We start from the raw sequence: 121,896 nt of genomic DNA, 5'->3' as shown, positions 1-121,896 counted from the left end.
CATGAAAATGTTGGTCTCTTTGAAACTCGTTGGCAAATTGGGGTCTGCTGAAGAGGCCTGAGGCAGGAGGAACTCCGTGGTACAGCAGCAGCATGCTAGGGCACCCTGAAGTAGGGAAACAACCCTCCTGCCTTCTCCATTTTGTCTGATCATTCCCTTCTTTGTCCCCCATACAGCATGTCCCTCAATTCCCCTCAGGCAAGGAAATCCTTTCTATATCCACCAGCCTGCTTTCCCTCCCTACCCCTTCTAAGACACAAGGAAGTGGTTAGCACGCAGCCTGGGTCAAACGTGTTCCCACTGCAGGCCCTGGGGTGTCCTCGTCTTTTTGTGCTGCCCTCTTGCCCAGCAGGCTGCATTTTTGCCAGGGCTGCTGGACCTGCACCTGTGTAGCACGTTCTGCCTTGTGCCTTCAGCATTTTCAGGACTGTTCTGTGAATCCATTCTCTGTTGTTGAGATGATAGGTAAAGGTTAACAGGTATGTATGAGGTAAAGATTCTAATCTTTTGAGTAACAGCATCTGATTTTACAGCAGTTCAGACACTTCAGCCCTAACATCCTCTGATTTTGCAATCATTGCAATGACTACAAGAGCTCTGCATAAAATTTCTGACCTAGTATGATGCATTATATGCTCCTAGGTACCACAGAAGTAGCATGTCCACAGAAGAACATTCTTTCCAACTCTTTGAATCCCATGTTAATTCCCTTAAGAATACTTGTGAAATTTTGAACAGGTGAGCTGTGCATTTGCAGTTGCTTAAAACGCTCAAAAATTTTTTAGAAAATTGGAAGTGTCAGTTCAAAACTCCCCAAAGCTGCTTGGATTGAAGAGAGTGAGCAAAGAACATGCCGTGTCCTGAAAAATGATGAACTGACAGACTTTGTCATCAGTCTCGCTCCCCTCTCCCTAGATTGCAGGCTTGAGAGGTGGCTGACCTGAGAGACTAGACTGTTTATTGACTAATTAGCACACTACTAACTATCTAATAAATCAATGAGTAATTCACAAACTAATTAACTTCTGGTAATACAACACTGTTATTTACAATTCTGTGTTTCACACTCGGATTAGTTACACACAATGAGTTACAGTTCAGCTTTTGTGTTAGTGCCTACCCAAGCAGTATCATATAACACTTCCATTGCTCCTCACTCCACCCCTCGCACTACTAAATAACTATTATTTTTGTTTCTGGATCCTCCTTCCCACCACCACCATTTCATCCTTTCCCTGCCCTCTTTTTTTCCCAAATAAACAACTCCCCCATAAACACTTTCCTCATTGTTCCCAGTTTTGCTACATCTGTTGCCAAAATCTGTTGTTCTACTCCCCAAAAGATCCCCCAAACTCAATTATTTGGCTTATGTTGGGTGCATAGGGTTTTACACACTTTCTACTTCAGACCTGTTTCCCTCATGAAATTCAAGCACTTCTTTATCTTACATTCAAGAATCCACATACTGCAGCAAGGCTGCATACTTTTCCACACTCATTGTGCTCATCCTGCTCTCCGCTGTTTGATTAAAAGTCATTGGCTTTAATTTTGTGTGTGTGGTTTTGTTTTGTTTGTTTTGTCCTTTTTTTTGATAGTGTTATAGTTCCCTGGCTATGCCCTGTCTTATTATCAGGGATGGCACTGGAGTGGGACCTCTTACCTGCACATAAGTGCACACAAACGTGCTTTTACAGATGTTTGTCTGCTTGTTTTTGTGGTTCCACCCTGTGCAACAACCTGCAGTTCCAGAAGAGATTCACAAACACATTTTCAATTACTGAAATTAGAAAGGGGAGGAGTGTAACAAATCAGCCTTTCTTTTTTTTTTTCCTTTTTTTTTATTTTTTTTATTTTTTTTCTCTGCAAGGAAGAAATAATCCCCTACAAGTCTCCTGGCTTCAAAATCAATTTTGTTTTAAAGTGTCTTAAATCAGGCTCCTTCCTGTGTCCTAGAGAAGGACACAGTGTCCTGTGTCCATCACTGTCAAAGGATTCTCTCTGTTACACTAAAATTTCCCCTCCCATTTCTCAGATTCATATTCCTTGCAGCACAGGAACCCTGAAACTTCCACAGGAGCACAGGAGGTTGCTCCAAAACCAACCAGATGCCAGGTTGGCAACATATGTGATCTGTGTGGTGACAGATGTGGTGAGACTGTGTGGGAGTGACGAGGTGGGACATGGTAGCCCTAAGCCACAGCCTCCAAGAGGTTGTGGCTTAGGCCACATTAGAGTCCTGTTACCTGTCAGGAGAGGCCAACCCCCAGCTTCCCACACTTCCTTTTCAGGTAGTTGCAGAGAGCAATGAGGTCTCCCCTGAGCCTCCTCTTCTCCAGACTAAACAAACCCAATTCCCTCAGCCACTCCTCACAGGACTTGTGCTCCAGACCCTTCACCAGCTTTGTAGCATTTCTCTGGACATGTTCCAGGGCCTCAATGCCCTTGTACTGAGAGGACCAAAACTGAACACAATTCAGTTATATATATCTGGGGGGACTGGGGGGAGGTAGTGGTGGCTCCAGAATGAGACCTGGCTCAGTCACAGAATCCCAGAACAGCTGAGGTTGGAAGAAACCTCTGAAGCTCATCCAGTCCAACCCCTCTGCCAAGCAGGATCACCTAGAGCACATTGCACAGGATGACATCCAGACAGGTTTTGAATATCTCAAGGGATGGGGCATCCACAACCTCTCTGGGCAACCTGTTCCAATGCTTTGTCATCCTCACAGCAAAGAAATGCCCTCTCATATTCAGATTGAACCTCATAATCATATTCAGCTAGAACCTCATATTTAGCTTCTTGTATGTAGCTAGGACCTCATACTCAGCCTCTTATATTCAGCCTGGACCTCCTATTTAGCCTCCCATATTCTGCTTCCATCTCATGTTCAGCCAGGACCTCATATTCAGCCTCTCGTATTCAGCTCGGACCCTCATATTTAGCCTCTCGTATTCAGCTGGGACCCTTGTATTTAGGTTGTCGTATTCAGCCTCCACCTCATAGTCAGCCTCCACCTCATCTTCAGCCTCTCACATCCACCTGGGACCTCATATTCAGCCTCTTGTACCCAACACCTCCTCTCACATTCAGCCTCTCATATTCAGCCTCAACCTTGTGTTTAGTCTCTCACACTCATCCTCTTGTACCCAGCTGAGACCTCATATTCAGCCTCTCATCTTCAGCGTCCACCTCATCTTCAGCCACTCACATGCAGCCAGGACCTCATATTCAGTTGGGACCCTCACATTTAGCCTCCCACATTCAGCCTCCACCTCACCCTCAGCCTCTCACACCCACCTGGAACCTCACACTCACCTCTCCCACCCAACACCCCCTCTTACACTCAACCTCTTACACTCAATTCAACCTCTCCCACTCAGCTTAGACCTCACACCCCCTTTCCCCTCCTCAACACCCCCTCCCCACACACCTCCCTTCACCCCTTTCCCCCTTTTTTTCCCCAAAATTTGGAGGAAGTGTGTTCAGCTCTGGTGAGGCCGCACCTCGAGTACTGTGTTCAGTTTTGGGCCCCTTGCTACAAGAAGGACATGGAGGTGCTCGAGAGAGTCCAGAGAAGGGCGACGAAGCTGGTGAGGGGCCTGGAGAACAAGTCCTACGAGGAGCGGCTGAGGGAGCTGGGCTTGTTCAGCCTGTAGAAGAGGAGGCTCAGGGGTGACCTTATTGCTCTTTACAGATACCTTAAAGGAGGCTGTAGAGAGGTGGGGGTTGGCCTGTTCTCCCACGTGCCTGGTGACAGGACAAGGGGGAATGGGCTTAAGTTGAGCCAGGGGAGTTTTAGGTTGGATGTTAGGAAGAACTTCTTTACTGAAAGGGTTGTGAGGCATTGGAACAGGCTGCCCAGGGAAGTGGTGGAGTCACCATCCCTGGAAGTCTTCAAAAGACGTTTAGATGTAGAGCTTAGGGATATGGTTTAGTGGAGGGCTGTTAGCGTTAGGTCAGAGGTTGGACTCGATGATCTTGAGGTCTCTTCCAACCTAGAAATTCTGTGATTCTGTGAAAAATCCCCCCCCAGCCTAACTAATCGAGCCCCCCCCTCCACCCCTTCCCGCTCGATGCGCTCGGCGCTGGAGCGGCGGCGCCTGGCGCGGGGCGGGCGGCGGGGAGAGGCGGCAGCGCCAAGATGGCGGCGGCGGAGGCGGCGGCGGGCCCGGCGTGAGGCGGCCGCGGCCCTCCCGGCCCGGGGAGCCGGGGAGGCAGGCAGGGAGGGCGGCATGTGCGAGACCTACTCGCGGTGGCTGCTCCGGGTGTCGGTGGCGCAGATCTGCCAGGCCCTGGGCTGGGATTCGGTGCAGGTCTCGGCCTGCGACCTCCTCACCGACGTGCTGCAGCGGTACCTGCAGGGGCTGGGCCGGGGCTGCCACCGCTACTGCGAGCTGTGTGAGTGAGGGGACGGCTCGGGGAAAAAGGGGGGAGGGGATTAGGGGGGTGGCGGGGAGGTTTTGGGGGTGATGGGGGAGGTGGAGGTGGGTGTTGGGGCGCTTAGGGGTGGTGATGGGGGGGTTTTGGGGGAGGTGAGGGGGTTTTGGGGGAGATGAGGGGGGTTTTGGGGGAGATGAGAGGGTTTGGGGGGGGAGGTGAGGGGGTTTGGGGGTTGATGAGGGGGTTTGGGGGGTGATGAGGAGCTTTTGGGGGAGGTGAGGGGGTTTGTAGGGTGATGAGGGGTTTTTTGGGGGAGGTGAGGGGGTTTGGAGGGTGATGGGGGGGGTTTGGGGGGAGATGAGGGGGTTTTGGGGGAGGTGAGGGGGGTTTGTGGGGTGATGAGGGGGTTTTGGGGGAGGTGAGGGGGCTTGGGGGGTGGCGAGGGAACTTTCGCAGAGATGAGATGATTTGGGGGGCTAGGGGTGGTGATTGGAGGATCTGAGGGGGTGATGGGGAGGCTTTGGGTAGAGATGAGGGGCTTGGAGTGGTGATTGAGAGGTTTAGGGGGGTAATGAGGGGTTTGGGGGGTTTATGGGAGCAGTGAGAGACTTACATGCTTAATGTAAGGTCTTGGGGGTCTTGAGATAGCAATGGAGGCGTTTGGGGGGCTTGGCGGGGTGATGGGGGGCTTGAGGTAGAGATGGGTGTCTTGAAGTGGTTATGGGGAGATTTGTGAGGCTTGGGGCTGTGATGGGGTGGTGAGAGAGGGGCTCAGGGAGTGATGGAGGGGTGTGGGGGTGTTGGAGTGGTAATGGGGGGTTTGGGGGTGGTGCTGGAGGCAGGAGGCTGGGGAACACTGTGGGGAGAGGGGCTGTGGGAAGGGACAAGGTCAGTGCTGCTCGGATGTGGGCTGGGGGAGCAGGGTCAGGCAAGGTGAGCTCCAGAGGTCCCTGCCCACCTCAGCTGCTCTGTGGTTCCCTGCAGGGAGGTGTTGGGCTGGGACTGGGGGCTGTGTGGAGGAAGGCAGGAGAGTCATAGAGGCATTAGGGTTGGAAAAGACCTCCCAGATCATTTGGTCCAACCAACCCCTACCACCGATGCCACCACCAAACCATGTCCCCATGCACCACGTCCAACCTCTCCTTGAACACCCCCAGGGACGGTGACTCCACCACCTCCCTGGGCAACCCGTCCCAGTGCTTGACTGCTCTTTCTGAGCAGAAATGGCTCCTCATTGCCAACCTGAACCTCCCCTGGCACAACTTGAGGCCATTCCCTCTGATCCTATCACTGGTTACCTGTGAGAAGAGGCTGATCCCCAGCTCCCTAGCTCCCCACATCTTCCTTTCAGGTAGTTGCAGAGAGCAATGAGATCTCCCGAGCCTCCTCTTTTCCAGACTAAACACCCCCAGTGCCCTCAGTAGGGCAGCCCTGGGGACAGTGGAGGTAGGAGCAGTCTTTTGGGGTCACAGGAAAAGTGACTGTGCGTAGGAAGGCTGTGGGGAGTGTTGGTTATGGGGCTAAGAGCAATATGGGGAGCTGTGCTTGTGGGGCCGTGGACATACCTCTATAGAGTGTCATCGAGCTGTGGTGCCTGAGGTGAGGGGTTAATATGTATCAGGGTGGCATGGGGCTGGGGGTGTGTATGTATGGGGTAAGCAGTGGTGCTGAGGGGCCAGGAATGTGTCAGGGGCTATGGGGCCACTGTGTGTGAGCGCAGGGATGCGCCTGAGTGTTTTCTGGGGGGTTGATGGAGCTGTAGGAGAGATGTGGGATGTGCGTTCAGGGGAAGCAATAGGGCTGCACGTGTAAGGGATGGGGGTACGTGTATTGGGGGAGGGAGGGGTGTAATTTTGGTGCCCGTGGTATGGGGTGAGAGCCACCCCACGTGGATGCAGTGGAAGGGGTTTGGCTGCGGAGACTGGCACCAACACTGCTGCTGAGCTGCCATCAGCAGGAGCTGGAGTGAAGGAGTGGGACGGGGTGCCCAGGGCCTTGCTGGATTTGGGGTGAGGCTGTGCAGGGGGGGAATGGGGCCACCAGCCCCATTGCTGGGGCCTGGAAGGGGGAGTCTACGCCAAGAGGGACAAGAGAAAGAAGTGGGGTCTGTGTGAGCACATGGCAGCGGGGACGGATGGGGGATAGGGCAACAAACAGTGCTGCTGGGTCTGGCAGTGGGACAGGGGGTGACATTGTGAGGCCCTAAGGGTTATTTGGGATCCCACAGGGTAAGATTTGAGGGAGGCAGGTGGACCTACAGCATGTGGGGGTGCTGGCGGGTCTGTATCACATGTGGCAGGGGAGAGTGAGGAGATTCCTGGGGTACAGGAACGTGAGGAAGGGGGTGCCAGGATCCTGCTGGGTCTGGGAGAGCATGGGGAGGTGGCTGGGGGTGAGGATGAAACCTTGCTGCCCTATTTGTAGGGCGTAACGTGAGGGGCGGGGGGCTGCCAGTGCTGCTGTTGGGTCTGTGAGGGTTGGAGCGGGGATAAAGCTGGGGGTGCAGGGGCGTTGTTGGCTGCTTGTTCAGAGTGAATTCGGCGCAGAGACCCGCAGGAGAGGAGCAGCCTGGGTCTGGAGGTGCTGCTGCCTGTTCTGAAAAGTTGGATGCGAAGCTGTGTGCAGTGCCTGAGCCCAAACAGGAGCTGCCTGTGAGGACGTTACAGGAGACAGCGCACAGAGCTCAGAGCAGCGGGGCTACGGGGTAAAAAAGGAGCCAGCCTGGGCTCGGTCAGAGCTCCCCCTTGCCCTGGGGTCGGTGTAAATTCCAGGCTGATGCTCTGTTGGCGGATCGGTGCTGGTGGAAGAGGTGAGCTGGGGAGCAGCGTTGCCTCCCAGGCACGGCTGACTCTGCCGCAGGTACTGCAGCTCTTGTAAGCCCGGGAGGAAAGGGTGCAGAGGTGAGGAAAATCCAGCTTTGGCCTTTTGTTGCTTGAGGAATTGGAAATACTCAGTGGGAGACAGTGGAAATAAAACGTCCCCTCTAGCTCTGGGTACCCCCAAAAAGTGGGGAAGGAAAGCTTTTTCCCCCTTGGTGCGTGGAGAATGAAGATGTATCACGTGTATACATAATTTAGTGAGAATGGGAACGTGTTGTTTTCACACCAGTGATACAGTATTTCTTAAACTCTCTTAAAATAATTCCTGTATTTCTTTCTTTAAAAGCTTTGTGACAAGACTTCTTAACGCTCAGCTGATGTCTCACCGCTTCTTCAGCCTCGTTTCCTTTTGCTCCTAAAATAAGTCACCGTACAAACCCAGCTTGGGATGAATGAGCAGGATTTTGCCACGGTTTGGCAGAAGGGGAATTAATTAAATCCCAATTGTAGCATCTTCATTGTCATCGTGTTATCTCGGAGTCAGACTGGTTGGGCTCGAGTTAGCAGGGTTGTCAGCTGGGGGGACGTAATCTTTGTATTCAAACTGGGATGGATTTACCCCGACGTAGCTGCGACCGTGTGGCATTGCTCTGAGAAGCATGGCATCGCTGCTCACGCAGTTTCTCAGCTGCAGAAGAAAGTGATGGCTTTCCCAGCTGTGTTAGATCTTTGTTCCAGCTGTTACATCCCATTAGGAGAGCCGCGTCCAGGATTTTCAGTGCTTTTCTGCTGTTGTTTCTTTGCATTTGCAGTGGCTGCAGTTGACGGGAGCTTCTGGGGCTGTTAATAGAAGGGAAAAGGATTTGCAAAGTGGCCTCGAGGGGTTTGATGCTGCGAAATGCCTCGGAATATCTGTGCTGGGGGCGGAGAGGGTGAACTTACAGGGGAGATAGTAAGGGTTGCCTTTGCATGATGCTGTTTATTTTTGTTGAAAGCTTATAAGAGGAAATTATTCACTATGCTGTGTGCTTCCCATGTATGTCTATACACTAAAACATTTGGAACACGGTGCTGGAATGTGTAATTAAGGCATTGGGCTACCAAACAAGCTGGCATTGTGTGGTTTCTGAGAGCCAGGATGCCCATTTTTGCCCTCGTTTGTTTTAGGGAGAGGTTCCCTGCCGTGTGCTGCTGCTTTTTGCACTCATGGTCCACGGGGGCTTGCCAGAAGCGGCAGCACAGCTGGGGCTTTGACTTAACCCCTGTGATTTCCTTTCAAATGTTGTACTGGGGACACCATCCCATGAAGACAGCCTCGTTTGCTGTGGGTTTAGGAGTTTAGCTAACACAGCTTGGCAGCGGGGCAGTTGGTTGTGGATGTCCAGTCCAAGAGTCCACTTGCCACCGTGTTTGTGTGAGCGATGTTATTGATCGGAGGGATGGGGACAGGAGGCATGATCTCTGCCCCCAAAAGTCTGATTTTCTTCTCTTATGTTGCTTTAAAGAGCAACCAGATTGCTTAGCTTCAGTCACTGAGGACAATGGGGCATGTTGCAGCAGAGGTGTAAAGCTGTATGATATAACAGAACACATTTACCCCTGGTTTTATAAACAGGACAGATTTAGATGGCACTTCTAGTTTTAGGAGCAGATGATAAACTACCTTGGAGGTGTTCTGGATGGAGAAGTGAGTTTTTCACCAGTCTTTCCCTGGGTTTCCCATGCTGAACAAATCCTTGGATATCCTCTCACTTCTTTCTGCTGAAATTTGCAGGAAGCAAAGATTTTGGTTTCATATCACGTGAATATATTTTTTTAAAGACTATTTTTATATGAGCATGAAAGAATTTATAAATAAAATCCCCCTCTATTTTAATACATTAAAATTTTATATTAATAATACAAACGCGTTCATGAAGGCAGGGTGTGATCTGATGAGCACAACCTTGTCTTAGAAGGCAAAATGACAGATCTTGCAAAATGTTTTGCCAGCATAGAGCTGGCTCAAAAACTGCTCTAGTTTTCTGTGAGCTGTCTCCTGCAAAGGAAAACTGAACTTCATTATGGCAAATCTCTGCTTTGGAGAATGCCAAAAGCAGGCTCATATTTCCACTGGAATTAACACAGCGGAGAGGATTGACCTGGCATCAATCAAATTTACCTTGTAGATTTTTTCATTTTTAAAAAAATTATTTCAACCTTCTAAGTATGTAATAACCTAAATCAAATAATAGTAACCTCCACCAAAGCATTAGGTCTTGGTGCTCGATTTCAGTGAGCAGATTCCCTGCTCTGATGTTGAATGTTGTAACCAGTATCTGTCCAGGGCCAGTAACGCTTCTTATAAGTGTACCTCTTTATGTCCTGATAACCTTAAATTTTGATGTTCTCAAGCTAATTAACTTGCTGGCTACAAATGAAGGACAACTTCATTTTTTTTTTGCTTGACATTTATTACCAGGAAAAGGAGCAGACTCCAAGCAGCCATAACAAGAAGATTCTTTTGCCTGCTTGGTAAAATTACATAAATAAGGCTCTTTTTCTCCAGTTAAGTGCACTCAAACAAGGCATGTATACTTACTAAATAATCTGCTGTGTGCTTCTGGCTGTTCCTGTGGATGCAGGATCGAAGTGGTGAGTTGTCTGCCTGAGTTACCCAACCATCGGTGCAGGTACAGCAGGGTTTAATGCGTGGCAGGGCCGTGCGACTTGCTGCAGCACAAGGAGTCCGTGAGGGAGCTGAGGAGCTGTACCTAAATAATCCCCTGCTTAAAAATGAAATAATCTCTCTTTGATACCAGCCATGAGGGTGAACGCTGAGCTATTTATAAGAGGCTGCACGTGTTGCATGGGTAGTGACTCAGGAGTTCTTCTCAATGTATTTATTATAGAGCTGCAGTTTCTCCCTGCTTAAAAAGAAAAAAAAGGCACGAAACCAAAAGCTCTCTGTCCTGCCCTTACTCACTTGTTAATTTTTCACTGACTGGCGTGATCTTTGGGCCTCGAAGGGGGAGGTGATGGGGAGGTGGAGGCAGGACAGAAGTAATCCATCCATCAGCCCTTCCCGAGGCTGAACTGGAGGAAAGCACAGGAGTTTTTCCCCGTGCCAGCCTCAGCTCCAGCAGTTTCTTTGGACACCGTGGATATCTGTTGGCTGGTTTGCAGTGGAGCCGAATTAACTGCAGATTAATTGAATTAACTGCAGGTGACACAGAGCTGTAGGGCTGAGGACTGGAAAACTGCCCGCCTGCCTTGGTTCTGCTGCTTCCCCGCAGTTCCAGTGCTGGTTTGGGATCCACTTCTGCGTGCAGATCCCTCCTCACCTGTTGTTCACTTGTGCATAATTGAGGCTGAGGGTAAGGTGACTGCGTGGCCCTTCCTGCAGCTTCCTGATGTGCTGGTTTGGGGCTGGTTGTTGCAGCTGGATCAGTTTCAGTGTGCAGTTGCCACTTAGGAGGACTGTACAGCCTAAAAGCTTGTGAGAACAATGCTCTCCTAGTTCTCTGTCCTTTGGGTAAGGAGAAGAGTTGTGTCTTGCTGCCTGAAGTATTCCCACCTGCTTGCTTCTCTTTCCAGTCCTAGAGAATGGATATTATTCGAAGCATTGTGATATAGGGAGCAGCATGAGGCTGGCACTGGAAGGCTTCAGCATGTGAATTTTTAAACAAGTATCTGAAGAATATCAAGAGAAGTTCACTATGCTCAGAATTATTTTTTTTTTTGGCATCATTAGCTCACGAAAAAATCCCTAAGACTAAATAAAAGACCAGGAGAGTTACGTGTTTGTCAGCATTCTCTTTCATGTGTCTGGCTTCTGCTATTTCAGTCACTTTTTTTTTTATTGAACCAGACAGACAGTAAAGAGAAATGTTAGACCATTCATAAGTATAAAGGCACAAGTTTGGTTGTTTTTTTTTTTTTTCATGTTTGATGAATCACCTGAAGTTACATTTAATACATTTGTGTGCTGTGTGTATTTCCAGCTGATAAGTGTTTTGAAACCGAAACTTGTTTCTGTTCGCCTTTCTCACTCAGGGTAGTCTCTCTTGAAAAGAAGAGGTGAAATGATCAGCGCTTTCATTCCCGTGACAGTTTTCAGGAAGTTTTGAGCTTTTAATCAGTTTTACAACTTGTCATGACTTCTTTGGGTGGAGATACATAAAAATGAAACTTCTCTATTTGCTTTTTTTTCTTCATTTAAAAAAGAAGGCATTTTTAATCTGTTACCCTCATCTTTTGAGCCTGCTTTTTAATGATACAGTTGTTTAAATATTTTCATGCCTTAAACACTCGTGATAGTTGCTTCTCTGCCCCGTGTTCTTAATAACCACTTGTAGGAAGAAATCCTTTTTAGCATTTATCACTTGCTACTCATGTCAATTTGTTTTTGGAGGTTGAAAAGATCACAAGCAGAACTGGAAAAGGACCTTCTCGTATCACAGCCATAAACTGGACTAACCCTTCACCCTAAGCACGTGGCAGTGCTGGTGGCAAGAGGCCCTTGCTGAACAGAGCTCCCGAAATGCTGTCGTGGAGCCACTGCCATGGGGCAGGTGTTTTGCCTTGTAGTTCTTGCTGCATCCTGCCTTGAATGTGCCCCTAACATCTGGCTGGGGAGCTTATTTAGGAATTTTCCCTGCTTGTGGGCTTGATTTTTCTTCCAAGACAGGGCAGACACAAGCACAGGGTGCACCCATGTCTGTTGGTACACTCTCCAGGTCTAGGTGATACCCCATCTGGGTGTGAGTGCTGAGGCTCGCTGTGGACCATCCCTGTCCTCCTAATCACACAGCCAGGCACTTCAAGAGCATTCAGGGAATAAATGTGCTCTAATTCTGAGCTTGTTGAAAAGTTTCCCCGTGGATTTCATTTTAACTGGCTGTCCAACTTGTACCCGTTAGGTCTCGATGCTTTAGCAAGTGATTCAGGAAGTTTACAGGTATCTGCGTTGTCTGAAGATCACTAAAAGTGACAACACAAATTTTCTTATCCACGTCAACTGAGTTTATTTTTTTTAATAAATAAAAAACTCACCTGTCAAGTGCCCAGTGGCTACAGGGATCTCCAAACTGCCCTGAAGTGGCAATAGCCGTAATTACATTTGTGTGAGATTCCAGATTTCTGTCCCTGAAGTCTGCAGGGGAAATCACTTGTACTAGATATCATAAACACAAAATACGAGATGATTCTTGTTGTGCAGAGTTCACGTTCTGAATACAGACAAAAGAGGTGCTAACTTAACTCTGATCTCCATTTTAGCTGTGGAGAGAATTAAAACACCAGCGACTTGCCCAGAGTCACACAAGAGGCCTGTGTTGTAGAGCTGAGAATCAAAGCCATAATCTGAGTATTACCCTTATCTTCACTGCGAGACTAAGAAGAGAAATTCTAGAAGAAAATTCTTATTTTCTGAATGTATCTGCAGGCATAAGTTGGCTGGGAGCTTGAATTCATCCAGTGAAGTGAGAACCAGCCCTGCTTTGGCTTCCAGATAAATCAAGAGGAGATTAGGTTCAAGGAAGAACAAAAGAGCAGATCACAGATCCCCCCGACCCAGTTCTCCAAGGCTGGGGCTTCAGATCCTGCATTCACAACGGTCATTATGTTCCTGCAGTAAGCACGGGCTGCTTTTCTATAGTGACTCAGAAAACTAAATCCCAGCTTATTATCCTGTAGGAATACAATATCTTTGTAAACCAACTGTATATAACTTCAATAATTCAGAATAATTTTATAAATTTTTTTAAAAAATCATGTTTGAGATCCAAGGCATCTTTATTATTGTGATTACAAGAAGTTAGGATGAGGCTTAAAGTGGTGCCTTAGGTACTGAGGCCAGGTGCCCAGTTCTCCCTCTGGAGGCCTTTGGAGGAATTGCCCTCTGCTCAGAGAAACTGAGGCACTTGGAGGACTTCTGGGCTGTGTAATTTAAATCTTTGACCCTAATTACATGCGTGGAAAAAACTGCTTCCTCTATTGTACTGTTTTGGAGATTGTGTAAAAGAACAGTGTAAGAATTCATTGTGTTTTTCATAAGGAAAAGATTTTTGCTCTAGAGTCTAATTTAAAATGCACCACAGGAAATCAGTCCCTGAAAGTTAGAATAGGATGTTCTCTTCTCATCAGACCACTGCGTGGTATTGCTGTGTTTCATCTGGGAGGTATATCTAACTGGTAGGTAAAGTGACTCATAGTTTATGAAGCTGGTAGATTTCATCTGATGGAAAGATGCTATGCAAAGTATTTTTGTTATCGAGAGATAAATGAGATACCTTCTACTTTGCTACCTATGAACTACATTAGTGCAGCAAAATGGAATTGTTAATTTTCCAGATTGAAAAAAATAATCTTTGTTCTGTTACATGCTGGTAAAGGGGCACTTTTTGCATATTGAGGGTTTATTTTGTTCGTTTCAACGTACATTATGAAATAGAAAACTATTTTGAGTGGTGTTACATGGTGTTAATTGTCTGTTGCCAGGAAAATCTGCCTCTTGCTGCTTCTTCGGTTTACTTGCTGTGTTTGTTGGCGTACAGTTGTTTAAAATGGTAGGGGTTGAAATAAAACACTTTTAAATGGGAGTACAGTCTTAACCCAAAACTTTTTTATAGCCCAATAAACAGTAAACCTGGCAAAACTGAGGGTCGGTAACCTCTGTTACTGGTGGTGAGCAGTGGCAGGTTGTAATCTCTGAGCACAGATCTTCAGGTTAATATTTTTTAACTGGATTTTTGCAAAAACATTCTCTTTTTTTTTTTTTTTTTTTTTTTTGTTACAGATGGCCGCACAGATCCAATTTTGGATGATGTAGGGGATGCCTTCAAACTTATGGGGGTTAACCTGCATGAGCTAGAAGATTACATACACAATATTGAACCTGTGACTTTCGCACACCAAATCCCTTCGTTTCCCGTCAGCAAGAACAATGTCCTACAGTTTCCCCAGCCTGGGAGTAAAGATGCAGAAGAAAGAAAAGAATACATCCCTGACTATATGCCGCCTATTGTCTCCTCTCAAGAAGGTGCGGAATTAATCATTTGCTTTTTAAATTTTATTTCCTGCGTGTTTGCAGATTTGTTTGCATCGTTGAGCTGTTCAAGCTGTGCTGCTGGCTGTAGTCACTAGGAATTACATAGGCAGAGATGACGTTAAAACGTGGTTAAAAAGAGGAAATAGTGCTGTGGCAAAAGCTTGTTTTCCACTGTTAATTTACGTGCCACAGAGATTAACTGGTGTCAAAGTACGCCATGCTAATACACGTTCCTATAATGCATTTAAGTTCTCGGATGGCCATAGAAATTAATGCTTTATAGTAATTCAAATATGTCTCTTACACATACTGTGAGAACTTGCATAATTAGGTAAAGGCAGAAAAGGGAAGGTTGGCAAGACCTGCACAGGGTTCCCAGGTCCTGACAGCTGGTTTTGCTTCTGTTGAATAAATTCAGCAAAAGCCCAACCTTCCAGTTAAAATGAAGTCAGATTTAAAATAAGTAAGAGTTGTTTAGAGGCGCAGTGCTTGCTTTTAATTTTCTTTGCCGATGTTGACTGGTATTTTATCATCACTATTTCAAGTGTTCTCTTTTCCTTTCTTGTATTAAAAGTCCTGCACAGAGGCTAAGGATCACTGTAACAGTGAAACCAACTATAGAAATGTGACAAGCTGCAGTTAACCTAAGAATTTTATCAGCAGCAGTGGAAAAAGCGAAATCTTTTTTTTTTTCCTGTTTTTTTTTTTTTTTTTTTTTAACTACGTGAAACTTGATTGCTAACTATTAAGATAAATGTTTAAGAGCTTTGACCTAGTCCAACTTTCTCTTTGAATAGTGAACATCCTGCATGTGTGCTTTCTGAGGAAATGCATGTAAGTTTGTGGCTCGAGTACAAAAATGCCAGGCAGAAGAACATTCTTTCCTGAAAGAGTATGTAATAAACTGGCACAATTCTCAAAATGTTTGTTTCGTTTAAAGTTTACGTGGGGACAGAATGGATATCGTGCTCTGTTTTGCCTGTTGTTCTTTTTGAAGAGCTTAGGTCTCAAATTTTGAATGCTGAAATACGTGCAAATTTCTGCCCAGTGTAAAGATGAAAACAAATGACATCGCCTTGTTGGTAAGATGCAATGTGTGCCCTGCCACTACAAATGTTGCGTGGGGCAGTTTTTCCATGATTACTAAGCAGTATCTTCAATCTTGCATACGTCACGTTCAGATAGCATTACTAGGTGCTTCAGTTAGTCTAAATGAAATTATTGTTGGGAAACAGCTATCAAAAGTGTAAACGAATGTCAGATAGGGTGGTTTCAGTGTGTGCAGTTGTTCGGAAAAAATGCTCCATTTCCAGTAACAATCGGAGGACTTAATTATGCTGATGAGTGTTTCCGAAGCTCTATGCCTGACTTTCCTGTTTTCTCTCTGTATTCTATGCAATTATTTTATAGATCAATAGCATTTTAATGGCTCTTGCCTCCATACAATGCAGGAAGTAAAAATTCTGTTCAAAGCAGAACTATTTTCTTGAATTGATAAGAAGATACTAAAATCTCCCTGTTGTGGAGTTTGCTAAAAGGATTGTTTTTAAAACCTAACAAAATCTCTTAAACTAGGAAGAGACAGGCACAATGTAAATATATATGTAGAGAGCATTAGTAAGGGAAAAGTATAGAAGATGACTTTGAAAAGTGACTAAGGATTTTAGCTGTACCGTTCTAGCTACTTCTTGATACACGTTAGTCTGATTTTTCAGGAGGTAAACACACACCATTCTGTCACAGCAATCCAGCTTCTTTGAAGTGTAAGAAGTTACCCAGAAGTTCTGCATTTTTTTTTTTTTTATATTTTATTTTATTTGGAAAATTGTACTTCTAAAAGTATGCGAGAAAGATCAAATCCAAAAAAGCTCAAAGCAGTTGTAGACAAGTATCTGGACACAGGGAGAGAGAGATGAGAGGGAGCATTACAGATTCAGTCTGGCTATACATGACATAAAAAGCAAGAGTAAAAATTGAAATGGGGACAGTTGTGCTTTTTTTTTTGTATGTAACTTTTTATACTCTCTCTCTTGCAAGTTAGATCCAGGAGTTAGATTTTAGCACTCCTTATAAATAATGTATGAATCCTTTTAACACCCGAAGCAAGAAGATATCATTTCCAAAGTTGGATGAGAACCAGGAAAACTTCTAATGCCTAAGGCTAGTGTGTCAGAGGACCTATAGACACAACTTCAGGGAAAAGAATACAATTTTTTTTTTAATACAAATTTTAAGCAAGCTTTAAATATAATTGCTGAATGCAGGTTTGTTACTGTTGATGTAAAATACTTACAGTTGAGAACACTTTAATTCTGAATTAAGTGCTTTCTGAGGGTGCTATTTGTAATTTTGTGCCTCATATATTTCTTTTTGGAAGGGGTGAGGTGTATCAAGAATGTCTTATATGCTTTGTTGTATTTTACTCTGAGTAAAATCTGGAAGAAAAGCATACTTTTGCAGGTTAGAGGAATGCTTTGCTTGAACACTGAAGAACTGCAGTAACTGGCTGAATAGTTCACAGATCTTTACAGAAGTAACAAAACCCTATTATTACTAAGATTATGCAATACATAATATTTGTGTTGCTTTGAGTATGCAATAAAGATAATGAGCCCATAACGAGGGCTTCGATCACGTTATGATGTGTAACGTAAATCTTTCAGTCAGTTAAAGCATCTATCAGGAAAATGGCCCATTTGATATGGAAGCCTAGAGCTCAGCTCGTGTTATGAATATTTATTTACTGATATGATGCAGGTATCACTGGTGCTGATATATTTTAGTAATAATGTAGCCACGATGGCCTAAGGGTAGGACCAAAAAAAAAGGTTTATTTGAAGAGGTAATATCATTTAGTTTTATCAGTTGATCCAATTAAAAGTATTATCTCAGTGACAAAGTGACTTCATAGGTAATTCTAGCTAGGTGCTTTAGTAATATAAAGAGTTTTTTAATTGTTTGTTTAAATAAAACCCAGTGTTCAGTATGCACCATGACCAGTAGGTGCTGCTAATCCTCTTCTCAAAAGTCCTCCTGTTCTCTGTGTGTAACTAACTTCTTATTTCCACCTACTCTAGAACTGGCGGTTTTGTGTTCAGCGCATGCAGTCTACCCAGCAGTTTGTGTGATGTCTTAGTTATCATTGCCAAAGACTTGATAAGAGCAAAAAGCCCTGTCCAGCCTGAGCAAAGCCGTTTCCTTCGTGTCTGCTCAATAGTAAGAAATGCTGAAACAGCTCTCTGACTGATTTCTGAACTTGTGGGGGAAGGTGATGACGGCAAATAGGTTTTCGCCATCTCTAATTTGTATCTCTTGGAAGTTTAGTTGTGGCAGAAGTTTTGTTCCAAGAAAGCAGAAAACGTTTTCTTGCTTCAAACTACAAGTGCCTCATTTCAGTAACTTACACTAACTAGATGAACTGGTGCGTGATCCAAATGCTTGCACTGCAAGGATCTGCATATGAAATGACATATTTTAGAAAACAATCTGATCCAGTATTGCCATGGCAAATGTTGTTTTTTAGCAGTATTTCTTACAAAGGACACTGAAGGGATAATTTTATGCCAATGTATCATGATGTTCGCTGTCTGCCGATTTTTAATTAGTCTCCTTTTTGTTTTTTCAGAGTTATTTTAGCACTGTTGTCACTAAAATGTCATGGTAAACTTGTAAGACAGATTATAGAAGGAGAAAAAAATAAATTAGTTGCAAAACATGATGGTCATGCTTTATTTCTCGTGCTTTAATGTGAAGAACATAAGTTTTGCAATAATACATCAACTTCATAGAATTTGTTGATTCCATTTGAAGCAAAACAGTGCTGAGTTAAAACTAGGCCAGCTGAGAAAGCCCAGATACTTTACCACAGCTAATAATAATCAGTATTACATTTATTCTGTGATAGTGTTTAGAGCCCTGGATCCCCGTGCTTTAAGAACATGTATCGTTCTCCATAGCTGAAAAGGAAAGTGTGAATCCTACATGTGCTGTGATAACCTTGATTTTTAGCTTTGTAGGATCAATTTCTATTTGTGCTTGCTGCATTACCACATTTTTAATAATAATAAGATATTTATTTTTTTTTTTTAAATAACAATTTTGTCCTCTGCTTTCATTTTGGTTTTTTGGCTTTGTGAAGTGACTGGTAGTCTTTCCCCGTGTCTCTCGTTGGGAGACTGAAGAAAATGTTGTTTCTGTGCATGTAATATTAATCATAGTCTATCATATTTGCATTAGACCCTAATTCTTCTCTTGCACTAAATCATGTTGAGGTACATCAGAATGATATGAGGGAAAAGTTATGAGAGTCTCTTCTCATTATGAGAGTTTTTAGGGAGTCAGACAGTCACTCCCACCTTGTAGAAGTTCAGCTTCTTTCCCTTAGAGATCATCTGGAAACAAATGCAATTCGCACTGGGTATTAAGTTTTGTGGTCTTCCATTCTTGATAATGTGTGTTCAAGCACTTGGCGTTGTATTTCTGATCGTTGAGTCAGGACTGGTTCTTGGCATGCTGTACAAATTTTGGATTTATTTATAGCCTTTTCTGTCAGAGCATTTTATTTCCCTGGCAGATCAAAGCGTACAATTGTTGATCTCCTTACAGTCCTGCTTTACACCCCCTCCCCCTTTGCCTTCGATGCGATATTGGAACCCGTTACCTGCCAAAGCCTGATGCTTGCAGCCACCTGGAAGCCTGGAAACCCAGCTGTCAAATTGCAGATCTTCTTAGAACATCTCTAGCTTTTCATACGGTGTTGGCTGCTAAAAATCACACTTGAATTGATGACAATGAGTGGGATGAAGTGAGGTTGGTGATCAAAACAACATTTTAGCTTCTTATACCTAGGACCTAGCGGTGCTGGAACTGTAATTGTGTAAAGCATTAAGCATCAGACATAAAGCATTAGTGTCTAGCTCCAGTGGCTGGATATATCAGATTTTAAAACTATCACTGGCCCCTCAGTCTAGCAGTGCTTTTTTTGGCCGTGGTCCAGAACTGAATGTAGCAAGGAGCTCAGACCAGCCTAATTTCAATCTCTGGTTTCCTCAAGGGTTAAACAAAGCCAATGCCTCTCTAAATTATCATGCAGTGGGCTTAAAAAAGAATAGTGGGATATTGATTTTGCCGTTTTGATAACTCCGGTCTCGCCATCACTGTTTTTAAGCCTTTCTGCCTATCCCAAGATCGAGTTGAATCCCACGGACTAACTCTTCTCTATTTTAACAGCTGCACTGATGGTTTAAAAGCAGCAATGATCTTTTCAGCAGAGCTTTCCTAGCATACTTGGCTAAGGAAACCACCACCCATCAGCAAACAGGTATTGTGTAGTCAACTGGTTTGAAGAGTTAACCCCCCTGCTAGCTTGTGAATGCTTTGCTCCTGGCTGCTAACCATGCCCGGTTGCTGAGTGTTTGCAAGCTCCCTTTAGCTGTCTTTGCAGCGAGCGAAGTGTTAGGTGCTGATTGCTTTTGTGTGAGTGAGTCTTCCTCCGTGCATCAGCCTAGCAAGGAAGAAGCAACAGGAGAAACAGACAAAATGAGAAAGGCAGCCAAGCTTGAGATGCAGACAGAAGAAAAGCGTTGGGAAAGAGCCAATAGGAGAGGCAGGTTTCAAAGAAAAAGGAAAATATGAGACAGGAACAAAAAGTATACAGAAAATGTGCCCGGCTTAAATCTTGCCATTAGACAGAAAAATAACTCTTACAGAGAACGCGTGGTGATAAAGCTGTAATTGGGAAGACAGCTGTATCTTTACCTTTTCTTAAGCACTAGTATCATAATCTAAAGCATAATTTCCACTGAAATGCTGCAAGAAAGGATTTAACGAGGAAAATTTAAAGAAAAAAAAAGCTTACAGTGTCAAGCTAAATAGGCTTTCACTGAAGAGCTTCAGTTAATTTGCAGCATTTGGGAAAAAAAAAATCAATGTAATAAGCACCATAGTAAAACTTTAACCATGGCAGAAAACCAATCACATAGCTGGAATTTGTAGAATACATAGACAGAGGCAGACACTATTTTATATTCTGTGGGGGGTTAGTACCTAACTTTCCTTAATCATTCATGTCTTGGAAAAAAAAATCTCTTTTTTTGCAGGAAGGAAAATGGCTGCTGGAAGCGGGGAAGGGAGGAAATGAATTAAGTGTTTGCATTGTTTTTTAAAGAGGAGGGAAATCTTCATCTTAGCTTGTGATGATTTTTCATGGTTTTGCTTTTTTTTTTATACATACACGTTCTGTCCTTGAAAAAAAAATAAAATAAACCGGCCTGAAACCTGGCTATAGCTGTGTAGCAAAATCAGAAAAAATATTTTATTAAGACGCTGACTCCAATTTTTTTTAAAAGGAGTAGCAAGAAGTTAGTAATACTAGCAATAAAAATTCAGCATTGGGAAAATTCATTTTATTTAGTTTCTTCAGCTATCAGAGTTTTACTTGCTGCATATGGCAAATGAAAAGTCATGTTCACTGCTTTTCTTCAAGGGGATATCATCCCTTTAAGGCAGTCTCACAAAGATTGTTCTGTTTTGTGGTTTTTTTTTTGTTGTTGTTTTTTTTTTTTCCAGACCTGTTTAGATAACTTACAAGTTGTTAGTGATTCGTAGGGATTCAAAATAAAAACTGCACAATGCAGAAGTTGCTTCTTAAAAGCTAGCTTTTTGCAGTAAGTGATTTACATTGAATTGGAATAAAAGTCATGGGTTCTTTCAGTGCATTGTGATGTGCAAATTGCAGTTTGGGCTGTAAGAAAACTGAAGGAGAAAACAGAACTTTATGATAAAAGGATTCTGTTGTCTTATGTGTTTTGAACAGAATCACTGTCTTGATTTTCATTTCCCGGCGATCTTTTTGCAGCAAAACTTCTGTCACTTGCCTTGACTTGTCACGTCAGATCAGTTTTTTCCCTTTTCTGACAATGTGTGACTGTGTTTGGAGCCTGCATGGCTTCCTGCACTGTCTACTGCCACTATGCTTGAGGATTTTGTTTCATCTGGATCATCGGACACCTTTGTGCCTTTGAAAGCATGTTTCAAATTAGGTTATCGCCTGATAGCTGCGGTACTGTTCTCGAGCCTTTCAGGCTTTCCCTTACTGTACTGAGCGTTTTCGGTGGCTCTAGGGAAGGGGGTGGGAAATGGAAAGTCTAGCGGCTGCTTAGAGCAGGATAGAAGAGCAACAGGCCGGTTTGAAGGTCTGACCTTGTAACTTTAATATCTTTGGTGCTTTTTCTTCATACAGGAACATTTCCTACTTTTCCTCTCATCGGTGTTATTTCTCTTTCACTTTTGTCACTGAGCATGTGTTATCTTAATGAAAATGTTAGCCGGTAATTACCAACATGTGCCCTTTAAAAAAGCAAATAAAAATTATTTTAGCTACTGGGATCAAACCTTTAAATTTGATTGTTCCCCCTTGCCCAGGTGTTTGTGCCCAGCTTTCTGAGAGACTGCTCATAACCCAAGCAAGCCTTAATTTTGTACTGTATGAGAGAATCGTTTGGGAAGGACATAGAAAATGTTTTTATATGGTAAGATCTTGCACATCTCTCTGATTTTGAAAAATGTGACCTGAAGTTTTTCCAGCAATGCCAGTTTCCTCATGGTGCTGATTAACATTTGCGTGGACGTGGGGAAGGATCCATCCACACGTTGGGTTCAGAAGTCATCTTTCCCAGAGGTTGTTGGAATAACTCTACTCTCCAGACCACTTGCTCGCAGTGTTACTTGTTTCAGGTAGTTTAAAACACTTCTGAAGTGTCTGAAACATCTCTTGTGAAAATACCCATGCTTGGAGCTATTCAGGAATAGACAGCACACATTGTTTAGATGCACATTTTCAAGTCTAGCTGAGCCTAACCTTGATCTTAGCATCAGAACAAGCCGGTGTCTAGACAAAGATCACTCCTGGATTACGGGCCCCGTATCTCTCCCGCATTAATCAGGTGAATGACTCATTAGGAGCTTCTGCAGACAAGTATGTGGCAGAGTCCAGGGTAAGACCAAGGAACCCTGCCTTCTAATTTTTAAAATTGCGATTAAGAAAGCTCATTTGAATTATTTGTCCTTTGCCACACACAGATAAGCACTATAACTTTACCGTACAGCTCTTCAGTGCCTTCAAGTCTTCACCTTTGAGCGTGTGTTCCTGTTTGCTGCATCTCTCCGCTAAAGGGAATATTAGGGAGTGGGTAAGTCGTTAGGGAGGGATAACTAATTTTGGTGTGTAGGCAGCTCCACTTCATTCTGCAAGAGTTTGAAGTTGGATGGCTAACAGCGAGACTTCAAAATAGTTGGAGACGTGACCCTGGTTCATGTAGCGAGGCACTTGGATAATTAAAATTCATGTGTAGCGTGGTGGTTTTTTGGATTCTTTCATTTTGTAATTGCGCTTGTTAGATACTTTAATGACTTACTGATGACTTGACAAGTCAAAATAATTTTTTTTTAGTTTGGATTTTATTCCTTTGAACAGTTGTGTATTGTGTGACTAGGTAAAGTGTGATTCTGTTTGCATGTTGTGTATAAATATATATTGTTCGGACCAGCTAAGTAACAGCTACCATAGCATAGTTGTGTTTTTGAGAAACAATGTCAAACTTGAGCGGGGCTGGATCCAGCTTGCATTTAGCTCAAGGCTGGAAAACAAAGGGTCTTCAGGTGGTAACACAGTAAGTCACAAACTTCTCAGCCTTGGTTGGAGATGAACATTTCAATCATGTTTATAAGTGATGACACCACGCTGCCAGAGGTGGTGTTCTATATGGAGAGAGAAACTGAAGCTCAACTCTGTGTGCGAGTGTGTTTAAAAACAGTCCAATAACAACTTAAATGGCCTTTATTCTGGCCACTTCACTCTCTGCAGCATTTGGCTTAATTTATTTTCTTGGGTGAACTTGTTTGCCCTCCTGCATTCGTGCTGTTGATGTCTGCAGCTTTCCCGTTCCAAAGGGCTGTGTTAAAGGAAGGCTGAGCGTTTCATGTGTATTCGTACGGTTGGGATGGAGCATACTTTTCTTCAAACGTTATGAGCTCTCTTCCCTGAGGGGAGGAGGATGGTACTGATTCTGTGCGTCTGAGAGGTACGGCTTAACAGATTGGCCAAATAATCCATTCTGAATTGGAGAGTGAACAATTTTAATACCCCTTATCTTGCATAGATTTTTGTGGATACTCATCTCAGCAAATGAACTTTGCATTTCTAAATGTTTCGAGCAGCATGTTGGTTCAGGTAGAGCATACTTGAATCTTAATATTCTCCAAGTTTCTCCACGTTTCTCCAAGTTTCTGTGCATGTGGAACTTTTGTTCCTTGGCGTATTCAAACAAATGGCTCGCGCTTATGTGCGGACAACGTTAATGATGTCTGACAGTCACAATTGGGAATAGCATGGAGGAAATAATAGTTCTTGACCAATCGCTAAAACACAGGAAGTCCCGGTGCCATAGGAAGGGAGAGAAACTCACTTTTCATTTCCTTTCGAGTCCACTGTGCTCAGATTAACTTTCAAGGGAACTGAGATGTAGCTTAGAGGATTTGGTCTTCAATCGTGTTACCTATGCGTGGAGCCCATCTCAGCAGGCAGCAAGGCACCAGCCAGAAAAGCTCTCATAGCTCAGCTGCTGGGTATCCTATTGCAAATTAAATATGAAACAAGGATACATTTGGTTTTGCATGGGAAACTTCAACACATGCATTAGGGAGGCTTTCTTTCTGTTCTGAATATTTTAAATCACAATATTGCTGAAGGTGATAGCTCATCTGTAATCTGTCAGGGATATCTGGTTCCTTTTGCTGTTTTAAAGAGAATTGATGGATTTTTTTTCCCATTCCTATGTGCAACAGTTTTAATTTTGTGTAACACAAGTTTTACAAGTTCAGATCAGCAAGAATAAATTGCAAGGCATGTTGGAATTAAGTTACCTTTTTTCAGTGTATGTGTGTAAAATATTCTATAAAGAAATGTTTGCAATGTGATTACAACATTTTTGTGTCTTCTAAAGATTAAAGCTGCAGTTAAACTCAGTTATCCTTGTCCAGAGAGGTTGATTTTGGAATTTTAAAGAAGCTGCGGAATTGGGAATGAAAATCCATGGAAGTTTTGGTGAGATTTAGCCACTCATTTATCACACTTCAGCATCAAACCTTGACTTTTTTCAGTAATGGTGGAGAAAAAAGTCCTTAAAAACATGACATAAAACCGCATTGATCTTGATGAGCTAAAAAATGAAGGTGGAATTTTATTGCTGTGGTGTTGCCAGGTAGATCTTAACCTGCTCAGTTACACCTAGAAACTGCAGCATGTGAAGGGTGTATCACAACTCAGGCTGATTGTGGCTATTGAGACAATTAACTAATTTTTAGGACGCTTATAGAAAGTAAAATTTATGTGAATTACAAAGTGATAAGTATCTTAATGCTTATGCTGCCTTCTCGTAGATGAGCTGATTTTCACGGAGCACGGTTTATGCAGAAACTCTCTTTTAAACTCAAGGTGATTCAGGCTGAAACACTGAATTTCTTCAAAACCTCGGTTTTATAACCGGTCCAGCTTTAAGGGGATTTCCCTTCGCACAGACATCCCCTCTCATGTCAGCTCACCAAGCGGCGCTCCTTGCACACACTTCTTCCCATCCCTGCTGTCTGGAGGCAGGGAGCTGGGTGAGTGAGCTCTCAGTACCTCTTCCAGACCTCTCTGCTGTAATTGCACACGGCCAGAATGCCAATGTAAAGCCATCTTAAAAACCCAGTGTTGCCTGGTCAAATCCAAAATGCTTCCAGAAATGTGCAGAGTGAAGAATGTTGGTAGAAATTTAATGTGAGCTGGTGGTTGAGCTTGAATTTTGCAGCATTTTTAGGGGTGGAATTGGATTTTGCACACCTGGTCTCTGTGCTTGGTGCACAGGACACGTCCTGTGCCGTGCCATAGCGGGTTATGATTTTCCTATGACTTTCCTACAATTTCCGAGGCTAAGCCAAGCAGGGTTGCTGCGGTCTGTACAGGAATCACCCAAGGAAACACACTGAAGCAGGAAACGGTGTCAATTAGCAGACGGCCTTTTATAAGCAGCTCGCCCTGCCGCGGAGGCCGGCATATTTCAAATGAGATGAAAAATTAAGTCCCGGCCACTTGCGGTGATTAAAGCCTCGGCGGCTCACTTTTCAGGAGTGGCATGTTAACCCTCCTGGCGCTGCTCCAGTCGGGTTACAGCCTGCTGCCAACCCGGCTGCCCTGAGCAGTTTCAAATTCGTAGGGTAAAAACCGCTTGGTGCTCTTCTCTGCTGCCGCGTGGCCACCGCATCCTCCCTGAGCTCACTGCTTTTCAGCCCTAATTGGAGCAGTTCAGAGCTGAGGCCAACTCCTATTGACTGAGGACACACAGAAAGCATTTTTTTTCCCCTTTTTTAATGGCAGATCCAGCCGTGCACATGCGTTTTCTAGGGTAGTGTTAGACCTAAACGTGTGATGATGATGATAAATAAATTTAAGGCTGTTAGGCTCTTTCTGGTGCTTACGTGTGATGATGATAAATAAATTTGAGGCTGTTGGGCTCTTTCTGGAGCCTAGGGCAGGGCAGGGAGGGGATCCCATCCTGGTGTCACAGCGGTGTTTGCAGACAACCACCCGTGTGTGATCTGCAGGGGCTGCTGTTGAGGCCAATAAAAAAACCTTGATGCCTTTTCCCCAAATAGTTTTCTTCCTTTCGCGTGCCTCGTAGGACCGCTTTAGTGCGTAATACAGATAATAACTTCCAGACAGTGTTTTTGATCGTAGAGAAAAGGTGTGTGGGCTTTTGGAGCAATTAGATGCAAATAAATGAGTCGGAGGGACAAATGGGTATAGTCTGCTGGGATGGAAACGTGTGTGATGTGGGGAGGTGATGCTGGCAGTGCTGTACGCACCACCAGAAGAATGCACGTCGGGGTTAAATAACTTATAGCAGGTTTTTTTTTTTTTTTTTTTTTTTTGGCAAATGGGATAATTCTTATCAGCCCCTAGGAGAACGGTGAGCACTCGTGCTTCCAGCCCGCGCCGCTACGCATGTGTTGGCTCTGTGCAGTGGCTGCTGGCCTTATCTAAACAGAAAACCCTTCCCAGCTTGAGAACAACTCGGCGACTTTTTAATATCAAAAGGAGCACATTATGCGCGACACATGTACGAGACTCAAAGGCACATGTGTGCTGCCGAAAGTTTGTGGAGTTGGTGTGTGTGTGCTAATCTCCTGGGAGTTCGTCACTCCCAGCTTTCATCGAGAGCAAAGGGAGTCAGAGCCGGAGGACTTCTGTTCGCTGCCACTCCATCTGAAAGAACCAGCTCCTTCTTCCTTAGTTCAAGGCAGCGTGCCCAGAAGTACATGCACATCGTGCCTATCAATAGAGTCGCAGGACTCTGACTTGCTTTTTAAGTGAAAATAAATGAAAATGTTTTAATTCCTTATTGTTAGGCAGCGGAGGAGGTTTCTGCTGCGCTCTAATTGTTTTAGATCTGTTTCTCGCTGCAGTGCATCTCGGCATTAAGCTGCTGTTACCTCTAATGTTGCACAGAAGAGATTAAATATATTGGTTGTATCTTAAGGGAAGGACTTTAGATTTTCCTTCTAAGAGGAAAAGCTTAGATGTGGCTTAAAAACCCACTCTCTTTTGGTTATCACAAAGATGACTCCAAGGTGACAGCCATTCAAACCACTCGGAGTCACTGCAGCCTCTCAGTGTCCGCTTTTGCAGTTTCTTTGCCTTAATTGGTGTAAGTTTTGCTTTCCCAGATAATCTTTTATGAAAGGGCAGTGAGATGAGGCAACACGTGAGCTGCAGGGCGAGATCCCCTCCTGAAGTCGTGCCCACTGAGGATCGCATTAACACGGAGAGAACACTCCAGCTATCAGATAACGCGCTCAACACGACTCTCCAGAATTAGGTGACTTTGTTTCCTGGCCTGCATTTAGTGTCCTGGCGTCTAACAAAGCCCGGGGTTACTTTTTGAACAGCCCAAGCTGCCTTAGTTCCATTCTTTGTCCTGAATCAGGGTCCATTTGTTTCTCTAATATTAAGACAACAGCTGTGACCTCTTCATTTTAATGAGCCAGAGCTTTGTTCGACCAGGAACCTCTCCTGGCCATAGGCATGTGAATGTATTTAAGGCAGTTCAATTTCTGTAAGAAACAGCATGCAAAGAGAAGTCCTGCTTCCTCATCCAGAGAGTCACATTCCTAATTGCAGCAGAGTTCGCTGAGAATGACGTTTGGCAGAAATCCAGAGCAGTGCTCAGCCTCGTTGCTTCTTGTTTCAGAGCGAGGCACCTTAACCGTTCTGTCAGCGCACCTTCTGACTTAATATACAGAAAGGTAGAAAGAAGTGGAGGTTTTCAGGGTGTTTTTTCGTTACTTCTGTTTGAAAGCATGTTAGTACTGTACTCATCAAGGATTTATGTTTCTTAAATGTTAGCCGGCTGGGCTGCGTTGTGTAACACATACTTTCACTCTGCCGATGCGATGTCAAGGCTGAAACCTTTGTTCTGCAAAGCTCCACTTGTTTCAGCTTTAATTTTGCTTTTTATTTGCTCCTCTCGTTTATAGCTTTCATAGCAAAAATGTGTCCTTAAAGTAACAACAGCACAATCTGGTTATGTATGGCAAATGAAATAATACCAAAGGTCTAGGCTGTCTCTAATCCAAGTCTGTGTAGGACTTCATAGTGCTATGTGTTTTGAGGCTATAAAATCCATTTCATAAGGAGAATATTTTAAGCTTTATGTTAAAATTTAAATTTTAAAAAAAGTTAGCATCACTAAAACACCAGTAATAATATTTACTGCATTTTAACTGAAATAAATTATGCTTATTTCTAAGTTTACTTCCAATTGCTTGCTAGATCTTTCCACCACTGCCTTCTTTCTTGCTTGAAAACAAAGCAAAGGAGCATATATCCAGAGAGAATGGTTTCTGTACACTGCATGCTAGCTTTCAGAACGGATGCTTTGGGAGGGAAGCCAAGAAGAGCAAAACAAGCACATGTGAAGAAAATGAAATGTTTAAAGCTGATCTGAGCAGCGGAGATCAGATAACTGCAGTCGTAGTGTGTCTTCTTGGAGGCTGTATTAGTGCTCGCTATGCGGTAATCTGTTAAAGAATAAGAGCTTAGTGTATGATACACCTGGCACAATTCTGAGCGTAAGGTCCAGCAGTTTGCTCCTGACAATCACTGTCCTTTGGAGACAAAAAGAAAAGAAATGGGAAGAAGAAAAAAAAAAGGGAAAACAAGTAAAATGTCCACCAGGCAAATGAACACGTTCTGCAGTTGGGTTCAACCCAAGCTGTCAGGGCACACCAAGCTGCAGGCAGTGTCACTGTCATCCCAGTTGCAGCTCTGGGAAAAACACAGGACCACGACCTGTTTCCAGTTCCTACTGCACTGATTTGAGGTGCTGAGGACGTGGGGATGCTGGGGGAAGGAAACACAGTGGTTTGGAGGGAGCAAAACCATCCCACAAATATGATGTGGTGGTGTGGCTCAGTGTATGACTCTGAGGGTAGGTTTTGTTCTTCAGGACCAAAGATGTGTGTCAAAGAGATGTTCTCCAGGACCAAAGTGTGTGTCTAAGGTTTGTTGCAGTGAGGGGTAAAGATGAGGGTACTGAACAAATTAGGTACTAGAGACAGCAGAGCCCTGTTAACAGGACACTTTTGTAGGGTCAGTTTGTAGCGCTGGGAAGAACCCGAGACCAATTTTGCTTGACCAGGTTGTCAGTGTCTGTCTGGGCAGGTTTTGGGATGTGCTTTGGATCCCAAGCATGGCAGAATTATTCGGATCTGTTCAATCTGCTCAGTAGCCTTGTACAAAATGCACCTGGGGCAACATGTGCTGGAGGGACTTTTTTTATTCTGAGGCTACACCTACATCTTTTTGTCCAAATTCTGCACTGGATCCATCTGATGATGGAATCTCTGCTGAGAAGCAGAACCCATCGGTGCAGGTAGAGTGCTGTGTTAAGGAGTTACCCTTGCTCTGCTACATGAGCAAGATTTTGGGAGATGCTTATGGCACTGTCTTGTACAGGTTAATTCTGAGATGTCCTTTCTCCCCGTGACAGTGGGGCTATGTCTGTACACTGTCAGCTAATATTTAGAAGTTATTGTGAGCTAATTGCACAGAAAATACACTTTCTGCTCTTTTTTTTCTCTTCCTCAATCTTCTAAACATCTTGGAAAACGAGATATTTTTCTCCTCCCTCTTAAAATTCAGTTAGATGAGATCTAGTGTTTTCAAATAACCCAGCTGTGGTTTTTCGCCATAGCATTCATATCTCATTTGCTGCCTGATGCAAATTCAATAATCGTATCGGTTCAGGCTACATTTACTGCATCGGCGGATCTTTAACGGCGATATTTTACAAATCACGGCAGCGATGCGTGGGTCGCACTCTTATTTTTGGAGGAATTTCCAACTTGAAAGAGCAATAAGCTTTCTTTACACGAGCTAGAAAATCCCGAGGTGTAAAAGCCCGAGAGGTCTGTATCACTCTTCTCCCTTCAGATACCACACGTGCAGAAATTTTGTAGCATCGTTCCAAGCCTCAAGTGGAGAGAAGTTATGACTTAAGGCTATTGAGCGTGTAGCTCTCAGACAGCTGCAAGTTCTGCTATTTTTAAACCCTTCTCGCATTCAACGAGGGCTTGAGTTAATCTATGCAATAATGTATTCAATGAACTTTGATTTAAAACATTTTTGATATTTTAGCTGCACTTTACTAATCGAAAAGGAACGTGGAAGCAAATCTATTGTGAGCTTAGTCTTACGGCAACTTTTGCAAAGAATTTGAGCTGCTATGTAAAATCTATGCACAAGATGCTGAAATTCTGACTTTTTTTCTTTGTTTCCTGAGAATTATTAATGTCTGATGCATGATTTAAAATGGAAACGGCATTGTAACCTTCACCATATTCACCATAGTGTCACTATCAGCTTGCTATTGTTAAACCATTTGGAGAGAGAAAATAAAAAGAGCTATCAGGTAGTATGTTGGTCTTTTTATTTAAATGCACTTCACTTTTAACCAAAAATAGAGCTGGTATATACGTGCCTAGGGATGTTTTTCAGAGGGACTAAAGAGCCTGAGAGCTGTTGGTGCTCAGTGAGTTCTGGTTTTATCCATTAGCTTGTGATTTTGAAAAACCTCGTATACTCCTTTTCCCGACCTTAACTTTTATATATGTGTTACTTTGCTTTCCCAGGATATTTAGCAATCATTATTTTTTCTCAGATCCCAGTCTTTCCAGCAGTCGAAATTTTCATTTTTCTGAAACCCCTCCTAATTTGAGAGCTGCTTTCCAAGCCTGTGTGTCCTGCCAAAACTGGACGTTGGTTTTTTGGCATACGGGTCTACACTGCTCCCATGCAGTGCTCTGGGTCTTGGGATACTACAAAGACTAACCTACGTGCTGTGGTCAAGTTTGCAGCACCTTTTCGCTCTGCCTTCTGATGCTGCTTTCTAGTAATTAACCCTCCTAAGGAGTCCATGCTCCTATTTCTAATTAACAGGTGTCTTGAAATTAATATTGTTTTCCTGCACGCCGAGATCATCTTACATTCTCCTAAGCATAATAGTTCACGGCTGTATTTCTAATAGCTGTCATTTCCCACTAATGTTTGCTCCACGCTCTCAGTGTTACACCTTCGGACCAGTTTCATTTAACAGGATCATCCCTGTTTTTACAGCATGCCACAATCAGAGCGTGCCTGAGTTATACTTGTCTGGTTCCTTACTAGATAACTCCCTGCATTTGTTAATTCCGCTTGTCTGGATTCTTTCAGCATGTTTAATTTTTCGTCCGAGACTTTTCAAGTAAGATTTTGTGATGCTGTCAGATAGCAAACTTTAAAGCTTGTATTACAGTTTCCAGTTATCTATTATTTTTTTGTAGTTCTTTCAGAAGATTCTGAAAATTGATCAAGTTATCTTTTTCTTTTTTTTTTGTCTCCCTGTGTAATTTTGTAGTGTTTTTTTTTTTTTCTTTTCTTAATATGTCCTAATTCTCTTATAGGTTGAAGTGGTAGTTGTTAGGGTCATTCTTTTGAAGTGTGTGTATATTCTGGACTGACTGATAATATTAATTAGATACATGTAATAACAAGCAGCTTTAGTAATTAGCGAACCCCTGATAGAGACGGCACAATAGTTTGAGACATGAATTTTCTCGAGCAGCAAGACAAAGTGATTCAGATGCTCTTCGTTTCAGTCTCAAAACAATGTTGTCTGCTGCATGCAGACTTCTTGGCTAGAGCCTTCAGGACACACACCGCTTATAATCCTGGAACTTGATAGTGATGGTTGCAGTCTGAGACTGTTCAGAATGGAAAAAAAAAATACAACGTGTGGGTTTCCAATCACTAAAAATCCTCGTATTCTGTAAAAGTTTATTTTTATAGGGATGTGAAGATATTAGGAAGGAAGCAGAAGCAGCTGAAAATGGAAACAACCCCCCGATGTTTGAAAAAGTCAGAGTAAAGTGCAGATAAAGAGGGACAGGCTTAGTATGCTTGCCGTTTATATTTCCATCTCTGATTTCTTGAAATGTGCACGGCACTTATTCACCTCGGGTAAGCTGTATTCCCTCATTTATTGAACAAGGTGCTGAATAAAGACCCAAAAACTTAAGAGGAAAGCTCAGCAGTTGCGGGGGACAGCCTAAGGCTGCCTGGGTTCCTATTTGGGATGTGGCAGCTGATACAGGGAGGTGGCTGTAACCCGTCACCATCCCTACAGGCAAATAGTTTTCTGTGGAGCTCCAAGAAATGGAATTAGGTCCAAACCTGGTGGCTGCTGCGGTCCAGATCCAGCAGAACTGGGAGGTTTGAGGGTTTGTGTGTCCGTAACCCTGAACAAAGTTTTGATGTGTATCTTGACAGTGTTACATCAGTGCTTGCTGCGTTTTTTATCAAATGGAAGATGGACAATTATATGCAATTATTTTTCCCTATTAAATGTGCTTATCGTGGTTTCCATACCCCTTCTCCTAATTTTCAGTGATACTCCTATGCATTTCCTTGTAGGTAAAGCCTGATGTGAGATATTGATATGGAACAGAAATAACAGGGAAGAATTACTTTAGATTCTTTAAATAGATTTTTGCAGAAAGCATTTCAGTATGCTAAAGAAGCAAAAATAAATTTCATAAAAATAACTAAAAAACCCTATCTTCTAAAAGGGAAGTTAATAATTTCTGTCAGCGGAACACTTTGCTTAATCACCTTGATGAGATCCTAAATGAAAAACTTTCTGCAGCTTAGTTAATACCACAAGTGAGTGCAGAAAGCTGGATGTGGCCACCAGAGGTGGTTTTCGCTGGTAGTGTTTGTGATCTTGTTTCTCACCGCTTTTGCAGAGCAGCTGTTCTGTTCTGCATGTCCTCTAATAATCAGGCTGCGTCTTTAACAGCATATTGGTAAGGGAACAAATACAATAACTTGAAAGTACGAAAAAGTTAAGATTTTCCCTATAGGTGTCCCTTGGCAAGGTTCTTACAGTCACGTTTTGTTTCCCTTCTTCAAGTTACTTTGGCTATTTGTGGCGATTCTTTTTTTTCTCTCAACTTCCAGAAATTGTTTCTGAATGTTCTAAAATCTTCCAGAAGAGGACGGGGCAGTTTTGATCTGTTTTACAGCCACTGCTGTTTGGCAAGAGTCTGCTACTTACATATATGCCAGTTATGCTCTGAAATGGGATTCTTCTAGGGTTATATTTTTTCCTGAATATGGATAACAGTTTAACTTGGGAATAATGTGTTGCTCTTCCTCCATTTCATTAGGTTTCCTGTTGTTTTGTGTTGGTTTTTGTTGGGGACATTTAATTTTTTTAGTAAATATTTTATCTGTACATTGATTCATATCCATACATATCCATGCATTGATTCCCTCTCTGTACAGAGCTTAAAAGCACTGACTCCGTTAACTTTTACAGGAGTGATCCGTGGGGAAAAAGTTCTCCGTGTAATGCTTTGATAGTGACATGCTGGTTTGGAAAACGCTTCTTGTATTTGCTTGCTGCACGTAAAAAGGTGTGCCTGTAAAATCTGATCTCATGTGCTATCACTAATTTTCACGTTGTAAAAAATGTAACTGTAAAAAATTAATTAGAGGCATGAATATAGAGTAAAACCGTAAATTTTCTCTTGGAAAAAAACCTGCTTTGCATATTTTAGACGGAGTTCACTGTTGTAATAAATAGGAATCATGAAAGCTGCTGCATGGGTCCCAGCAATTGGCAGCTCACCACGCATCCTGATATTCTAGCACACAGAAATGAAGGCATTCTTCCTCATTTTCACTGAGCAGAAAGCAAAACACATCCTGAACAAGTGCTGGGGAAAAATACTTGTAGGGTAGAAACCAAGGGCTTTGTGATTTGGGGAAGGCTGCTTTAAAAAGTTGCTGTTGTGTGCTGTTCAGTCTGCGTTGTGGATGTAATAGCGTGTGCTGGGCATGCAGAGGAGGGTCACTTTATTCTCCGTTTCTAGCTTTGTTTGACATCTGCAAATCCTCTCTCCCATTCCGTATGAGCTGTGGGTAGATTGCTTATGAGTGAATTATAGTTTGTTTTCCCCCTTTTTTTTTTTTTTTTCTAAAAAGTTTGTTTTCAGGGAAAGAGGAAAAAAAGGCTTTGCCCCTGAAGTGAGCTCCCTTATTCTGCAGACAACTTGAGTTTGCACAGAGGGTTTCCAGCTGGTGCAGGCGGTCCTGGTGGTGGAAGTGGAGGCATTCCTGCTGCTGCTCTGCTTCATCTCTCCTCTGCCAGTGCTGCTTCTCATCTCGGCGCTGCAGCAACTGGCAGTGGGTAGCAGAGGAGGTAGGGGGCTGGCAGCTTGCCTGAGCTGGGTCTCAGGCCGAGGGGAAGCTCTCCCGACCCTGCCAGAAAGTCACTGGCGCTTAAACCCCAGGTGGGGAGCTAATTTGGGTGGCCGCTGTGTCCTTGCGTGCCACCTGAACGGAGAATTCCTCGAAGTCTGGATTTTCATATGAGCGAGCAGATAAGTCTGCAGTAAATTAGGGACACAAATTCACTTTGATTATTAATTTGGTATTTCTGTCACACTCGCTGGCCTGTTTTTCCCGTATTTGAGCCTCCTCGTCTCTTCAAAAAGCCTCAGTTTAATGGGGATAAAATGTTTTTCACCTTTATTGCTCTCTGGACCCCTGTAGCAATTTGTACGCTGAACTGTCAAACTTCTCACGGTTCTCCGCCGTTGTGATTATTCAGAAGACTACGCAATCATGTTTTCTGTTTTGTTGACAAGGAGATTAGCTTATACCCTAGAACTCCTGTGGGTCACAGCCCGCTGGATTTTCTTAGAAATACACACCGAGTTTACGATTATTCCTTTCAGGAACTAAATGCAGCAGCTTAATGCAGCTGATCGCTCCTGGCACTGCCCGCCTGAAACCACCGGAGAGCAATGGATGGGAGATTTTAGATTGCACAACCCTGTAACACAAAACTAACCCTCCCTTCACAAAGCCAAAAAGCAAGCCACCTACGAGCAGGCGTTTCTTACGTTAAGGCTACAGATTTAACCAGGCAGCAAGCAGACCTTCAGGATTCAGCAGTAACAGCAAATCGTCCCTTGTTTGCATACCATTTTGAGTCAGCACGTTAAGTGGTTTCGTCTCGTTTGAATGTATGGTAATGTTACACATCCATGATATTGCATTGTTAATACGCAATTTTTTTGTTATTGCACTCATGTGGCTTCACGTCAGTTGTACACCCTTTTAACCTTCTGTGTGCATGTGTTTAGATACATGTCCAGTGGAGGCTCACCTGCTGCTTTCAGTGCAGCACATTTTCCTGGGTAAAAAAAAAAAAAAAAAAGCTTAGTAAAAATGTAAACTCGTGAAAATTACATTTATAACACAGATTTGAAAAATAAGGAGGTTGTGGGTGAAGAAAGGTGCCCGACTCTTCAAAATCCCACCATTTTGATCTCAGCCTCTTCTGTACTACGGCACATGAGCAGCTGATTTTTCAGGATACGGCTAACCAAAAATGCCCCATTTTGCTGTTGTGAAACAGGGGCAAAAGAGGTAAACCAGGAAGCAGAAAGCCCAGGGCTCGTAACAGTGTGTAGCAATTAAAAAGGCTGTAGGGATTGTTAAAAACTCCTCTTTCTTTGCAGTTAGCAGCACCTGTGGGTCCTCCCAGCCTTGAAGGTTTGTACCTGCTTGATTTCAAACCATGGCACTTGATAAAGATCGGAGAAGTCGGTGTCCATATCAAAGGCGGAGCGAGCATCCCGCTCTCCAGCACCGCCATCTAGATCAGCACCTGAGGGACTGCTGCCTCTCAGGAGCCTGCCGAGGTGTTGGGAAAGTTACAGGATTTTATAGTACATGCAAAAAAAAAAACCTTTCTTTGGGACTGCATTTGCATGTTACGCTGACTGTTCTCTCATTTTAAACCACAAAAGAAAAATCAGAATTCTCTAGAATAGTTTTTTTAAAGCCTGTTTAATCTCCTTATTTAGATAGTTTTATGGCTGCAATCTAATCCAGCACACCTGGGTGCTTGTGGCTGTAGTTTTTTTGCAGGTGACAAAAGCTACCTGTGAGCTCACTGTTCGAGCTGCTGAACTGGGGGAAAGGCAATGCTCAGACTGTCAGGACTGTGGTTAATTTATATCGGTTGAAATTCTTAAAAGTTTTGATGTAGGAAAAAAAAAAAAACGTTAAAGGGGAAGTCAGTTTCATGGTCATTTGTTTTACTCTCCCAGGGAAGGTAGGAGAGCCAAGGGATGTAAAGCAGGGTGTACAACCGTGTGTCTGCACGAGGTCAGGCCTGAAAACCTCAATTTTTAGATATGAAATTGTGCTGATGAAATCGTTTCCCCCAAACACACGTACTTGGAACAGCAGCAGTGAAACCAGATTGTGACGGTCCGATCTCCGAGGAAGACTTTCCTTTTACTGGGCCATTTTAAAATCCCTGTTGTAACCCTGGTGGTGGTGATGGGGGTGTATTTGTGGTTTAGGGTTTTTGTTTCCTTTATTTTTAGGGAAAAAGGAATGATAAGGAAGTTGTCGGAAATTTCTGTGCTACATTTCTGGGTTGTGCCCAGATCCTGAGCACAGTTTCCCCTTGTTTCAGTTTCCCCTTTCCCACTCGGCCACCTAAAATGAGAACTCAGAAAACCAGCAGTCAGCCTCCTCCCGGTGGTACGACGGCTGTTTTGTTAGCTGCTTTCTTGTCAGGAGCCCGACTGCCATGTTTGGGGATATTTGTAGAAAAAAAAACAACAGTTTTCTTGTTGAGACACAGTAACTCATATTTTTATATGGTTTAGATTATTCCATAGTTTTGTTTTAAATTTATTTGTTTCAGAGGTGCTGTCATCTCGTCTCATTCTATCTAATGATGCACAGACAAGCTAAGTTTGACCTTAAAAGAGCAATGTGGGATCCTACACGGATCAGTCTTTGGGAATATCCTTGCTAGATGGATTCTGCGAGCGAGAACCAAACAATTCGGACCTCAGACATCGATGGCTAAATTTCTTTGAACTACGAACGTCTGTTAAAAGATTAGCTGCAATCTCATTGAAAAACGCGTCTATACCACAATGCCACGCTAGCCTGTTCTTCCTGCAGAAAGTTGGCTTAATTCAATTTTGAGCTGGTGCCTAATTTTAGGCAGAAACTATCCCAAAATAGGGAGATGCCCAGTTGTGGGTTCTGCTTGGTGCCGGTGCAGCAATCGAGCATTATTTCGATCTATCAGTAGAGGGCACTGTTGTTGCGTTAAAAACCCTTGAAAGTCTCATCTCCAGCTTTTCTTAATATATATATATTATTTTTATTTTGGAAAGTGTTTAATGTTCTCCATGTAATTAAATTCAGTTCCCTGCATAATTAGCAATGGAACCTTATTCTTTGTGCCACTGCTGTGGGTAGTATTATTTTTGTCTCTATTTGCCTTCAGTTGATGCAAAATACCGTTGCCTATCGAAATGCAGAAGTTTTATAGCTCTCTCTCAAAGCTAAGCAATATGTAAAGGTGGAAATACAACGCTGGGTAGTTAGTTTCATTTAGTTACTCGGAGTAAATAGGAAGCCTTTAAAATTCCTGCTCGTGGCTTGGGAAATAGCAGAGTTAATGCGCCATAATAATTTTACCTTTGTACCCGAATGTGTGTTATAACGTTGTCGGATCGTCGTGCTTGCAGGTTGTTACAAATAAATATGCAAACCCATAATATTTAATTACGTGGGAAACCTATTGATCTTATTTGGCAGATTTTTTTTTTCTTTCTTTAAATTGTTTTCCTCGGTATCTTTGCAAGAAGTTGTACTGTACCGGTGCTGTTGAGCACCCAGAAATATTAATTACAGAGTGATCAGGCATAGTTATTTTTCATTAATTGCAAATGCAAAGTAATTACTATGACCTAGAAACAGTTTGCTTGTCCAAATACCTGTAAACATCCTAATTTTTTTCTAATTTATGAAGACCGGCTACAAAATGTCGTGTCGGAGAGAAATAATTTTCTGAGGCACCCGAGATCTTAAATCTTAACGCTTGCATTACCTTCGGATGCTCGTAAAGAAACAGTATTTGGAGGAGGGAGGTCTATTAATATTCTCTTACGTTTGGCTTTGAAATTGGCAAATACATACAGAATTAATTATACACGTTGGAGTTTTCTTTCAGAAAGTGCCTCTTTGTCTGTGACCGGTTGGGTTACGTGACCGACCCGGAGAAGTTTGCGTTAGAGATCGAGGGATACGTTGTGCTGCGGACTGGCGGGGTGCTCTTACAGTCATTTAAAAAGCAACCACAAAAGACATCTTCCCCCAAATCTCTGTTGCCTTAGAAATAGTGGGGAATGTTTTTTTGCGTTGTGTTGTGTTTTTTTTTCCCCCCTTCTCTCCTGCAGCTGAAAAATGTTAATTGAGATATCGTCAGCAGAAGACGGCGAGGGAAGGGAAAGGGGCACCAAGGAGTTCGGAGGAAAGCGGCCGGGACGGTGCGGCTCCTCGCTGCCAGGGCTGCCCCGGGAGCAGATCCCGGTGTCGGGGCCGGATCCTGCCACGGACCCGGTGCCTTTGTGCTCTGTAGGGTCTCCGGGAAGCGAGGCCTCAGCGCTTGGCAGGGTCTGTCCGCAGGAGCCGTGTCTCAAGGCCAATGCCGTGTCCAAAGTCGCCGCTAGGATTGCGGCTGGAAGCAACTTTAAATAACAAAGGGCAAAGTTGGCTGCGGTGCTGTGTGTTGCAGTGCAACGCTGCTGGCTTGTACAGGCACAGGCAATCCCCCCAAAAAACATACTCAGTAATGTTGCAGTGCAGCAGGTTGTAATGAGCTGACTGTGGATATTTGCTAAGATGAATCCTATGCCCAAGAAAACTCCAATTCAGTATAGGGTTCTGCTCTTTAAACCTTTCCTCCACTTCATTTCTTATTTAGTAACGTCTCCTTGCGTCCCTTTGGTAGGCTAATATTCAAGCAAATTCTTGTTTCATCCAAAGCATTAATACTGACGCACTGCTCCTGTATCATCCCTGTAGCTGTTATCTTCTGTATGTTTTCCCCATGAGAGGCTATCGCAGGTTTTTAGTCCAGACTGTTTGTATTCGACAAGGTCAAGATAAGTTTTATCTCTCCAGATAAGTCAAGTGCATGGGGATCGATACGGTTACAGTAAAATACATTGGTAATATTTATTGCCGAGATGCTAATGAATTTTTAAAGCTTGTAAGAAGCCGTCAGTGCAGTGTGGGTGCCCTAAATGCTCGTTTCTAACGGGTCTATGCAATTACAGACATGGGAACGCTTTAAAAAGTAAGGACCCTCATGTTTTTAACGGGGAGGGAACTTCTCGCTTTCCCTTCCTCAAATCCTAATAGATTTGTAGGATGCAAGCAGAATAGGTGCTTGCTTTCTCTTAACTTGGGTGTGTGTCTAGGGCTTTTTTTGTGCGGCTTATCCTCAGGTTACCTGGTAGGATTGTAAGGCTGCCTTATTTTTAGCACGCTAATAGTTTTTTCAGAATTTTGCCTTCCAATTTTTATTGACAAGGTAATTGTCTTTGTTTTGGCTTTGACGGAGTAGCTTAGGCCAGTTTCATTTGTGATATAAATTTCCCTGGGTGCATATTTATGCAGTTAAATCAATAAGTATTTCATAATCTCTCTAAATACTTATGTAACTTAATAATTCCATCCATTATGATGCAGCTACTTAAATATGTATTTTATGTAGGGGCATTTAAAAATGCAAATTATAGGGATTATTTTCCTTCGGGCTTTGTATTTTTCTGTTGCATCAGATAGAGAGTAAGAAAATTAACCCACAAAAAAATCCTACTAAAGTAATACTGAAGATCTGACTTATATCCGGTGAAGATAATGTGGTGATAAGGCTGCATGGCTCGCTTCAACTCATTTTGCTTTCTGTGTTTTCTGTAGTCGATCTTTCGAAGCCCCGCGATGTAGCCCGGTGTGAGGGCTAACTTAAGGAGAAAGTTTCCACCCCTGCCATGGCCGCCTTCTTCGGGGCCTTTTATTCCTTCCCGTTGCTTTCTTTTGTAGGTGTCTTTTCTCCCCCTCCTGTCTCAAACAGCACCCAAAGGTTGTTTTACTCGGAAATTCAAAATCAGGAGGGATAATGCTGCATTTGGGAACTACGTAGCTTCCCTTCGTCTTTACCACAGAGGTTTGATACCTGACACATTTAATTTAATTTAATTAGGGAGGCAGAACCCCATCTTGGTGTTCATTAAGGGGATTATTCATCAAAGTTATTGCTTCCTTGATGGAGAATAACAATATCACTCGCAATGGCTGATGTTGCTCTCATAATTATATTACTTTCTACTATTTTTCTCTCCGGGGCTTTGTACTTAGTCTCTTTATTTAAAAATTTGAAATTGAGGGAAGCGTAAACTTCTGCTGTAGCAAATTCACGAGGGCCACATCTATTTTATTCCAGCAGCTTTATGTCATGTAAATGCTTTTTGGAAGAAAGAAGAAAAAAAAAAATCAGCTTTTTATTGGTTCTCGGAGCTGTCTTTAAATATTTGTATTTCTTTCAAGCTTCGCTGTGCGTCGGCTCGGGGCCTGAGGTTGCTGGCTGCCTGTTTGCTGATGTAGCTGAACTCTGCCGCGCTCAAACCCTGCCGAGATGGCTGGAGCAAGGAAACCTCCGCGGAGCAGGGAGTCACCGCGGGGCTTTCTGGAACAGAGTCGAAACCTAATGGAAAATTAATAAGGGGCGGAGAGGTGTGGGGGAGAGAGAGCGGGCTGTTTGCAAAAGTTATCTTTTGTAAGGCAGCCCTAATCGAATATTCAGAAAATGACAAGCTTTAAAAATAGAACAATTGTCCTTTTAAAGCATGCCTACTTTGGTTAATTTCCCCCCAAGTATCCGGTGTCTGTGACTCAGAAAAACCCTTATCTGCTGCAGGGGGGGAAAAAGAGCACTGCAGAAAAGGTGACAAGTTTTCACCTCTTTCCTCAGAGAACGTTTTAATTCCGCTTTAATCAGCCTGCCAATAAAAGAGTACTTGGCGTTCAAGGGGAAACAAATCAAAATACGCATTTATCAGTCATGAGGCAGAATTCAATCGCTCGCAACCGATGAACTCCAAAAGGAATGAAACCAGTACCATCACGCTGCCTTGGTGGTTAGCTTTGTACCATCAAAGAACTGCTACTATCTTCGGCTGCCACATCCACTGTTTGTCTGTCATCCCTAATTAAGGCCTTTCAAAAGAAACGCTCCATAATTGCTCTTAATGGTTAAAATAAAAATTTTTGCATCTAGATAACCATGCTAGTGCTCTGCTGCGGTGCAGATTTGCCAGTTCTGCAGCTGCCAAAATAACTGGAAAAATACTTGGCCTGGAGATGGGGCAGAGGAAAAGAAAGAGGTTGCAAAGTGGTACTGTCAGAGTTACAACACGGGGCTCCTAAAAGGGCACGTCACGGGCCTATCCTATTAAAATAAACTTTATTTTCCACTAGGAAAGGAGACTTGAGGTTCATGTTGCACTGCACAGGTGGGCTCTCATTTCAGACTCCTCTCTGCTGCTCCTGGTAAGAAAGAGGAGCCTGAAGTGGAAAAAAAGTTTGTTTTTTTGTTGCTCTTTTTTTTTTTTTTTTTTTTACATTTAAGCAAAGTTGGACGCTGTTTCATGTATGGGTGTTCCTAGGTTGTGGGAATTTGTTGCTCTGGCTTTTATGCTTGTTTAGCAGGAGGCAAACACATTGCTCACTTTATTGATATTAAACAGAGTCGTCCTGATGGTTCCAGTAGTTAAACTACAGCATTATACACAAAGCTGAAGCTTTCTGCTGAGAGAAACTGCATTCTTCGGGCTTATCTTGCTCCCTGCACTGGAATTTACATGCGTAACTACCAGTGCATCAAGATGAGTTTTTCGCCTTTGTGTGGTTTGCATCTCAATGAGGGCGGAGAGGTGCAGCCTGTTTAGCTTTCATTCTCCTCACCCTGAAAAATGGTTAAAACTCACCTCACACTTTATTTACGCTTTGTTCCATCCGGCTTCTCCTCTCCTTGCAAGGATTTACGAGGCCGGAAAGCAAGAGGCAGGCTGTTCTGGTTTCCTTTTTCCCCCTTCCCATCCCTGTTTGCTTTCTTGCCGTGCAGAATGATGCCCTTGCCCTGCGTGCACAAACCTTCAGGGTTTGTTGAGCTCCAGACCTGGCCTCAACGCCGGTCTCCAGGATCTGCAGCCTCCTCCTGGAGCTGGAAGTGCAAACTACCAGCCCTCACACGGGTTTCATGTGCAAAACCACCAGGATCTGACCTCTACTCTCTCCTTTTCCCCTTCCTGTGGTTCCACAGTATCTCACTTGTGTTGCCCCCGTCTGCAGGGCTTTCTGCTCTCCTCCATCCCACTGAGCTCCATCCTCTCCGCAGACCTCACCTCCTGACCTCCTTCCCCCAACCCGGGAGTCCATCAGACAAAGGAGGTGCGTTGTCATCTGGGTAGTAGATACAAATAAATTGCATTGTATTTTTTCCTTTTACGGTTGATTTTAATCTCCCGATTCAAAAACATGCTGGTTTCGCTTTCAGGTAAAAAAAATATAAAGCAGGATTGTTAAAAAGCCTGTTTGGGTTCACGTCCCTTGCTATTGCTTGAGTTGCTGGGACAACTCGTGGCACGCTGAAATTAAAAAGGGGAGAAGCAAAGTTTGGACCTGGTGCTGGGGGGACAGTTTGGTTTCCTCTGCCCTTGGAGAGTGGCTACGTCAGCCTACAGGAGTAGGAGTGAAGGGCTTTGGGCATTCAGCTCTTAATTTCAGGTCTGCTTATGTTTAATTAACATTAGACTAAGCGGGCTTGATTCCAAAGGTACGTTGCATGCCTTTGGAAGATGACATTTAGGAAAACCCAGCAGAACTGTAAATAATAATAAGTTTACAAAAAGACTCTTAGGGCTGTAAATAAATGCTTTAGGTTTATACCTTGTTGCTTAAATAAACAACTTGACCAACAACAGATATCACAGAAACCAAGTTTTCAGAATAACTTTATTTTAAAGGAGAACTGGAAGGCTTGGAAAACCTTGCATGAAGCTTCTTACATCTCACACATGCGTTTGCATTCGTGCTTTTGTCACGTAGACTTAGGGAGACTTTGTGCTCTCGTGCAGGTTTCTTCACTTCTTGCCTCTGTTGCCCAATTTTCTGATAATGTTCAGTACTCAAGAAGTTTTTATATATTATATATTCACTCTGGGAGGACACAGAAGCATCTGGCTGGTGTGTATTGTTTATGTGAACTCTGAGGTCTTAAATAAAATGTCTGTACTGCTATGTGTCAATATACATGTACCTGTGTTTTACAGAGAGCTGATGAGAAAAATGATAAATCGTGAGACAGCACCAAGGAAGGAATGTCCCGGGGAGGCAGGAGGAGGAGAATGAGTGTAAGGTATAGGATGAGTCAGAAGCTGACAGAGTTCTTCAGAATTTGGTAATTAGCAGAAGAGAAAATAGGAGTCAGCACGAGCTGGAATGACAAAGATCTCCAAGTTCTTTTGAGAATGCAGACATCGAGGTGTTGTAATGTTGGGTCTGTATCCTGGTAGAGGACTTAGTTTGTTACCCCATATAGGATAGATAAATTGCAGATATACCACAGAAAAGTATGGGTTGCTCTTTGGAGGATGGCTGTGAAAGCTCCTACTTCAAAGAAAAAAAAAAATCTTCCTTTAATTCTCCTTGCAGAGCTTGTGTACTGAGTCAGAGGGACCTGCAAACTTGCTTTGTGAGTGGAGCCATGGCTGGTCCTGTAACTTCTATCCATTATTTTCCAAGTTTCTTGGGAACCTTTCAGCTTTGTGGCAATACATTTCCTGCACTTGGTGCAATGCTGTTAGGGAGGAGGCAAAAAAGCTGCATTCTATACTATTGTCTTTGGGTATTAGAGGCATAATTTCTCTTTTACCTTCCCCATACCTTTTCTCTGTACTATTTTATTTTTTTCTAAAGCCAGCAGGTGAGTTGACCGGATACCTGTGACACAATTTTGGCCAGTTCTGCCCTGGCAGGACTAATTAGCTGCTCTGTTAAGTTGTGATGGTATGTTTGGCATTGAACAGTCACCTATTGTTATTTTTTCCTGACTCTTCTATAAAGGGAAACCACAGTAACTGAAGGGGGCCTCTGATTTCGTGAACCTTTGCCTGGGTGTGTTTGGGTATGTTATTCCAGCATTCTCAAGCAATTCTTATTAGGCTTCTCTTGACCAAACCTTGGTCTCTATAAGATTAGTGGGAAATGTCCCCCTTATTTCTTTGGGGGCAGATTTTGCTACTCTTCAAAGCTGGCAATAAATAGCTGCTCCCCGTCACGGGAGCCAAACGCATTTGAGTGAAGGGTCAGGAAGAGGTGGCAATGCTAAGAAATGTCTTTGAATGTCAGAATCAATTCAAATATTCCTGTATTGAAACGACTGAATTGATGGCATTGTTTTAATTCGTGGAACCTTTTAAAGCCCCGCCTTTCGTTTGGAAATATTAACGCTTAAAAGTACGGAGTGCCTCCAAGCTGTACTTTTTGCATTTTTTCAGTGACGAGAAACTTCGAGTCTGTCTACTTTAGATAAAAGATGTACGAAAAAGGGAGACGAAGGAAAAACTGATTCGAGACCCCTTCCTTGAGGCTTCTTAATCTGCTGCAATCACTGTACGTTCTTAACCCTGTAGGTGAATGAAGTTGGAGGCTCGGCTATCCTCTTTGAAAACAAAAGCCACAAAAACGCGGATGCATTGGGTTTCAGAAAAAGCCGCCCCGGCCGTAGCCCGCAGTGTGGTGGTAACCCAAGGGTCAGACGAACTTGAACTGCAGCGTTAGGGCTGGCAGGACGGCTCTCGGGCTTTTCCTGTGAACGCTCTCGCTCTGTGCTGCTGCCCGGGGCTCGCACGCTGCTGCCGCGAACTTTTCCGAGCGGCTCCTGCAGAAAATTCCTGCCATCTGCGGGTCCCGGCGTCCTCCGCTCGCCAGGAGCTTTTATTTTACCTCCCCGATTTGCTCGGCTGCTGGGAACTTCGCCTTGTGATGGGAAGCAATACGGTTTAAAGAAAAATGTTTGGGCATGCCCTATTTGTCTTAGGAGAGGAATTGCTGAGTGTCCGATGGGTAGCTTGTTTTTAACACAGATGGGCTAGAGTTGACTGAAAGAACAGACACAATTTTCTGTGTTTTATTGGATCCAGCACGCGCATTTTGATGTTTGCTTAATGTTCCAATCAGTAACGGCGAAATCCAGCTTTCTGTAAGTAACTACTAGCTCCTAGCCTCATTTTTTCGGATTGTGGAACTCTGTACACTTTAAAATACGATGTAACAGCTCTGCTGGAAGCGTCTTTATACCAAACACGTTTGGTTCAAAAGGTAGCCTAAAAACTTAGGTAACAGCTGACCTGGAGGACAGGCAAATTACACCCAGAATTACACCCAGAAGCAGCAGTGTTGCTGTTTAGGTTTACTTAAATGTTTGTACTTTCTAAATTAGACACGAAGAGCCATGAACAGTAAGTTCTGTGAAGCAGTGGCTTCTGCTTTTACAGTTGTGAAGACGATTTTACAGTTGCACAAGATGATTGAATCAGACTCCAATCAGTTTAATGTATTCCTGGATTTCTTTATTTTAAACCGGAGGAATCACGATAACATTTACTTCAACCTTCAGTAAGAGGCAGTAAACTTCTGGTCTGCTCGCTTTATATAAAATCCAGGTCGTTTTGAATTTTCAACCTCATTTTCTCCTCTGATAGTGCCTGTGCAGAGCTCCTACAGGAGGCAAACGCTCTCGCTGGCAGGCCAGCCTAAGGCACACTTACTGATAAGGAAAAGTGACAGCGAGCTTCAAAAGAAACAAAACAAAAAGGGCCTAAAACACACTCCGTGTGCAGGCGTGACCCGTGCTAGCCTGACCCTCTGATTCAGGGCATCCCCTGTCTGATGCAGGGGGGGTGGCCGAGTGTCTGCAACCCCTCTGTAGCTACACAGCACCAAACCCAGGATTGATTAAATCCTGGTTATTGGATCAGCTTGATTTTGATTACAGCTTGATTTTTTTTTTTTTTTAATGCTGATTTTTGAAACTTTAAAAAAAAAAAGCACATTGCATTCATAACCGTGAGAACTTAGAAACTGCTTCCCGTGGAAGCTGGGGTCGCTCAGGCAGCCCCGTCGACCTTTACGTGGTCCCGAGTAAAATACAAAATACCTTTTTAAAAAAAAAAAAAAAAAAGTGGTGGAATTTAGCAAGCTTATAATGTTCTCCCTTCCTTCTGTCATTTCCCATCTTGATTTAGGGTTGCAAATTTGGCTGGGGGAACTATGTAAGGTTTGTATTTTTAATCCTCCCCAGGATCCTTTCATGCCCATCCAGGAGTAACAAGGGGACCCCGCGTTGGACAAAGCATTTGGTGGTTTGGGGGAAGTTCCTCATTCCTGACAGCTGGAGCAGGAGCGAGACCCGGGTTATCCTGCTGTCGCTGCCCTTTTCCTTGGCAGGATCTGGTGGGACGGGGAAGGACCAAGAAGGAGGGCAGCCAGCAAAGCCCGTGGTGGCAGAGAAGCCTTGCAGGATGCACGAAGGCATCAGGGCCATGGGGAGCTTTTTGTAGCTGAGCATCTGCCTCTGCATGGCAGCGTTGGTCCAGTTGGCTCTGCTGCCTCCCATGTACATGAGGGTTTCACACAAGTGTTTAAACGAAGAGAAAGAGAAGAAAAAAAGAGAAGAGGTAGGGAGCAGGACGGAGAAACGGCCTTAAAGCGTAGCAGATAAAGGAAGTGCTGGGGGTGCAGTCGAGCTAATCTGCTCGAGATCTCGGTGAAATGCCAGTTGTGTTTGGTTTCGTGTTTGTGTATATATTCCCTGCATTGTTAGATGTTTCTGTGTCTGAAGGAGTGCTAGCTGCTGCAGGAGGTTTAAGGAGGTATGAAAAACATTCCTTCTAAAAATACTGGGAAGCTCCCTCCACCCCCATTGTTTATTGGAAACTTTTCCCCCCTCTTAAGATATTTGATTATGGTGTAATGCAGCTAATTTAAGCATCTGTTTATCACTGCCTGGCTAGACTGAATGTGAAATTTCAATTGAATTACCTCCCAAGAGAGCTTTGAGCTCGGAGGGGAAAACAAATCATTTTCTCTCCGTTCCCCTGGGATTGTCAATAAAAAGAATTCATCTAAATAGTTTACATGCGTTTTGAAATGTTGCATCTACTAGACTCAGTTTTGTTGTCGGTGGAAAATTGCCAGTGTGAGCGCGATATCAGCTCTAACTTGGCTCTGGCAGTGTCGCAGCGGGGCTGTGCAGCGCCTGGAAAGGCTCCGGCCACGGGAGCATCCGCAGCTACTTCGCGTTTGATCACGAAGCGTGCGTGGTTTATTGCAGAGCAGCAGAATAGCCGAGGAGCCTGAGCTGCCTACAACCTCGGGACGCGCCCTGCCACCAGCCCCGTAGCCTCTCCATCCCTTCCAGGTGACGTTTCAATACCTCGTGTTGTGGCTGTGGGTGCCTGGTGGGATCCCACGAGCACCTCACACCGCAGCTCTGGCTGCTCCTGCGGATCTGTGTGCATACATACTAAATATTTCCGTTTCCACAAGAAACAGTGGATTTTCTCTGTTCCCATTATTTGTCATCGTGGCAACAAAGCTCTGGGAAGGAGCAGAGCACGGGTTCTTCTTCCTAGGCCTGGCTGCTTGCTTTCTAATGAAGCTCCTTACCAGGTTTTCATCTTCTCCATCATTTTGGTAGCGAGAAGAGAGTACGTTTTCTGTGTTTGAAGTGAATTCTGCTCCCAACCTGCATGCAGCAAGCCTGTGGATGGGACCTGTAGGTGCCTTTACTCCGCTGGGAGCTGGAACCCAGGTGGTGCGTAGCGCTCAAGCTGGAGCATGTGGACGTGTCTGAGAGCTGCCGGCAGCAATCCACGTCCCACTGCTGCCCCAGTGCCTCCCCAGCCGTTCTTCCCACAGGACAGGCAAGTTCTCCTCCCCTTGGCTTCACCCAGTGGGAGAGAGCCCGAGACTGTCTGACAAATATCTGGGGGCTACGTTTCCAGACGCAAGCGGGGACAAAAAAGGTCAGACGTGGTTATGGGAACATCCAAGCTCACCTTTGTGCCCGTCACCTGAGTCTCGCCCATGGAGACACTGTTGTGCTTCTTCAGTTTTCTGCTCTTTAGGCTCACTTGGAGCGATGGTAATGTAATTCAGGCTGACAAACCACAGCTTTCTCCCAGAAACACAGAGCATCTCCTGCAAAGCCCCGGCAGGGGACAGCAGGAAAGATTAGAGACGGAGGGGTAAGAGCAATAAACCTGGAAGGTATAGGGTCAGAGAAAGTGCTGTACCCCAGATGTCACATCCCAAACCAGGGGGCAGCTGCCCTGAACAGCAAGCAGACGGGAGAGAGGTGGCTGGCAGCATTTGCTTTGCTTCCAGCTCTCCAGCTTCCAGCACAGATTCCAGCTGAGAGCTGGCAGAAGGTCCTGCCAGAGGAAGGTGGGTGCCTAATCGGCGAACACCTTTACGCCAGTTTGCCTTTTATGATGTGGTTAGGCAAAATTTGCTCTCGTACAGGCATCCAGGCAGCGAAGAAAAAACTTCTTTAAAGATCTTCTAATCGTGATAGCGGTAAGCAGATTGGAGCTACCCTTGCAGGGCGAATGCCTCTGGATTATTTAGGAGTGGAGATGTGTTCAGACCTGCAGGAGCTTCGCAGTTAAACCCATCGCCCTCTTACTGCTCTCTGTTTTGGGCCCTACTTCTGTTTGTATTGATTGTAAAACAACCTCATTATTTTAACTGGGAGAATGATGAGCCAGCAGGTTGGATGGCAATCAAAAGAAGAGCCTAAAAATTGTGCAAACTTTTAAATAAGACAGACACAGGCTTAAAGGAATTGTAGAGCTTGCTTGTTGAGGAGTTCCATGCTTCTGCAGTGAGTCTGGTAGCTGGTCATGGTTAGTGGCAGAGCCTAAGGACGTTAAACACCACGTGCATAGCCTCTATATCTTCATGACAGTTAAAATCAGCAGGAGTTTAAGATCATCACAGGGAGGGTTTGAAGAGAAGAGTCCCAATGTTGCTTGTTTACTTGTCGATATGTCTTTTGTATGGGGAATTGATCGAGTACTCATTTGCCGAAGCAATAAAAATTGCTCACAGATTGCGGTGGTCTATGAACAACTGCTTCTACATTTAAGCTTTTAAATTATAGCAGTGTTCACTGCTAGCCACACAGGCATCATCACGGTAAAATTTGCTCTGGATTTTTATTCCAGAATGGTAACAGACCCAAAGCCTGTGGGTCTGCTGGAGCATTGGGTATGCTATGCACGTGTTGCGGGGTGCTCATAGTCCATGTTTCCTTTCCGACTCTAAATACAGGACCGTTAGATTTTAGAGAGTAAATATATATAAAAAGATTTATGCATAAAATGATTAATCCCAATAGGGTTGATAGTAAACTGCAGAACTTTTTGGTTTTTAGGTTATTTTAATGAGTTGCTGGCACTGTCAACAGGAAAGCTCTACTACTGCGTAGGAATATGATGAGAAAGGACAGGTCTTGGGGCACGATGAGAAAGGACAAGTCTTGTAATTTAAAGTCCGTTGCTAGAAGGACAGTGAGCTCCTTCTCCATGGCCCTCCATCGTCTTCCAGTGTGCCCTTGGCCCACGATGCTTCATCCGTGCCTGTGTCACCGTGCTTGTAAAACACCATCAAGGAGAAATTTATTTTTTAGATCCCCGAGCCAACGTCGTTGTCTTCTCGGAGAGGCGTACGAGATGCTGGTAACTTAGTTTGTGTAACGTTAAAAGCGAGGGCCTGCAGGAGAGTAATCTTGGAGAGTTTCCCAGCACAAATAAGCCCCGTGTCACCCAAAGTCAGAAGTCTCCCTTGAGTGAAGACCATTACCCTCGGGGCGCGCGTCGGTCGCTCTTTAAAATTCTTATAAAAACAAAGAAATTTAATTAGCTGGTATAAAAACGGGGCATGCGTCTCCTGGCAAACATTCAATTAACTTTTTAGTGCTTGCTCCTTAATGCCGCGTTTGACCAGCGGGGCGTTGCGAACGACTTTCCTTTGGGAGGGAGCCGGGCTGGAACACGGAATCGCGCCGGAGCTGTGCTCTGACGGCCAGTCAGGGCTGGTCATCAACATTTTTCCCATGATCTTGGAGTGTGGAGCTGGTTACATTTTACTTATGCCTGTGAGACGCGCTTTGCTTTGGGACGGGTCTTTTCTAGGCTGGGTGATGTCGTATCGAGGGTATAATGTAGCTCGTTTTGCAATTACGGGCTAGATTGCAGTGGTTTAGCATGAACTGCCAATTAAAAGCAACTCTATAATACTTCTAATTCCCATGGCTAATGGGCTGAAAATATGGAGCTCTTTGACCTGGTTTGAATCCAAGCTAAAGATGAATTATGTTGTCTTCTGGTAATTCGTCTGCTGAATATGTAGAGATCGCATTTTCTGCTGGTAAAATGGCAAATCGTGCAAGTGTTGACTCCCGGCTTTGGGAAATGTTGGCTTCCTAAGGCTGAGCTGCTGTGGTGCTGGGTGTGTTCTGAGTAATGCACGAGAAATACTTGAGTTAACGGTGTATGTTTTGTAGGACTTTGGTTTACCTACATCTGTATACATCGATACCCTTTATCATCTCCTTTAGCATTCATCTCGTGTTGTTTTGCTCACTGCTCATGAAACAATTGGAAGGGAAAGTTTCTCTGGATTTCCTTTCCTGAGCATCCTGTGTCCTTTTGGCAGCGTAAACCTCACTGGCTGCATCCTGGAAAAGGATCTCATGCTGGTCTTTAATTGCTGTGCATAATTTTTATAGTTTTCCTCAAAGGGATCGCTTTAATTTTTTTAATATGGGGTTAAATCCGCTGTCTAAATATCTGAGTTTTGTTGATCCTGCGGCAGAACAAAATGAAATACCTCCAGGTTAAACTTGAGGCTGGTTGGGCTGTTAAGAGCTGTATAAATATGCGAGGTGCCTGAGCTTATATGAAGAAAAATGCTCGGCTCGTCAAACACGGGAGTGATTACGTTGCAGGGCAGCAGGAGTTCTCCTGGAAACAGGGGAAATTATCAGAGTACCAGGACAGAATGCAAAGGTCGATCTGCTGAATACAAATAAAGTATTGAGCACCAGGTTCTGCCTCACGGAGCCGGCGCTTTTGGAAACGCTGCGATAAATGCACTGATAAATTCAAGGGAATGAGTGCTATTGCGAAAGCCTGATGAAGGCTAGAAAGTGTCCAGCTCGTAGGAATTGCACTGCTTGGTCAGGCACAATGAAATTAAATAGAATTTGCTTTAGTGAAATTGCATCAAGGATGATTAAAGGTGCTTCTGGGAAAAGGTGGTGATCGCTTTCCACCGAAGCCACTTCAGTGACTTCATTGCCTACCCTGTAGGTCTGTTTTGTTTGTTGTTTTTTTTTTTTTTCCCCTTTTGCTCTTTTTCTCTGACTTCAGGCTCCTCTGCCTCCCCTGTTCCCTGCTCTGAGCCTTTTGGGAAACCTCCAGAGATAAGAGCAGGTCTGCTTCAAGTGAGCAGGAGCTCATCATCGGCACCGTTCCTCCAAACCATGAGTTTCCCCAAATACAGCACCTCCTGTGCTTTCACCTTCTTTTTTTCCTGGTCCTTTAACACCACATTTCGGGTCCGGGGCTGCCGTTTTAGCTTTGTTGCAAGCACTCCAAAAAGATGATGGATGTAACACACACCGGTGAGGCTGAGACCTGCAGGATGGCGCTGGTCACTGCTCCATCCTCAGCTCAGCTCCATGGTCAGGATTGGATCTGTCCTGTTCCCAGCCAAGTCACCAATTCCCAGGTGCCAAAATCACCTCTGGTGCAGCATCACAGGTAACGGGGCTTCTCAGCAGCTCCTGGGCTCTTCCCTCGATGCCCAAGCATGTGCTGAAGGTTGGCCATGACCTTCCAAAATGTTCTCCCATGGCAGGGAAGAAGCAGCTTGTGCACACAAACCAGGGGACCTGAGAGCCTGGAAAACCTTGTGGTACGTCTGCTAATTAACCAAAATATTAATCCCCAGCAAATGATTTTCTAGCTGGTTACGGCAAACGGCACCAGAGCTGCAGCGTTAAAGGGAGGCAGAGCTGTCTGTGCAAGTCCAACAGCTGTGGGTCTTGCTGGAGTATTTTTGCATTACTTCAGGGACCTCTGGCCTCGTGGGTGTAGAGCAATGAATTGAAGCAACTGAACTCTTTCCAATTGTTTTGCTTTCCTTTCTGAAAACTGCTCCAGCTCAGCAGCGCCTGGCTGCGCTCGCGGGGAACTTGCAGTGCCCTGGAGTGCCTGGAGCTGCTTTTACCCCAGACGGGCTGACAGTGCAACCCATCCTTTATGGTAAAACACAACACGTATCCACCCAGAGGTACACACACACGTGTCTAACCCACGTGTAGCACCCGGGGGTTACCAAGATGAAACTGCCTCATGGCTTTTTTTTTGTTTCCATCTGATTGTTTGGCAGATATTGAAATGATGCTCTGGCAATGGGAGCAGAGTTACTCTAAACAACAACAACAAAAAAGACTTAAATTCATGCAAGAACCTCTTGGCGCTGTAAATGGAGCCTGCTTCTTCGTGTGAATATATTTTCTTGACATTTTACCTCTTCTGTTGCTGGTTAATACTAGACCGAGAAATGTAAGGAATATTTTTCATGCCCGTATTTGTTGGAGCAGTGCATGTGCGCAGCTCTCTCCGGTCATTTATTCCCCCTTCATTTTTGTACCAATTGTAGCATGAACTAATTATTTTCCCAGCTTGAGACGCATTCGAGTTGCGTTTGATAACTGTTTATTTTAGAGATGCCTTTTTGAAGCGCTGACCTAAGCCGAGACTTGGGTTTGTCTGCTCCGCTCCCTTCAAAGGCAAGGGGAAAATGAGGGGGTTCGGGGGGAGGAAGGCTTGCTGTGCCGCCCTCCGAATATCCAGGTGAGACGTTGATGCTCCCACTAACCGGATTATCTCCTCTCCGGGCTGGCAAGTCCCTCGTATTGCCCAGGTGGTGGCAGGGAAAGAAGCAGGGAGGTTGTGGCCGAGGAGCCAGATCGCTGTTGGACTGAAAGCATTTCTCCAGCGCAATGCTGCCTGCTCCTGTCTCCTTTCCAAAGGATTTGCTGTTGGCCGGTCTGAAATAACCTCAAATCCACCGCGGAGCTGGAAAGTTGCTGCAAAACGAAGCCGTGTTAACGCTGCTGCTAATAAAGGAGCTGCAGTTTCCGACAGCTTGAAATTGGCCCTGTAAATTTGACACCAGGTTGAGCTTCCGAGGTGCTAATGCCTCAGATTACACTGGGTGGCTGGGATTTTTTCGTGACGTGGCAGTAATGTAGACGGTAATGCCTTACACTGGCCTTTCAGAAGGGGTTTCTTCGGAGGGTTGAGCTTGCAGTGAAGATTTAAAGGCCGTCGGTGTAGATGTGACCGTCCTGTGTATTTTTCGATTTGAGCAGGCTGCTTTTGTTGTAATAGAGCAAATGGTAAAAACGCAATATTTTGGCTTCAAATTACACCTTTAGCCTTTTACAACATAAATAGATGCTCTGTATGGCAAGAAAAGATAATTCAATACCACTTGAAAAAGTTCGTTATCTTCATATTCCCATAATTTCATTAATTCCCTAATTTAGGGCTCGAGCGGAGTTTGCTGACTGCTTTGTGTGCACCCAAAGGGGCAGTTGTTACCCTGAGAAGCTTGGTCCCGGGGCATCGAACACAGGATTTGATACTGCGTTAAGCAGTAAACCATGATCAATTTTATGCACTTTTAGAGCTGGTTTCAAGTATCTGTAGACTGTTCTTCATCAGAAAACAAGGCTCTCGATTGAACTAATACTTTGCTTGAACGGGATTTTGCTTTCTGTAGAAAACTGCCTTTTGTGGTAAACCAGAAAACTTCTTTTTTCATTTCTTGTAGGAAAGAGTTCTTCACAGGAAACCATTTTCAGACCAGCTTTAAAAAATACAGATAGTAAGACCACTTTACAGTTTTTTCTCATCACCCGTAAGGAAACTAAATGCTAAACTATCACCATTCTGTGAGGTTTACTGAAAGCAGAAAAGATGCCTCGCCTTTTTATCCTTTGCCAGTCCCCCAGAAAAGGAAGAAAAGAGATTAAAATACAAATACTGGGGTATTTTTGCCCAAAAGGTTGAAGTGTAGAGCTTTAGCTGCTTCACTGCCTCCTCTAAACTTCTGCTTGCTGCTCCCATTTGCAGCAGCAAGCACGGGGAATGCAGCAGCCTAAAATGTTTAAAAACGCTTGGGACAAGAGGAGGGGAAACAGAGGAGGAGGTTAGGTTGGCTTTTTGCAGGAAAACGTGGTACTTTGGCCAAACGCTGCTAAAACAGCAGCTTTTCAGGCAAGAAACGAGTTTCCATTTGGAAACCGCTGGAGCTGCTTGGCCGACCCGTGCCTTTTCCTCCCAGACTGGGTTCCCTGGGTGGACTTGGGTTTCTTCATCCGAATGACTGCGCCTTTTCACGGAGCCGTGCTGGTAAACCAGAGAAAACAGGCGGGCCTGAAAGCTGCACGTACAGAGAGCAGCAGGAGGGGAAAAAAAACAGCGGCCCCAAACCGCGGTGCCCGTGAGATGCAAGGATGGGGGCTGTAGAAGGGCACGTTGGGGTTTTCGTCTTTTCAGCCCGAAAAAAAACTCAGCATTTAGTTGTGTTAAAGCAAAACAGTGCCAGCAGGTACTTCATTAATATACTGATGCTATATTGGATTTATAGATAAATATTATGTGCTTGTCTCTGCTGTAGGTGGGTGCAGGAGCTACCAGCAATCGTTCCCAGACTCTGCTAGAGCAGCTTAGGTCAATTCTTGCAGCAGATCAGTGGCTGGGCTAGTGTTGGCACGTAGGATTTGATTCCTTGTCTCTTCCTTGACCTTTAAGAGCACGATAATTTTGAGATAATTGGTGTTTTTAATTAAAGAAAAAAAATACATTATTTGCATATTTTTCATTTTGACAGCCATCTGTTCGTCGGCCTCAGCCCAAACAAGCAAAATCATACTTCTAATAGGTGAATAAACAACTTTGTTGATGCTGTTGGTTATTGGCAGTTGCTATAGCAATAGGGCTGCCGCGGATTCCCATAGAATGTTTCTGGTATGTGGCTGCTCACCACATCAATCAGATCGGAGGTGCATCCTCCCTGGTAATGGAGATGATAAAAATACCATCGCTGCACATACATCATAAAATTGGGTTCTCATGGTGCCCGGGATGGTAGGAGGTAGATGTCTGTGTTTTTTTTCCTGCAGCAGCGTGAGGTGTGGGTCGATTTCCTCACGTTTTATTCCCTGGGATAGCTCCAAGTGGAGGATTTTTTGTTACAGCATCCTCGTGCATGGGCTGGTCAGTGCCAAAGCAGCAGGACCATGTAACCGTGGTGGAGGAAAGCCGTCCCACAGTGCCTTTTTGAGGCCATAAAACCATCCTTGAAGAGCAGGAGTGAAACATTAGGACTGCCCTTCCTTATTCTTAACCTGAAAGTCGCAGCGAAGGGGAGTGTTTTGAGAGCATGGGCTGGTTTCTTCTTTCTGGCTCTCAGCAGTGGCTTTTCCTGGATTCCAGGAAGTTTTTCCACTAATCCTAAATTGTGTTTTCGCAGGCTGCCCTCCTCGCCAAACGATAGCTTTGCATGCAGCAAGGTGGAGCTCTCCAGATCACCCCCAGCACCACGGGAGCATTCCTGGGGTGCTCAACCCACCCAAATTCAACCCAGCTGGCTTTATTTCGGTGCGTGATCTTGTACACACGTGGGGACGTCCAGGCATAGCTGGTGCCTTCCTTCAAACCTCACATGTGCAAATAAATAGTGCCGTGCCTCAACAGCTGATCGATGCCAGCTCGGTCCCTTCCTTAGGCAGGAGGAAATCCGATGGAAAAATCGATTATTAACATGATGCGGTAGAAATTCGGGGCTAGAAAAGGCAGGAAATGAGGCTGGGGTTTTTTGGTTGCCGTTTTAATTCGGCTACATGGCTCGTAAAACGTCCACAAATTAAATTGCGTGCTGTGGTTGGAACATGAACGTGGATTTTGGTGAGCTGAGCTCTGCGTAGCTGGGCAGTGGAAGAGCTGTGCACGGAGCACAAACCCTTTTGGGGTGGGTAGGTGGGAAGTGGTGCCCGTGAGGAGGAGTTCTGTCTAAATGCATATTCAGAGAAAGGAACACGTTAATTTCAGCTACAAATTGTGTTGTGAGGCCTTTATACGATTGCTCGATTATAACCTCATTAACTGTTCTTTTAACTGAATATGGAGACAGGCTGAAGCTCTGAAATCCGGGTCTAAATTTTATTTTATTTTTAAAATTTCTGCTCCCATCCAGGGATTTGGTTCAGGATCTACTTTAAACACATACAGAAGTTTTCAGAGGCTAATACAGGCTACCACAGGTATCTGAGTTAGGTTTGACACATGATCCCAGGCAGGAACCCAGCTCCCCTATGAAGCCATTACACAAAGAGACACTTCCAGAAGACGGTTCAGAACACTGGATGTCTAAATTAGATGTCTAACAAAATCTATTTAAATGCCTCTACCTTTTTCCTCCCCGCACTGTTCTTCCCACAGAGATCTATACAAATCCACTAACAAAACCCAAATCATTTTCACTGTTTGGTCTTCTGATTGCTTGGCCTTAAACCCAAGACCAGCTACCAAAACACAATTATTTAAGTTTTCGTGTTTTCACATGGCTCTCCATGTAAAAGTTGAAGAACCCAGGACTGCAAACCACATAATGTGAATTAAATGTGGCAGTAGACAGCGAGTGTTTGTGTTACAGCAACAGTATCACAGGTTCATTTCCTTTGTATATCTTACTTCGCTTTTGCAAACTGGCATAGGGTTTTTCCAGGTTTTTCTGTATACTTTTCGAGCGGCTTTTGTTTCCAGAGATGTAAATTAAAAGGGATGACATTTCCATGCGAGGAGAAGAAATGTTTATTTTAAGAACACACAAGTACCAGTTACAATATCGCTTGTTGATTCCACCTTGCCAGAAGGGCTTTGCCTGGAAGATGAATGTGAATTTGAAAAGGACGCTGTCAAAGTAATTGGGCTTTACAACTTACTCCTATTATCCAAATCTTTGCGTCAAGCTCCTCTGGTTTGCCTCTTAAACACGCGGTAGCAACCTTTAAGAAAAAAGTTTGCGGTGCCTCGGTGCCTGCCCTAAGGTATATTAATAGGGTTTGTACCCAGGAACTTCCCCAAAGGAAGAAAAAAAAATTAAGTGCACACAAACCTCGGGACAAGTGGAGATGGTTTTCGTCGTGCCGCCGTCACACGACAAAGCTGTGCAGATCCAAGGAGCAAAAATATCCTCGTGCCACCACTCCAGAGGCATTTTTACACTTTCTTGTGAATTAGATAATCAATAAAACAAGGAAAGGGGATAGTGTGAGGCTCAGCAGAGCTACAGCATGCAGTTCCTTTACCTTGCTTTACCTTGAATGTCTTACTTGTGTTTTTGTCTGCCTGTTGCATGCCTATCTGCAGATAGCATGCTTATGGAAAACTTAAAAGTGAAATTAAATATTGTGCTGCTGGATAATGTGGCAATGCTCGGTCTTTTCCCTGTGCCACTGCTGAAATGGCCAGCTTTCCCCCGATCTTTTATTAGAGATGTAAGATTTGCGGTCCTTTTTTGTGGTATATTCTTAATACTGCCTTGTTTCTTTTGCCCTCTGCTTTCCTGTTTGGATTTCTGTTTTTCTGGATGTTAGGAGGTTTCATAAGTACATGTGTTCCTTGACAGTTCCAGTTCATGCACGCGTAAACAAATACATATTCCTCGGTGCTGTTTCAGTTCTGCAGTTGCAGTGCCTTTCTCCCCCTTTATCAGTGGCACCGTTGGTAGAGACAGAAATGGAAACTTTTTCAACTCAAACCAGCTGGGATATCATTGATCAAGATGATCAAATTCAGCCCAGGAAAGTGTGGTGTAAGTAGTAATTGGAGCTGTAATGGAATTGAAGCGGTGTTTTTCTTGCTGTTTGTTTTTAGGATATTTCATGACCTAGTCATTCGTTTTCCCTCCCTTAAAAATATAAATTTTTCAAAGGTAAAGTTAAAGGGTTTTAGGACTTCTTAAACAGCAGATGCAAAGGTTATCATTTGTCTTTCAGAAAATATTTAATATATTAGAAAGGGAAATATGACTCTCTAAGGGATTTTCAAATCAGTGCCATCTTTTTCCCTTGGTGTGTTATACCTAACATTGCTGTTTAAAACCGTGCAACGAGACTTCATAGTTTAGAGAAGGGAAAAAAAGCCTTCCCAAGACCCTGGATTTATGTTTTACAAAGAAAACACAGTACAAAGAAATGAGCATTTGATGATGACTTTCAAAGGAAGCAGATTAAGTGGTTCGCAAGTCCTGTGGCATTTGGCACGTGGGCAGACTCAAGCAATAAGTCAAAAAGACACAGATAAAATATTGTCAGAGAGCTGGCTTCGTGGCATCTGTTTTAATGCCAGCAATCTAATTTTGAATTATTCTTACAAATTAGGGAGGCAGTTTACACCAGTGAGTATTTTTCCCTTAATTTTAGAGTGCCAGGCTGGCAAACCTCCTTGCCTCAATCATCTCCTTTGCAATACTTATTTTTTCCAGAGCTAAGTTCCAGAGTCAGCTCCAGAAATTAATTTACTTTTCTCTCTAAAATGTGTTTGAAAGACAAAAACTGAACTGTCTTAAGTACTTACACATCATCAGTCACTGCAATTGCCACGATGTTTAGACTTGCAGTCTGTTTGCAGAGTGAGGGAGGTGGTTGTGCAACGTCAGGAGACGACTTCTACCATGGCGTGATCACTGGGAGGATATTTTGAGGCAAGGAAATACTTTTATCAATCAAATACATTTTATTAGCACATTCAGTCATCAATCCTGCTTTCCTTAATTGTAACTAATTTTCACTGTAGTGAAAATAATAGGAAGTATAAATATAGGAAAATAATAGGAAGAATAGGAAGTGTAAAAATCACTAAAAGTTACTAATTTTCACTATAGTCCAGATATAGCTATGTTTTTCCTAGTTTCTTCCCTCTAATTCTTTCCATTTGCTCCCCCATCCCATGTACTTCTTGGCAACACTTGCCCATAGTTTTTATATTCTTCTCTGTAGGAAGGTGATACTAACACAGTCATAGCAGTCCTGATAAATATGGAGCCTGCCTGTATTGATTACATGGGATCTGTGATTGTAGATTGTATATGTAAAAATACACAAGCACTGTGTATTTTTACAATATTATAAATTTTATAGATTTACAATATTACAAATTTTAAACACAAAAACACACATACATACACACACGAAAGTAGTTGTTGTACAACTTTGGCCAGTTCACCTTGCTGCTGATCAGTAATAAAAGCTCTGTGACAAATTCAACAACTGTTTTTTAAATTAATCAGTATTCTGGAATCAGAGAAATTGTTCTCCCCTTTTTTACTCAGTTTTTGAAAGGTCTGTGCAGCTCCTCGTGCATTACACATCCTCCACATCCATTCTGTGAGCTGTGTAGCATTACGATTGTACAATTAAAATTGTTCAAAGGGGTACAGGGCACCAAATTTTCGTTTGTGTAGTTCATCATATATCAGACTTTAGTGTTGAAGTACAAAAAAAGCTGTTTCCTTTTAAATAAAATGACAGCAATCTAGAAAGCTTAAAGTGTTTCTGTCCATTGGAAGATTGACGTTAACACTTCAGCTATACTCAACTAGAAGCAATTTTAAAAGGTCTGTTGTTTCCCCTTTTTTTTAAACCTGAACTAGAATTTTTTATATAATTAATGCACCATCACAGTTTTGCCTTAGCTTTCAGGACTACCACAAAAAAATATGCAGTCATCTCTGATTCAGGCCAGGGAAACTGTTCTCTGGGTTTTCTCTATGTGCTCATATTCAGCCAGAAATCACTCACACGCTTTCTCGTCTTTATGCTGTGGGAATCCCAAAGCATCTACAAAACCATCTCTGCACACTGCTGCAGAGAGGTCCCCTACAGCCAGCCGGGCAAAAAACCCTTTTAGCCTGCCCCTTGTGGCTGTATGGGCAGGGCTGCTCTGGGCAGTGCAAGGGTGCTTGCACCCCTCTGCTGCTCCTTCAGCCACCTTCCCTAGATGCAAAGCCATAGCAGTTTTTGGCCATAGTACACACACACACATAAACCAGGTAATTGACATTTTAAAGGATTGCCAAGATCACATAAAATTATGTTGTAATTTCTCATCGTTCATGCAAGTCACTTGTTTAAACGTTTTTATTTTTATTTTTACTGTGGTAGTCAGAATAAACATGATAGCGTTTCAAGAAGCACAGCAATGCTTTGGAAACCAAACTCCCAAGGAAAAGATTGTTTAATTTTGTGTGTATTTTGTGCAGGAAACATTTTTGGCATTCCTGCCTTCCTCTTTCTTATTTTTTGAACACTTTAGGTTTTCTTGCTTGGTTTAATGCAGCATAGCCTCCTCTAAATTTAGTGGGAAGTGTAAACGTATGTAATGCTTTTTCTGTGGTTAGAAAATACATGTAGCATTAAGTTATTAAAGCTCGACTTTAAACTATGTCTTGGGCTAATGATTTTACAGTATAATTGCCTTAGTTAATTTGAAGGCAGGTATACATACAGCTTATTCCATTTTGGCACTATAAAGTTTGCCATTGGTATTATACCTCATTTTTTATATGATTTACATAATTTGTGAAACAGATTTAATATTTTGTGTGTGAGCTAATTAGTTTCTGGTTTAGAGCCTGCATTGTATGTTCATTGGTTTCTGGACACCTTTTACAGTAGCACAGGAGGTCATTGTCGGATCTAAATCCTTTGTGGAGCAATCAATCCCGATTTAATAAAATAAGTTACATAATTTTTAATGTAATTAAACTGGGTTCCATGCAATTGTTTTCAGCTGTAAATGTGCTGAATCGGAAGAAATATAGTAGTGATGTGTTAATTACTGTGCTGGGCTCTTTCCCTCGTTGTGGTGTAATTCTAGATTGCAGGACTTGAGACGAGCATGATTTAAATGCACCTCTGAGGGGCTCTTAAGGGGCGTACTGCTTCTCCTGATAGGGGTGAGGGAAGAAAATGACCATTTCCAGTAGAATTAAGTAGTCTTTCTGCTTAACTTTCAGAAGTCTCACTGTTAACGTATCACTCTGACAACATTTACTAGTCCTTGCCAGATGACAGCAATACCAAGCAGCGATTTCTTGAAGACTTCTTGCCATGAAACCATGGCAGGTGGCAGTGAGTTTGGGTTTCTCAACCAAATGCCAGCTTCCCTGGGCCAGCCGAGCCCTGGGCACGTTTGGTAAGCCCAGCTCCTCTGTGCACAATAAGCATCTTACAGTCACATCTCAAACCAGCTAGAAAAAAAAGTTCTTTTCCTCTGGTATGTGGTTCCTACACGAGGGCGCACGCTGGTTGTTTTCCTCTCCAAGGAATTGTTTTCTTGGCTGCCGCCATCCCGTGTTTCACAGCCCTGTGTAGCTTTAACGGCTCCTGTCTTAATAGGAGTCTAAACAGTCTCCTGTAGCCTTTGTGTCAAAATGAGTGAAAGCTTTGGAAATCGTTTTGGTGTTCATTGAGCAGGAAAAGGAGTTCCTTGAAAGGGAAAGGCTATTTCTCCAGTTAAAAATCTCCACGAGCAATTCCTCGCTGGAAGATTTTGTCCCCCTTCCTTGTGCGAACTCCAAAGCTTAATTTACACAGATTATCGCATACACAAATTATTGCAAGCTTGGATTTTATTTGTTGCTCTCCTTTTTACCTGTGCACGATGTGCCCGTGCTTTTTGTTTTTCTTGGTAGAACAGTTGCACAAGGAGGTAAGTTAATGAGACAGAACCAGAACACAAGGCAGGCATTTCCCTTCTCCCGTGCTCTTAGTAACTGGTGCGGGGATTAAAAAGAACAAATAAACTTCAAATTCAATCAGCCATTAAGCAAATCTCTATCTGGAGGGCCAGTCGCTAGAAGCTGTGTTGTGTGCATAACTCCGGATCTGCTGAACACATTTTGTCTTAGAAGCAAGTCCTACCACTTGCCTTGGTGCTCTTTGCTAACGTGCAGCTGATTTCATTTAAAAGCGGCCAAGAGCAGTCTCTTACGTAGGCCTGCGCGTTGATAGATGGCTTTTTGGAGTATTTCTAGAAAACACCAATGAAGGTCATGTTTTTTCTGACACGTTTACATGTATACACAGCTCTGAAAAATAAAGTGTGGGGAAAACAAAGCTGAGCCCGTGCGATTGTATTTGCAGATTTCCTTTCTCTGCAAAGTTAGACCTTTGCAATGCAGCTGTGCTGGTGGAAGCCTTTCAAACATTTATTTCAGAGCGGGAATCCTGCTTGTCCGACGTTAAACAATTAGATGAAGCGTAATCTCGCTTTCTTCCCGTGGAATGCCACACTTTTATTGCTGTCATTTATCAGTTGCAAGATGTAAATAAGACGCGAGCTTAGGAGGTGGACCGAGATAAAACCAGATTGTATTGATCCTTGCGCGGTGCGGAATGAAACCGAAAATCATCTGACATGCACCCACCGGTCATCAAAGCAATTTTTGAAGAATAAAGGCGGAATATGGACATATAAATTCCTTATCTTGTTTGCTTGAAATACGCGGGCAGCTTGGAAGTCTGAAACCTGATAAAAATCGCAGCTAATTGTGTGAGATAGCACCTATTATTTTCATCATAGCCTTAAAACGGGGGAGATTGCAGCTTAGGCTAAAAGCAGCTTGAAGTAGGCAGAAACTTTGGAGAAGCGCTGACAATTTATTGATGGATAACTGGTGACGGGGGGGAGAAAACCATCAAAACTTTCACATCGCTGACAGCAAACAAAACAGAATGAAAAACCGAGGTTTGGGGCATGTAACAAGTTAATGATTTTCTTTTTTTTTTTTTTCCTTTTTTCCTTTTTTTTAATCTTTTCCCATCCCCCCACACTGTCAGGGAGACAGGACGGCTGCTGATTTCTTCAAGCCTTAAAGTTAGCTGACCTCCTCGCTGAACCCGACTTTAATGTAAACATTTTCTTGAGATGGTTCGTAGCAGGGCCAGCAAATCTGGAGAATATTAGTGGCGCTGTGTTTGCGGGAAGCAGGAATCCCTTGGTAATTCTCAGGAGCTCTTTTCCAAGCCAAGGCAGCCTGAGACACAGTTGTGTTTTCAGTTTTGCAGGGTTCGTTGGTAATGCCCTGTGTATCTTTTAAAAATGTAATTAGTAAGACACATAATTAGTTTTTACTTTGAAGTAGAGTTTTTTTACTTGCCTTAGCTCTGTTAAAACTCCTATTTCCCCCCCTCCCATAGGTAAATAATATGATAGCATAACGTGCTGCTTGCTTTAAAGGTTGGTATTTTAGCGTTGATATACGAAGCCGAACAGAGGAGTGAAATGAGAGCACAGCTTCCTTCAGGTCCCTCTCTCAGTAAGAAAATTGAATTCCTTTCATGTTCCCCACTTCAGTGCAGTGTGACTTGATGCTGACTTGACCTCGGTATCTCAAGGAAGGGTTGTTGCCCATTGAGGTGGGTGTTTGCATTCTGGGGATGCTCTCCTGTGCCCATTTTGTACAGTGTGAGCTGATGCTGACTGTGTTTTTTGGCTTCAAAACACATTTCACACATCGATCTTCCCAACATCGCATCCGGGCTGTATTTGCTGCAGCCCAGGGCAGGGGCTCCAGAGTGCTGGGAGACATCGCTCACTGGGGCACAAGATTATTGCACATGCTCTGTCTTCTTCTAGGCTGTAAAATCTGAATTTGACTAGCACAAAAAAGTGTGGTTACCCATAAGGAATCTTTGCCTGCTGGAGGCTGCGTTTTCCCTGTCTGGTGGTGGTTTGCCATCAGCGTGTGTTCGTGTTGACCTGTACTCCAAAAATTGCATTCAATCTGTTGACCCGTTAGGTGGAAAAATTGGGCAGAATCAGCAGATTGATAGAAAGAACCTGTGCATGTAGTTGATTTTTTTTTTCTGTGCAAAAAAATACAATTACTTTCATGATTCAGGGAAAAACCTTACAATTCTCCCATTGCTCAGTATCTGAATTCCAGTTTCCTCTTCCACCACAAAGCTGCAGGGATGGAAAATTCTCTTTAGTTCTTTCGCATCAAATATTGAGCAAGAAAAAAAAACATCCCTTAAAGCCAAAAAACCCTGTTTTCTGCTAATGTGTTTTTTCTTCCACCAGTATGTGCCGTTGCCATCCTGAACAAACCTGCCACGAACAGAACACAACCAGGGCTTTGGCAGAGCCAGAGCAGAACATGGACAGAACATTACTGACATTTGCTCGTTTTTTGAGATGAGTGGCCTCAATTAATCATTTTTTTTCCTTTCCCTTCTACCCCAGCTCTCCCTATTCATTCGCCGTGCCGCGTAGTCCTAGGCTCTGGATTCTCTTCATTTATCTTTTTTTGGAGGCTGTCGGGTGCTCTGAGCGCGCCGGACGCTAGTTGGAGCATGTGCGACTTCCTGAAATAGCACTAATAATCCCCAGGTTTGAGTTATTACATAATAATTTGATTGACACATCTCACTTTTTTTTTTTTTTTTCAGGGTTTGATTGCAGGTATGCTTAATTGGTGTTAAAATTGGCTGTTGTGTATGTTCTTTGTCACGGCTTGTTTAATACCTGGTGTTCGCAATTGTCCCAGTTTTACCGTCTTGAAAGATGGTTTCTATTTAGTTCCTTTAATGTTTTGCACTGTTTGTTTTAAAACCCACAAATTTAGCTGAAGTGTTTGTTGTTTTTTTTTTTTTTTCTTAAGAATGTTAACTTCAGAAATAAAATATTTCCTGTTTATCAGCAAAAGTGTTTCTTCCCACTTGCTGGCATGATTTCGAAGATGGATTTTTTTCTATTTCCTTCTCTTGCGCTGCCTTTCTTTCTTGTGCTAAACATAATGCACCCTGAGCAATGATAAAGCTTATTTAACCCAAATATACCTGCCTCACCTCAAATAAATACAAAATAAATTGGGCAAAAGAAAGAGATAATATTTTTGAATCAGTATACAAACATTGCTCTCTGTAAGATATTCATTGTACTGCAATAAATGTGGAAAATATATTGAATTTATGCACACATGATTGACTTTTCATACAGTGAACCCAGGTTAAACATCTTGAATATGGAATATGAATAGAGCTAACATTTTCATATGAAGCAATAATGAAAATGAACAGAGCTCCATTTCGACTGATAGCAAAGAACATTTGATACTCCGAGGCATAAAAATGTGTTTAGTACTTGGGTTTTGTTAAGCTTGACAGAAGCCAGGAAATGGGACGGTACAACCGCGGCATAAAGGCTTCTTCTGTACCCGATGACAGACTCGAGGATGTAGCTTGGCAAAAACAATACCGCCACCCGCCTGCTCTTCGCTCCCTCCAGTAAAAGGAGAAGCTATTTGGGGCCGCCTGTCGGCGGTGGGTTCAGGTCTGAAAATCCCAAGCACCACGACGTGTGTTTTGTTCCCTGGCGCCAGGCCGTGGGCAGAGGGGAGGGAGGAGAGGGAAGAGAAAAACCTTCTCCCCTGCCTTATCCAGGGTGGATGAGGCGGGTGATATGGTTATTGCTTTGTTCTGTAATAGGGCCGGATGGAAACGGGGTTTGGGGTGGGTAATGGGATGTCCCGGTGCTTTCCTGTTGGATTTGCAGACCAGTGGCGCGGTGTGCTCAGAGCTCCTACCCCGTGGTCCTGTCCTCGCCCCCATTACCCCACCAGAACTCGCAGTCGAGCCTTTTGGGCAGAGGATAACAAGGGCTGTGTTTCAGGGCCTTTTTCCTGCGGTGGTTTCAGGCCCCGAGGAGCTTTACGTGGTGAGTCTGTGTTACCGTTTGATAGGCAGAAAAACCAGAAATCAAAATGCGCAGGTCATGGCAAAGCTGCCTCAAACTCTTTCTGTTCCCTGCCCAGCCACCCCTCGCACATCCAGCAGAAATTCAAGTTGCTTTTCCCTTGCAGCCCCATAAATGAATTTGTTTTCTTAGTTGTGACCCTATAAATGCTGTTGTTTAATACAGATCGCATTTGAAGAGTTGACCTCTTCTTTGGTTATAGTGTTTTAAATTCAATGTTTAAAGGTACCTAAAAATCAACTTGAGGAAAAGCTTGGCACAACATTTAGGGTCTGACATATGAGTCTCACCAGTCCTGTAAATGTGCAGAAAAACTCTCTCGAAGAGTCACACGGGGAAAAAGCTGTCTGATCAACGAATACGCAGCTCGGAAGGAAACTTTGGCGTCCATTCAATTAAAATAGGCTCTTCATTGAGCCTGTGCTAACACAGAACGGGCGCTTTTTGCTTTCTTTCAAGGAGAGGGAGACAAAAATAAGCTAACGAGGAAACCTCTTGGCTTCCAAGCTCCAGGTGTTTTCAGACGGTATTTGCTAAAAAGCATTGTGATGCACGTGGTTTCATCTTCACCATGAGGATTTACATGAAATACGTAGAACTTGCCAGTTAAACCATAACTAACACTGTTTAAATTCCTTAGGACTGACCCAAAATACCTTGGTATTGCGTATTTGAATTAGAAATGTGTTAGGTCCCAGACCGCTCGTCTTTGCAATGAGTGGTGTCTGTATTGTGCATTGCATTTCTTAACAGGTTTCTCTTTGTTTTTTGCTAGTTCTTTATTGCAGGTAAGGATTATTAATTCACGAGCCCTCTGAATTTGCTCCCAGCCTTTGGCTGACCAGCAAGCAGGCTTGTGTCATTCACTCTCAGTTTGTGCACCTGTAAAATGGGTCTGGGGGGACATAGTGCTGAAAACATGCACATCATCTCCTGTTTCCTTGCAGAATATACTAGGGTGTTATGCAGAGAGGACTTGCAGCTGGGATAGGACGATCCCGTAAGTTGTTTCCAAGTTGCAGGTGATGTATAAGGGACCGTACAGTTGTAGGTTTTGAGTGCAATGAAGTTTTTAGTCCAATGAGGAAGATCCTGTACCCCAGTTTTAAAGCCCTTTGGGAACCCATGTGGATTAACTGGTGGTGCTGTGTTTTCCAAACCCAAAAAAAGTGACAAAACACGGCAGGAGGAGAAGGAAACCAAAGATTTTGTCTTCCCATCCTTAACGTCATCATTGCTGCCTGCAGCTGCAGAACTTTGTGGTGCCTTGGCCAAGTGCATCCCCTTGCAGCAGCAGCCTTGCTGTGCCCATTCCTGCTTTCAGGAGACGAAGGCCAGTTTTGCAATTAGTGCACTGGGCTGGGATGGGGGAGATGGGGGTCAGGCTTGCTTTGTGACCTTAGGTAGGTCACTTCCTCCATAAATCAGCGTTATTACAGTAATATTTCCTTTCCTTCATCTTAGGTATGCCTTCCGTGTTTGATTTGTAAACTGTTCTGACTGAGGGCTTTTCAGGTTAAGTCTGTACAGCATCTACCGCAATGGAGGTCTGCAGTTAGCTGGGGTCTCCGAGATGCTTCTTTAATAAAAGCGATCATAAATTCCAAGCTATTATTATGTTACATTATTCTTTCAGAGGTTGAGATGTATGAGGTTGTACTTGTTAACCTCTAAGAAGTCAGGAAATACCAGTGGTGAGCTTAGACTTAAAACGTCGTCGCACCAGTGTGGTATGGTCACAAGTGATTTCTCAGGCACGATAACATTGATATTTGATTTACCAGAACTCTGTAAACACGAAGGGATGCAGCGTAACATTGTGCATTCAGAGCAGGGATCCTGCTGTACCGTAGCCTTGCTTGAGATTTACATCCAGGCTCCTGATTTAGTTCTTGGTGGAGTTTTGTAGGTGCTCGTCATTGTGCATTTAAGAGATAATCATCTGCTTTGATAGAAATGTATTCATCGGTAATATTATATTTTACAGTGAACATTGCAGCCAGAGCCCAGAGATGCATTTCAGAAGCACGGCAGCATTTTAATCAGCACGTGCCATGTGAACAAACACGCTGCTGAGGCCCAGTCCAAGCGACCCGAGTCCTCCAGCTCTGCCCAGTGCTTCCCAGTTTAACGCTGACTGTGCCTTTACAACCCAGCGTGAGTGCACAGGAAATCCCTGCTCATTCCTGAGCAGACCTAGGAAAAGAAAACAACGGCAGCAGATGCTTTGGCCAGGGCGAGTCGTTCAGCCTGCTCTGATTTTCCAAGCACTCCCCAGCCATGCAGGTATATAGGAGGGGGACACAGACGGGGTTTTCTCTTCTGCAGGACACACACAGCCAGTTTAATAATTTTATAGGGGCATCAGCTGTGAACATCTCCACTACCAAAGATGTGTAACCCAATTCAGAGTGCTTTCAGGCATCCCTGACAGTGTCTCAGGATGGTTTTATATGAAACTTGTTGGGTATTTAAAAGGGAGCTATATAAATATATCTAATTTTGGCTGCACACTAGCAGAGTGGGCTGTCCTGTACATGACCAAGGTTTAATACCGTAGAAAAGCAGAAAATTGTGATGCAGAAGACAGTCCTGGATTTTTTTGCAGAGTTTTGTTCACTTTTGCTTGCTCTGCTTGATAAGGAGCGGGATAAGGACCTAAAAGCCCTGACTTGTTTAGGGAGGAAGCCTTGCTTACATCTGTGGGAGTGGGGCCAATTATTCCCCATACAGCGCAGCTTCCTGGAGAGTTCTGTCCCTCCATTTCACGTTGCTTTGACAGCCATGGAAATCCTCTCTCTCATTATTTTGTACCTTACTGAATTTACGTGGGTGAGTTCAACGATACCATACCTAGTTTTTAACAAAAAACCCTCCAAAACACCATTAGGAGAGGTTGTTCAAGTAGTTTCTCTGCTCTGAGTTGCAGTTGCTCCTGGTTTTGTTCCGTTCCCCTATGATTTTGGGAGTGAGCAATTTTACTAAACTTTTTTTTTTTTTTTTTTTTTTTTAAAGGCTGTGACAGGCCAGACCTGATAAATTTTAACATGATAGGGAAAGCTATAACCTGCTGAAAATGGGGGTTATAATTAAAATGTGTAGGCATCCTGAATTATAGCTGTTGCGAGGGTTCCAGCTATAGCAATAATTGAAGAGCGTTTAATAATTTTATATGTTCTTTTCTAGCTTGGCCTTGAGCTTCAGCAGGACTTCAGTTTTGAGATAATTTTCTTGTCCTCAAAAGTTAAATTGCTTTCTTTAATATAAAGCATACAATAAGGAGTGCAATTGAAAAGCTGCATGCCCACTGAACTGCTCTTTCAGCGTCAGCCTCTGCTGGTTAGGAGCAGATCCAGAGGAACAAACACTCTTTTATTATTAGATGATAAATCCCTGATGCCGTATCACTGTTTTGGCTTTCAACCTTATTGAACTTTCAAGAGAAATGCCTTTGTTTATAACATCAACTTCCCAGTAGCATCCAAATATCTGTCACTGGGCTGTGGACGTGAATTTTTATTTGGTAAAACTGTACAGCGTGCTGTGTGAGCAGAAGTAGATGTGTGTTTTTTACCATTTTTAGTGCAGAATTTTGCTTGCGAGCTACAACTTCTAATAACCTTTAATTAAAAGAGATGATGAATTAAGGTGGGTTTTTCTGAGTGCTGAAGAAATATAAAATATTTCTGCTGTAAGTTATCGATATTAAGTTATCCTAGATCACTTAAGTGCTTTAAGAATATGGCTCTGAGTTCAAAAACCCAAATGGAAACAGTGCTTTAGAAAGTATTATTTACCACCACATAGAAATATCAAAATAAATAACAGTATATCTAACAATCTGAGTTTGTTAAACACAGGGAACCTGTTGGAATGGAAAAGCAATCTGCATTTCTGCATGCGTGCGTGTGGCAAGCTGCGTTTCCACGTGTGACTCTGAACTTCGCTGTTCTCCTGGGGCTTCTGCAGGCTCTACAGCTGGGGAAACTGAGGCAAGGCTCTGAATTTGGCAGGAAAATTAGGGTAGAGGCAAAGCAAAGGTAAAAATGGAACTTCGCAGGTTGCTGGATGGGTGTGTTAAGTCCAAGGCTGCCCGTGAAATTTGGTTCCATATCCTTTCCGTTTTTCTACTCAGCATGTTTTTTCAACAGGAGCCTTGATTTCAATGCAGTACTGGAATATTATGCCAGCAAACATTTTTACAATATCGATATATAATAATAACATATTTATCTATTAATATATATTAAAGTATATTGTGTATATTAATCTATAATATGGTATAAAATTCTAATTATTGTGTAATAATATAATATTTATTATTACATTATTATATAATAGCCCACATTATAATGTTGGTTACCAGCCTTACCAAATATTAAACAAACTAGCAAGTTTTTTCTTCCTATAGGAGCTTCCTAGCAGAGTTGAGTGTGTCGTCAAGATCCCATATGTCATAACGCCAAGACACGTCGTTAAAAGGGCTTTATAAGCCATCAGGCTTTAGGCAGTGTTTTCTGCCGAGGAGTAGCAAGTTGGTAGCCTGCCATAATTTGGTTTTTAAGTTTGTCTGTTGAGTGAGTCCCAATTTGTATAGATAATATATTGTGTGTTAAAGGGAGTGCTCAGCTTTTGTACCTTCCCTTCCATTAAGAAGATGAGACCGCGGATAACTCCGAGTTTCAGATAATGTGGGATCAAATGCGTTAACGAGTCGTACTGTAGCAAATCAGCACAATGACTATTTTATGTTTGAAGTGGAGATCATGTTTTGCGTGCCTGTAAATGCCTTGTTGGAAAAATCAATTCTCAGCATCCCCTTTCTCCGTGTTTTTAGTCGTTTCGCCTCAACTGTAGCTTGACACTGAACGTTTCAGTGTGCTCCCATGCAGGGTTTAACTCTTGACGTCTTTGAGCTTGCTCCAGGTTTATATCAGGTTAGCTGAGACTGCTGTATAGTTTTGAAGGACATGTGCTGTTAGCCAGTGCTTAATTGTTGTGCTTGTTGTAAAGCAACATGTGAAAAGCAGGCACAGAAGACATCTGAAGAAGAAATTCAACAAGTAGTGCTGTATAACTGTTGCCTCAAGACATTATCCTAGACTCTTAATATTAAACTCCTAATATTTTAATAAATAATATTCCTAATATTCCTAATATCTAAACTCCTAATATTTTTGGCCATCTCCATTTCTTTGGCAGACCTGCGGCACGTGGAACAGCAAAGCTTAGAGCATCCTGCACAGCAGGCTCGGCAGAGCAGGCTTCAGCTGGGGCAGGCAAATGAAAGAGGAAGGCGTCCTGGAGCACCTAGAGAGCTCAAAGCACATGGGGAAATGATCATCAATTAATCAGAATATATTATCAAATAATAATCACCAAATTATGAATAATTTGATGGAGGGTGTGGATCTTCCATGCGCCTCTGAGCTGGTCTCCAGCAGAACAGGGTCTTCAAATCTGCTTGAAATGGGAAAGTCGATGAGAGAAAGAGGTAGGGGAAGGGCTATTCCAAACCGCAGAGCTGGGGGAAGAGGGTTCATAGAGAGATGTCACTTGTTCCTTCGTTGGATTTATTTATTTTTCCTCGCTTGGAAGGCAGTCTGCTGTATTCCACATGAGATGGTCTCTGCCCTGGGTGCAGTAAGCTTTTTCATTTTATGAAGGGCTGCTTTGGTAGCGTGCTGAAAATGTGACTGTGACCTATTTAGACGGGTTAGAGAGGGGTGCAAAGCTCTCTGCACTAGGAAAAAGTATCGTTTTCCAGCTGGGCAGAAAATCGCATTTCTGCTGTAATAGAACACAAGAGCTCATTGAACACCAGAGTGGGGTGACTGAGCCGCCGGGGGAATGAAGTCTCTGCTTAAATATTCCATCAGATAGCAGAAATCCTGGGAGTCCGAGGAGCAGAATCATTGGCTTCTGCAGATGACCAAAAAGTGCAGCTTTTTCTTCAGCCAGACTGCCCGGCTGCAGCTGAGGATTGTTTTTAGAGGCACTGCAAGATGCTTTCTGTCTGTATCCTCCAGGTTAGTCACCGAGCACAACCCTGTGCTGGCCAGGAGGCGACCCGCAGAGATCCATGCGTGGCTCAGCCTGCTTTAGAAACAGCAGCTTTGGGAACAGAAGCTTCTGTTTCTTAGCAAATCAAACGTTTGACCTAAACACTCGCAGCTGGGGTGGGGAGCTTCTGGAAATGGCTGGTGGTGGGGCAGCACGAGGCTTGCGTCAGTGATGCTGCAGCAGAGCAGGTTTGTAGGAGGAGGCAGTCTCTCTTCTTAGACCTGTGGTCAAGGGAAAAGCCTGCAAGCCTGAGAGCATGGTGCACTTCTGCCTTGTGCATCCAAAATTGTTTGTTTTTTGTTTTTCCAATCTGTCCTTACTGATAAAATAGGAGACCTCTCCTCCTTGTAAACCTGGTATTTCTTCCAGGAAATACAGATGATGGATTTTTTTTGAAACGTATTTTAAGATTTCCTTAAGCTTGGCAGGTTTATGTTGTAAGAAAAATATTAATGAGCAAGAACTTCTGTGTTCGGTCCATGCAGGTGCTGCATGGTGCAGCACAGTTACCAAATTCCATTATGCAAGTTGGGCACATCTTATCTGGGCCTCGTGCTAGCATCACAGCAGCAAACTTGTTGAATTCCCCTACGTTATGGAAATAGCTGGTGTAGAACCAAAACTGTCTTACAAGTTTTGACACAAGTCCCTTTCAACCAACAGGGAACATATATTATTTTCTATCCTTCAAAGCTGCTTTTCTGCAGAGATAACGTGGGCAAGGATAGCTTCGGAGATAGGCACTCACTCAGCGGAGGAACATTTCTGTATTACTCGCAGAGATAAGGCCGTATTAAGAACTTCCTCGGAGTTCTTACCAAAAATCAATTCTATCTTTTATAGTTCTCCAGAGATAATTCGTCCCTGTCCCCATCCTAATCCTCACTGGGGGGACAGAGGCGGGAGGAGGATGCGGTGCAGAAGTGGATGGGACCGCCTCGCTGGCCTCTCGCTGTTAAATTCCAGGTTAAATCCCACCTTTTTCTGCGTGGGGCCTCCGACACGAGGTGCTGGTCATGCCCACATCCCTCACAGCCTGCTGGCCAAAGCAGCTAATGGACTGCAAGGAATTCAACCCTCAGCCTTAAGAAACTGCTTCAGGAGCAATGCACAGTGAGGCTGTGGAGAAACAAATGCCAACATTGCCTTTATTTATTTATTTTTAGGACATCCAAGCAGTGAAGGATAGTATTTTTTCCCCTTCTGGCCATGAGAGGCAGTCCCTGTATAATAAAATACCCACTTAGCTGCAGTATAGTCTCTTAAGCAAAAGCAGAAGTGGTGGCTTCTGGGTTAGCTTCCCATCCTCATCCTACATTTAAAATGTTCAGCCCTACAACCATCATTTTGTGTGATGACGACCATACACAACTGGCTTGTTCTTTCTCAGTTCTGGTTGCTTTTTCCTCTGTGAGATGAGGCCATCGGCTTTGTTTGTCAGTGCTAATTCTTTGCCATCTGTAAAAATACGTGCCTGTGGCATGAGCAGGTTGTCCTGAAACGTCGGGTCTCTCTAATGGAAAATATCCCAAGAAATGGCTTGGCAGAAATAATATTCCCCAGCAAGAATGAATTCAGACTTTTATTCTGAATCAGGTGCCTCATGTCTCTAAATAGGGGCTGTTCCCGAGCAGTTACGGAGCTTATTAATCACATTGCTTATGATAAATGGTATTTTTTGCTCCTCTGTCATTCAGCATGTCTGGCGGATGTCAAGGACAGTTCTCCAGCATTTGTCTAGCGTATCGAAAATGGAAATAATGTATTTACAGTTTCTCAGGTGTCCTGGCTAAAATTGTTCCCTGTTTTTTCTCCTTCCAGTTCTTTACACTTTCCGTGATAAATCACTACTTTTCTTTTTTTCCTTTCTAATTTGCAGAAGGCCTAGGTGCATGCCTAACACTTAGAGGATTGTCACTTAGAGGATTACAAAGGTGTCCTTGTTCTTGCTGGCAAACTTTATGGTTAGATTTTATTCTCCCTGTAAGTCACATAAATTAAAAAAAAAAAAAAAGTTTTCTGCACAGATGAATAACTTCTAGATTTTCATACAATTTTTTTTAATAGCCAGAGAACACAATATTTATCCCATGGTAGCAGATGAGTGTTAGAGACCCATGAAGAATTTATGGCAAAAGGAAATGTGTTGTTTTTTTTTTTTTATCAAAATTCCTCGTGCTTTTTTTTTTGTTGTTGTTATTTCATCCCACAGTTCTGGAGATCGTTTTGATTGAACTTAATGAGTTCCTGGCTGTACACAGAGTACACCAACGCTTTGTGTTTCTTTCCCTAGTCCAGAACTGGTGGAGGCGGGGGGGAAGCTTGGAAATAAAATGAGAATCTGAGGTCTGCCGGGCTCTTATTGGGCGCTTGAAACAAACTCAAATATATGTGGATCTGAAATTCTGTGCTAAAGGGTCTCCAAAAGAAGTGGTGGCAGGTCCTTTTCATCCATCTCAGTGATATTTCATCTTTGAGGGAGATGTGCAGGCATTATCTGAGGTTCTCGTCCTGCTGTCTGTCAGCTTGGAGCAGCCACAGGTCTTGGTGGCAGGGACAAGAGGGAATTGCCTTCTCTCATTTTATTATGGAATAACATAAGGGGAGTGAAACAACAAAATTTAGAAGGCAAACTGAGGAGTGAGCTCTGCTGAGTCAAAGATGCCATTAAGGAAAAATAAATAAATCTCCAGCCCTAGGTGATAATGGGATCTTCTGTGGGATGCTGCCAACAGGAGCCAGCCTCTGGTTTTGCATTTCTCTCCCCTTCCCTTGAGTTAGTTAAAGGATTAAATGGGCAAGCAGAATGGGCAGCCGTGCTCTGGGGAACCCCACGTCATGCAGGTACCCCGTGGCCCAAGCTGCTGCTCCCCCAAGCAGCTCCCAGCTCCTGAGCTTTATATTAGAAACCAAAAAAGTCCAGCAGATGACAAGATAATTCATCATGGCTGTAATGTACTAGGAGGACACATTCCCGTGATTTAGCCTTTTGGTGACAAATTCACCATTTTAAGCAAGAAAATCAGCAACTCGGTGACCAAACTATGATTCTTCAGCTATTCCTGGTTTCTACCATAACGTATGAATAATAAAGCAGGATCGGCAAAAGATATATCTCTAAAAGCCTTCTGAAAGGAGTGAATGCTTCATGAGAATGAGGTGTAATTACTTTTTAATAACCGCTGAGATATGTCACATCTGAACAGCTTCTTATCTCTGAGAGTATCCTCGGGCATTTTGTATTTTTCTGGATGTGCATAAGAAATGAAGGCACGGTATCTGTCATGACAGGTGTGACATGGAGAACGGAGGAGTGGAGGGACTCTCCCTAAATGAGTGGTTGAGGAGCAGAGCCTGCAGGATGTACCCTGTGTGGTGGTGTAACTGAGCCGCCAACGATGCCTCCCCGCTTACATTCTGGTTTGTTCCCCAGTTGCTTTGACTACGTGTCCACGTCCTCACCCATCCCATCTTTCCATATTTATCCCTGAAATATTTATTTAGTAGAGCTCCTCCTTGGCTTATCTCCCTCTCCGTACTACTTCTTGCAGTCTGGTGTTTCATCAGCTCCTAGTATCCTTTCCTTCACTCTTGCCTTTGTCTTGCCACCAGTTCAAGAAAATATCCCAAATGACACACAAAGCAAATGTGTCCTCGTTGCTTCTGCTACATGTTAGTGATGGAAAAAGCTTAGGATGAGGGACAGGAAAAAAAGGAGGTGTAATGTTGGAAGGGGCAGGCCGTGAAGGCCAAGCAAAGGGATGCAACTACAAAGACGAGCAAACATGGAAAAAAGAAGAAACGTAGAAATGGGGAAGAAAATCTTCAGTCTTGTTCATGATTTATTCATGCCTCGATGTGGGTGACTGCGGTAGTTCACAAACAAATGTCAGGTCCCTGCCCCGTGCTTTTACAACTGGAGCTGCGAACTGGGAGAAAGCAATACACAAAACCTCCCGCGTTTCAATTTATTTCTCTGCAACGCATCCCAGAGCATCTTTCATTTTGGGGAGAGGAGGTAATGACAGATTGTTGTTGCTAATAGGATTTGGGTCAAACTGCTGCTTACTGTTTGGCACGTAACTAGATTAATAGGGTGGGTGTTCTTCAAAATTACATGCCACGGCAGGAGGATAATCCCCTCCCCACCGAATTTCAAGTCCCACTCATCAGCGGAGGAGTTTGGCTGAGCATGCTCTGCAACGATTTATCCATTAAAACCCAAGCTTCCCCACCAGTGGCTTTAATCCCAGCTCGGAAGGAGCTGCCTTGCCATGGCTGAGCACGCCTCGTTCTGCCTGGATCCCGAGAATGCCAACAGTTCGTGCTCGCTCCTGTCCATAAATCTCCCCTCCACGCCCCAAAACCCATAAAGCGCACTGGCAAAGGTGGCACAAGTTGGGGTTTATGGGAGCTTTATCTGCTTTAGCCAAGAGCTGGAAGACAGCCGAGCAATTTAGGTTAAAAATCACCAAATTCCTGCTCCAGGTGCCCGCAGAGGTCTTCAGTTTGTGGCTTCTGTGGCAGCCCTCGGAGAGCACCTTCTGGTCTCCTGAGCATCTCAGCTCCCTCTCAGCAGGGAATCACCTGGGAGGCTGCTGGTCTCAGGGCCCCGAAATGGGAAGATTACCTGGGAATCTGACAACTCCAAAATGAGGGAGTTCTTTTTTTAGATCGGAGTGGAAAGTTAACGTTACGTAAAACTGCCTCCTGAAGCCAATTCCTGTGCTAAACTTGTTTTCATAGTTGGTTGGTGTTTTATTTTTTCATTTCTCCCAAGTGTCCAAGAAAAATCCTGCTTAGCTAAAAGACATCAATTCAGTTTAAATCAGGGTATCCAACCCTTTGAGGCCAGTACTGATGTGTGCGCACACGGTTCTTGTTTAAATTGAGGCTGCTGCTTACTGGCTCTTTGTTTGCTTCTCCACTCTCCCAGCTTTCTATGCAGAGGATGCTTATCTCGTAAACTGCTGAAAACCTAATTGCTGAGCACCTTTTTTTAAAAAATAATTTAGATGGAAAAGCAATATCCTGCAGAATTTCTGTGTATTTCTGTATAGCACCTATATGCTATTCATGCAACTCAACTTGGGGGGAAAGGATCTATTCTGATCGAGTTAACTTCTAGTTAAGCCTAATCATTTTTTATTTTTTTTAAAGCAGAGTTCAATGCAAAGCACTTCTCATTTTCCTTCACAATCAGAGCATCGTTTTTGCTTTGTTAAAGGACACAAGTTGCATCCCTTAGATACGCAGCTTGGGCAAGCCTTACAAAACAATTAGCGTGTCTTTCACATGGGCTAAACTTGATTGAATAATTACTCAAATAATGGTCAGTAATGGAATACATAGGGTTATCTCTTGGCTAATCCTCAGGTAATGGAGTTGGTGTATCTCTGATTTTTCTCAGAGCGGTTCCCAGCGAGCAGAAGACTGAGGCAAAAGTGATTATGGGAAGTGGAGGGAGTCACTGGAGGCCAGCAAGGAAAAGGAGGCCTTATCTTAAGCAATTAATCAAGAAAACTCCTATTGTGGGACAATTATTCAAAGTTAATTCTAAAATAGCTTCAGAGCCTGAGGTCCTGGTTTTGTGTGCGTGTTTTGGTTTTGTTTTGTTTACTTTTAAGAATTTCGCCAAGGTCATTGGGAGCGCTGGGGCAGAGCTTGCACCAAAACGAAGGCTGCTGCACGCTGAAGAGTGGGTTAAGCCTCACCCAACGTTGGCTTTTGGTGGTTGTCGAAACTGTATTTTATTTTTTTATTTAAAAATCCAAAGTTTCTAAAATTAGACAAACTTCTGAAACTTGTGTAATGTTTCAGACATCTGTAAAAGCATCATTTCTTGCATCCAAAAGGAGCATATCACAAATCATTTCTCCTTCATGTAATCATCACCCCAGTTCTCCTGGGGTACATACAAGACTGATATCTTTGAATCTCCCCTCAATTCTTTTTCTCTGGTTTATGCACTGCTTTTTGCTTAGCTCAGTTGTCTTGCAAAGGCTTGCAGCAACTGCAGGATTGCAGGGCTGTTTTGTGACTGCACCGGTGGCTTTGCAAAAGGCTTTTCCCTTTCAAGTTGTCCCCCAAGCAGCTCTCGTTCTGTAGGAGCGCCCAGTAGCCTGCCTTGCTCAGTTTTAAGCCTCTGAGCTCCCTTGGAAGTGAGATTTATTTGAAGATGTTGCTGTGATCCATGAGGTCCTGCAGAAAGAAGCAATAGATTTGAGCAGCCGTCCCTGAAAAATTATAAGGTCACCGTAAAAAAACACGGGTTTTAAATTGGATGTGGTTTAAATTCTCCTGCAGCCTCCTGAACGGGGCTGCGTGCCGAAATGGGAAGCTGCCTGCAGAATTACGACTCGGCACCGTCACCCCATGCTCTCCTGGCACGTTTTTTTCCAGCCCTGCTGACAGCAGCATCTTGAACCCGACTTCAGCGCAGGGCTGCCCCAATGGGTCCATGCTCACACAGCCTGATGGGTTCTCCATCTTCCGACGGGCACCTTTGGCAGGGCAGGGTTGCAGAGGGAGGGGGACAGGCGTGTTCCTGTACAGAACCAAGCAGAGAGGCTGAGAGACAAAGAGAGTCACTAATTGGATTTGTAGCTGTAAGGAAAAAAACTCTTAAAGTAAACATTTTCCTCTCTTTAAGTCTTTCCTTGGCTCCTTTCGTGAAGACCGCCTGAAAGTATCCGTTTCGGGGGTGAACCCTTCCCAGCAAATTTAATTTTGAGGCTTGTCAAGCTTTATTAAAGCCTTATCATCAGTGATTTCCTTCTCTGCTAGATCAAGAAGATTGGATTTGTTATGGGATTCGTATTGTAGCTCGGAATTCTTCCCAGCAAATGGGGGGGGGAAACGTTTGTGCCGAGACGCACGCTACCAGCACGCAGCGCCAAGGTCCCGCGTTGTGCCTTGTCAGCACAAACCCACGGAGATTTTGGAGGCTGCTCAGCCAAAATCCTAAGCTGGAAGCACGTATGTATTTCTGAGTTAGCATTTGCTTGAATAAACATGTTGCTCTGGATGACAAAAGTTTCCCTAACTGCTGCTGGTGTCCTTAACGAAGTTTTATACCCAGTTCTCAGCACCATGAACATCTGGTGAACACTTCTACGTGTGGCATGTGTACATATATTAAGAGAGAGGATGAACACATGCCTTCTTCTGACTTTGCAGATGTCGTAACTCTGTTAGCCTTAGTGGGAATTTCCAGTTCCTGGTAGGATGGTTTGGGTTTATTTTTTTTTAAATTTCAGTGATGTATTTTCATCTGTGCCCCTGTGGATAGATATTGAAGATCAGGGTTTTGTCCAACAGTGTAGTGGACTTCTTCCCGTTTATTCTAGAGCACAGCATCTGGTTGACATCTTTATTTAGCTCAATTCATATATTGAAAATAAACTTCTCCCTCTCCCCCAGTCTTTCTCATCTTCTATAAAATATTCTTGATTAGCTTGGGAATGCTCCGTTTCCCTTTCTTATCCAATGAAAACAATCAAATGTAAGGAAGAGTTTCTATATACATGCTCAGATATTTTTTTTCCAGTGCCCAGAAGTAACCAAAGCACCTTAAAAAATACCACTGTGGTTCTCACCCTGAGCAGCTCAGCATTTTGCTTTGAACGTGCCCTTGCAATTGCAAGTAAGGCACAATAGGAAAAGGAGCAGAAGGACAATTAATGGCCAAATGAGTTGAAGTGAAAAGTTATTTGAAGGGGATTTAAACCTTCTTCACCTTTTTTACAATGGCAAAGTTGTGGTTTTGCCCTGCCTAATGGGAGTGGTGGTGGTCTTTGACTTGGGTTGAGCCAAAGCTTCCCTCTGGTCAAGCATTTTTGCAGAATCTCCATCATGTGAGCAAGTACAGAGCACATTAATATTCAAACTAGTTGAAATTTACTTTTTGAGGACATAAAACAAGTCATGGGAGGATGCTATTAATTACAGCTGATGGCAAGCTGCAGCTGGTGGAGGTGCTCTCTTGGTGGGGACTTCGTGCCACCCTTAGCATGCTGGTGGCCACGTCCTCAGGGTTGGGATTTTGAGCTGAGCTGACCTGTCAATAGGAAAACACCTTTTTCCTATTCCTGTTCCTTCCATGCTGCTGCTTACACCTCGGACATCTTCCCTACACTGGTCAGTATTGTGCCTTTCCATCTGGTCCTACAGGTAGCCCAGAGTAATAAATCCCTACAGTGTGCCTTTGCTGAGAGGTACAAATAGTTGCTTCGTAAAATATTTGTAAAAGTCTTTTTTTTTTTTAGCATGGGAATTTATTAAAGGTAGAACCGTATATTTTCTTACACAGAACAGCAATATAGAGAAGGAAAAGCTCTGTAAAAACCTTCAAAATGTTTATGTAGGTTCAGTGTATTTGTTTTCGCTGAGATCTGTGATACTTGAAAAGCTGGTTTGGAAAGCTCAGCCAGAAAGATTAGATATGTGGGTGCAAAGTGAAAAGACTGACCGTCTGCTTCCCTTTTGTCACGAAAAAAATACGTATAAACCCCTCATATTACATCTGAGAGTTGGCAGATACAGATAATGCTGCGTGGATTTGGAGTCTTTAGATCACAAATTTGATCTTTGCAGGGGGAGCGGTGCAGAGTCTCGGTTGTAACAGAAATCCTGCCCAGAAATACTCACGGGGAGATTATGAAAATGCTATAGGTACCGACGCTGGCTACAAAGATCTACTTGTGCATATGTCTTTAAAGGGGGGAAAAACTCCTTAATACACAGTATTACCATAGCTAGGCCCTATTATACTATTGTAATCATAGCCGAAGCAAGAACGGTGATTAACGATGGCAATTTATTGTATCTGACGAGTGGAGAAAATAGGAGATGTTGTCGTTATCATAAATCATATCATAAATAACCAAAGAGAAGCACTCAGAAAGCTTGTGTGGTGTCAGCAGCAAGGCCTTTCAGGCACGTTAGCCCAGGATGTAGCCATAGAAACCCCAAAGTCATATTGTTATCTTAGTCTTGCTGCAGTTATGTGATACAACAGTATTAACATATAGATTAGGCCATTTATAATACTAGGTGTCATTTCAGGTTGGCTTGCTTATATAGCATTTTAGTTTTTTATTGTGCCGAATGTTAGGGAAACGCTGCATTTTTCCAGGTCAGTATATAGCCATTTATAACAGATCAGCTTCACACCTCTGTCAGTCTTGCTAATGTACTGTGTTATTGATTGGTTGTACTGTGTGAATTGTCATTGCCTAATTACCTCGTCTTTGCTAATAATTTCATTTTTTGGAAGTCAAATGTTCCTTTGCAGAGAAAATCTCCACTCCTGCACGCATGCGCCCGGGAAAGTTCCCCACCCTGGTAAGGACCGGACATCCATGATGATAAAAAACATGCTAAAAAAGCACGCAGATTTGTCCAGATTTTGTCGTGGGGAGGTTTTCTCCCCCCATCCACGCTGGGATCTCGTAGCACCCTCCCTCCTGCAGCTGTCAGGGGAGAGGCTCCGTCGCAGGTGAGGCAAAGCAGCACCAAGGTGACCACAAAAAGCCTGCCCCACCGCCGTGCCACGTTCTCACACGTGGTCTCGCTCAATGGCTTCCTAAAGATGCTTCTGTGGTTGTTTTTGCTTTACATCCAGAGGCTTCACAACAGCTTCGTCCACGTTAGCATAACGTTGCCATGCACATGCATTTATTTGTATACGGGATCTACGCAAACCGCTGATCCACTAGTAAGAAGTCAAAGAAAAAATAGTCTGCCTCTTTGCATGTAGGCAGGAGTTTGCTTGCTGTGTGCAGCCCAAATGCGGGACTGATATTTTGTCGGGTCAGAGAGAGAGACCGTGAGCTGATAACAATCTGCCAACTGTGTTTTTCTGTCTTCAGCAGGAAGTTGGGTGTGTCGTTTTAAGAATCCTGGGTAGTTTGGCTTGATAAACATTGCATACTCTAAATGTAAAGTATTATAATGAGGACCTCCGCTAGTAAGTATTTAAAAGTGCTTTTTTTCTCTTGGCATCCAGTATCCCAGAGCAGCACTGGAAGCTAAAGTTGCACATCTTACCCTTCCTTCAGCCAAGATCTGATGCCGCCAAGGGATGCTCCACTCCTCAATCCTCTTCTTTCCCACACCCTTGAGCCCGAGACGGGTTTTTTACTTTGCCAACTGGACAGAAAATATATTTTCTCTCTTTAATTCCCCCCCAGATATATTTCCATCTGAGTTAGACGGTTAAGTCAGTTCACTATGGAGGAGGATGATGATAGAAGAAGGGAGGTGTAGGACTTCTCTCCAGACTTCCCTAGCCCAAAAGTTTGCATGTTAACATCACAGACCAGATTGATGATTTCAGTTCAAACCAACAGATCATCTTTCTTATTTCAGCCTGGATTAGTTCCCCATTTTTTTGCCTACATGCTTGATCCAGGACAAAAGAGGGGATGGGATTGTACCTTTTTAAAGCAATCCTGTGATGTAGAGCTATGGCTTTAGTAGCCATGGTTTGTTTCTGGTGAATTCTGGATTTCTTATTCTCATATTGGTGTCTAAACTTGCATTTCTTTGATGATTTCATACCAAGAAATGCCTAAGGAAGAGTGTGAAGCTGTTGTTCGGCAGAGAGGAGAGGTAACTGCTTTGTAAGGTCTCGAAATTCACCTGTCCTGAGCCAGGTTATGGCTATCATCTGGATTTCAAGATCTCATCATTAGGGACGGAGGGGAGTTTTGTTAACCACGTGTAGCTTTTGGACAGGTTGAAAACTGCTTTTGGAGTTATTCATTGAGAACTGCTTTTGGAGTTATTCATGAAAGTATACATCAAGCCTGTCAGACCTGTTGAACACCTCCCAGCCAGGTTCATGTTGGTTGTTGAAGGCGCCACCAGGCCACTTGGGCCAAAAATCTCTAATACGACTCACGAGTCTGGATGCTCAACTTCAGGCACCTCTGACATCCTCTTTACCATCTTTCAGTTGTGTCGGCAAAGTCACCAACCACACCTGAAAGCTCTGAGTTTTATTTTTCAAATACATTTGTGGTTTCTCTGTTTTAGAACATAACCGAGAATGAACTGGAATGAACTCAATGGCAATTTCAGTGGTCAAACTGGAGACACGTGGAAAAAGAGCTCCTGCTGTGGTGCAGTATTACCAGCACTCTTCCCAGGCAAAGACTTGATTGGAAAATGCCCAGGGTTGGTAATAGGTTGGTTGATCTCCTTTATAGGGCACAAGAGAAATGTGTCAGTGCATCACCTGTTTGGTGAACAAGTCACATCAGTGATTAGTTGTCTTCATGTGATGGAGGAGTTCTGTATATAAATCCAGCATTTTAGACTCAAAATGCATTGCAGGTATCGTAGTGTGTTCATTTTGCATTAGGGTATCAGGATATTGGTCTGTAGGGTATCAGGATTGAATTTTGTTGCTCTTGCATCAATTTCCTTTACAGACTACAAGCACGCTTTCTGTTTGTTTTGGGGAAAAGCCATTGTTACTACAAGGTAAAGAGATGCACCCTATCGTGGCATAAGAAAAAGTCCTTTCACTGTTAGCAGAAGTCAAAAGCCTCTACTTATTAGGATATGGTAGAGATATTAAGCCCTTGACTTAGTGCCTTACAATTTCCCAAAAGATATTTTTAGCTTAATCTCATGCTTTACCTAGACAATAGGAAAATGATTTTGGAAGTCTGAAGGAAAGTATATGGTATTTTTTCATTGGAAAGTTACATATAACGGGCTGGGAAGGATCACTTTCTTGTATTTGGGAATCTGAGCTGGATTATGTATAAAATCTTCAGCTTGACACCCGTGCTTGGAAAGAGGGATGAATTTAAGATTTCAGTACAGGCATTGCCACATTGTGCCCTTTCCTGTGTCCAAATTTTCCTTAAAAAACAAATTCCATATCGAGGCAGAAGGATTCAGGGACCTGATATAAGCAGAACTGTGTGAGAAGGAAATTCCCCGACTGATACTGGATGAGACCTACTGGCTGGTCTATATTTGGCGCTTCTACATTCCTCTAGAAAACAAAAAGTTCAAGTTCTGTTAAAAATAAAGGTTATGTAAGGGATGTAATTGTTGAAAATAAGCATGTGTGGATTGTATGGAAGTAACAGCTCATCCAGAGATGCATCCAGCGGGTTAGCTCAGATAGCTGATAATATTCCTCTGGCATAGTAAAGTTATTATCAAATACAAAATGCTGAAACCTCATGTTTCTATAACAGTAAGAGTTGGCTTCCACAGAAACTTTTCCTGCCAGAGTTTTGTGCATTTTCTATGTTAGTCGTTGCATTGAAGCTCAGAGGTTGCTGTTAGCAATATTTCGTTGTGCTTTCTTCAGCAAGTGGCGTCCAGGTGAGGCCAGCAGGTCTGCCCACGTCATCCTGTGCTCAGAGGTACTGCATCCTTCCTAGGTCTCCAGGTCTTAGCGGGATGCTTTTCTCCTGCCACCACCCTGTAGGGAAATACTAATCCAATTTCCAGAAGAGAGGCTGGAGCTTTGCTTAAATGAAATACCAGCTGACAGATCATGTTCTTTAGGACTTTCTCTAATTGTAAGTGCTTGGACTGCTGTCTCTAAAGGTATCGAGAAAAGGTCTGGTAATGACCAAGATGATGACAATTTTAATTTTCTGTATATTTTATGATATATATATGTGTGTCTTAGTTTTTCTGGCTTGAAGAATGCCTGTACATAGGTGCCTTTCTCTTCAATCAGAAGAGTTTTGCAGATTTTTCCCTGCCTTTCCTTTCATCTGACCTGTTGCTGAAAGAGCAGCGAGCCTCCTGTAATGGGGCAGCCGGGGAAGAACCACTGTGTGCTATGGGTGATTGCGTTACTTCTTCTGCCATAATCACAGAACTTCTGTTCCTGTGTCAGATGTAGGGACAAATAGTCCCTAGATCGTCATGAACTTGAAAGTTCATTACCAAAGTGTAGAGTATTGCTGTCCTGAAACCGAGCCATGGCCAAATTAAGGAGGTGTATATTCAATAAGCCTTTGGTTTTGGAATCCCTGCTGCTACAGGAACACGGTGTACAAAGAAGGAAATTTTGTGCTGCTTTAGTGGTTTTTCGTTAAAAAGGTGCAGGAGTTTCGGTTTCTTGCCTGATCTGTTCAGCTTTAAAAGCTTTTCCAGGATTTAAAGTGGTGACAGATCCCCGCTGCTTGCATTTCAGATTCTAATGTTCTCCATCCTGCTATCCCGAGGAGCTACATATTTATCAAATTCAGCTTTTACAACAGCTCTGCGAGGTGAAATTACCATCACTTGTCAGATGGGGAGGCGGCAGCACGCGGTGTGACCTGCCCGAGCTCGTGCTGCAGACCTGCACCCGGAGAGGGACGGACTCCTTGCTCCCTTTCCGTGCACCTGAACTTCAAAATTATCCTTTTGTGGAAGTTTCATCCTGCATATTGCCTCTGATACACTCCGGAACAAAATGCTGTCTTAATAACCACTCTTCTCGTGCCTGTCGGCTTGTTTTATTTCAGCAGCAGCAAATCCACATTTGGGGCCGAGCTCGCCCCTCCTGGATCTCAGTGCCTCCTTTGAACCCAGGCTCTGCATATGGGGACAGCCGACATAATAAACAACTGCTCTGTAAAGCTTTAGTAACGTGAGCATTAATATTGATCCAGCACTGCTTTCTCTAACAACAACAAAAAAATATATATGTATCCGTTATCTTGAGAAACCTTCCAAACAGCTCCAGTCTCCTTTCATTACAGGAGAGAGTTATTAGGGCAGATGGCCGAGGTGATATCCGTTTGACCTAGAGATGCTAACTCAAGAGGAGGATCATTAATAAGGTGGTCGGAGATAGGGAGAGATCGCCGTAAAGAGGGTTAAGAAGCAATCCGGTGCACAAAGGCTTGCACAGCGAGAAGTGCCCGGTACCGAATGAGATGGGCAAAGGTGACAAAGTGGCCGCACGATTTTAAATACTCATCACCGAGTCAAGCAGATTGCCTTTAAAGGCTGATGGTTTTTGCCATGCTCAGTTCCTGCTCCATCATGAATCCTCCTGGAGAAAAAAAAAAAGGGCCCAGAGCTCTTATATTTAAGACAGAGATTGCACTTTCTCTAATTAAAAAGGGAAAAAAAAAAAAAGGCGCTTTATTGTTTTTTTGCCATGGCCACAGCTGCAATGGCTCAGGTTTGAAAGCTGCTGTCTGGCAGAAAACCAGTCCTCGCCGAGGATCAGACCGTGGCCTTGTTCCAAGAGAAATTTGGGTTTCATTTGACCAAGATAGGATTCCAGATTGTCATCTGAGCATGTCTGAAAAGTGGTGAATGTGTGTCAGTAGTTAAGTGCTCGTGAACTTCCTTAGTCCCTGGATTGTTCAGGACTGACCCAGGCAATTTTTTCCAGATGTCTGGGGGAATCCAAGTCCTTAGCAAAGGGCTGGTAATGCTTCTGCTTCCTTGCTAAGTTGTCTTTGTGGCTTGCAGGAATGCGCATGAAAGCTCGGAGCCAAGACACCCCGATTTCTGCTCTCACCTCTCCAAACTGCACTTTAACCTCTTCTGCCCTTCCCTGGCATCTCCGCACGAGATCATAGAAACTTCTCGGGTCTGGTGCTAGCTTTACTTGGCCTTATAAAAAAAATAAGCATCGCCCTTTTTTGTTGTACAAAGCTCCAGTTCCTGTTCTCCGAACCTCCTCCAAAATTGTTTTTTCGCTTTTGATCCGGCAGCTGCTCGTTTTCGGCAATCCTGAGTAGGTAAAACATGAGAAGTACCTTGGGATGGGAGGGAGTTACAAAAATATGAAATATTGCAGTGCACTTCGGTGAGCCACAGTGTAACCGGGGGGCTGCTTAAGCAGGCACCATGCAGAAATATTTAGAAAAAAAAATTGAAATTATTCTAGCAATATTTTTCTAGTTTGTTTTTTTTTTTACTATTGCAGTAGCTTTTCATCCAATTTAGTCACTATGATACACTACTTTTTATCCTCGTGGTTTTTACATTAAAATATGTTATGTTTCCATCTCTAATGTGTGGATGTGCAAGCCCTGTCTTTCCTGATGTCTGAATTTGGCTACGCTTTTTGTCTTGTGGCCAAGGCGGAAGACTTCGTTAAATCCCAGCTTTACCGTATGGTGTTTGTTTTAAATTTTATCGCTCTTTAAAATTGAAAATGAAAACAAACTCTTCGCAGCAAACTAAGTACTGAAAGGGGTTGGGAGGGAATTGCTCGGTAGCAACCGATGCTGGATGACATCTGATGAATGCTAATTCTTCATCCCCAAAACAATTTTGAGCAGATGAAGGGAGCTGATTTCTGCAACAGCTTAAACAGAGATTGAAATGACTTCCATGATCTGGCAGCAGATTTTTTCCCACAGAGCAGGTGCAGGCTCGGTCCACAGTGATTTCTCAGTTATACTCTAACTTTGCTGTTTCAGAAATGTAATGTCAGTGCCCAGCCAGGCAAAACCTAACTCCCTAACATTTCTGTTTTTCACGGAAGGCTAAGACTTTATCCTCAGGCAAAGTCTCCTCTCTGGGCTGGCTGCTGTAAATCCTCTGGGCCCTGGCAAAAGCCAGAGTTGCTAGCTCATTTTACTTAATTTGTGATGCTGGCAAGATTTGTGCTGCAGCCCAGGGCTCTTAACTCAACTCTACTAAATCAGAGCATTGACACATTACAGTAGAGAAACCTCAGCACGGAAAACCTGAAAATAAATGCCTCCCAAAGAGAGATTTCAGAAAGATGCTGTCTTACGAAGCTCCAAACGGGGTTAGTGTTACGAGTTGCTCAGTGTTTACTTCACTAAAACCACCTGCTCATTAAGAAGCTGGGCTTTATCCGCTAGCATAATATGTTTTTTGCAGGGATGGAACCGGCGTGGATGTAATGACGCAATTACAACCGGTGGAAATGTGGCAGCGTAAAACTCCGGTGTGGACGTTCTTATTCCAGACCAAAAATCCTTTTTCCTGCTTAGATAATTCCATTTCAAAAGTGAGGAAGTGTAGCCAAGAGGATAAAGTGCTTGACTGTGGTTCAGGAGATCAGAGTTTCTCTTATTCTCAAACCTGCACTGGCTTTTCTGAGAGATCTCAAGTGAATTTTCTCCTTTCTCTGCACCGTAATGTCACACACGTAAGACTGAAGATGGTAGTAGAAGTAGGAAAAAACAAGTAATTGCAATTAAAAAATTAAAAACAAACAAACAAACAAACAAACAAAAAAAAAACAGAGCAACCACACAGGTGATGTCCACACTGGCTTGAAACAGTGGGTGCCAGATGTTCATACTGGGCATGTTTGGGGGTTTGTGTTATTTTCAAAAAATGGCTTTTTTGGTCTCATAGCCTGACTGCCCACTTGTGGCTTGAGCTTAGGTGTGTTCCTCTGGCATCATATCTTTCATTTTGGTTTCTATAAAGCAAGAATCCAGCTTATGCACTCCAAGATTACTCCATGGTGTAAACAGAGTGACACGGGATGATAGGAGATGGCTTCCAAAGGCACGCTCCTGAACCAACACGCGATGCAGAGGTGTTTCCATATAATCGTAACAGATAATGTCCGCATACAGCAAGCTCTTGAGATAGAATCAGAAAAAGAACCTGGCAGGTTGAACGGGGCTCAGTCCTCTGCTTTAACCTTCAGGCTGCGCTGCTTCAAGAAAAACAAATCAGGTTTAGGAAGACAGTTTCCTAGTAGTTAATCCACCGTCAAAATGCTGTGATATATAAGCAAGACAGCTAATTCCAGTGAATTTTACTTTGATGTATACTTTGCAGTCCACTTTGTTACAGCAAAAACCACTTCAGCCTCTCTTCCTTTGTTTAAAATGAATGAAGCAGGTTCATGTAATCCAAACTGATGCAGTAAGAATTAATCAGGGCATTTTTATACATGACTGGTGCTTCAGACCTGCTGTGAAAGGTCTGTCACCATGGGTGAGGTATGCTCTCGTGTCCTGTGCTCATGGGTTTGGTGTTAGATTTGAGGTAAGGAAACCTGCCAGTTGTGATGGTGGCTGTTGCTGAGAAGAAGCACCTTGTTTTCCTTCCACGTAGACCAGCAGGAGCCTGTTGGATGTCCAGTTCTCTCTTTTGGGCTGAAATTCCTGGGAACTTGTGATGCTTGTTTGTTTCTGTAAAACATATTTTGAATGATCCTAATGCTTTTTGTAAATGTTCTTTGTTACAGAAGAGGAAGAGGAACAGGTGCCTACCGATGGAGGGACATCTGCAGAGGCCATGCAGGTGCCACTGGAAGAAGAGGGAGATATGGAAGAGGACGAGGCAATTAATGATGAAAATTACTTGAGCAAGAGACCGTTAGAAAGTCCTGAAGCTGAAGAATTCCCACCTGTGAAACGGCCCAAACTATCTGTTTCTAAAGGGGATGCTCTAGATGGAGCTTTGGAGCCACGTGAGCCTCTTAGCTCAATAAATACCCAAAAAGTACCACCAATGCTTTCTCCAGTTCATGTTCAGGACAGTACGGACTTAGCCCCTCCTTCACCAGAACCACCAATGTTGGCTCCTATTGCAAAACCGCAAGCGCCCAAAACTATAGAGGCAAAGCCATTTGCACCCAAAACAAAATCCAAAACAAGTTCTCCAGGGCAAAAGACAAAATCACCTAAAACTACTCCCTCACCAGTGGTTGCTGGAAGCCCCATACGTTCACCAAAAACTGGATCCAAAGAGAAGAAGTCACCAGGTCGCGCCAAGAGCCCAAAAAGCCCCAAAAGTCCAAAAGCTCCTGCTCATGTTCCCCCACCACCTGTTAAGCCTGAGACACCAAGCAGAACCCCTGTGGCTGCATTAAGTGACAAGATAGGAAAGGAAAACATTCAAGTAAAACAAGCGCAGACAACACCTGAGCCTGTCACCAAGCCAAATATTGAAAACCAGACTAAGAAATTACCAGTAATGGACAAGACTATTGATGATTCAATAGATGCTGTGATTGCTCGTGCGTGTGCAGAACGAGAACCTGATCCCTTTGAGTTTTCCTCTGGTTCTGAATCTGAAGGGGAGATTTTTACCAGCCCAAAAAGACTTTCTGTTTCAGAGACTACAACTCCTAAACCTTCTGTTTCTGCCAATAATACCAGTAAGGCAGGAGCAACCCCAGTACCTCCATCAGGTGGGACTTCAAGCTCAGACATTTCATGGACAATGGATGACTCGATTGACGAGGTCATTCGAAAGGCAAACATGGGGACACCTTCAAATCCACCTACCAACTTCACTTACTTCTCTTCTCCTTCTGCATCACCGCCAACTCCAGAGCCTCTTCTCAAAGTCTATGAGGAGAAAACCAAGTTGGCTACATCAGTAGAAGTGAAAAAGAAACTGAAAAAAGAGCTGAAGACAAAAATGAAGAAGAAAGAAAAACAAAAGGAAAAAGATAAAGAGAAAAACAAGGAGAAAAATAAGGAGAAGGAAAAGAACAAGGAGAAAGATAAAGACAAGGAAGTAAACAAGGAAGCGAAATTTCAGTGGAAGGAGCTACTCAAAGACGATGATCTTGATCCCTATAAATTCAAACTAAAGGACTTTGAAGACACGGACACAAAAGTAAAGTTGAAAGATGGCAATACCAAAAAAGAAAAAGAAAAGCATAAAGATAAAAAGAAAGAGAAGGAGAAAGGTAAAAAAGACAAGGATAAGAAAGACAAAGAGAAACTTAAAGATAAGGGTAAGGAAGATAAGATAAAGGTTCCATCAGCACCTCTTGTGTTACCTCCCAAAGAAATGTCTTTGCCCTTGTTCAGCACACCAGCTGCCATGAGGCTTCCCGGCATGTTACCTTCCTTGTCTCCAATGCTTCCTGAAAAACTGTTTGAAGACAAAGAGAAACCAAAAGAGAAGAAAAAGGACAAGAAAGAGAAGAAGAAAAAGAAAGAAAGGGAAAAAGACAAAGAAAAGGAAAAGAAGGAAAAGGAAAAGGAGAGGAAAGAGAGAGAAAAGAAAGAGAAAGAAAAAGAGAAACACAAACATGAAAAGGTGAGTTGTATAGAAGAGTTGACATGGCATATTCGTTTGAAAAGTACATGTGGATTCCTGTATTTGCTGCTGAGCATTCAGGTGATGTGTGGTTACAGGTTTGATATTAAAAACAAACAAAAAACAGCTCAAAGTAAGAAGTCCTCCGAAAGTTTCAGGCATCATCCCACCTCTTTGGGAGACAAAACAAAGGAAGTTCAACTTTGTGAATTTGAAATGTGAGATTGTCTTACATTGCTTTTTGGTTTTGGTTTGTTTTTTTGTTTGTTTGTTTTACCCCAAATTTCTGGTTTTCCTCAACTCACTTTTCACTTTGAAACACACAACAAATGTATGTACTGTTCCAAGGCACAATTTTTGTTCTGTAAATTTCCACTAGTGGTGTCAGCAACGTTTCATAGAAACTTCAAATTTCGTTTCTAGAAGTCCACTGTTTCAAAGATTATAGAAATCTGTAGATTGCCAAGTGGGCATAAGTGAGGAGCAGGAGTTATTTGTCACTATGTCAGGAGAAAAAGGAAACAAGTTCACCATTTACATCACATTTCAGAACTGCTACAGAATCCTCCATTAGCCAGACCAAAGCCTTGTTGCTCTAATTTGATGGCAGTAAGGAAATTGTTTGCAAACTATGGTCTAAGTGCATACACTGAATGTTCAAATATCACCTCTAGTTTTGAATTTGAAGCTTGAGAGAGAGAAAGGGACAACTGATTTCGAAATGGGCTGAGCTCCTACTTCTGTAGCTCTTACCGATTTACATCAGCTGAAGACAGTTTCTTCTTTCCAATATCACCTAATCTTCAGAATATCTTTAATATATAAGAAATGAAACCAGCATATTTGCATGTTATCAGATTTGAAATCCCATTAGAAATGGCTCCCCTAATTCAGCATTTGCTGTACTCTTTGTCACTTCACCTTATAATGTGCATTAAATTGTTAATACAAAAAAAAAAAAAAAAAAAAGAAGAAGAAGAAAGAGATTGTCGTGGAGACAGATAACCTTGGATACAGGATTTCCTAAATCTCTGTCCTTAGCATTAGGAAGCACTACTTAATTTCTGGTTTTACAAAGATTCTCTTTGCGTCCTGCTTTGAGGATGATACTCAGTTCATACAAGCTCAGACTTGGGATATTCTTCGCTTTCCATTTTTGCCACTGTGAGAGACCATATCCTGTTGTGCTACCTGGTAGACTTGAAACGAACTGCTGATTTCAAAATTTAGACTACTTTTTAAGTAGAAAAATGGCTTTTCAGTGCAGAATCCAGCTGATCGGGGAAACTAACATTGTCTGCTGTGCATGAATCAGTGATTGACGGGGTGGTGCTCCAGTTGTCCATGTTAATTTAATGTCCAAGTTTGAGGCTGCAAAACACTGTTTCATGGGCTCCTCGTTTGGTCTGGATGGCAGCTGTCTCCCTGGCCCTCATGCTCAAGGTGTCTTATCAGTATTTCATTGAGAATTTTGGGAGAGTTTCCTCAATAAATTAAATACTCTTATATAAAATAGAGATAAGTTGCTTGTTTTTCATACATTTGATTTTGCGTTTCTTCTTCAATTCTCTGAATCTAATTTGATGTAGAGCAATATAACAGCTACACAAACAAATACAAACTGATAAAGCTTGAGTATGGACTGAATATATATACATTAGGAAAAAGAGTTCAACAGTAAGAAAAACTTGGACAAATTAAATTGACAAAGCTGCCCATTACCTTGGCAAAAAGTCCCTGTCAAAAGATAAACTTTAAAGCTAGAATGCATGAAAGAATCCCCAGATAGAATTAAAATTTAAACTGATTCTTGATAGATAAGCTTTTTTTAAATCCACCTCTTTGCTTCAAGTCAGGATTTTAAAAATAAATTTCCCCTTTAAATCTCTTGAGCGATTTTCATTTTTTGCAAGGCCGCACTGCTGGTGTCCTGGAAAAATGGAGAGTTAGAGCTTTATCAGTTGGTGCCCTGAGGTATGTGGCAAAGAAGCTAAATCCTTGAAGATTAGCAAAAAAAATGCAGCACATGGCAATAAGGGGCTTATATGACTACTAGTATTAGTTCAGGTGAAAGAAGTATTGCTTATACATAAAACTGGACAAATCCACTGACAATGTATTTTTAGTTAGCTACAAAGGAGTCTTATATTGCTGGACTTTACCTCTTTGGTGATTTGGGAAGCTTAGTAATCCACTGTAAATGCTCTTCTGCTGGCCCCAATTCCCAGTATTACTCCCGAATGCTGCTCTTTCCTTTTAACCCCTAAAAGTACACGTTTCCTTAATTTAGCTTTTAGATCACGCAATGACTTACTTAGGCAGCGGTCGTGCTTTAGGAGCAAATGATGGAGTTACTGCTCGTGACGCGTCTGCTTTGGAGGTATAAGTACAACTTGGAAGGTAGGTTTGGGGGCTGCTGAAAACTTCAGCCCCTGCTGGCCATTACAAACCATCAGACACGTTACATAAAGCAGTAAGTAGCAGCTGTTGGTGTTCTTAAACAGAAGAGTTTACTCTGTATAAGAATCAATGGTAACGTTTCTATTTTTTTGAGTATAATTACAGTTATTATGCAAGCATGTGCCTCATCCTGTTGGGGAATTGAAGCTGGTTATACCATTTTCCCTGTAATTTACCCCACATTTTTGGACAGAAAGACTCAGAGAAGCACCAAGTACTCCACACAAATGGCTGAAAGCAAAAGTTAAAGCCGAAAGTGTTCAGTCTCAGGGCTGAAGAAGAGGAGACGGGGTAGGGCTTGCAGCTCTGTGCTCTGCTCGAAGTGTTGGGGTGCTGTCCTGGGAACCCAGAGATGAGGCTGGGAGCAAGGGTGCTGCCCTGCACGCGGTGCCAAATTAAAAGCAGACAATTGAAGCAGTTACACCCCGCTTCTACGACAGAGATTACCAGGCATGCTGTAGGAATGACTGAGCAGCTCGTGAAGCAGCTGCTGACCCAGTTTCAGCTAACCTTAATATGCTGAGCTGTAAACTAAAGCAGTCGAGGAACAGCCTCACGAGCAAGGGAGCCGTCCTCACATCGGGGCCGGGCTTGCCACTGCTGTCCCAAAGTAAACAGCTCTTACTCATGAGTGAAAATCTTGCCATCGGTGCCGAGGAAGACCAGGATATCCACAATATCGCTGTGAATGCTCCTTAATTTTTGTTCTGCTCCAACCCTGCACACAAAACCATTGGTAAAAAGATGCTTCCTCTCCTCTTGCATCAAAGGATAAGAGTGTGGATTGTTGCGGAGCCCAGTTTTCCTCTCAGAGCAGACTGTGCTGTTAGTGTTTGACATAAAGAAGTGTTTTATGTGCTTTTCTTCTGCCATATGAGCCCCTGCCACCATTTCTTAGAACAGCTTTGTGATATATAAATAATAATGCAGAGGATGTTGATACAAAGGACCAATGAGGTAGGTATCTTTGTGTGCTTGAAGCACAGGCTTCAATACCATGCCTCCATTCAGTGGATGATGCTACAATCTAAAATGCCAGGAAAGCAGCTAAAAGACTTACACGTGGAAAGCAGCAGTGAAATTGTCCCAGCCAGTGGGAGCTCCAGAGATTAAAAAAAAAAAAAAAAAACTCTTGCAACATTGCAGGGGCATGACATAACAAAAAATTGGGCTGTATAAACAAAAGGGTAGAGAGTAGCCTGTGAAGCACGCTGATACATACCCACAGAGAGCTTTATCAAAAAACATAGTTAACAGTATCAAAACAGAAATACTGCACAAGCTGCAGCCCTTCTCTCTGGAGTAGACATCTCCTGATGTCCAATTTTTTAGACAAGGTGTGTGGCACAGGACTTTGTCCTTAGCAGTCCTAACAAGTCCTACCTGAGCCCTTCCCTTCTGGCCTGCTGTCTCCTGCACTAGTCTGTGCTGTAAATTGTTTGTGTGCCTTCTCTTTCTCTATGAAAGTATTTTAAAACAGATTCTTGCCACCAAGAATTGCTCAGGTTTCCATTCAGTGTATGCTTGCTCTTTTTGTCTCACAAGTTCTTGGGCCGTATTTTACTAAATTCCTGTTTTATTAAATACAGTGATGCACATGCTCAAAATGAGATCGGTCTCCCTCCATGTGTATATATATATACATAAAATGTGTATATATATATATATAATGTGTATTTATATATATTTGTCTTATATATGTATATAAGACATATATACATATACATATAAGTGGAGCAACTTCTATATGGAAAATCATTAGTTTCACTGTCAAATCTGAGAAGATTCTGTACAGGTGTTGCAAAGCAGTAGCTTTGGCTGGCTCAATGGAAGTTGATAATTATGGCACAGTTCAAAGAGTTTAAGGACATATTCTAGTGGTCCAAATCCACCAGATACCGAGTTTGGAAATCAGGCCATCTGACTTCCAGCTGGAAAATAACCATTAGAAACCTCAGCCGAACTGCATTAAAAAGCAGTGATTCTGTTACGTGTGTGTGGATAAGCACTTTCGTAAAGAATTCAGCATCGGTGCTTGAGGTTTATTTGCTTTTCCTGTGTCTAATTTTGATTGAAGAGTGCCACAGTACATTTATGTGATGAATCTGGGTAATAATGGCTTGAATTTAAGTCTCAGAAAAAAAGTGCAAACACCTGTCAAGTTTGAGCACTAAGGTCAAAGCATTTCATGTAATTGTTTATAAACATACCGGATTTTTTACATAAATGCTAAATCGGTAAGACTTGTAAGGAAGTATGTGAGCTATTACAAAGTCAGGGGAATTTCAATTTGACTTTTTAGTTGAGAATTTGTATTTTTGGTTTGCTGTGGTTGGGAGCTCCCAGGAAACTGTGACCATCCGTGCTGCAGCACAAAGCGTGAGAGAACAGTAAAAGTATTAAGCCAGTATACTCTGGTTAACTCTACCAGTGCTTTCATGTAATTAATATTGTTTGGGAGTCTCTTTACAGTCTTTGATTGGTGATTGTGTTCCCTTGTACAGATAAAGGTGGAACCAGTTGTTCCAGCTCCATCACCGGTTATTCCTCGGCTGACATTAAGAGTGGGTGCAGGCCAAGACAAGATGTAAGTACAAAAAAAGCCATCTGCGAGGCGGATGCTTAACACAATTCATCATCTGTCACATGTGGCAGCTCTTATTTTCAGTGGAAAACAGTTAAAAATTAGTGGCAAATGACACTCATGCAGCTATGACATCTTCTGGTCATTCTAACAAAAAATCGAGCAGAACACGTACCAAGAGAAACTTCTTAGATATTTTGCTCTAAGTGGAACCTGTCATCTTCCATCCATCCTGTTTTTCCCAGGCAAGATTACGAGACTCCATCTAGACTCATATGCTACCTCCGGTGACACTGAGTCAGGCTTCCATAATGGATGGGTATCGCTAGAGTAACCTGCAGCCAAGTTTCATAATGCACTTCAGCTAACAGTTGTTTTATGCTTTAAAGCATAACAATTGAAATGCCTTTATGCGTGTCTGTTTTATTATAATTGTTGATGATTATTCCTGAGAGTACCTAACACATCTCAAATGTTTCTCCATTAGCTCCCTAATTATTGGGTGCTGCTGTACAAATAATAGTTGCTTAGTACTGAATAGCCATAAATAGAATGATCCCTATCCTGAGATCATACAGCATAAGGAGGTGGGTAGAGACTCTGGGGAAACCAAGCCTCACTGGGCTTTGTAGGCTACTCCTGTCTCGTGTGAAAGTTTCATTTAATCATTTTTTTGTCTGTTTTTGATTGCATGGACTACACTTTTGTGTCTGGTGGTAAACCTGAGCACCAAACAGATTTTTCCTTTCTGATTATCCCATTAAACATTGCTAATCTAATTGCTTCTCTTTTATAGACATTCTGAACTAAATCCCCTAATCACTAATTTTTCTGCTTAATAAGTTGAGTGGCATCTCTGATGATTGTTCTGTTTTTCTCTGCTGCCCTATTCTATTCTTTGGCCAATTAGGTAACTGTGAATTATGTTGGTTTGCAGTTGCTATGGGACAGAAGCAACCAAGGATGGTTTTGATGGGACACCACCCCAAATATCAAAGCTTCTTGCTGTTCTCTCTATGCTTTTCCACCATTCCTGTTGTCTCCCTTCCACAGGATGAGTGTGATCTAAAATTTCTGTGCCTCAGATCATATGAAAGCTCTTGCTATCTCAGGACAACTGTCTGTCCTGCTGCACGCAACCTGAACATGTGCAGCTGGACAGACTGTCCATTTAAAGCCTGCAAATCCACTTTCCATCTCGAGGAGCTATGGATACTTCCAAACTCTTCTGTTCAAGGATTGTAGAAATGTTCATATCAGAAAAAAAAAAAAAAAAAAGAGTTTTATTTTCAAGGCAGAACTTGTAGATCATAGTTCTGAAACCATATTTTAGTACCCAAAATACTATTTTGCTTCCCCTCTTATCTCACCCCAATCTTTCTCACGCCCACACACATTTTGAAAAGAGACTTCAGACTTTATCTGCTTCCTACAAATCATGTGATCACATCATCTTCAGGTCTGCTAGCTTGCAGTGTGTCAGAGATACTGACATCTCAGTTTTTGGCCTTCTGGGAAACGCAGTTCTATCCCAGTTTCCTATATACCTCTCTATTGGCACCTTGACAGGTGACTTAGCTTAAAGTTTCTCAACAAAATAAGGAAGAATTAAACAGCAAGGCAGAGATCTTCAGGGGTAGAGGAGTTCTGGAGGCAGCTGATAGGCAGTGCTAAAAAGTGCTTGGGCAGCATCGGTACGGGGCACGGGAGGGGAACTCCATCTTCACCACTTGATACTTATCTTTGATACTGCTTCAGGTTGTGCAACCAGATGAGGCTTCAGTCCTTAGTATTCCATCTCTATTTGTGTACTCATTTCCCTTTCCTTCCCTAGACATCTCCCCTCTATGCCTACCATATGGGCTTTCTAACATTGACTGCCTGTAAAAGTTGCACCTTCTGACCAATGGCAAACACAAAATTCTGGAGCTTTATAATACCTTTTAGGATTTGTCATAGTTTTCCAAGGCAAAGCCCAGGAAGAAATCTGCTGTTGCACAATGAAACCCAGTTTGTACCATGTGGCCTTGGTTCTGGGAACTGTTTTGAGTGATATCCAATGTCTAATGCAGCAGGGCTTGCAGGTGAGCTGTCTTACTCTAAATAATGTTTTTGCTTTCATCCTAGGAAATTAATATTCAGTCTTAACTTAGAGCATATTTTAATTTTCATATGTAGTGATCATTATAAGGACTGGTGTGGCTCTGAGACAAAGCATTACATGTGATTTGGGCTTCTGAGGTATACCAGAAGTCTCTGCTACCTGGATTAAAGTTTTTAGTTGCAAGACCATAGTAGGTTCATCAACCTTGTACATAGCTTGTAAGAGACAGAAACAAAAACTAGGCTTCTGTGATATGTTATGTTGAGGGAAAGTTAAATTTATATTTCTTCTGTGTTGATAACAAAGGTCTGAATATCAGCTAATTGTCAGGTGGGATTGTTGTGTGTTGATTCAGATGTCTCTGGAGCCTTTACTAGCATGGAATTGTTTAAAATTATTGTGAGTGGCCATGGAAATATGTCAGAAGAGTTTCTGGGGACTGATAGAAATTGATGAGTTATAAAACTAGATGGACTAGTGAGTTCTTTCAGTTTCCTCTGTTAGGAGAAAGAGCTTGTTGGGAGGGTTTGGGAGGAACTTAAATACCTATTCAGTTGGAAGCTGGTCTGAACTTCATGCAAAACATTGTCTTTAATGGAAGTACTTGCAAAGCTTGATGAGCTCACAAAGTATTTCATAGAATCATTTAGGTTGGAAAAGACCCATAAGCTCATCATGTCCGGCCATCACCTAACACTACCAAGTCCACCTCCAAACCATGTCCGTCAGTGCCACGTCCATGTCTCTTAAATACCTCCAGGGCTGGTGACTCCACCACTTCCCTAGGCAGCCTGTTCAGTGCCTAACTGCCCTTTCTGTGAGGAAATTCTTCCAAATTTCAGATATTTGAAGAAAAGATGTTAGATTTGATGGCACTTAAAGTGTAAGTTCATATCTCCCTGTAAATACAGCAAACGGATGGCAGCACAAGTCTACTCAAATAATGCAGCAGTGCTGAGGAAGACGCCTTTGCAGTGGAGCAAACAATTTTGCTATCATTTTGCTTCTCAGCTCCTCTGCACGGACCAGCATACAAAGCAATGCTGGTTGTGGCAGAGAACTTCTATTATTTCGGTGAATACAAGTACGTAGTGGACAGTCGAGCTTGTCTAGTGCACAAATATTCTTCGAACACCCATCAGTTCAAAAGAGATGGCAGTTAATGACATTAGCTTAATGGACATGAAAATGTAGCTCTTGCTGAACGATGGAAAGACCAATATTGGAAAACTGTTACACTTCAGGTTTTTTTGGAAGTGTTTTAACTGCACAGTAAAACAAGAAGAAAGTAGATTCTAATCAAAGCATTTCCATCTTAGTTGTAAACAATTACAGCAATACTTGCTTGGATGCCACATTAGAAGAAATTTACTGGATTCCATTCTAATGCAATTAGAGCTAATTTTGTTCTTTAAATGAATAAAAGGTCAGCTAGTAAATCTAGTTTATCTCAAGTCCAGGCTTCAATAAATTGTTTTATTTAATTTGTTGTAAAAGATCTTATCCTTAATGGGCCTAGCTCTTATTAGTTTGCTTGGGTTCTGAAATATTTATGACCACCTTTTTAGATATGATTTGAATGATATGTAGGAAGGGTTTTTCACTGGTTTTTTTCCACTCCAGTGTTATCAGGGTTGAAGATTGCTAACTGAGTTAGTATAGGAAGGAACTAGAGATGTTATCTTTAAAAAAAAAATAGTAAAAAGCACAAAGCTACTATAGACTTTTCAATTTTAAATCATCTGCAAATGATGAGCAGAAATTAATACTTTTATTCAGTTGAATCATGGTTTCTTTTTGTACCGTTATTTTTCCTGAGCATAAATCACATTTCATAAACACAAGTTTTTAAAAACTTTCATACACATGAGTTTCATACATGTAAATTTTTAGAAAGCATATCTATTGATGAGCTGTTGACATTCCAGTTACGAGCACAGTTGCCATAAACATCAGGAAAAGCGTGTGCTGTAATTTTTGATACAGACAAAATACATAAAATACGATTTAAATACAACTTTTAAGAAAAAACACATGGTTTCTAACACTAATGGCAGACCACAAAGCAGAGTACCACTCGTTAGTCATTAAGTGCTTCTGTGACGCAGAAGCAGGATATATGTGTGCATATATATATATTCATGTGTTTGTGAAATGAAGCCTCTGAACTTTATCTTAAAATGTTGGGCTTTTGCTCCAGACTTTTACCGCATTGATGGTGTGTTCCCTGCCGTCAGCAGGAAGACAGACATGAATAGGGGAAGGACAGGTATTTTAACAGTGTTTAACTTGTAAATCTGACCAGCCGCTCAGCTGAAATTGCCCCTTGTCTTGCATATTTTTAAAGCGAGTAGATCTGTGACCTTCTCCACAAAAATAGCACACATGCTAAGAAATGTGTGTCCATGTGTCTATAAAAATGTGTATTAAATAACCTGTGGATTTTAAAATAAAATCCTAAAAGGATTAAGGGATAGAAGAAGATATTTTTCTTTTTATCCAGATATTTAATTGACTCCACTAAAGCTTTTTATCGCTTGCTAGGATGTTATCAGTCCAGGGCCATACTTATGTTCCTTTGGAGGCTCACTCAACAGCATGATATGCCCATGACAAAAGCCACCAGCCTAACTAACTGACATCCTTTGTAGGGCACCTCAAAGCCAAGTGGCAATATGGACCAAATTAATTTGCAACCTCTAAGTGCAGTCTCTCTGAGTAATATTACAGACTCAGAAGTATCTTTCTGGGACTAAGAGGGAAGCCTGTCCCGTCTCTTTTTGTTTTATTAGAGTTTCTGAGATTGACCATCCAAGGATTTCCACCCCAGTAGGGTGCTCATAACACGTATTTTTATAAGTTGGCCAAATGGCATATGTCTGACAAAGTGAAAGCCTGAAAGGAAATACAGCTTGAGAAAATGGCATGATTCTGAAGCTCTATCCTGACCTGAAACACAGCTGGACTGCTGGAAGGTGTTTATTTTTCATAAATCGATGGCTTGGGTCATCACTGCTACTTGCTCAAGAATTGATTATTTGAAGTGCAGCCGCAGTTGGGCAACAGAATTCCAATCGAACAGTTCTTTATTCACGCTTTTTGAAATTGTGTAAAGCTTTACCATCTAACCTGTATCAGGATTCCATCAAATTTATTATAGGGTATCGGTCTCCAAAAACACATGCCTAAAATGTGGATATCCTATCTGCAACAAGCTTAATTTACAGGAATTGAGCTGCAAACTCTCTGGAGATTAAATTTTCTTGGGAACACACAAAGTCAGGCTTAAACAAGGTAAGGGCACCAAAGGAGGAGATGAGAGTTGTTGGCAGCTCCGTGAATACACTTGTATTGACCTGGTTGAAGAAAAGAAATTAGGCAGACTGTGTTGGTATTCCCCAGAGTTCACTGGGGATCTGTAATTGCTGGTGTAACATGAATATGCATTTTTTGGAAGGTACTCAAACAAATGTGTTTTTTTGAGCTGTATAAATGACTAGATATCTAAGATAGGACTTTGCTATTAGCTTCAATTAAAGTAGAATTCTGCCCTATGTAGTTTTCAAGAATGCCTCTCATTTTGACACTATCATCTCTGGTGGGTATTCATGAACTTTCATTTTTAATGGGCTTGCTCTCTTATGGATAAACAAGACCTTGGGAAGAAACTTTTGAACTTTGGGTGCTATTTAGCAGGGAGCCATTCAGACGTTGATAATTTAGATTGCTGTCTTCACCGTGTTTGCCCACAATAGCTGAATAATGGGGTTCATTAAACTCCCTTTGTAGGCACATCCAAATTGTTTGCCTCTAGCCTTGGCTCCCTGTGTGTGGCTAGGGAGGAAAGGATTGGCTTTTTATTGACTTGTCAAGCCATAGGTTTGCATTACCGGCCAAGTAGCTCGTGACCCATTCCATTTATTTCACTGTTTTGTGGTGGGGAAACAGGTAAAGGAATCCTGCTGGAAGCCCCTCCTTCTGCACGTTTTCATGAATAAGAGCAGTGTTTGTAGCAGTTAAGGCACCGTGACCAAATCCTCCAAAAGACGTAATGCAAGCAGCATGGGGCTATTGTGGGACGCAGCTGTGGGCGGTGTTGGTTACCCCGCGAGACGTTGCTTATTCAACAGAAAGCTCTGGAGGAGAGCTTGCTGTGGAATTAAATAGGAGGGAAAAAGTGATACTTCGGGGAGAAAACTGGAGAAAGGGAAACCACTGTTTGGGAAAATTAAACAATAGAGGCCGAGCAGCGAAAGTCTCTGTTTATTGCAGTGCTAATGGGTATCCCAATTATTTTACAATGCAGCACTTAGCAGTGAAAGCTTGTGTTAACTGTGCTTTGCCAGAATTAACGCCCCGGGTGTCACTCCAGCTCTTGCTGTAAGACAGAGAAGAGCGTGTAATAGTTAAATCGGTTTTGATATGATCAATAGACCACCTAAGTGAGGAGGCAGAGCGATGAAAAATGATCTTGCTCCTCTCCAAGGCTGCAGAGGTGTGCTTTAGGAATTCCAGTGATCTTGGCTGCTCTCATAAATCTGTGTGTGTGTGTATGCAGACCCGCATTTTTCTGTTCTATAATCATTAAATTAGAAGAGCTGGAGGACTGGTTTTTCAATGCCTTTTCAAATTCTGAATGGATACGCATTTTAATGGAGATATTGTTTGGGGTATGATTCATATCCCTTTCCTGATTGTTCTTTTGGAGTGTAACATATTGGCCCCAATGCTGCCGTGAAAGCCTCATGTGTGGTCTTGTATCCATCCAGAAGTCCTCTTCGCTGCAGTGGAGGTTCCCCAGCCCCTCCCTTGCTGCAGGATTGCAGCTTTTACATGAAGAAAAAAAAAAAAAAAAAAAAAAATCATATCCCTTTTAGTGAAACACGTAAATAATTGGTTTATATTTCTAAAGGTGATTCAGAATAGTTTTTTCTTCCTCATATGTGAGTTATTTCCAACTTCAGATTTAGTCTTTAGCTTTTTCTTTTTCTTTTTCTTTTTTTTTTTTTTTTTCTTCTTTTTAATTACAGAAGCCACCCCAACTAATTATTCATCCTGTTTATGGTAGCTGGTAGGCTGTGGCGAATTATTTTCATTTTGCTGCTGGCCACATCGGGTGATGACTCCAAAAGTGAATCCATAAAAATGCTTGAGTCATTAGAAAACAAAACAAGTTACTGTGAGATTCTTTGATTTTTCTGCTTATTGCTCAAGAGTAAAAAATTGTATACTGTACAACGCAATTAAAGAAAAAAAAACCTTCGGGCATGTTTAGACACATAAGCAAATTGCTTGTTGTAAATGGGCATGAGCAGCTGCCCTTGCAAAGTACAACATAAATCGATCCAATCCGTGTGAAAGAATGGAAAGGCAGATGGGTATTTGTTTAAAAGAACAGTTTTGCCTCGTTAGAGGATTATTGCAGGAGATGGGTACTGATTTGTGCTTGTCTTTGATGGAGATGCTTCTTTTTACTGAAGTTTTTAAACAAAAGTAAGTAAAGTACATACACCAAAGAACTCATATTTTAGTTCCTGACAGCTGTGTGTGGAGAAGAGCTCCATGGAGAAGTTACCTTCCCTAGACATAAGAGAAGAAGGTGGTCCTACCCAAATTTAGTAAAAGCACCCTATGAGCAGCTGAGCTGTACCTATACAGAGCCTACAAGTTCAGGACTGGCATCTTGCATGTTTCTTACAGAAGTATTTCTCAGTAACAAGCTGGAAATTACCATTTCAGACGTTCCTAAACCCATGCTGGCATAATTTCCTAGTAGTTAATGAAATTTTGTATTCTACCCTGGTTCCCATTAAAACGGGTAGATGTAGCTTCTAGATCATGCATCCCATAACATTTCCCAGGACAAATGATGATAAAGGGCAGTTTGCAATGAACACATAAGAGAAAGTTTGCAAAGAGCTCATTGGCATAAACATGTTTTACCAGCTTCTGGCTTTGCTGTTCAGAGCTCAGCGCAAGGGGATAATGTTAGGTGGTTTTCCCATCGAAGCTCTGAGCAGCTTTGTTATTGATGATAAGAGAGAAAAGAAGATGAAAGATAGCGAGACGCCACGCTACCAGCTCAGTTGTGTTTTGTCAGACTGGCGATGAACCATCCCGAGCTGTAAGTCAGGATGGTGAGAAAGAATAGGAGGGAGATGTGGGAGTCATTGGCAGAAAGGCAGTTGTGGTTGCTGGGAGAAATAGCCTGGTGTAACAGATACAGAGGGTGGAGGCCACAGACAGGACTCTGTTTTACTTAAAGTGATGGAAAAATAAACAGTAGAAAACCTGTAATTTGGTTTCAAGAGTGCAGATGCCTGTAAACCAAAGGAGATAGCTGGAAAAGTCAGCAGGACTGAAGACCTAATGGATTCAAAAGTGGTGATTTCTGCCTGTGGGAAGGGGGAAATGAGTGAAATGCATCAGTAACTCCTTCAAAATGGGTGTTGAGAGCAAGCATAGCACCTCTAGCAGAAAAAGGCTGTTAGCAGAGGGGTTGTGTCTTCAGAGCAGAAGGCTGTGGAGGTGAAGTCAGGCTCACCAGAAGTCAAGCTGAATTAAATGTTGCAAAGGAAGAGAGGATCATGGAAGTGAAGACAGGGAGGAGATGAAGGATAATGTCAGTATGAGCCAAGAAGGGACTCATACAATATCCCAAGTTGGAAGGGACCCACAAAGATCAACAAGGCCAACTCCTGGCTCCACGCAGCACCACCCAAAACTCAGTCTGTCTCAGACACCCTCTGTCTGAGAGCATTGTCTTGATCTCCATCAGGCTTGGTGCCGTGACCACTGCCCTGGGGAGCCTGTCCCAGTGCCTCTTGGTGAAGAACCTTTTCCTAATGCCCAACCTGAACCTACCTGACGTAGCTTCATGCTGTTCTTGGGTCCTGTCACTGGTCACCAAAGAGAGTATCTTGCCTCTGATCCCATGTCTGTTCTGCCCTTTACTGAGAACCTAAGACAAGTGGGATAACGGCAGTAGGTTGACAGTGGTGAAAGTTAATGGTAATGGATTGAGAAGCAAAAATATAAGGACATTTGCAAAGTGATGTCAAGGAACAGGATAATCTTCCTCCCAAGTTACAAAATACCTGGCTTGTGAATTTTCAGACTCAGTGACAAGTAAGTTTTGAATACATTTAGTTTTATTTTAAAATTCAATGTTGGTTAAATCTATTTTAATAAATAATATAAAAGGGAAAACAGAAATGTGGAAGGAGGGCAAAGTAATCGAGGTATCTGATGACAGCAATACATTTAATTACAGAACAAATTTTGGAGGAAGAGCTAATTAAAGGCTTAGAAATAAATGGAATAAAATACAACATGGAAGTAAGCCATACTAAATCAGCTTGATAACAATTTTTGATAACTGATTTACTCTACTTTCACATGGTCCAGTTGGCAGTCCCTGCGGGACATGTGGCTGGGCAGGGCTGATTTTTTGCCATGCATCTCAGATATCTGTTTCCACCACCAATGCTGAGAGTGACTGCTTCCACCTCCCACTGCAGAGCAATTTTTTTTTTGGTTTTGCAGTACAAGAAGAAGCAGTTGCTGAGTACATAATCAAATTGCTTCCCCTCCAAGGGAAAGCCTCAGCTGCAGTGGAGAAGAGCTGGGACACGCATATGTGCGTGGCTGGAATAAAATTGACAGCTGTCCTCCTGTCGGGAGAAGGGATGAATGAAAGGTAGCAAATCTGAGCTCCCTGGATTTTAGGAAAATGTTTAATACTATCATAGTGAAGCTGACAAAGACAGGGATTAGCAGAGGAGCTGTTTAGTAAGGAACTAGCTCAAAGGTAGACAGCAACTGAGAGTAATAAGAGAGCTTATCTAACCAGAGAGAAGGTCACTAGTGAACATGCTCAAGGATGTGTTTCAGGACTGGTCTGCTTTAATGATTTCAGTAAAAATTTAGTCCCAATAGAAGGTAGAGCACTGATGTCGTTTTTTGTCAATGAGGTTGAAGGACGGTGTCAGTACTGTCTGGAAAGAACTTGGTCCCCTCAAATACAAGGGAAAACTCGTTTTTAATTCAATACAAGAAAAAATGCAGTTAAAGCTTTTGCATTTGAAGAGTGCCAAGAGAAACTTAGAACCAGTTGGTAGGTGAGTCAAGTGGGTGATGGATCATGAGTTGATCGTGGAGGTGCCACCATGATCCAAGGGTGACCATAGGATGCATTGCAAGCGGTCATTTTAGCAGAGATAGTGGAAGTGTCCAAGCTGTCATCTGAGATGCTGTTGGTACTTCACCTGAAATGTTATATTCAGGTCTTGAACGCTGCTTCAGGAACAATGAATTGTTGAGAGCAGGTGCGAAGGAGGGCTTGGAGAACTGGTAGGGGAAGCAGAGAGGAGTCTCTGTTATGATAGGAGAGGAGAACAACTTTGTCTGTTTAGTCTAGCATGTGAAGAGGGGATATGATTGCTGGCTACAAATACATCAGGCAAGTAAACATTTTGCAGGGAGAAAGCTATTTAAGCTAAAGAACAATGTTGGCACAAAAACAAATGGGAATTAATTGGCTATGAATGGAGGCTGGAAATTAGAAGAGGTTTCTGTGCCACCAGAATGGTGCGATCCTGAAGCAGGGTAATAGTGGGGACGAAAAGATTAACTGGTTTTAAGACGAAGCTCAATAAACTTGTGAATGGGATTAGGTGACATGATGCCTGTGAAATTGCTAGCCTCATTTGTCCAGGAAGGGATGTTTGTGGGGTTTTGCCATAGTGATGAAATGGTGAGTGAGCTGTAGGAGCTCTGTGTGCACCATCAAAACCCCAGGTGCTTACAAGGACCTCGTGCCACCCGTGTTTGGCCAGGCAGTGTCAACAGAAAGAGACGGTGTCTTGGAACACGTGTTCATTGCTTGTTTTCTTTGGTAGAGAAGAATATCACCCTAAAAGCAATTAATCACACAAAAATACGTTTTTATTATTATTTCAAGGTGAAGTATTGAAGTCTTTTCACTTGCAAAATTGCTAGGGGCTTGGCTGAAGGTTTGATGCATTTTGGCACCCTGCAAACACGCAAGCTGGTCATAGCGCATATTTGTGGAGCCTCTGTTTGCCAATACGACTTGTTTGCACAGAATAAAATATTCAGCAGGGCAGAAGAGATAAAAACTAAATTTCCCTTTCTAAAAGTAATATGGGAATTAGCTTACATTACAGAGCTTAAATTACACCGATTCTCCTCCAGGGTTGGAATAAAATTTTCAAAATCAGCTCTAATCTGTGAGGAATCTAAACCATATGGAAATGTTCCTAATTCCCCTGGGTGTTTTTGACACTTCTACCCATAGGTCTTAGAGTATTTCAGTATTTTATTTTTTTTTTTCTGGTGAAACAATCTCAGTTACAAATGTGAGATTTCTCAGTAATTAAAATAGTTGCACCACCTCTCTTTCTAGCATTGAGGAACTTGTATCAATAAGGGAATATCAACACTAATAGATAAGAAATGTCACCCATAATAATGAGTGGCAGTTGTGCTAGCTTTAATTATGTCAGTATGGTTGGTGGTGACATTTTTCTGTGTACAGAGACCCTTTAGCTCATGCTTCTTGCTTAAAAATGGGTCATTATAACTTCTAAAGTGTTGTCCTCTTTTAGGCAGAGCCTACGTGAAACAATTTTTAAGGAGCTTGACCTCCAAGAAACAAAGATTCCCATAATTCTTGACCAGACCTTTCTCAGTCCTGACACAGCATTTTTTGGAGCCCATCGCTCATAGCAGACATTCAGCTCTGTGGTTCTTATCCTATTTTTGAAAAGCCATTTCCTTTCAGTGCACGTGTCTTTTCCTTATGTTTATATGAAGCAGTCAACGGGGCTTTCAGCCATAAGGATCAGAATGAAATCAAATAAATTGCTTCCAAAGATAGCAAACTATTTCACACCTTGGAGCCTCCTTTTGCTCCAGATGTGGCGTGTTAGCTCATGCCAATTAGAGGCGATTATAAACTGACTGACCTGTTGTGATGCTAAAGAGCTGGGGAGAATTTGCACTTTGCTTGTGAGCCAACGCCGTTTTCATCCAGTTTGGGTTTGGATGTGTCTATGTGAACAGAGTGATTGCTCCAGAGTAGTGATGAAAATGGGATTTCATTAACTCTAATGTTGTGAAGGGTTTATTTTAAACATATTATGGATACATGTGTTCAGTTAGAAAAGCACCGAGGTTTTTAAGAAGTACAGTTCCTGTTAGCATTTAAGGAGAAATCCAAAGAGAATTTAGGTTGGGCACAACCAGGTGCACAACATTTACATTAATTCTGTTTTTTCAAAAGGGAGTGGTAGCCTTTAGTTATGATATACGGAGGCTCTTGTTACCACATCTATTCCAAGGGTTTTCTCACACCTCTTCATTCTGGGGGAACTGTTTTGATTCAAAAACAGCTTTGATTTTTATCTTTCAGTGTAGAATACAGATGTGATACATCACCAGGCGAGCAGCCTGCAGAGAGAAGTGTGATTCTCATCTTGGGACTCTGAGCGTGTTGATGGTGGCTGACGTTCATTTGTGTTTTATGACTTCAAAAAGTATTAATCCAGCTCCAGTTTTTGAGTTTATGGATGAGGAGGAGGGGAAAGGAGGTGAAATTTCATCTTTATGTAGTGTTGTACCTACAGACTTACAGGTCCTGATTTTGGAAGCATAGGAAAAACTCATTTGGGATAGAATATAACGATATAGGTATGGTGATGTCCAAAAGTGCTGATTAAAACCTAGCATGGACCTCGGTAGCAGGAGGATCGAAGCTTTGCTACAGCGAGTACCGCCTACTTGCAGCGTGCTCCGTGCCTCACTTTTCTTGTCTATAAAATAGATCTCGTAAATCTTGCCATCATTTACATACTGTTTTGATATCAGGTTTCTCTCCAAGTCTGAAGTAACATTAATTATTAGTCGTGGGACTGCTATTTCCCTTTGATTTCTCCCCACCTCCATATTGCCATGTGTGCAGCCCCTTTTTCAGGAAGGAGGACAGGCCCAACCACCCTCTCGGAGATTACTCCATCGCCTCTAATGGTGTAGCACGAAGCCATTCATTTCTCCACTCTGGAGTCTAAAGTCTCAGAACTTTATTAGCCCAAGGGAGTGGTAGGCCCAAGCGTGCTCCAAAATGCCGATCTCCCGTTTTGATAACTGAGCTCTAAAAATCAAGATAAACAAGCTGCCCTATATATTGAACGTGTCTTAATTGCACACTTGAAGCAAACCAGCCAATCAATGGGGATGTGTCACCCGCTAATGAATATTTGTAGTTTTGGAAGATTTTATTCGTGATGTTCCCTACAGTTTCTGCACTTATGAGTAGAATGGCTTTTGAAGACCCTGTTCAGGAGGAGAACCTGGCTTTATCTTGGCCAGGAAACTATAATTTAATTTAATACATTCGCTGGGCATGGTCACTCTTATTCAAATTGTATTAGCTAATACTTCTTTTAAACTGTTTACATTGTGTGCAAAGTTGTGTTTAAAGTCCTATTAGCTAATACTTTTCCTAGTACAGACTAGGGAAGGGTTGACTCTCTGAAGAACTCATGGCAGGACTTTGTTTACTTGGAGGGGGGTAGAAGTGGGCACAGCGAAAGCAGGAATAATGATGTTTGAAACCCTACAAATGACTTCTGCTGAGCCAAATATTTTGTTCTCTGTCCCTCTCCACAGTTTTATTATTGCCAAATTTTATTTTATTTTTATGAAGAGGAGGCTTTCAAGTCAAAGGGGTGACTGTGCAAGCCATGGGAGTAGTGCCACTACCCAAGGTCTTGAGCGTTCAGCTTTGGGAACAGTGGAAGGAGGAAGGCACAAAAGCAGCATCAGAGATGGTGTGTGGCCAGCCTGAAAGAGCCCAAGTGAGCCATGTGCTAAGGTTTTCATTGAACCAGAAATGCATCACAGACATTGAAGAGCCAATGAGAAAGCTTGCTTGGTGGGAGATAACAGCGTTTTTTCAAAGGTAGCCCCCTAACTAGGGGCAGGAGTAGACGTCTAGGTTGCTCCCAGGACAACGTGATAGCAGGACCTCCTTCCTTCTGCATGTTGCAGGCAGGGAGTTAAGAGTGCTCTGGTTTGACACACAGTCTGGAACCTTTCAGACACATTTGGGGAGCCTGAGCCCCGAAATCAGGCCCCTGAAGTAATCACTAGATGACTTTCAAGCAGTGTGAAAGCCTTTAGTGCAGGGGATGGCCAGGAAGACCATCCATCAGCTTTTAGATTCTGCTCCACTCTAAGTTTCTAAACTTCCTTGGTTTTGGTTTTCCTCCGGTAGTCACTTACATGGGGTCTCAGAAGGTCGGTGTTATGGTTCCCTGGATGTGATGTGGCAGACTAGTCAATAAACACAAACCCATTGCTCTGTTTCCTTTCACTCTTTTTTCCTCGTACTTGCCATAGTTCTGATTTAGTAGGGCAAGTGGCGTATCTAGGGAGAAAAACATGATTATCTCAGCTGAGCTTTAAATATCATGTAGTTCCAGCTTGTTCTCTAATGATGGCTTGGATTATTGACTTGAATTGCAGACAAGGTCTCCGATGTTATCGATACTGCCTTTTGAATATCATAAAGGAGCTGCAGAAAACTCTTCAGCTGCACATAAAGTTCCCACTGACAGTGGAGCTGGGCTTTCCTCCCCTCGTTCTCAGGAGTTGTTCCAACTCGATCTTCATCATGGTTTTCCTACCAATGTCTGCCTTTTTTTTTCCTTTCTTAAGATGTCCTCCTTCCTGGAATGTCTAACCTTTCTTTAATTTTCCTTCTTCCTCCAGTCCCTTCACAAATGAACTGCACTCCCACAGTTACCATTCATATATAAATAAGTTAAATGATTTACCAAAATGTGGTAAAAACAAATAGTCCTAGCCTGTGTTTTGTTTGGGGTTTTTCTGTTTTGTTTTACAAAAAGCCCTTTTCCTTCTTCTCGTGTTTCCAGTCTCGAGTCGTATTGTAAGGGCCTTGTCTGTTAAAATGCAGGCACATCAATAACACCATGTCTCAACATTCGTTAATAAATACTGGGTCCCCCATATATCCCCCTTCCTGGGCAAGATTATTCTATACTGTCTATTTACTAGAGCTACATCCTGTCTACTTCAGCTACTCGAGTAAGTAGCAATATTTTAACTGCTGAGTATATAGTGTGCGTCATTTATTTGTCCTGACTAGATCTACTGCTGATTTCATAAACATTTGAGGAAAGAAATACCAAACTAGCAAATATTTGCAGAACCCCCTAATGTAGAGTCTTAAGAGGATGATATCGTCTCGCAGTTTGAAGATTAAAATCAGTGCTGTTCACAGCTGATTAACTTTCCTTTCTAATATTTCCCACAAATTGAGCTAATGTAATAAAACTTAACGAAACAAGGTTTAGTGAAGCCACAGAGAATATTTATATGACAGCGAGCTATGGAGTGGTTCAGGCTGTCCCGACATTCACTTTGTAATAGCTCTGTACTTTATCCTGTCCGCTCGTCAGGGTCTGTGAATGGATGGGTGTAGCAATGAGAGCAGCCCTTGTGCTGGGTTGAAACAGCCTCAGTGCTGACTTAAAGGTGATGTGAATCAGCTGCACTATATTTTCTCTGTATCTGCTCGGTGATCGAGCGGTGCTTTCTTTCCCATCAGCTCTTAACGATTCTCATTTTTTGGTCCTTCAGAGTCATCAGCAAAGTGGTGCCAGCCCCGGAGGCCAAACCTGCTACTCCTGCGAGCCGGCCCAAAACACCTCCACCTGTGCCATCACCGGTGCCAGCTCCTGTCCATGTCACCCCTCCTCCAGCTCCTGCTCCTCCTCCTCCGCAGCCTACGGTCTCGCCAGTCGTGCTTCCACCTCCATCTCCAGCCGTCTCTGCGGCCGGAGGCTCCAAAGCGCCTGTCAGGAGCGTGGTGACCGAGACTGTCAGTACTTACGTGGTAGGTAACGCGTGCTGCCATGTGTTGTCCCGGCACATTCATCTTCTCAATTGCTGAGCTTCGTGGTGACTCATCTCAAACTGAGGGTGCCGGACTTGCGATGTTGCTCTCCACTAAGCAACTCTTATCTGCCTCTTGCTTCCGTGCACTTGTTTTGAAAGGTTAATCATTAAAACACTACTACTTAGGTTGGTATTTTCCCATGTTTCCAGCCCAACACTTAAATTTCTTCTAACAAGTCCAGTTATATCCCATTTATCCTCACCTAACTGAGCTAGAGCATAAAGTTTTGGAGATGGAGATTTTTTTTATAGATGCTTTCATAAGCACTGAATTGAAACCTCAAATGTCAAACTCGCCATAGATTTTGCTGTCAGTCGGGTAAAGTACAAAGCCCTCACACAACATCAAGAACGTGACTTAGCCATCATTTGAGGTGCATAGAGTACACTACTCTGGTTTCCTCAACATAGAGAAATTGTAAATGTTTGTGCTTCTCGAAGTCTGTAGCTAGCTCCTCAGTCTGTTCGACATTTGCTCTGAACTTGGTCTCTCTGGCAGCATTAAGACTTCTTCATTCCTTTAGAAAAGTCTCCTGTACAACACAACACAGGAACTACATTCTCTAAAAGAGTGTGGACACACCTTTGGGCAGGACTGCAATTGTTTTGCTACAGCAAATTTCTGCTCTAGATGCAGTGTAAGACGGAAGCCCTACCGTTTTTGATCACTGAGGAGCAGCACATACCACCAACAGTAGCAGCAGTGTTGTTATCCTCCCCGTCCTGGCTGAGTTCCAGCTTGGATGGTGACACCTTGCTTATCTATAGCGGGTGCCAGTTTAAAAATCTCACCATTTAAAGCACCTGAAACTTGCTTTTGTTACAGAGTTTACTTTAATTGTAACATGCACATGATTTTTTTTTAATTCCTGTTTTTATAAAGATTCCTAGTGTAAATCTACCCTGCTGGTTCTAACGGAGAAGGTGCTCTTCCTTGCTTAACTGTTGTATCATGTTACTGGTCTCTATTTAAACAGCTGCTACATTTCACTCCAGAGTTGGTTACAGTACTCGACTACCTCACATAAGCTGTGCATATCTTCAGGGTGAAGGATATGTATCCTCACCTTCTCCATCACAGCATAAATGTGGTGTCACTCTTACACATTACAGTAGTGTCCAGAAGCTTTGAAAATCACCCTAGGAGGGAAGCATTTTCAAAGTACTGCACTACAGCAAATTTTCCGCAGTATTAAAGGCAAATAATTTAGAGATGATGATAGTTTAAAGAAGGAAAACCTATAACTTTTCCTGAGGCCAGTACTTCAGTGGTAACACACTTAGCACCTCAGGGAGAATTCAGAGAACCGTACTCAGTAGGCTCCAGGTTATCTTTATTTTTCTTTTATAACATTATAGTTGAAACCAGGGCTTTACTGCAGTAGGATCCAAGTAGGTATGCAGGCAGAGAGACTCCCGATGTGAGAAGTTTCCAAGTCAAAAAGCTGACAAAGAGGTTGGAGAAGAAGGGAATAATTAATAATTATTAGCCCCTTGTATGAAGGGAATCCAGGACACAGAATGATGAAATGGCGTTCCCAAGGGCGCATGGGAAAGCTCTCGGGGAGATAAGATTGGAGCCAGTGTGACAGGGGTACACGACTCCCTTCTGCACGGAAGGACAAAGGATGATGTTATACTTGGAAAACAAAAGTTATTATGTGGGATCTCCCTGCGGGATAGTATCTCAGTAAGTGTGTTCCGATCGTTAACTCGAAATGGTTTGTACTAAAATAGCATTGGGCAGTCACACACTGTCCCTCCTTCCACGACCCTTGGCTCGTCAAGGAACACGAAGTTAGGAGACATTTTGACATCCTCATTCAGCAGCCCAAGTTCTTAACAAACACGGAGAGGTTTTGGTGGACCACCTTGCCCCCCTCCAGCCCGTGATCTTCTAAAACACCGAGAAGAGCATTCTGCCAAAAAACATCCCCCTGAAAACTTAAGTTTGGACAATTTGGGGTGTCTGTCTCCTGATGGGGCAGTGTCAGGCAGCATTCCCTATAGGTGTCACCACTGGTGCCCAAACCTGGCAGCGCCCAGATGGGGCACGTGCCAAATGGCAGTGCCCACAGGTGGGAGCGTGGCGGTAGGACTGAGCCTTACAATCAGCGAGCTTCAAAAGCCAGTTCATCGTGTGATGCTGCACGTTGCGGTTGGGAAGGGTTTGGTCCCTGCTTAATATTCCTGGGCTTTGTTTTTTCCAGTTTTAGATCACACAGAAGTGCAGGGCTTTAAGAGGAGTCAGTCGAGAGTGATGTGTTGGTTGCAGCTTTGGTGTATTCCTATTGATTTTTCTGGCAGGGGTGTAAGATGTACAGACCACCGTGTAGTAGCTTTATGTTGTGTTTTCTTTTTTCCCCTAAGAACATCTGGGGATTTTCATCTGCTGCTTTTTAATATCGCATTCGTAAGCTGTACAGATAGCAGAAAGTTATTGTCTTAGATATGTGTAACTGCACTAATGCACAAAAGCTGAGAACAAAACAATTCATATTTTTGAGATTGGGTTATAATGTGCAAATCTCCATAAAGGAATGATGAAATCAGGGTAATACCCCAGGCATTCTGTATTCCATATTGGGAATTTACACTTCTTTGGATGGACTTTGTGACATTTTTCACGTATGTTGTTACCAAAGAACTGTTAAAGAAAGCACTTGAAATTTAAAAATACAAATATGGCTCTGGCAGGGCATAAACATTAAAAAACATCATGAAACTCTGAATATGATAAACCCGGCAAGCAGCTGCCTAATACTGTAAATGATCTGCCTCTCTTGTTTCATTTACCCTTTAGTAAATTGTGCTGTGACATAAATGTCATAAGGGGAATGGAAAGTTACTCAGTAACAACTTTTTTTTTTATATCCTGATCTTATCAGCTAGTCGAGTTGAAGACTTTGGCTAATAAGTAATAAAGCAACATATCCACATTGCACTGGATATTTTACATGTGCATAAGACTGTTATCTTCCGCAGGAGCCTGCTGTAGCTCGTTCTCGCCATTACCAGGGTAGAAATGTGAAAAGCCAGCCTTCTAGTCGTGGTGGTGTATAGACAGAGCAGGAATTGTGTGGCCGAGCCCCGGCTGCTCTGTGTGAGTGGCTGTGAGTAGGTCGGGTGGCACAACTGGCTTTGCTGGTTCACGGGACAATACAGAAAAATGCATGCCTTTGCCTCAAGTACAGCATAGGAAAAATCAATTAAAACCTAATGCTGAGCACCTAGGGTGAGAGAAGTCCTAAATAAGAAAGGTGACCATTGAAAAGCTTTGTTGGATAAGCAACAATTTTTTTGTTGTTTAATTATTATTTAAATGTTGATTTTGCTGCCTGCTTGCCCTGCAAACCAGCTAACTTTCCTTTTTTCTTTGCACCAGATCCGAGACGAATGGGGTAACCAGATCTGGATCTGTCCTGGCTGTAACAAGCCAGATGATGGCAGTCCAATGATAGGTTGTGATGACTGCGATGATTGGTATCACTGGTAAGTTGTTCTCATCCATCCTGTTCTGCCGTTCCCCGCAGATTGTGGCTATATTATTAACCCCCCCCTTTTTTTTTCTTTTTTTTTTTTTTTTTTGTTTGTGAGGCTGGGAATATTTGAATGGCTTTGCTGTACCCAATTTAATAATCTGGAAGATACTTTTATCTCTGTTTCTCTGGAATTTGAAGCAGCAGATTTTAAACTAAAGGAGTGTTACTTTAATTAATGGGAATCGGTGATAACAGTTGTTTTTGAAACGATGAGGAAATATGGCTGATTCCGGTAATTTTGAAAGAAGTACAGGATTATGAGCACAGTGTATACAGATAGACATTTCAAGTTATGAAGCATTGTATGAACAGTAATATAAATGTCAGCTCATATAAGGGGTTCGAGGAATTAATCACTTTTTAGGCCTTTTTTTTAACCAGCTACATAAAATCATAAGTTTTTTTTTTTTTGCAGATGTATTAAAGAAGCATTTAAAATTATTTTAAATCTAGCCTATTATTCCTGAAAGTGCGGTCATATTTTCTATTAAAACGATTTCTTATCTGAGTGTCCTTTCGATATATTTTCTTGTTTCAAAGCAAGTTTATTTTACATTTCTGTTAGATGATTGTATTCATCAATGCAGTGATGATATAATTGCTCTGCTAATTTGGGGGGAGGAAGGGGAGGAAGGCCAGATCCTGTATCCCACTGAAATGTTTAATTTCTTGGGGTAAGAAATAAAAGTAACGTTACTCCTCTGCAATGACACCACATTTCCCTGTCCTCCACAGGCCTTGCGTCGGGATCACGACTGCACCCCCAGAAGAGATCCAGTGGTTCTGCTCCAAGTGTGCCAACAAAAAGAAAGATAAAAAACACAAGAAGAGGAAGCACAGAGCACACTGAAGACCTTGCTGTGGATTGAAGTCGTGTGGTCGCTTCAGCACTTCGGCCCTGGCTCCATCGCAGAGGGATGCGGTGTGCTCGCCTCTCACCCTCCGTCACTGGGTGTTTTGGGTTTGACTCTGCAGTGAATCAAGGGCAAGGATCTCTTGTCCGTTGGGGGCTGTTGCATTTTTCAGGCTGTACGAGCCCAGGGGGTTGGATTTTGGTACATTCTGATGCTGTCTTTCACCTACCGAGGGACGTTTTTGCACAGAGCGATATGAAGACTTCAGTAGTTAATGGTACCGCTCCCACTCCTGTGGCTCGGCAGCAACAAAGTTGAATGTTGTACATACCTGTTATATTTCCTTCTCAATTTCTTTTGAATTCCTCTGGAACCTTTGCAGTAAGGTGACGAGAGGAGAAGAAAATGTAAATTGCAGTAAGTTGTAAACTGAGGAGACCTTCTGGAATGATTTCTGTAGTCTGGATGCAGTTCAGCCTCTACTCCCGCTGAGCCAGATAATCATAATGTGGAAATAAAAAGTGGCTGGTAAATATTTTTGTGACAAGAATATATGAAGCTTTTTCCCTTGATTTTTAGTACTAACATAAAATAAACATGTTCAAGCTTTTGTGAAATATCTTCTATTTTTTAAAAAACAAAGTTTCTATTGTGTCAATTTTTTTCTTCAGTGTGAATTTATTTTGGTGGACCTGTAATATATTTTATACTTTGGTTTTGTTTTTTAGTCTTTGTCGATGTACCGTTTCATTGCTTGTACATTTCATGGGTGTGTAAAAACACTTCACATTAAAAGAGTTTCACACATGTAAATACCTGATATTTATAAAGTACCTTTTTATTTTTTAGGGCATGAGGATTTTTATTTTTGTTTGCCTGAGAAGACAAACCTAGCAGCTATTAAAAGCCCATGTAACACACGCTTGTCCTTGTGGCTTTAAGGGATTGGCGAGATCTGCCCCAGTGGTGCGCACACGAGAAGTCAACCAGCACCATAATTAGGCCTCGATTCAGATACTTAAACATGTGGTAACTGCTTAAGAAGTGAGTAATCCTATTGCCTTCAAGGAGACTGTTCCCACACTTAGTTATACATGTGCTTAAATGCCTTCTGAATTGAGGGCTTAGGCCAGGGGCTCTGCACTTTTAATGGTAGCTCCAGTGTGTTAATCTGTAGCTGGAGCTCAGATTTTTTTTTTTTTTTTTTTTCTTTTTTTAACAAGTGGTAGCAAGTTTTCCGAAATGGTCAGGTTCATGTTTAGGTGAAGGAGATGCCTGATGCCATTAAGGCCAGAAGATACATTTTTCTGCTTTGTGTATCCCCTTGGTAAGACCAACAAAGTGAATGCGTATTATATTTTTAATGAGGGGGAAAATTGCAGAGGAAAAAAGAAGAAAACAACAGTATTATATATTGTAGTGCAGTGGTCTCAGAGCTAAATAAACCGTAAGAATAAATTTGAAGAAAAAAAATAAATCTTTTGTTTCTGAATTCATAGGGAGCATTTGGATTTCATTGCTTAATTTGGGGATATTTCTACTTCAAACTGTTCAGCGAGAAACATCTGAGGTTTGAGCGTACAGCCCTTTAACCTGTTGCACAGATATTAAGGGTTATTTTTTAAATGCATCCAAATTGATATTAATGACAATGAATTAGTCATGTTTTTAAAAGCTCCAGTCTAGTTAGGGAAATGAGGCTTTGCTGATAGAACTGTTAAATTGCAAATCAGGGGAGATATGGATGAAATTGGTTTATTAAAAGTGCACTGTTACCTTCTTTGTTCAATGCCACCTCATTTATATTCTGTCCCTGCTAATTACCAGTCAGTGCGTCAGTCAAGAAAAGTTCTTGAGTTCGATTTTTTTTTTTTATCTCGAATTGTTGAATGTCTCAAACCTGCTTCTTGTTTTCCTCCACGTGTAATGTGCAGACATACAAAATATACAGTCTTTGGTCGTTTCTGGTTGCAATAATAAAGAACTAGCTTTTGGTAAGTTGTTTCATCCATTTCCTCCGCTCAGCTAATCACAACCCCTCGCATTTATTTGACTGAATTATTCAAGGTGCCGTGGAAGAAGGGACGAACTTTTGTCGTTTCAGCCACAGGACAGAGCTTTCTGTGAATGCTCGTGCACCGCTGCCACCGGATTGCTTTCCTACCCCAGGTTTTATGATTTTATAAATGACCTTGGTGGTAATAAAACCAAAGAATCATTTTCAGGAGCTTGTGTGGCTCACGGGATTAGTAACAGGAGAAGGGGCCTTTCACCTCTGGGTCATCGGTTCGGAGCAGCCTCGGTCAGCAGCCGTGAAGAGCCTGACTCCCCTTTCACTTACACTGGTGTAGACCAGGAATCAGGGGCACAAAAGAATAATCGGCTTCCAAAAATAGCTACCCGCCGAGCAGCCGTGGGGTATGGACCTTCCTTCCCCAGAAAAAAAAATACTGAGGTGTTTGGAATTTGCTTTTGTTTGCAGTTATAACTTCACATCTTGTGTTTCCATTAATACAAGCTCTGCCAGAATCAGGGCTCTTCCCTTTGCTCATTGGTTTTATGCTTGGGCATTTTAATTCCTCTGAATCTGGGTGTGACTGGGGTTTTGGCCTACTGCAGCCTTCTTCCGTGAAATGAGGGCACTTGGGGTGTTTAAGGGTTGTTTTTCTCGTTGATTTTCATGGAAGAGCATCAGGGACCTGGGTGTTTTCCCTGCCTTGGAGGGCAACTTTGTCAAAGAGGATGCAAGCCCTGCCTTGGGAAAACATCTATTTTCACAGATAGAACAAGGTCATGGACAGAGCTGCTTAAAAGTGTAGAAAGTGAGGAATTCAGAGATTTCAGTGAGAAGACAACTCGCTGTCTGCCATGGTGAGAAGGCAGATACAGCCTTCCCCTTTACTGATGCACACAGTACAGAGAGGATTCAAGCGGTACAGCAAGTATTGGTAGGGAATACTCCAGAAAACCGTGCAAAAACTATTCCGTGAGAAAAGCTTGTTGGATCCTGCCTTTACTCTAGGGCCAGATTTTTATCTGGAGTCAGTTGGGAGTCAGTTGGAGCTGTGTCAGCTTACAGAGGCTGAGGAGCTCTGCACTCGCGCTCCACCGCCGGCTTCGGGGATAGGGAAGCAGCCACATCTGTCATGAAACGAGACTTTTTTATTATCCTCTCGTTGTAGATGTAAGTCTTCGGTAAGGCAGCCTACACCAGCAGGGTGCTGGAGAAAACAGCAATGCCAGCTCCTCGCTGCAGTGTCTTGAGCAAAATCGCCAGCTGTTAGTGAGCTTTGCACCCCCCCCAAAAAATCTATGGTGTTAATATCGAGAAGGTGAGCAAAAAGCCCTGAAATAGAAAAAAAAAAAAAAAAAAAAAAAAACAAAAAAAAACAAAAAAAAAAAAAAAAACAAAAAAACTATCTTCAGAAATGGAAAAATCTATCTTGACTACTGATTTTATTGGAGGGCAGAGATACAAATGCAGAGCATCCATCCCTGGCGTAATGGAGATGCACTTTTCTGGAGATAATCTACCTTCGGGGCTGTATGTCATGCTCAGAGCATAATTTCTCTGCTTGACAAGGTGTTTCTCTTCTGAAGGTGTCCGCAGCTCAGTACAGTGAGGATCTTTATGCTCCACGACTGATTTGTGATTCCAAATGTCCTGGAAGAAAGAAAGAAAAAAAAAGAATCAGAGGGTATCAGAGCCTGCTGACTTTGTCTGGGCTTTCCAGAGATAAAATATAGTGTATTACTTCACTGTATCACCTAAACCTTCTTTGTTCTCCTTTCAATAGGACGATTAAACAAAGACCTCCTAACCAAATTAAAGTATAAAATGAACGCTGAGATATGGAAACCTTGCCAGGAAGAATGTTAATGAATGAAGTTCACTAAAGGCGTGCTGGCTAAGTTTTCAATACAAATAGTTTTATGGCCAATCTCTTTAGATCATAGCAGCTTGCTTTAGAAGTTTAAGTCTCAAAAGTAGATGAGTTTCCTTCGTCGGAGAATGAGTTAGATAATGCTCTGAATAAACTCCCTCTTCACAGTCTTGTCAGTCACGCTATTTAGGAATCTCTCCCTTTCTTCTGGGGACTCCCGGATCAGCTCTAACCTAAAAAATAGAAAGCTGCTATTAATCCCTGGATGGCAGAGGATGCTGTAACGGGAGATTTATGGCTGGCAAACGGCTCCTACCTGGCTGATGTGAGCAGGAATGGTCAGATGTGAGCTGCCCAACAGTTTTCTGAGCAGTCAAATGCCGTCTAAACCTAAACTAGGTACGAGATTTTCCATGTGGTTTTTAAAAAGCACAAGGAGAAAACCATTTTTAGCGAATACACAGGGAACTGATGTGCTCTTAGCATCAGTGTTTCCATCAGGATTTCCAAGAGATTAAAAAAAAAAAAAAAAAAAAAGCAATAAGACTTGGATGATTTTATTGCCTAAACAAGGGAGAAAGAAACTTAAAAATTGACTGGAAGTTCAGGTTTAATCATCTGTCATGAGCAGGAATTTGTTTCATAAATTACAAACTTGCCTGTCGATTCCTCCCTAAGCCAACATGATTTTGATGATGACAGGAGCTTTGGTGCCTGTCACTTATTGCTGTGGGACTAATGAGCAGGGTGAAGGTGGGGGTCACCTACTGGCCACCCTGGTGTCTCCAGGGCCCCTGGTGCTGTCACTGCCCAGCTGCATGCAGTCCTTCAGCACAGGAGGGCTCAAGTTGTGACCAAGTAGATCCCCCCACCCATCAGGGACTGGGCACAATTTGCTGTAGTTGTTTAAAATTTGGCATTCAAGTTATGCTGTAAGAATAGTCACGTTAGGTGTATACCTCTCCTCAGAGATTTCGTTCCCCGCGTGATAACCATGGCACAAAGGGAGAAATGCACTCCTGTTATCGGGAAACTCGGCCCCAGTGCTCAGCTCTGGTGTAGCTGAGTTTGGGCACCAGATCTGTGCGTGCCCCAGTTTCCACCTGCAGGAGCAGGATAATGTTTCTTGCTCTGGCAGCTTGGCTTCAGCCTTGGACCCAGGCTGATGAGAAGCTGGCAGAACAGCCCAGACATTCCCACGAGCTAAATCACCCATTGCTCCCCACTGGAGCTATCGGCAGCTCCCTTGGCACAGGGTCTGATCCTGAACCCGCTCTTCAATTAAATCTTTCTCTGCACCTCTGCACTTGTATTTTCATAAAGGTTGGGTACTGGAAGCCATCTGCTGAACCAAACAGGTCCCTCGGCCTTGCAAATTGTAGTTGACCCTTTTCCAACAGATTTTCCAACATGAACCCAACCTTCTCATTGGCTCAGTTGTGGCCTCCTGGGCTCACATCAAGACCTTATTTTGCTACTCCTGGCTCTGTTTTGCTTCCAAGGCTATCTGGTGGGATTTATCTAAGAAACTGCTTCTTGGTTAAAGTTACTTTGGGGACACCAAAATCTGCCTCTCATAATTAATACAATAGCTGCCTTCTCTGGGCTTTGTGGGCTGTGAAATGCCTGAGTTAGTGCTAGGAGCTGGCTTGTATTAAGACACTGAGAATGAAGTGGTGCTGTTGTTCT

At 42.8% G+C, this 121,896-nt stretch overlaps 1 protein-coding gene across 1 annotated transcript; it reads left to right on the top strand.

Annotated features, from left to right (window-relative positions):
* Positions 1–4,133: 4,133 nt before the first annotated feature.
* Positions 4,134–118,315, top strand: TAF3 (TATA-box binding protein associated factor 3). Its single transcript, XM_084292566.1, has 7 exons — positions 4,134–4,399; positions 13,979–14,221; positions 88,965–90,775; positions 95,740–95,822; positions 111,610–111,865; positions 115,313–115,419; positions 116,205–118,315. The coding sequence occupies exons 1-7, from the start codon at positions 4,234–4,236 to the stop codon at positions 116,317–116,319; spliced, it is 2,781 nt and encodes a 926-aa protein (XP_084148692.1). The 5' UTR covers positions 4,134–4,233; the 3' UTR covers positions 116,320–118,315.
* The last annotated feature ends 3,581 nt before the right edge of the window (positions 118,316–121,896 follow it).

This window comes from Netta rufina, assembly GCF_964035555.1.
Source record: "Netta rufina genome assembly, chromosome: 1".
NCBI classification, from domain to species: domain Eukaryota; kingdom Metazoa; phylum Chordata; class Aves; order Anseriformes; family Anatidae; genus Netta; species Netta rufina.
Note: the sequence above shows the minus strand (reverse complement) of the source record. Positions and strands in the feature narration are given on the sequence as shown.

Bases quoted from the DNA above. Each gene is read 5' to 3' on its own strand.
- TAF3 (XM_084292566.1), top strand. From the start codon at position 4,234: ATGTGCGAGACCTACTCGCGGTGGCTGCTCCGGGTGTCGGTGGCGCAG. The intron at 14,222-88,964 runs GTGCGGAATTAA...TCTTTGTTACAG, and splicing joins TATTGTCTCCTCTCAAGAAG to AAGAGGAAGAGGAACAGGTG. The intron at 111,866-115,312 runs GTAGGTAACGCG...TCTTTGCACCAG, and splicing joins AGACTGTCAGTACTTACGTG to ATCCGAGACGAATGGGGTAA.